At 39.0% G+C, this 144,179-nt stretch overlaps 8 protein-coding genes across 12 annotated transcripts in view; 1 reads left to right on the forward strand and 7 right to left on the reverse strand.

Annotated features, from left to right (window-relative positions):
• hnf1ba (HNF1 homeobox Ba) overlaps positions 1-2,083 on the reverse strand; it is a 13,392-nt gene extending 11,309 nt beyond the window's left edge. For both annotated transcript variants that reach the window (XM_046863664.1, XM_046863663.1), the window contains exon 1: positions 1,573-2,083. In XM_046863664.1, the coding sequence (XP_046719620.1) occupies positions 1,573-1,943 (371 nt within the window). In that variant the 5' untranslated portion in view covers positions 1,944-2,083. The remainder of the gene's footprint in view (positions 1-1,572) is intronic.
• Positions 2,084-23,688: 21,605 nt separating this feature from the next.
• On the reverse strand, positions 23,689-26,773 carry dynll2a (dynein, light chain, LC8-type 2a). The gene is made up of 3 exons (XM_046863185.1): positions 26,545-26,773; positions 25,398-25,533; positions 23,689-24,913 (listed from the first exon to the last, which is right to left on the reverse strand). The coding sequence occupies exons 2-3, from the start codon at positions 25,527-25,529 to the stop codon at positions 24,776-24,778; spliced, it is 270 nt and encodes an 89-aa protein (XP_046719141.1). The 5' UTR covers positions 25,530-25,533; positions 26,545-26,773; the 3' UTR covers positions 23,689-24,775.
• A 673-nt stretch (positions 26,774-27,446) lies between these two features.
• srsf1a (serine and arginine rich splicing factor 1a) lies at positions 27,447-30,750 on the reverse strand. The gene is made up of 5 exons (XM_046863184.1): positions 30,595-30,750; positions 30,278-30,482; positions 29,262-29,434; positions 28,837-29,009; positions 27,447-28,357 (listed from the first exon to the last, which is right to left on the reverse strand). The coding sequence occupies exons 2-5, from the start codon at positions 30,463-30,465 to the stop codon at positions 28,163-28,165; spliced, it is 729 nt and encodes a 242-aa protein (XP_046719140.1). The 5' UTR covers positions 30,466-30,482; positions 30,595-30,750; the 3' UTR covers positions 27,447-28,162.
• A 1,990-nt stretch (positions 30,751-32,740) lies between these two features.
• On the reverse strand, positions 32,741-36,868 carry aldoca (aldolase C, fructose-bisphosphate, a). Its single transcript, XM_046863066.1, has 9 exons — positions 36,789-36,868; positions 36,512-36,642; positions 35,610-35,821; positions 35,377-35,431; positions 35,102-35,262; positions 34,939-35,022; positions 34,661-34,835; positions 34,303-34,502; positions 32,741-33,197 (listed from the first exon to the last, which is right to left on the reverse strand). Exons 2-9 carry the CDS (start codon positions 36,621-36,623, stop codon positions 33,102-33,104), a joined length of 1,095 nt encoding a protein of 364 aa, XP_046719022.1. The 5' UTR covers positions 36,624-36,642; positions 36,789-36,868; the 3' UTR covers positions 32,741-33,101.
• A 15,400-nt stretch (positions 36,869-52,268) lies between these two features.
• Positions 52,269-79,847, reverse strand: LOC124394559 (protein KIAA0100-like). 4 transcript variants are annotated; one of them, XM_046862867.1, is made up of 41 exons: positions 79,663-79,847; positions 78,979-79,116; positions 75,705-75,831; positions 75,438-75,487; positions 73,997-74,138; positions 73,792-73,910; positions 73,643-73,703; positions 73,205-73,412; positions 72,699-72,822; positions 72,500-72,624; positions 72,323-72,390; positions 72,082-72,218; positions 71,661-71,779; positions 71,280-71,446; positions 70,525-70,795; positions 70,238-70,443; positions 68,972-70,013; positions 67,862-68,053; positions 67,566-67,768; positions 67,352-67,470; positions 66,833-67,056; positions 66,469-66,659; positions 65,640-65,739; positions 65,164-65,363; positions 64,215-64,512; positions 63,975-64,132; positions 63,678-63,884; positions 62,771-62,870; positions 60,958-61,140; positions 60,738-60,859; positions 60,506-60,661; positions 60,199-60,320; positions 59,903-60,083; positions 58,674-58,760; positions 58,441-58,449; positions 57,726-57,836; positions 57,485-57,620; positions 57,066-57,187; positions 56,771-56,872; positions 56,545-56,679; positions 52,269-53,219 (listed from the first exon to the last, which is right to left on the reverse strand). In XM_046862867.1, exons 2-41 carry the CDS (start codon positions 79,044-79,046, stop codon positions 53,040-53,042), a joined length of 6,672 nt encoding a protein of 2,223 aa, XP_046718823.1. In that variant the 5' UTR covers positions 79,047-79,116; positions 79,663-79,847; the 3' UTR covers positions 52,269-53,039. The 4 variants fall into 4 exon arrangements, with proteins under 4 accessions (XP_046718823.1, XP_046718824.1, XP_046718825.1 ...); XM_046862868.1 differs by having other exon boundaries at positions 73,205-73,409; positions 79,663-79,846; XM_046862869.1 differs by lacking the exon at positions 58,441-58,449 and having other exon boundaries at positions 79,663-79,846.
• Positions 79,848-83,919: 4,072 nt separating this feature from the next.
• Positions 83,920-88,390, reverse strand: glod4 (glyoxalase domain containing 4). The gene is made up of 9 exons (XM_046862708.1): positions 88,232-88,390; positions 88,056-88,105; positions 86,831-86,951; positions 86,503-86,647; positions 86,233-86,369; positions 85,602-85,688; positions 85,362-85,475; positions 84,243-84,329; positions 83,920-84,173 (listed from the first exon to the last, which is right to left on the reverse strand). Exons 1-9 carry the CDS (start codon positions 88,322-88,324, stop codon positions 84,108-84,110), a joined length of 900 nt encoding a protein of 299 aa, XP_046718664.1. The 5' UTR covers positions 88,325-88,390; the 3' UTR covers positions 83,920-84,107.
• A 179-nt stretch (positions 88,391-88,569) lies between these two features.
• On the forward strand, positions 88,570-95,052 carry mrm3a (mitochondrial rRNA methyltransferase 3a). The gene is made up of 4 exons (XM_046862705.1): positions 88,570-88,982; positions 90,867-91,111; positions 94,291-94,458; positions 94,533-95,052. Exons 1-4 carry the CDS (start codon positions 88,585-88,587, stop codon positions 95,015-95,017), a joined length of 1,296 nt encoding a protein of 431 aa, XP_046718661.1. The 5' UTR covers positions 88,570-88,584; the 3' UTR covers positions 95,018-95,052.
• Positions 95,053-96,073: 1,021 nt separating this feature from the next.
• The window catches only part of nxn (nucleoredoxin), a 78,778-nt gene continuing 30,672 nt past the window's right edge, over positions 96,074-144,179 (reverse strand). Inside the window, exons 2-8 of the mRNA XM_046862706.1 lie at positions 118,006-118,123; positions 111,555-111,688; positions 109,044-109,144; positions 107,599-107,705; positions 103,243-103,422; positions 102,468-102,592; positions 96,074-96,970 (exon numbers count right to left, since the gene is read on the reverse strand). Of these exons, the coding sequence (XP_046718662.1) occupies positions 96,788-96,970; positions 102,468-102,592; positions 103,243-103,422; positions 107,599-107,705; positions 109,044-109,144; positions 111,555-111,688; positions 118,006-118,123 (948 nt within the window). The 3' untranslated portion in view covers positions 96,074-96,787. The remainder of the gene's footprint in view (positions 96,971-102,467; positions 102,593-103,242; positions 103,423-107,598; positions 107,706-109,043; positions 109,145-111,554; positions 111,689-118,005; positions 118,124-144,179) is intronic.

Raw genomic sequence — 144,179 nt, forward strand, 5'->3', positions numbered from 1 at the left:
ACATTTTTCGCATTTTTGTGTAAAAGAATAATTAACAATCACGTGCATCTGATCAACACAAAACATTATGAAAGTTCAACACATCGCAAAACCCACAACGAGCGCAAGGTTTCACAAAAACCCGCAACCGAGCGAACGCTTACCTTCAGATCATGACGCCTTCGCCATAATAATCCAAACTCTAACAAATCTTTCTCTCGTGTTTGACTTCGAGTCTGACACTAATACTCTCTCACACACTCACACACTCTCACACACACTCACAGTAACTTACAGCTGAGGGAGAAGCTGCTTTATGCCTTTTGACAATGAATAACCAGATCTCCATTCACGCTAATCATACGCCACTGTGTATCTTTCAGTTGATGATTTATAGAATAAAATTAATAAGAAGTCAACGCCACGTGGTTTAGTTTGTTTTTGTTTTGTTTTTTTTTCAAAGCGATGCTGATGTTGCGGCTTCAAGAGTTAAATGTCGGATCACTAATATAATCCGAATTCGTCAAATCGAATTAGGCCGGAGCTTCTAGAGAAATAGTAAATTGCACACACACACACACACACACACACACACACACACACACACACACACACACACACACACACATATATATATATATATATATATATATATATATATATATATATATATATATATATATATATATATATATATATAAACTATTATTATTATTGTTGTTGTTGTTGTTATCAAAGCAGTCGAATCGAATTACTGTAAATAAGCTTCTAAAAATGTGTTGTTTTTTCATTAGGGAAATAATGTGTATAAAAGTGATCCTAAATCCCAATTATTGTTTCGTTCATTTAAACAACAGGAGAAAAATAAATAATTCAAGTAATAATTTCTGCAGGCCGGATTTGCCTACAATTAGATATAAATGCGGATTTTGCCTGATTTAGCTTGTGGAGTTATTAGTTAATGATAAATGGAGCTTCTTCAGTTGATATATCGCTGAAGGTAAAGAAATAATAAGCAGGTAGATAACTGTAGATAATTAGTAACCAGAATGTTAAAAGATGAAATCTGGCGCGTGCTTTTAAATCTGTAAACACCACGAGCCTGAACTTTATATAACCACTGACAAACATCATACCATTCAATACCCCGATTTTATTTTATTTTAAATAAATCCTACAACATATTGCTTTCAAGGTATAGAATGAATATTACTGTGAATTATAAATATCACTGGGTTTATAGAGACACAATTCTGTGCCTGTAACCGGTTTCTGATTCTTTCCAGCATTTCGATTTCTTATTTTATATTAAATGCGCTCGCAAAAAAACCCAAAAACAGGGAAACACCTATAATAATAATAATAATAATAATAATAATAATAATAATAATAATAATAATAATAATATTGTTTTTTAGATTTGAAAGTTTTCGCCCTGTGCCTAGTATGGGTTAATTTTATTAATTTTACAAATAATAAAAGGTTCAATATTTTAGGCTATTTTTTTATGTAATTATTGTAAACTTTTTGAGAACATGAGAGAACATGATTTTAAGTGTGGACAGTGATTAGGAGGAACCGGGATCCACTCACGCCAGCATGCGGTCCACCTCAGCGCGCTGCTCGGCCGCTTCCTCGGTGTTGAGAGACTGGAGCTCCTTCAGGATCGGCGGCGTGTCGTAATCGTCTCCGTCTTCCGAGCCTTCGTCCCCGGACAATTTCCCTTTACTGTGACCGTTGGTCAGTGTGTGGAACACCGGCTTGGTCTCCACGTCCCTGCCGTTGGTTTTAGACCCCGGAGGCGACATGTGCAAGTTCTCCAGTTTAACTCCATAGCTGGCCGGGTTCGGCTCCATGTCGTCCAGCGCTTGGATCAAAACATCTCGGGTAACTCCGGAGTCTAAAAGGGCGCTTAAAAGCTCCTGCTGCAAAGATGTCAGCTTGGACACCATGTTTGCCAACATCCAAAACGACTACTAATAATAAAGCCCACCTTGATGAGGAGGGAAAGAAAGAAATGAACACTGTAAGCTCTGTAAATTCCTTCTTCTCACCAGCTCCTGTGCGTAAACAGTCCCACTGAGAAAGACACCTGCTTGATGAAGTCGAGTCACTTCCCCACTCGCTATAACTTGCCATGATGCTTTGGGTGGGCGGGGCACCTACAGTATGCTAATGAAGGGGCGGGGCGCTGTGGCCACTGCTGCCTCTACTGTCCTTTATGCAAATGAGCAGGCAGTGACAGACCGGCAGGTAGAGAGCGTGTTTACACTGCAGCTCTGCTGCTTTTATTGGCCTCTTTTATCAGCAACTCCAGTGAACTTTGGACTCTGCCACATTCAAACTGGTGTGAAGGGGAATAATAATAATAATAATAATAATAATAATAATAATAATAATAATAACAGCAACAAAATGGTAGCAATTACAGTGCACAAGATTAAAATAATATGATTTGCAAAAGATTGAAAATATATACACATTTATGCATTTCGGTAGGGTACTTAATTAACCAAAAGCAAACAAAAGATATACAAACAATACAATGCATACAATAATAATAATAATAATAATAATAATTATTATTATTATTATTATTAATAATAATATTATTATTGTTGTTGTTGTTGTTGTTGTTGTTGTTGTTGTTGTTGTTGTTGTTGTAGAAGGTGTGTATGACATTATCAGGGCACTGGACACTATTTCTGATCCTTTTAAAAAGTCAGAAAAACTAATGATGATGATAATGAGGATGATGATGATGATGATGATGATGATGATGATGACAATAATAATAATATTAATTTTAATAATAATAATAAATATATTTAAAATAATATGCAAATTAACGCATGTTGATGGGATATTTATTTAACCAAAAGCAAACAAAAGCAACACACACAAGAGAATACTACAATACATTCAGTTTTCAAATTCTGATGATCATGATGATGATGATAATAATAACAATACAAATTTTTATTATTATTATTATTATTATTATTATTATTATTATTATTATTTGCCATTATTTGGGCATCAGGCACAAGCCCTGGTTCTTTTTAATGTAAAAAAACAAACAAATATAATTACTACTACTGATAATAATAATAATAAAAAAAACTATAGTTTTTTGGGGTTTTGTTTTGTGTTTAAGAATTGAAAACTTTTAGGTGCTGATTCTTGTCTAGCATTATTATATGCACTGCATGTAGGCAGGATCTCTCTGTATATCTCTGAATAGAAAAAATAAGCATGTCTTTATTAGACGGGCGTTGACAGGCATGAGGCGGTAACTACAGTAGATTTTGATATTAAATACACAGAATTGCCGGATAGGACTGTATTTTATGTCCCTTTTCACAAAGTGCGCTGACGATGGGGTCAGATTTTGGAGACAGGGAGAGGCAGAACTTTACACACCTCCTTCCAGAACTTCCAATGTGTCAACCATTAACAACAAATAAAAACAAACAGCAAAACCTATGTATCCTGCACACAAGCTTTGGCCCTATTTTGAAAGCCATGTGTGTAGTAGAGCGTAATGAAAAAACATTCAGCATTCCCAAGCTCACATGCTTCACACACATGGGATGATTGAATAAAAATAGGACTAATATATCACCTTGGTTTTACAATTACAGATACTGCAGGTAGCAGGAAAGATATTCCACACTGTAGGATTAGTGAGATAGCAACAATGTAGACACAACAGGCTGAAGTAATTCACTTAATTAAAGGTTCATCTAGTGATGTAGTATTGGAGGCTTTGTATTCAGATTTGGGGGATAATAATAATAATATAATCTGAAATATTTCTAGTGTATAATGTTTTGTAAATTATCACAAGAATAATAACTTCTGAGACTGAATGTCATTTTTTATACACCTGTTCATGGAATATAAAATGAATCTAATTATATAAAATCCATATACATATTCTGAGTGACCTTCTGCTCTGTCAATCAGGCAAGTGTGGCTTCTATGTTTTTTTTGTCAATGCCCTGGATGCACTTTAGTTTTGAGATGAGAAGAGGTGTAAAGAGTACATGAACATCATATTTGAGTAAAAGTATAGATACCTTACTGCAAAACATACTCCATTATAATCCATTATACACTGATTCCATTGAATGTAGGCTCAAAGGTGCAATAGTCCTCAACACCCAGACACATGTTAGTGAAAAGCCAAAAACAGCTGCTTTGTGAGGTTTTATTTCCTAAAATACAAATCAAATGCTACACATCAACACTGCACTAACCAACATTAACACAACAGCCTCTTCAATATGCCAGAATAAAACAAAGAACAAATAAGTCAAAGTAGTAAAGCAATCTTTCAAAAAGGGTATCTTTAATAAACAAATAAAAATGACAGCATGTCACAGAGTAGAAGAACCATTAGGATACAATATAAATAAATCATTTTAGATCAAGTAAAACCAAATATTCAGAACTGACTGATTGCAAAATGTAATTGGTAACGGTCATGTCAATTAAAATATAGTGGAGTAAAAAGTGCATATACTAAATCATAAATGTAGTTGTGCAGAGAGTGAACGTTGCTTATATCTTTGATACTCAGTAAAACTAGAAAGTTGCCAAATCAATTAATAAAATACAGTAACAAAGTACATTTATTCAAACACTTTACACACTGGTGATGAGTTGATAATAAGTAAAGGGATAAGTTGCAGATAAGGAAGTAGAAGAAGAAGAAGAAGAAGAAGAAGAAGAAGAAGATTTCTGATCGTGTAGCAGGCTTTGCCACTGACGATCTGTAATGAGAGTGAAAGTGGATGTGGAGCTGAGGCTGTTATGGTGTTATGCAAATAGAAAGTTGATGTAAAAAAAATGTCAAGCAGTTTCTATATGAGGTTTTTAGACAATCCTAGCACTCATGATGTCAAAAAATATTCCTATGATGTTTGGTGTTGTCCAACTATGATGACATCACTGTGACTCAAAACAAATCAGGTGCTGTTTTTTGAAACAACCTAAACATAATTAAAGATCATTACGTTTCATATTCCTAATTCTAACAATAAACCTCAATGATATTTTGCATTTAAAGTTTTTTTTGTAAACCAGACCAGTTACAATGGTCTAAAATAACCGAAAATGATGCTGCAAAATAACAAACATGACACGACAATTATAATTTATACGACCTATAGCCGAGGTCAGCGGTTATCCCCAGGTCAGTGGTTTTAGTAATTAGAATGCAAACTGCAGAAAGAGTTGAGTTTCAAACTGAATGCAACAAATATAAATGTAACTCAAACCATAAGCTAATGGTAGTTTGCATTGTGAATGTTGTGAGAACAGAAGTTTAAGAATAACTTCCAACAATGGTTTCTGAACTGAAATACACTTGGCAGTCCTTTAGGCCTCTGACCTCTTTTAACCCCCTCCACTATGCTCTACAGCGCAGAGCGGATTGTTCGGAAATTTTCCTGGGCGAAAAGGGCACCAGAGGTAGAGAGCGGGTGTGAGACTCAGCAGCCGGTGATCATGTCCCGTTCCACACAACGATTTGGACCTTACCCTCTACCTGCCCTCATTGACTGCTTCACATTACCACTTTAAAACATAGCATTCCCCTGCCACATAACCTTCTTCATGCTGATGCCTTATTCTGTTAAAGAGGTTCATTTTTTTAAAGACCTAAAGTTCTAAAGTTTATAGACACTTTTCATAGTATACTGTTAAGATAAAAAGCTGAACTTTATACATATCACTGGATATATCTATTATAATTGTCTGAATATGTTGAATATGACACAATGTGCTCAGTGAAAGAAATTTGCAGAGGTTATAAATTGCATGATTTATTTTTATTTTTATTATCACTTGAATTTTCCAATTGAAGCAAAGTGAGCATTGATCTATGCAACCCAAGGAGGCATCGCCCTTCACCCTACAGAAAAATCCTGTTCATCACTTATAAAAAATTCAAATCAGTCTGCTTAATCTCCTTCCATGACCTAAGAGCATCTTCTGTTAATAAACTTCCATTATGAGTAAAACCACACTGGCATCACCCTTTCCTGCTTCTGAACTTCTGACTGACTTACACACACTGTCGACTCAGTCAACAGACAATCCAAAGGGTGTGCATGTGTGCACTTTTCCTGAATGAAGCCCAAGACATGAAAGTCTACTCAGTATCAGTATTTACTCTTAAAATTGCTGGGGGGAGGAGGAGGGGGTCTAAGCACAGGACACCATTTGGTCTTTGATCAGAAAAACACTGAGAGTAGTGAATCACTGGTAAGCATTCTTTTTCCATTCTCCTCTTTACCTCATTATCTACTGCAATGAGACTCCATCTCAGCTTTGCAGCTCTGTAAGTTCTCTTTTGCATCTAGACACTAGCTATCACAGCCAGCATCTAAGACATCTCACACCTGCATCCAATACTTAGATTGGGTTCCTCAAGGACAATCAAAGGAACTTGATGAAGTAGGGAGTGTTGGGGAAAAACTTAAAGAGCCGGGGTCAGAGTGGCCTTTATGAAACAGTCCATAACTCATCACCAGGGCATCATGACCCCATGAATAACCCCCATCCTTTTCTGGCCTTCAGGAGCTACCCTAGGAGGCTCTTCATTACAGCTTTTACAGAGAGAAAGTCTCCTCATGTAATATAATTACAATATCATTACATTTATTACCAATAACATAATCTCAGTCCAGAATAGGAACACTTTATGCATAGGAATTGGTTTGAAACCAAAAAATCAGAATCTCCTGCAAATGCTTGTCAAAAGCAACCATACACTCGCACTGTAGAAAGTCTGACATGAAGAATAATGCTCAACATGTGTCATTCAGTGCTTTGGGTAAAATGTCCATGCCTCCAGGTTTTCTGGTCACACTGTTCTGTACTTCTCACTCTGCCCATCCTGGAATCAATATTGACTCAAAGATTCAAAGTAAAGCTGCACTGCTGTACTGTAAAATAGGGAAAGACCATTTTAACTGGGTGGTTTTATTGTGGTTTCCGTAGTCTGACTAAATAGAAATAATTCAGAATCAAAAGATGTATAATGCAGGCATTGAAGTAACAGTAAGTGACAGGAAGTGTGTCCAGAAGGCAACGTTACAGGACGTTTTATAGCTTTAATCCGATGTTCATTATTTTTATTTATGAAATTAATTTGCTGTGTTTAGTAGTTAGTTGACAAAAATTGGCCCTCAATACCTGGGTATTTTCTATAGTCAGTATGAGTTGCTAATGAACCTTCAAAGACATTGCACATTTGTTTTACTATTTAAATGTTTTATTAAAAATTAAGTTTTGTTGTTTGAACCACCAGGACTTTTCTACTACGATGCCATGCTGTAGTAATAGCTGCAGTATGGGGTTTTGCATTGTCCTGCTGAAATACACAAGGCATTGCCTGAAACAGACATTGTCTGGAAGAGAGCATATGTTGCTCTAAAACCTTTATATACCTTTCAGCATTCATAGTGCCTTCCAAAACATGCCCATACCGTATGTACTTATGTACCCCATACCATCAGAGATGCTGGCTTTTGAACCGAATGCTAATAACACACTGGTAGGTCTAAAAGACTGGCCTTTAAGATGTGGTGGATAAATACAACGAAATAAAATGATATGACCGGCATAAAAACTGGAATATTCTAAATATAATAATAAACGTGAATCCACTGTGTTGTTTGTTGTTCATTTTGCTCGCTTGGGGGTTTCAATTTAGCAGTAATGTATTATGAGTTAGCGGCGGAGCAGCCCTTTAAGAAGGTAGCAGATGGAGGTAAGACGTGTGAACGAGGCATCATGACATGCATCAAGAGTGAGTCATAGACAGATGTGGCGGTGAGAATTCGGTCATTTTCCAAAATAAAACATCGTTCAGAATCAGACAATAAATAATACAGAAATAATCGAAGTTATGTATTCCTTCTGTGTGGCTCGGTACCAATTGACCCACGGACCGGTGCCGGTCTGCGGCCCAGGGGTTGGGGACCACTGGCCTAGAGGACACGACATTCGTGATTTCCAACAAGAACGTCACATTTGGACTCATCTGACCATAGAACACTGTTGCACTTTAAAACATTTTAATTGATTTTTGGCCCACAGGACATGACGGCGCTTCTGAACCATGTTCACATATGGCTTTCTTTTTGCATGATAGAGCTTTAGTGGACTTTAGTAACTTGTGTCTTAGCTTTAGAGGATTGTGTTTACCGACAGTGATTTCTGGAAGTATTTCTGATCCTATTTAATAATGTCAATGACACAATCATGCCGATAAGTGATACAGTGTCGTCTGAGGGTCCTAAGACCACAGGCATCCAACAAAGGTCTTCGGCCTTGTCCCTTATGATTCTCCAGAGAATCTGCCTCTCTAAGAAATCCTTCTTATAGCTAATCATGTTACAGACCTGATTAACTTGATTAGTTGCTAGATGTTCTTCCAGCCCTTTTTTGCCCTTGTGCCAACTTTTTTGAGACCTGTAGCATGCATCAAATTGCAATATTGGCTTATTTGATTTGAAAGTCTTTCAGGTTTCATTTTTTTTAAATAAATTAAAAAATGTCACAACATTTCTGGAATTTGGGTTGTATATATTTAGCTAGAAGTTGATCCTTATTTGTCTTTGTTCCAGAGACTCAAGAGATTTCTTGCTTTTTTATTACTAAACTGTTTCCTGGAGTTTGTTTTCAAGCGGTTTAACCAGGGATTTTGTGTAATTTTTGTGTTGTAATTTTGCCCATGCACAGTTGGATCATGTCCAGACAAGGGAGGTGTGAAAAATAAAGGTTTGGAGCAGAACACCTCTCCAGAGCAGCCTGATTAATAAGACAGCTGGCGCTGGGGTTATTAGCATTCACATATTCAAACAGAATGACTCAAGAGAAACAAATGACCCAAACACACACACACACACACACACACACACACACACACACATGTTGGCAAAAAAAAAAGGAGTAAACCCAACCCAGATTTCTCAAACAGCTCAAAGAAATTCACCAAAATGTGAAGGTAAACTTTTGGCTCCTGTTTGCTGTTTGACTTTACTCACATTGTCACTCAGACAACTTTATGTAAAGATTATGCTGCTGTGCCTCCTCTATGCAAGACCATGCACTACAATCACAAACACAATCAAAGCACACAAGGTCCAGACGATAATGTGTCTAGAGTCTAATAAAAAACCCACACATGAGGACTTTCTGGAAGCAGGAAATCTGTGTTACCTAATTACACAAAGGATGGCCAAAACTCCGAAACTAAGAAAGAAGTGAATATCACTTTTGCAAGTTAGTCATTACGGATCCTGTCATGGTGCATGCATGGTGCATTTGCATGTTGTTCCAGAGTAACATGAAGCATGTTCTGAGTTCTGAGTTCTACATAAAGGGTTATACTGTGCTAGAGCAGGAGATAATGCTTCAGTAGTTGCAGAACTGAATTGTGCTCCTTGCCGCCACCCTGTGTGAAAATGTGTGCTCTTGCGCGCTCTCTCTCTCTCTCTCTCTCTCTCTCTCTCTCTCTCTCTCTCTCTCTCTCTCTCTTTCTTGCCAAGCTGTTGAGCAGAGCAGGACAGTGAGCACAATGGGGGTGAATTGAGAGGTCCATGTGACTTTGATCCTCCTCCTTACCTTCCCAAAGCCCCCACTCCACCCAATTAAGCATTCAAAAGCAATTACCTGCTTGATTTCCTTTGCGATTAAGGTTGACTTCACAGCCCCCTCATTAATGCAGAGCCACGCAGCACAGCCATTAGCGGCCATGAGAAGTGGAACCTCTTACCTGCTGAACAAAAATGGCCACTTTAAACACACACACACACACACACACACGCAAATGAAGCCGGTACAAAAAAAACGAGCTCAAAACCGAGATATGCATAGGTGTCTCTACTGACAACAGTTCTCAAACTCAATAAATATATTTACTAAATATACTAATGATTTAGTATAGAATATAGTCATGTCAGTATATACTGTTATGTCAATAGTTTAGTATAAATGATTTAGTCATGTCAGTAAATATGTAGTTTAAGAGTAATGTTGTCACATGCATTTACAGCCCTGTAAAACATGTGGACATGTCCTACATGAAGAGAAAGCAGCATTCCACCATCAGTGTAGTTTTATAGCAGTGATGGGAAAGCTCATGAAGAAATGATTTAGGCCTACATGCATAGATCCTACAGTTTACAAAAAAATGTCATTAAAATATTTTTTTAGGGTAAATTAAATTCTGTTATACAACAAACCAAAACGTTTAACAAACCAAAGTATCCATCTTTTTATTAACCAAGTAGTTTAAAACATACGTGAAAAAATTGTGCAAAACTTAGTGACAGCTTAAAAGCTAAATTTAAAAATGTGGATGAAATCATTTCAGGTGTTTATATTAAATCTCTGGACCTGACTATCAAAAATTATTTACAAAAATACATACATTTATTTTAACAGATCAACAGAATTTTCAGAGAAAATCAAAGAAATAGAAATAAAAAAAGAACACAAAGGTTTTAATGACCTGATGTTTGTTTTCAGTGAAAAACAAATCAATGGACTATGTACAAATGTGTTACTCTGAAGCTAAACATTCCAGATTTGTTTTAATAAACAAAACAAAACCTTATAAATATATGAACATACTATTTTTTTCTGCACCTTCCACGCAGCGAAGAGTGCTTAATTGTGCACAGCATCAGGATTCAAAACACAGGAGTAAAACATCCTGAACCATCTAGAGACCTACCAGCGCCAATTGGATCATCTTCATATAGAGTTTGGACACTGGACCTCCTGGAGTGTTTAAAGGCTCTGGCATGTAGAAGCTGATGCTGGATCTGTGATGATTGAAAATGTTGAGCTATTTTATGAGTTGCTCAGTAGCTCCTAGTTTTATAACCACAATGACTGTATAAGACTGTAGAAAGAACATTACTTATAATTTTACATTCCAGTGCTGATGTTAGTTCTCACTCTCCAGTGTTCTGTATTGTTTAAAGACTATGATCGCACTCTTGATGTCACCCAAATGAGGATCAGGTCCCCCCTTTTGAGTCTGGTTCCTTTCAAGGTTTCTTCCTCATTACATCTAAGGGAGTTTTTCCTTGTCACAGTCACCACGGCTGCTCATCAGGGATAAACACACACCATTCACCTTGACTGTCAAATTCTGTAAAGCTGCTTTGAAACAATGTCTGTTGTGAAAAGCGCTATACAAATAAACTTGACTTGACTTGACTTAAAAATAAAATGGAGCACAATCAAAAAAAAAAAAAAAAAAGAATTCAAAGAGCATAGACAAAATAACACAAAATACAGTCGTTTGGGAAAGTGTAAAGAAATGTTTTGAAAAAAATGTATTCCATTAAAATACATAGCTATCAAGAACAGTAAACAACATGAAACTATGGAACGGATGCAAAACTGCAAAACTGCATCAGTCTCAGTGTGTGCATTGCACTTTTAGTAAGGGAGCTTTACTGAGCATGTAGACAATCTGTGACAGCTGTTCTGGAGACATGCAATGTCACATTTACAGGGTTTCTAACATCTTCATTTCCTGTTTGCTGTCTTACATAGTTATTTTATTAAAGGCACAACTGTCACATTTGGACCTGTCTGTGCAAAGAACTTTCTTCCAGTCATTCACTGTTCATTTCTGTTTTTGACTTTTACCTTGTTTGTTGCATATAAACAAAAGAAAAGTGGTGAGGTGAGGTGTTTCCAAACTTTTTTACAGGCTCTATACACACACACACACACACACACACACACACACACACACACACACACACACACACACACACACACACACACACACACACACATTTTTTTTATCAATGTACCAATTGGAGTACTTAATGCCATTGGCTACATGTTTGGGGTCACAGTCCTAATGCAGAATACATTTGGGGCCAATTAGACACCTTTCTGATCTTACTGCATGACTGATAAGTATCCAACCACTGCATCTACAGTCCTCCACATTGTCTATTTATTTTTGCCAAACCCACATTTGCTTTAAAATCTTTGCCTGGGAAAGAGACCTTGCTGATGCAGTATAACTTGTGTCTTGTTGCTGTACTCAGTCTTGCCCTGGTGTATGACCTGAGTCTCAACCTACATATGAAATTAATGATTATTAGCACCAGCTTGGTATAATTGGTTAGACATGCAGACTCTAATCCTACAAAATCCCTGACTTTGTGTATAAAGTGTGCAGAAGTAAGAACTCAAAGCCAAATACTGATCTCATTTAAAATTCTCTTGTGTTAATTTTCTTTCCGTTTTTTATACACACATATATATATATATATATGTATATATATATATATATATATATATATATATATATATATATATATATATATATATATATATATATATGTGTGTGTGTGTGTGTGTGTGTGTGTTTTGTTTTTGTTTCCTTTGAATCAGAGGAGACCGAAAGCAAGGCGTATATATATATATATATATATATATATATATATATATATATATATATATATATATATAAAATGCATGGTATAGCAAGGTGTTATATAGATATAGACATAGATATAGATGTAGTTAATGACTAACAGAGCATGTGAGAGATCAGCAAATTTCCCTTTAGCACAGACACCAATCAATGCTGGTATGGTGTGAGTGTGAGTACTCAAAGGTGGCATTGTTTAACACACTACTGTATCACTCATTCCTCCTACCATCAGAAAAGTCAATCCTAGTGTGAGAGAGTGAGAGAGAGAGAGAGAGAGAGAGAGAGAGAGAGAGAGAGAGAGAGACTTTTACACTGGCTTAAAATTCAATTTAGATTAGAAAATAAACACACATGCAGGGTGTGTATATGTATCACAATAAAATACAATAAAAATTAAATCATAAATAAAGTAATTAAATCATATATTGACATTCTCATCTAAACAGAGTGACATCATAACAGCATTGTTATATTTATATTTAAACTTATAAATATAAAAATAAAAATAATGTGTTATAAGAGTACAGACAATATTCATGACATTTAGAAAAGCTGTGTGTGTGGGGGGTGTTGATTGTCATGAAAAACATTTAGTGCTAATTAAACTGTCAAAGAATAATAATCTATACTATAAATGTTGCATTTAAAACTGAAATAAATTTTTTATATTATTATTTTTTAAATAAAATTATAGATTAACTGCTGCATCAGTAGTGCTATAGCATAGTATTTGTCATGTGAAATAAAGAGCCTACACTAGGACACTGCCTCAACACCTGTATCATAAACACATGACAAACACTGAACACTTGACACAAAACCCATACTTTCTGTTTACATCACAGAAAATCTGCTAACAATACATTTCTAATGAAATATACTTTTAACACCAAGAATGATATTTAAATATGAAAATATTAAATAACATTCTCAAAATATTATAATTTGCACTATAAATACAATCGAAACACATATTTTAGGGATCAGTTGTTATGTGAAGGAGGAATGAGTATGTCTGTGTTTTTTTCTCACTGTGATGTTTCCTTTTATGCAAAATTCAGATTTTGGGAAGATTTGTGCTGCGATAGCGCACATTAGACCATGACTTTTTTATAAATCATCAACTCAACGTATTATCCACAGCTTTGCGGAAGCACAAATTCTGAGCAGATTGATATAGTTTTTTCCTCTTTTTTTACATTAAAACACAATGATTAGTTTTGCAATAAAACTGCAACATGCAATAATAATAATGAGAAGAATAATGATAAGGTAGTACATTGTTACTGTTTTGAAGAGAAAAGCTTTTTTTTCATGGTTATTGATAAAAAGTAATGCTGTATTATTAAAGTTTTCTGATTATTAGTATTTTTGCCCAAAAGAAAATTGTTTGATATTATCTTGATTGCAAAATTAAAAACGAATATCGTAAATGTGAGGGCTATGTACCAATAGTTGACGAAATTGAGCCTGAAGGATAAAAAAAATAAGAATTTTTAACATTTTAATAATATCCACTCACCAATCACTTATCCAAATCATTATCCTATTATAAACAGGCACAATAAAGACATTTGAAGATTAGGATTTTTCTCATGCTCATGATGAACAAATTACGATGTACAGTTACCTGGTTTCAGTCAGTCTCTGCCTATAAAAGCCTCATATTTCTGCTATTAGCTGACAGGAGTGAAACTTGATTTAACCTTTCACTGTTGCAGCACATCCACCTCAACGTTTGTATGTTCTAAGATGCTTTTCTGCTCGCTGTAATTGTGAAAAAGAGTGCATATTTGAGTTACTATAGACTTTCTGTCAGTTGTAAGATGTTTCCATCTGCAGTCTTTCACTCAGAGTTTCTCACATCATTTTGTGTTATGTGTGAAATTCTCATGAGATTCTGAAATACTCAAACCAGCTCAGTTTTTCCTCTGTTTGATGTGTTATGTGAACATTAACTGAAACTCTTGATCCGTATCTGCATTTGTATTGTGCTTCTGCTACATAATTGGCTAATGTAATAGCAGTACAAACAACTAAGTGTACATGTGTTCCTATAAGTAAACAGTCAGAGAATGTGTTGTGTAACAAAATAACATGACATAGTGTTGTTTTGAAATGTATATTCTATAGCAGCAGCTCAGACAGTTCGAAATCAGAGGTCTACATTAATGTGTAATGCATCATTTCTTATAGGAGCCATTTAGACAGGAAGTTGCATTTGGGACATGCCATGTAAAGTACCATTGATATTGAAAAAGGTTTTTTTTTTTATTGTTGCATTTTTTTTTTTTTACATAAAATGAGCAAAGACAATCATTTACTATAAATGGATGCAGGATAATGTGTTGTAAAATGTTGGCAGATTGCTTTGGGAATTCTTTACAAAAACATGTAGTGTATTCGAAGTGTACCTGTACATTGCTGGTGTCCATTAAATATGTACAGCTTCTCCAACTTCTATACATAAGTGAAGTGTATTAAATCTCTAAAAATGGATCTGTACAGCATTATATTAAATTGTGTTTCCAGTCTTGAGAAAACATCTGGCAAGATGCCAACTAATGTGAAACCCAAAGTTATCCATTATTACATGAGTAAAGAGAACAACGTCACACTCAATCAACCCTGGTGTCTTGTCCCTCGGACAAATTCTAAACACTTTCAAGTGCTCTCTGTTCCCGTGCCATCACCAGCCAAGAATTAATGCCCATTTACACTTTAGTTCGTGTTTTTATTCTTGCATATTCTAGCACGTCTATCAGTTGCTGTTATAACTACACCAACTACACATTTAGTTTGATGATGACATTGTGAACCTAGTCTGATTGTGTTGAGGTTACAGAGAGGGAAGAGGTGTTTTGTGTGGACATTTGTCTCCTGTTTTTTTTTCCCCTGCCTGTGCCATAATGAATTCAGTCCCACATCTCTGTTTCCCAGTTCCCAGTAACCCCCCAGGCCGAAGGAGGTATCCTGACGCAAAATAAAACCTGTCCCTCTTTGGCCACCAAGAGCGACATCAGGTTGACCTTTCAACTCTGTTCCCCTCCTTGTTGACCCCTTTGCTCCAGTCTTGCTTCATCTGCATTTCAACACAGTGCCAGCGCATAGCTAACTCATCACTCACTCTCTCGCTCATGCAGTCACTCAATCACTCATCCATTCACTTGCTCGCTCTCTCAGAGCTTTCTTTACTTCTCAGCCAGTCATACTCATTCCCTGACTCACTTTCACCTTCACTTACTCCCTCTTTCACTCACTATTACTGCCTTTTTTTCCTTTAAAGGGAACAGTGAAGTGTAAATTGTTTTCCAGAGATGTTCCTTTAAAAAATATTATATATTTACAGACATAAATATGAGTTGGGATTACACAATCGTGTGATCAAGCCCACATTCCACACCCTGACACTCCCCTTTCTGCTGTCTGTGACCCCCCATGGACATAATGGGATGTGATCTCACTCGTTCAGGATGCAGTTATTAAGTAGCGTTGTGCTTGGCTGCCTTCTATCTGCAGGAAAGCCAGAATGTATTTGGGAGCCATTAAATGGAGCTGTGAGCACTGAAGCAGGCAGATGGGCTTGAGAAGACCAGCATACTGTACACACCTTTAATCCAAGTTCTTTTCAGTTATTCATGGATCCCCCCCTGCTGAGATTGTCAGGTCTACAAGGCTGGGGACAGACACAGAGAAAGGTCAAATCTCAGAAATGCAATAAAATCCTTTTTTTTCTTTCACAATACCCTTAGCATAATGAAGAGTAATCTCCAACAAAACTTGATCCCACCATCATCCCATGGCTTTTTATACATGCTTTAGACCTCTGCATATTTATATATTTTTACCTTGAAACCCTCTCTGATAGGAAAACTGCCATAAAATAATTTTAGGCTTCCAGAATGAACCACTATTGATTTCTTGCTTGTCCACAATCTTTAAAAATACATCAGAGATTTCTTAGACATATTTGCACGTGATTTCATGATGGATTTAGCATGTGTGCTGAGGTGAACAAAACCCTGCAACAGGTAGGCCGTGGGCACTCGGTTTCACAGCCGCACTCATAAAGTGTTTTGCCGCTTTATGGCCCAGTTGCTCAACATCACATGCCTCCAGAGCTGGGATATTACCTGAGATAAGGTAAGAAAGCGACGAGCCCGGCACCAACCTGACCTCTCCCTGGGTTGTACACACACACACACACACACACACACACACACACACACACACACACACACACTCACACACACACACACACATAAACACACACATAAACACAAATGTAAAGTCTACTACCATAGCCGTTTCAGGAGGGTGTTCTCAGACCCCCCAGGGCTTTCTAAAATGGCATCAAAAGCCAAGCACTACTGCACTGTAGTTATGCGTTTTATTTGCCCAGCCACCTGCTAAAACATGCTCCCTCTCCTATAACCAATGACCCAGCACTGCTCGAGATGTTTGAGAGCAAAGACCAACTGAAAATAAGTTCAAAAAAAAAAATCAGAATTGAAAGAGAGCACTGAGGTACAATGTTTTTTGTCACTTGTTGACTCTATAAATCACATCTCCGTGATAAGCTAATTGCCTTATCCTTGACGGCAGCTCAGAGAGTGAGCAATAAAAGGGGCCGGATTACAAGACGTAAGACCATAAAGACTTTGGCTAAGATTTCTGAGTGTGGGAGACAGAGAGGGAGAAACAGACAAGCATGAAAGTAACAAGCTGGCAACTGACTTATACTATAACTGACAATTAGGATTGTGTTGTTTTGAGTGAGTTACATTAAATACAGTAAGCTTGTTTTCGACCCGTGTTTGCGGTTTTAAAAAGTAAATGATATATTTAGGAAAAAATGGAACGTTCTGGGCCCAGCACAAAGCATCCAGGAAAGGATTGCTCGATTTGTGTTTACAGTGCGTAGAGTAAAGGTTGGAAAAGGTGTAGATCTTGATATTAGCAGCAGACCGACAAAGGGCATGCTTTCCACACTAAAATGCAACATTAAACCAGCACAGTCAATATTCCCCAAAACAATTGAATCTCAGGCTCTTCTCGGTTTTATAGGGCTTTACTGCTGACTTTTTTCAGATGATTGCACTGGGGCAATTTGTTTCCAATTAAAACTCTGTATAAAGTTTTGCTGCTGAAGTTTATCAGGGCAATGACACCTACAGATCCAGTGTGAACCTGTTCAGCGTGACTGCCTCAGCCATTTCCTGCATAGCATTGCTAAACTCAATGGCTTCCCACCCAGTTCAGCGCAAAGCCATTAGTCCAAACTGCTCACGGGGCCAAACAGAGTACATCGGGCATGACGTTTAAAAGGTAATTGCTTAGAAGTCCCCGTGCAAGGACAAACGTAGAAAAAAAAACAATGAAAAAACATTTAAAAAATGTCTTTACAGTCGATCCCCTGAGATCATGTTTGTTTTACACATTCTTATAAGTAATAAAAAAAAGCATGATTAAGAGCTCTGGAATGACAAAGCAAAAAAACGTCCCTAGCTATATTTACCACAATCAACATTTCTTTGAAATTAGCTCCAGCTTAATGAATTTTCCATAGCTTCCCAGCTATTTGTCTGACCCTTACCGTCATGCGCCCATCTCACTTTCTGCCTCTTACTCAAGTATCAGCCCTTATAAATAACAGGAACTGGGATAATCTTTAACTCTCACTTAGGCTGAGGCAAATTCTGACAGGCTGCAAATAGCAAATAACTACACCAAGTACACCAACGTTTCACCACCGCACTGTCCTCCTTCTTCTCACCATCTTTACAAACGAACACCAGGATAATATAAAAACATCTCCATTTAATCTGTCCAACATTTACAGAACATCATTGGACCTTTCAGTGCATAAATACTGTATAAAACTATTAATTAAACAAATAATAAAATAACAGGAAATCTAAATATATACCAGTATTCATCCTGTATTCAATCAATATCTTACATCACATTCTTTATACTTTTTACAGAAGCTTTAATTGTGTGGTGTATAACTAACTAAACACCCTGAGGGTAAAAAAAACACTTCTGCTAGACTTACCATGAACAGTAGATGTATTTACTCTGCAGCATCAACATGTTTTTTTTTTTTTCAAATGTATCACCGTTTTTTTTATTTATGTAACGCTTTTTTTTTTAAATAAATTTTAATAGTAAAGTTTTACAAAAACTTGTAAAATCAAATTCAATTAGATTTGTACAACACTGATTGTATTTACTGTTAATGACCTAAAATCCTGAAAAAACAGGAATAAAATGTTATTATGAAAATCAACCACCTACAATATCATCAACCACAGACAGTTTCATCAACCCTCTGCAATACAATTAACCCCTGCAATATCATCAACCACCTATAATATCATCAACCACCTGCAATATCATCAACCACCTACAATATCATCAACACCCTGCAATATCATCAACCACCTACAATATCATCAACACCCTGCAACATCATCAACCACCTACAATATCATCAACACCCTGCAACATCATAAACCACCTACAATATCATCAACACCCTGCAACATCATCAACCACCTACAATATAATCAACACCTGCAATATCATCAACTACCTACAATATCATCAACACCTGCAATATCATCAACCACCTGCAATATCATCAACCACCTACAATATCATCAACACCCTGCAACATCATCAACCACCTACAATATCATCAACACCCTGCAATATCATAAACCACCTACAATATCATCAACACCCTGCAACATCATCAACCACCTATAATATCATCAACCACCTACAATATCATCAACAACCTACAATATCATCAACCACCTATAATATCATCAACCACCTGCAACATCATCAACCACCTACAATATCACCAACACCCTGCAATATCATCAACCACCTACAATATTATCAACCACCTACAATATCATCAACCACCTATAATATCAACACCTGCAACATCATCAACCCCTGCAACATCACCAACCACCTACAATATCATCAACACCCTGCAACATCATCAACCACCTATAATATCATCAACCACCTACAATATCATCAACACCCTGCAATATCATCAACCACCTACAATATCATCAACACCCTGCAACATCATCAACCACCTACAATATCAACACCCTGCAATATCATCAACCACCTATAATATCATCAACCACCTACAATATCATCAACCACCTACAATATCATTAACACCCTGCAATATCATCAACCACCTACAATATCATCAACACCTGCAATATCATCAACCACCTACAATATCATCAACACCCTGCAATATCATCAACCACCTACAATATCATCAACACCCTGCAATATCATCAACCACCTACAATATCATCAACACCCTGCAACATCATCAACCACCTACAATATCATCAACACCCTGCAATATCATCAACCACCTAATATCATCAACACCCTGCAACATCATCAACCACCTAATATCATCAACCACCTACAATATCATCAACACCCTGCAATATCATCAACCACCTACAATATCATCAACACCCTGCAATATCATCAACCACCTATAATATCAACACCCTGCAACATCATCAACCCCTGCAACATCACCAACCACCTACAATATCATCAACCACCTGCAATATCATCAACCACTATATTGTACTATACTATACTATACTATACTATGCTATACTATACTATACTATACTATACTATACTATATTATATTTAATACTATACTATACTATATTATATTATACTGTACTATATTGTACTATACTATACTATATTATATTATACTGTACTATATTGTACTATACTATACTATACTATATTATATTATACTATACTATACTATACTATATTATACTATACTATACTATACTATACTATACTATATTATATTTAATACTATACTATACTATATTATATTATGCTATACTATACTATATTGTACTATACTATACTATACTATATTATATTATACTATACTATACTATACTATACTATACTATATTATACTATACTATATTATATTATACTATATTATATTATACTATACTATATTATATTATATTATACTATACTATATTGTACTATACTATACTATACTATACTATATTATATTATACTATATTATATTATATTATACTATACTATACTATACTATACTATACTATATTATATTTAATACTATACTATACTATACTATATTACTATACTATACTATACTATATTATATTATATTATACTATACTATATTATGCTATACTATATTACTATACTATACTATATTATATTATACTATACTATATTATATTATAATTATATTATATTATACTATACTATACTATACTATACTATACTATACTATATTATATTTAATACTATACTATACTATATTATATTATACTGTACTATATTGTACTATACTATACTATACTATATTATATTATACTATACTATACTATACTATATTATATTATACTACTATACTATATTGTACTATACTATACTATACTATATTATATTATACTATACTATATTATATTATACTATACTATACTATACTATACTATACTATACTATATTATATTTAATACTATACTATACTATATTATATTATATACTATATTATGCTATACTATATTATACTATATTATATTATACTATACTATACTATATTATATACTATATTATATTATATTATACTATATTATATTATATTATACTATACTATACTATATTATATTATACTATACTATACTATACTATATTTAATACTATACTATATTATATTATACTATACTATACTATACGACACTATACTATATTATACTATACTACTATATTATATATACCATATTATACTATACTATACTATACTATACTATATTATACTATACTATATTATAGTATACTATATTATATATACTATATTATACTATTATACTATACTATACTATACTATATTATACTATACTATACTATATAATACTATATTATACTATATACTATATATATATTATACTATATTATATTATACTATATTATAATTATATTATATTATACTATACTATATTATTTTATACTATACTATACTATATTATATTATACTATATTATATTATACTATATTATTTTATACTATACTATACGACACTAATAATAATAATATATACTATATTATACTATTATACTATATATATATACTATATTATACTATACTATACTATACTATACTATATTATACTATACTATATTATACTTATACTATACTATACTATATTATACTATATTATACAATACTATATTATTTTATACTATACTATACTATATAATACTATACTATATAATACTATATTATAATATACTATATTATAATTATATTATACTATATATTATATTATACTATATTATACTATACTATACTATACTATATTATACTATACTATACTATATTATACTATATATACTATATTATATATTCTATACTATACTATACTATACTATACTATACTATACTATATTATACTATATATACTATATATACTATACTATATACTATACTATACACTATACTATACTATACTATACTATACTATACTATACTATATTATACAATACTATATTATTTTATACTATACTATACTATATTATAATTATACTATATTATACTATACTATATTATATTATACTATACTATACGACACTATACTATACTATACTATATTATATTATTCTATACTATACTATACTATATTATACTATACTACTATATTATACTATATTATATTATATTATACTATACTAAAGTATATTATATTGTACTGTAATATATTATACTATTTTATGCTATATTATATTTTATTTTACTATAGTATAATATACTAATATAATATAATATTATACTATATTATAATATATTATAGCAGCCAGTGAGAGTCAGAAAAGGATGTGCAGGACAAATTATGATTTGTCACTGCTGAAACATGACAACCCACATGTTTATGTCTGTTTCATCTCATGAAATCTAAGGTTTTAGAGTGTGCACTGGAAATGAATTAAGTGTATTTTCATGACCTTTTGTATTATTAGCACACTACACTTACTCTCTTGCTTATAGTGTTCATACATGCTCTGTAAACATATTCAATATACATATTCGTTCATATTAAACAAAATGTTAAATTTCTGGGGTTTTTTTGTCATCAGTACGCTCTTGGGTCATATAGAGAACCTTACAGCAGCCGTTGGGATGCCTTTTTAAGAGTGTATTTGCGGAGAGTGTCATTTCTGCACTCTCACACACACACACACACACACACACACACACACACACACACACTCATGTGCACAGATTTTATGGTTTAAAAGGGACAATATCCAGATTAGATCAATGACTCAGAAGCAGAGGTGAAATGCCAGAGGAACGCTGCACTTCATAAGAAATAAACTTGCAAAAGCGACAGAGCTATAAAAACAAATGTCGTGTTTCAGCACATCTTATCATACGCCCTGGGCTATAAAATCAAGATGATTCAGTGGTAAGGTATACAGAGTGTATTCTGACCTTGGGGGAAAACACTGCAGGCCTCATTACTGAGCAAGACCCCTGTGTGTGGTGAGGCTGCCCTCTAGTGGCCAACAGTGATCACAGAACAATCGCAAAAGCTTGTGGAGGCCATCAAAATTGCAAATAGCAGAGCATCTTTTTTGTTTTGTTTTCTGAAATATTTTGTCATTTAACAAATAACATAAAAGTGGATGTTTTTTTTTTTTTTTGTACGTGGTCATTTTAATACATTCTTCAGGAAGGAGGACATGCTGTGTGTCACTTTGTTAACTTTCATTAAAAAAGAAAATATTACGATAGAGCAACTGTTTATAAGCTCAGGTTACATGTCATAACCTGAGTGATAACAGAAATTAAACATTTACAACTCAAAATGTAATTATAGTCAGTTAAAAAGTATGATGTCCAGGATGGGCTGGGATCTGAACTCATGACATTCAGACCCAGAGCCCAATGCCTTAACCACTAAGCCACTTTGCTGGGAAATTGCTGTATAATAAGATGAGAAATTCAATATTAATTTCTGGTGTTAAATCAAATCAGTATGTGTGGTTTATTTATTTATTTTTCAATTTACTACAACATAAGGCACATTCATGCAATATTCTATAGATTGTTCATCACTGGAGAAACACATTTGTCAACTCTGCATCACCAATGTGTAACTATTTCTTTATTGATATTCCACAATACAGCAAAATTACTAATGCAAACAAAACCCAGAGATCATTTACACATTTTAAGAATGACTGACTGGCTTTATGTCATGGGCAGCATGTACCTGTGAGGGTACAGTGAAATGGAGTATTAGTAATTCACAGGACTACCAGTAGAGGGAGGCATGAGGTGATGGGCAGACATACACAGACATGGCAAAAACATACAAGTCACCCAAACCTTCACCTTATAAGAAGATGGGGGAGATGGTATGTAAATAATTTCAAACTTGATAGCAGATTGAAGGCGGTGAACAATCCTGTGCACACAGCCCAACATTTACATTCAGGCAAGTGACAAGAAAGAAATGAAACACAAAATGATGCTGAACACATCCTGAGGAAAAGCAGTGTGTTTAATGTACCTTAAATGATTCCCCCCAATAGACAATTCACTTTGTAACATTGTAAGGATCTTTCAGGAAAAAAACAAAAGGAAATACAGATTCACGGAATACGAGTGCGATTTGTGCATCTGTAACCTATCCAGATCCTAGCAAACAAGCATGATCTGAAACCAATGACAAACAATTGGCAAAAACAATCAAAGTATAAATGAACCAACATTAATTATTTTCATTACTCTCTCTCCACCGTGATGCACACAAACACACACACTGTGCTCGTTGGACCTACATGGCAGTGATGACTACTTAAACAAAACATGTCTTAGGAGAAAAATAATACAAATGCACTTTTTTTTTTTTTTTTGGATTTGATTCTGCCATTGCTTTATTTAACCAAATTCCCTCCTGCCCCTCACAGATCCTATGCTCGAACAAACTTCATCAGGACCAAAAAACTAAAACTCTCCCGAGAAACATGGGACACCTACTGAAAAGCAACTTAACTGCAACATATGCACAATTAGTATGGTACACAGCCCATGCAGTTACGCACAGTCAGCACAGTCATGGTATGGCCTTGTTTAATATTTGTAGCATGTGGTTAGACGGGACATTGGCCACTAGTGCATCTTGGTCCATGTTGGAAAAAAAGAACATTCTACACTCGCTGTAGGACTTCAGCCTGATTTGAACAGGAGGATGGCAACCTGGCCCAAGTAGAAGTAAATGAAGTGCTTCGTCTCATGGGTGACGTAGCTGCCAAAGTTTCTTCCCACAATGCAGTGCCATGTTGGGTTGTACTTCTTGTCAAACTCCTGCAATGGAGTAAGAAAAAAAAAATGGTTACAATCTTTATTATGGGTTTGGACAATGTCCTTTAGGAACTTGTGTGTTTAACTAATGCACAGGCTCAGGTTATAAACAACGCTATATGCAATGAAGTCATAGGACAAGTAGGAGTCCAAGTAGGACTGCTAATTAAAATGTTAAAGAAAACGGATACAAATTTGATTGGACATTCGGTGCCACACAGATGATGAGGGATCCCTTTTTGAGTCGGATTCTCTCGAGGTTTCTTCCTCATGCAATCTCAGGGAGATTTTAATTGCCACGGTCACCGGTTCGCTCATTAGAGACAAACTTACAATTCTAAGGAACAAACTTCTGTTTGTATCTGTAGCCACTTTGAGACAATGTCCATTGTTAAAAGCGCTATACAAAAAAAAACTGACCATTTGCATGTGAATACTGGGTGATTTCGAAAGCCAGGATCGTGAAACGGGTGTGTGTGTGTGTTACCTTTTTGATGTACGCGGCGATGTCCTTCTCGATGTTGTACTTCTCCATGGCCTGTGTTGCACAGTCCACTGCATCCTGCTGCATGTCCTCAGACATGTCAGCATTCTTGATCACAGCTTTCCTGTCAGTCATAATGCTGAAAAGAAACAAAACACAAAAGCGAAAGTCAGATATAAAAACATGACCAAAGTTGAAGTACTACTCGGACCGGAGCGAGCAGACGATGCTCTCTGTGCCTGCATTTGTTTAGGTGTGGCTCAGTCTGTTCATACTACAAACTCCCATAGAACTGCTCCAGCATCATCAGTCAGCTCCTGTAAGAGTTCTGTTTGATCGTATTTCGCTTCACTTTGATAACTTAATAAATGTAAAAGCATTCGACTTTAAGTGAGCCAGCAGAAAAAAACCCTTTCCCTGCTGTATGCCTTGTGCTTTAACAGAGGGGCCTTTCAGTGGTGTGTCTCAGGGCTGCTCTCTTACTGCCACAAACTCTCTACACACTCCAAAGATGTGTTTTGTCAGGGTAATTCTGGAACACCTGATAAGTAGAAGTGAGTCTAAAGTAGGTTAAATGCTTAATGGATGGTTCAGCTTTTTAACACCCCACACACACACACACACACACACACACACACACACACACACACACACAATAAAGTGTAACCAGCCTAGAAGGACCACCAGCTGCATCTGATCAAGAATACACCTAATAATGGTTTATTCATGAATTTAAACTGCATTTTATGACTAAGACTTTACTAAATTTCTCAAGACTCTATCCTGGATAGCCAGTTGAAGGCATCACACACACACACACACACCCAATCTAGGAACCATTTGAAGACCAGCACATGGAGAGATCATTTCCAAATTTCTGAAAATTGAGTATTAATATCAATATGCATCCATTTCGCTTAAATGTGACTTTTTTAGATGTGATCAAAGCTGAACAGTAATCCAGACGAAATTATGATGTCTGAGATCCTGAAACATCTCCTGGACATCAGAGCCCATGGCCTACTCCTCCGCACGCGCACATTAGATTCGCACGCCGCTTCTCCAGGAGTCGTTTCTAAACCTGCATTTATGTGCAATCCGGTAGTTTCCTTCCAAAAACCCTCCAAACACGTCAAGCTGTGGGACTCACCTTCAGCAGATGTTTCGCAAGCAAGAAAAATGCCAATAATGATAAATATATGCACCACAGCCCGAGCTTTGGAGGTTTGTATTCCGGGTTTTTGCGTCCTTTCAGGATGAGCGTGGTGTCTACAGGAACTCCAAGTCGTAGAAGCTGAAGCTCTGCTCGGTTTCGGTTCTTCTGCTCTTCAACGCGACGCTTTCCATTGGCTGCAGCTCTCCACCTCCGCCGCGTGGCTTGTGCGCGCGCTTTCCCTTCGCTCCGCTCTGCCTGCATCTTATTGCAACCCATAATGCATCTTTGACCGGAAACACAATAAGCTTCCCACACACTCCTTCAACATCATATTAGTGACATCCATCGTTTTGCCACCATGCATTTTAAACGTGTCCAATTTGATGCATTTGTGGTTCAATTCCATGATCATCATTATAATAAAAGGAGCCACTCATTGTTCATCAAAGATTGTTTTTATTATTGAAATTTTGTTCTCTAAAAATACTTAAAAAATAAATGAAATGCTAAACGATGTAAAAGCATCTACTACAGTCCATCAAAGGACAACTGACCATCTACAGTTGCATGAGGATCACCGCTAAACACACCTCCCACTGTTTACCAGCTTGCTCCTGCTGCCTCCATCCCACATGACTGCAGTCTCCTCCTTAACGTGTGCAAGAGAGAAAACCACCAGACCCCAATGTGGAAAAAGGAGCCAATCAGAATTTACAGAGAAAATGAGAAAAAGTCATATACATGTGTACATATATATATCCTGGAGGAATTGGTTCTGTTCCATGTATCAGCACTCCCTAATCCTTCATCTTCATTATGAACTGATCCCAAGGAGCCTCTCCTCCACTCCAAAGCCCTTAAATCCCAGCAAAAAGCAGGAAAAGGTCAGAGTTCTATAATGGACATCACAATGAAAATGAGATTTATTGAGATAAGCATCCATGTCCTCTACACATAAACCTCATCATGGCCTTAGAGTGAATGTCTACCTTGATTAAGCAGCCTGACATCAGATTGGATGTAAAAGTATAGAATAAACATGAAACATTCAGTTAATACAAAAAAAACACAAACAACAATACTTCTGTACCAGAGGAAGCACCATTTCCCTCTGATTTGCTGGTAAAGAAACAGAGCTGACTGGTTATATGTATTTAAACCTATAACTCGAATGATTCAGCAATTCTTTATTACAACGTATCAGATCATCCTTCTTGACAAATGACTACAGGAAGACAAAAGGGTAGAACACACGTGAGCTCACTCATGAACGACAGAAGATGGCATTTACAAAAATATTCAGAGGCATTGAACAACTCTTTGTTTGGTCAATGAGAGTTCCGTCTTGTATTCAAAAGAGGACAAAGGAAAGGTGAGAATGTGACGGGGGTCGACATAGTCCTTTAAAAAGCATCGTAAAAAAATAAACGGGTGTCGATGGTTAAGAAGTGTGGGTCGAGGACAGGAAGAGAGGACGATCGGTAAAAATAAGGAAGACACTAAAACTAAAATTTTAAAAAAAGGAGGGGTGTAAAAACAAAAACTGACTCAACAGCTTCACCAAAAACAGGGAAGGAAACCCAAAGCACCACAGCGGTGGTGAATGGAAGGCTTATGAGCGGGAGCGAGAGCGGCTGTGCCGAGGGGAGTACTGTGGGGAATTTCGGCCACGCCGAGGCGAGTAGCTGCGGCTACGCTCGTTACTGCGACTGCGACTTCTGCTGCGACTGCGGCTCCGAGACCTCGATCTTCCATAGCTTGGACTGCGTGGGCCGTCCACTTTCACACGGATATATGAGGTTTCCCCCTAATGGGCAAATAACAAAAGGAAAAACAGAATTGTAAATAAACAGTAACAGAACAACCTGACTACTAATTACTTACCCATTATTTATTATTTCCGTAACAAATATTGTACAATAGTTTTAACAGGAGTAGTGTTGGTGGGCTTAAACTTACTCCAGACCGCTTCTAAAAGAATAACAAACGAGGCCCATTCCCAAAGTTTATTTTGGTTAGGTAATTCTAATTTCCACTACACAAACTAATAAAAAAAAGCCTAATGTACACAAAACCACAATAAAGCAGTTATGTTCAGCAAACAAATGAGTTTACACTGACCACAACTTCCAATTTAGTCCCATTTTATTTATGTTGTCCTGAACTGCCTACCAGATAATATTAGAAAGATGATGGAGGACCTGAAATATAGATCCACCCCAGATTTATTTAAAATAAAACAACCCACAATACAGCCAGAACACCCTGAACTAAACCCAAACCTACCTCATGTGATCGGAATTTAGTGTTATCCAGTTTTCGGACAGCGTAGGTCATGTCTTCTTTGCGCACAAACTCCACCACACCGGTCCCATCTCGGAAAACGTCAGCATAACATACATCGCCTGCTTCACGCATGTGATCCTTCAGATCCTGCCAACTGCCGCTCGGCGGTAAACCTGCAGGAAACAAACCCGATATGCTTATCTCGTGGCGTGCCTGGCATTGTGCATGCACGCGCTATCAGTCTAATACTTCATATAACACAGGAAAAAAAAAGACTTGGAAAATGAACTGGATAAAAACTGGCATGCATTGGACTGTTTTTTTTTTTTTTTAACTGTGAGAAGCTCCATACACCAAAAACCAAGTCCGAAGGCTAACAAGACAAAGTACTCTCAGATGCTTTGGTGTTTAGTGGTTAAACTGACCTGAAACAATGACTCTATATTCGGATCGCCTGGATGGAGGTCCATAGCGGCCTCTCGGAGCTCCACCAAAGCCCCCTCTCCCCATACCACGACCGCTTCTGGGAAACTCCACTCGAAGCCGATAGCCGTCATAATCATATCCGTCCCGAGCACAAACAGCATCCTCTGCATCTCTGAGGAGGAAAAAACACAGGGCATGATCGTTTTATTAGGGGCTGGCAACAGATTATTTACACATATGTTACTTCATTTATACAGACACTACTGGTGTATACATGTGTTTTGGAGACAAGGTGAGGGAGGTGAGATTGAGAAGGTTTGAACATGTGCAGAGGAGGGACATGGGGTATATCGGTAGGAGAATGCTGAGGATGGAGCCACCAGGAAAGAGGAGGTTTATGGATGTGGTGAGGGAAGACATGCAGGTAGTTGGTTTGATAGAGGCAGATGTAGAGGACAGGGGGGAATGGAGACGGATGATCCGCTGTGGCGACCCCTAACGGGAGAAGCCGGAAGTGAAAGAAGAAGAAATACATACAAACCAGTAGTACACTTCTAATTGAAGACACACTTTGCTAGAGCATTAGCTTACGCACCAAACACACCACAGTTACCAAACTTTATACACACAATCTGTTTAACAACTTTGCAAACGTGGTTTTAGGAAACATGTTCTAAGTAACTAAAATACTCCAATATGCACAATTTTAACTCTAACCCCCAGCAGGAGTGCACACACCACCACACCACACTATATGCTAGCTGCGTGACGCCATCATTAGCCGCCGAACGGCCTGAAGACTTCAACACAATAACAACCTGCAGCCCAAAAGTTTTTATGCAAAGTCAAAAACATTACAAAAGAAGTCTGTAAATATTCTAACCTAAATAATGAATGCATCTGAATGAGGGATTAAGAACAGACCAGACGGTCGCAGGACCGTTACACCATGCTATGCTAATCTCTCTCTCTCACACACACTCACACACACACACACACACACACACTCACTCACCTGGGGTCTTCAAACTCGACAAAGGCGAACGGTGGCCCTCCGCGTCGGTTCTTTAGGTCGATATCCCGGATCGCTCCGTATTTGTAGAACACATCCTCGACGTCTTTGGTGCGGATATCAGGCGGAAGGTTTCCCACATAAATCCGGCAGTCATTGCTACCAGCAGGGCCTCGGATGACTCCAGACATGGTAGAAAAGAAGCGTGCTGGAAATGAGAATATACACACTGCAGTCAACCAAACGCGAATCAGTCACTCAACACACACATGCAGCACAAAATCAGCAAACAAAACGACCCCAAAAAAACCTCCACACACCAGAAGTAACCGGCGGCGGTGATGTGGTTCAGTTTCCCCTGTAAGCTGCAGACAATAAGCGCGTGGCGCCTCCCGCCTGCACTGTGCGCTCGCGCCTTCACTTCCTTTCCATTAACCGCGCCGAGCGTGGAGCGGATGAATCCCGGAAACTCAGCCGCATCACGCATCATCATGCTTATCAATCGTCGAATCCGGCTGCATCCGCGAGACGAAATACTTCTTTTATTCTTAGCCTTTCCCTATTGTTTCGTAAATGCTAATACATTGCTATGTGAGCACGTTAAACTTTTTTGACTCACTGTTTATTTCTTTTAATTCAAAAACATTTATATTTATTTCTTCTTTATATGAGTAAACAGCTTTTTAAACTTATTGTTGCAATCCAAGAGATCACAATATTAAAGATATAAGGATATTTTATAACACACCTTAATTATTTTTTATAACTTTTATCTTCTTCTTTCGGCTTCTCCCATTAGGGGTTGTCACATCAGATAATCTGTCTCCATTCCCCCCTGTCCTCTACATCTCTCTCTGTCACACCAGCTACCTGCATGTCTTCCCTCACCACATCCATAAACCTCCTCCTTGGTCTTCCTCTTTTCCTCCTTCCTGGTGGCTCCATCCTCAGCATTCTTCTACCGATATAACCAATGTCCTCCTCTGCACATGTCCAAACCATCTCAATCTCCCATCCCTCACCTTGTCTCCAAAACGTCCTACATGCGCTGTCCCTCTAATAAACTAATTTCTAATCCTGTCCATCGTCGTTACTCCCAACAAAAACCTCAAAATCTTCAACTCTGCTACCTTCAGCTTCACCTCCTGTCTTTTACTCAATGCCACTGTCTCTAAACCATACAACATCGCAGGTCTCACCACAGTCCTATAAACTTTTCCTTTCACTCTTGCAGATACTCTTCTATCACAAATCACTCCTGTCACTCTTCTCCACCCACTCCACCCTGCCTGCACTCTTTTCTTTACTTCCCTAACACACTCTACATTACTTTGCACTGTTGATCCCAGGTACCTGAACTCCTCCACCTTTTCTCCCTGCAACCGCACCAGTCCACTGCCCTCCCTCTCATTCACACACATGTACTCTGTCTTACTCCTACTGACTTTCATTCCCCTTCTCTCCAGCGTGTACCTCCACCTCTCCAGGCACTTCTCAACCTGCTCCCTACTCTCACCACAAATAACTATCATCCGCAAGCATCATAGTCCACGGAGACTCCTGTCTGACCTTGTCTGCAACCTGTCCATCACCACTGCAAACAGGAAAGGGCTCAGAGCTCATCCTTGATGCAGTCCAACCTCCACCTTGAACCAGTCTGTCATTCCTACTGCACACTTTACTGCTGTCACACACAAACATGTGCTGCACCACCCTCACATACTTCTCTGACACACCTGACTTCCTCATACAATACCACAATTCCTCTCTTGGCACCCTGTCGTATGCTTTCTCTAAAGCCTTCTCCATTAACATTCTCAAAGCAATTAATGCATCTGTGGTGCTCTTCCTCAGCATAAAACCAACCTGTTGCTCACTGATGGTCACCTCTTCTCTCAGCCTGGCTTCCACTACTCTTTCCAATAACTTCATGGCGTGACTGATTAACTTTATTCCCCTGTAGTTACTGCAGGTCTGCACATCTCCCTTTTTCTTAAAGATCTGTACCAGCACACTCCTTCTCCATTCCAAATGATTATAATACAAGGTGGTATCTCAAGGTTTCGAGACTAGCGATCCACAGATCCGGTCGCCAAAAATCCTCCTGCAGACACTTTAAAACCTAGCAGAAAAACTCACTATAGATGGTCTGGCTCATGTGACCTCTCCAGTTCTAAATATATAAGATAGAGATTTTAACTTCCCAGCTTCCAGCTACAGAAGAAGACTGAAATGGAGGAATACAAAGCTAACAATATATATTTGATTTGATGAATGAGATCAAGAGCAGGCAATTGATAATAAAGAATATCAGTAGTCTATATGACCTGCTCAATAGTGTCATTAGTATTTAATAGAATATACTCATATACAACTTTAATGATGAGACAGAGTTAGATGAGGCAGACATGTAATATTTTCAAAATTTATTGTGCCTTAAGCATTGTGTTTGTTTTGTCACACAAAATATGACAACCAATCACCAAAAGTACACAACACACATGTACAAAGTGTAAATAAGCATATTTCTATCCAATTCACAGAGACATCGAAATCGCATATTCATCAAGCACTACACAGCAGAAACTGTAACCCAAACTGTGTTGATTGTGTTGATCACATTTATTGAATTAAGATTGCATGCATGATTGTTTAGAAGGTTTCTAAACAGTGTTTGAATTAATTTTAACAGCTTGAATACTGATTTATTTCACACAGCTATGTATTGAACCCAAGATGTAGTTGCAGCTTGTCGTTGTACAGTCATTTCTACAATATTGGCAGTGAAATCAGCTGTATTTGATGAGATTATGATAAATGCAGCGTTTCAGTATGCATAGCTCGACAGGTAGTGGAAAAGACCAGTAGCTCCACTGCTGTCTCCTCCACCACAATACTTTCCCTGGGATGCCAGGCTATTAATCTGAAATCAAGCACAAGGAAGTCAAGTCTAGTGAAACAGTATTTACAGCAGTTCATCATTTCACATCTGTTCTGTAGCATCAATTTGTTTAGTTGCAGAAGCAACAGATATCAATCAGCATTAAAGTGGCAATATTAGCATTAAGACTTAATATACATATAATATACATTATACACCTGCTTAATAATACTTATCTAACTAATTATCACAATAGGTATGGGTAAATCACCATGTAAAGGTATTTATTGGAGCTTCCTCAGCTGCACGACCTCTACCCAAGTTCTCCCACCCCGCCCCACTGCTGTGCTCCCTCCACTGGCTTCCAGTAGCTGCATGTACCAGATTCAAAACACTGATGTTTGCCTACAAGGACAAAAATGGACCAGCACCGTCTTTCCTCATAGACCTCATCACATCTCGCACTGCACCACGCTGTCTGAGATCCTCCAGCACTGCTCGACTGGTACCACCTTCTCTCAGAATGAGAGGTAAGTATACTTTAAGGCTCTTCTCTGTTCTGGCATCGAGGTGGTGGAATGAACTTTCCCTAGATGTCCAAACAGCAGAGTGCCTGGCTGTCTTTAAGCGACGGGTGAAGACCTACCTCTTCCTGAAACACTTAAATTAGCACTTTCCAAGTTTGCTTTGTAAAAATCAAGAGTTGTAGATTTATCTTAAGTTTGTTACCTAGCGTACCAGTGTAGTGTTATCCATTGCTAGAGACTCAAAGCACTTTTTTACTTCACTCTGGTGTCTGCTAAATGCTGCAAATGTAAATGTAAATTAAAGAAGGAAGATTCCATCAGGTATCATTATAATAATAATTGGTCTTTAGCTTATAAGACTTTTGTTCTTGTTGCTTTGCCACTCTTTTATGTGCTCTAAACAATAAATATTAAATGGTTTACAATTACTGAAAGTATTTTTTTTAATAAAATGAGATTTATAGTTATAGACAATAAAGATTTATAGAAAACCATTTGATATTTATTTGTACAAAAGTAAGTAAAAGAAAGTTTACCACAGTCCAATTGATAAAAACTCCATCTGTCTATAGAAGCATCCATATTAATAAGCTAATTATAAGACAGAATGGAAAACTTGCCTCAGCACGTTTGATAAACTCCTCAGTGGCAGCATTTTGGTTTTCTTTGTGACCGCGCCAGGTCTTCAGTGCAGAAGCCTGCAGCGCTCGACCAAAAGAAAAGGTCAGTGCCCAGGGCTTTACCAGTGGGCAGTTATTGATGGCATTTAAATGGACAGAGGCCTCTTCTTCACTCTGACCTCCAGAGAGGAAGGTTATTCCTGAAAGCAGAAATTTCTGAAGTTGTATTATGAACTTTAAAAAAGCCTCATATTACAGCGCCATAAATCTGAAGCCCAACAAGTATAGAAAAATCTACATTGTGTAAAGGATACACGAGACATGTAATTATGATTGTCAGTGACATAATCAACGCAACCAGTGACTGCAGGAGGTACGGTGCGTCGTAGAGCAGTGATGGTCGCCATGGCAACCTCCTCTGCACTGTATTTGGTCGGACAGCCATGTCCAGGGGTCACCATGTTGGGCTTAAGCAGGGTTCCCTCCAGATAAACATGATGATCAAACATGGCCTTGTATACTGCTGCTAAAACCTGGAGCACAAACACTGAGCTTTTTACACAGACTTGATATTTCTTAAACCTTAATCATCTTCAGTTATATACAGTACAGGAAAGCTGCATTAACATGACTAACCCTCTCTGTGACAAACTGGCAGCGCTTGAGGTCATGATCCCCATCGGGTAGGATCTCAGGTTCCACTATGGGTACAATCCCGTGCTGGAAAAAAAATTAGTCACACATTTTCATTTTGTAAAACTAACAAACAAATCCAACGGTGTTAGGATTGACATTGTACCTGCTGGCAGATAGTAGCATAGCGTGCAAGGACTTTTGCATTTTCCGTGATACACAGCTGAGACGGCGCCGTGTCACTGATCTTCATCACGCAGCGCCACTTGGCAAAATCGGCGCCATCCTTCTTGTACTGAGCACACCTCTCTGATAGACCATCCAGTCCTGAAACAAGCATCAATTTACAATTATAGTCACAGAGTTCAAATGACCAACAGAATCAAGACAAAACATTCAAACAGTAACCACTTCTTTGGATGATAATGTCTAAAATGTCACCTTGTGTAGTGGTTTCTCCATTAGTTCCTGGCAGGGGAACAACTCCTTTGTCAACCTTTGAAAATAATATAAAAAGATAGTTTAACTAGTGCATCTTGAATATTTGAAGACTCATAAATGGTTATCAGTCTCCCACATGTAGCCAGCATTCTTTAGTACTCACACACTAAAACTTAAACTTAAAGTGCTTTCTACAGTAAATCCAAACAGACTTCTAATATCACAGCACATACCTTAACTCCAATAGTGATCCCTTTGTTTTTGATCATTTTAACGAAGGGAACGCCGTCATCAGAAGTCTGGTAGAGGGTTTCATGAAAAAAAATGACTCCACCGATACAGCTGTCAATGCGGTCATCTGCGCTGAAGAGGACTTGACGGTACTGGCGACGATTCTCCTCTGTGTTCTCCACTCCTATTTGAGTCAGACGCTTTCCCATGCTGCCTGTTTGTTAAACAATACACACAGAGTCAAGGAGTATCACAGATATTGAGTTCATTCATTTTCTAGAAGTTCTGAAAGTAACTCTGGACATATTTCATGTATTTCATTCTTCAGAAACTGACTTTGATCAGGAACACAATGGAGCCAGAGCAAATCCTGGGAATACTGGATGTGAGGCTGGAATACACCCTGGTTGAGATGCCAGATCATGCGTAATAATTGTTTCTGTGGTCTGAGCATTAACATGGTATGGTAGACCTATAAAATAATGTAGGACCAATGATAAAAATTTTTTAATGTTTTGTTTAAAAAGACATTCATATTTTGGTGAAATTTTCTGTAAAGAGTCCTAAATGTCATTGGTTTGAAGGTCTTCCAGGGGCGAGGGGTTTGAAAATAAAATTTTTGTCTTATGTTCAGAGAGGGAGAGACAACCTAGACAACAGTCACAACAAATGACAACGAAGAATAACTTTTTTTTGTCATTCGATAGCATTAAAAGAAACCAAAAATATAAAAAAAAGTTGTCATAGACCACTCTTATCTTTTTTTTTTATAAGTTTTAAATAACATAATAGAACATCAAGGGAGGCTTTCATAATCCACAAGTTGTACCACTAAACCCGCTTCACAAAAAATATCACGTCATGTTAGTTACCAGAAATATAAATTAAAAGCGTTTGCTCTTACCCACTGATTCATCAGCTGCCAGAATGCCTTTCCCAGGAGCCACGATGCGCAGAGCAATCTCATGTAACTCCTTCTTCTGCTCCGTGGTGAGGGTCGGAAACTGGTGGGTCATCTTACTGAGGAATTACAACCTGAAAACAGTGTAAATAAGCCAGTACAAAAAAGTATTCCTGAATCTTACACTCTTTAATGACCCAGAGTCGTACATCATCATAAGTGATGATACACAACTATTGTTAAAGAACAATAAAGGTATACTTCAAAAGAAGTTGCTCACCCAGTCCAAGAAGAGATGCAGAAGCTCAGGCTGACTGCACAGATGTGATCAGGAATGAAATGAGAAGCTCTTTTTGTGACAGCAACATTGTCCCAGTTCTTTATGGTGGAGTCTCGGAGGAGGCTGAAAATTGTAGGGCGGAGCATAACGACATGCCCTCATTAAGTGTTTTTGTGTAAAGGCCATGGAGGGGCACAGCTCCACCTCTAACCTGCTTTAAATCTTTTTGGGAATCTGTTAGTTTTAACAACAATCACATAGCTAAAGTGACAATAATAAGTATGTGTTTAATTAATCTTAAACAAGTAAACAAGTTGGATGCTAAACACTGAAATCTAAAAGAGAATCGACAAGAGTAAGAGGACAAGCGGGGAAGGTGGTAGCTCAGTGGTTAAGGCATTGGTCTTTGTATCGGAAGGTCACAAGTTCAAATCCTACCAACAATCTGCCACTGCGGGGCCCTTAAGTAAGGCCCTTAACTCTCCCCTGCTCAGTTGTAAGTCACTCTGTATAAGGACGTCTGCCAAATGCCATAAATGTAATAAATGATAAGTCCTGAAAAAAACTGTGTTGCATTCCTTTATCCCCCAAACAGTAGGTTTCACTACAGGATATTATTTCAGACCAACAGAACTAATTGAATTGAATTGAAGTTCAACTGATTAAACACATGGAAAGAGATGTGGTTTCTGCTTGGCTTAAACACAAACCTCCAGACCTTTGCAGATCAGATCAGACATGCCTGGTCTAACTAGACTAAACTTACTTTAAGCGAATTTTGAAATTCTCTAGCCATTTAAGTCCCAAAGCCACAATGACATTTCCATGTGATTTTTTTTTTTTTTCAACAACTCAGTGATCCAGTTTTCAAGGACAAATGTCAGAGAACTAAGCAGATAAAACTCTCCACTGTGTTAATGTGGGCTGTGAGGTGGCCCAAATGTAGGAGTACTGTATTTCTCATTGACAAATATTCAGGTTTGAGCAATCCACCTGTAGGGAGCATAAGGAAGGTGTCAATAAATACAGTATATACACACGCAGGGTGTCCCAAAAGTTTGCAAATAAAAGGGAAATTAACACTTGTTTCAGCAAAACAGAACTTTATTTACATCCTCTACAAGATTATCATTTCCACAGAGTTGTCTCTCCTCCTTATGATGAACTTGTATTAACTGTGTTAACATATCAGGTGATATGCAAGCAATTGCTGTTCGAATGCGTTCCTTTAAATGATGTTTTATCTTTTCCATGGCCTTGTTTAGTCAAAAGCGAACTGAAAAAAATATTTGTTAAAAGATTTTTGCTAAAGAAGTGCAACATTTCCCTGCATGTGGAGACTTTCATGTATATTAGTTTGATAATTACATCTAACCATTTATATTAGCTTTTATGTGTTTAATTAATCTTAAACAAGTAAACAAGTTGGATGCTAAACACTGAAATCTAAAAGAGAATCGACAAGAGTAAGAGGACAAGCGGGGAAGGTGGTAGCTCAGTGGTTAAGGCATTGGTCTTTGTATCGGAAGGTCACAAGTTCAAATCCTACCAACAATCTGCCACTGCGGGGCCCTTAAGTAAGGCCCTTAACTCTCCCCTGCTCAGTTGTAAGTCACTCTGTATAAGGATGTCTGCCAAATGCCATAAATGTAATAAATGATAAGTCCTGAAAAAAACTGTGTTGCATTCCTTTATCCCCCAAACAGTAGGTTTCACTACAGGATATTATTTCAGACCAACAGAACTAATTGAATTGAATTGAAGTTCAACTGATTAAACACATGGAAAGAGATGTGGTTTCTGCTTGGCTTAAACACAAACCTCCAGACCTTTGCAGATCAGATCAGACATGCCTGGTCTAACTAGACTAAACTTACTTTAAGCGAATTTTGAAATTCTCTAGCCATTTAAGTCCCAAAGCCACAATGACATTTCCATGTGATTTTTTTTTTCAACAACTCAGTGATCCAGTTTTCAAGGACAAATGTCAGAGAACTAAGCAGATAAAACTCTCCACTGTGTTAATGTGGGCTGTGAGGTGGCCCAAATGTAGGAGTACTGTATTTCTCATTGACAAATATTCAGGTTTGAGCAATCCACCTGTAGGGAGCATAAGGAAGGTGTCAATAAATACAGTATATACACACGCAGGGTGTCCCAAAAGTTTGCAAATAAAAGGGAAATTAACACTTGTTTCAGCAAAACAGAACTTTATTTACATCCTCTACAAGATTATCATTTCCACAGAGTTGTCTCTCCTCCTTATGATGAACTTGTATTAACTGTGTTAACATATCAGGTGATATGCAAGCAATTGCTGTTCGAATGCGTTCCTTTAAATGATGTTTTATCTTTTCCATGGCCTTGTTTAGTCAAAAGCGAACTGAAAAAAATATTTGTTAAAAGATTTTTGCTAAAGAAGTGCAACATTTCCCTGCATGTGGAGACTTTCATGTATATTAGTTTGATAATTACATCTAACCATTTATATTAGCTTTTATGTGTATAACGCATTTAAAAACAGACATTGTCACAAAGCAGCTTTACAGAAATTTGGATATAAAGCAGGAGGTGACAGAGGCCAAATGAGTGAGCTGGAGGTGACAGAGGCCAGGAAAACCTCTCTGAGAGTTTAGTTCAGGAACCAGGTTTATAACCAGCTGCTAAACCTGATTGGTGGATTGTCCAGTGTTACTCTTTACACGCAGAAACTGACACGCGTTGTTCTGTAGATGGGGTCTGGGATGGGCCCCCTGGGAGACCCACAAAGAGATAATGTTATATTTAGCCTACTCCACAGGGGCTTTGAGTTTTTTTTTTCTGATACCTAATTAAAAACATTAATAATGATGCTTTATCTGGTCTTCAATTTTCTGCCCTATTAAGGTTGCTCCCATTTGGGTTTGTCTTTGCTCTCACAAATAGGTCATACCAAGGTCTAAAAGTTAGCTGGTATCATTCATACAATCATTTGTATTGAAATAATTTCTAGCAAAATCCCACATGTGAATAACTCTACCATTTCCATTTAGTACAGATCTACAGCAGTTCCAACTGAAAAATTACAGATTACTAAAAGGAAACATTTAGAAATATACGAAATAATACTTTATTCGATTTCTTCCTCCACTTTTTACTGTACTGACATGAGCATGACAGAAGCACTATAGCCATGTTTAGTCACATATATACATTTGTATAGTTCATATATAGAATGTCATTATCTTTGGTTCTTGTCCAGAAATGGTTGAGAGTATTGAAGGTGAGAACATTTATTCCTGCTCAGGGATAGCAGGTGATAGCTCTGTGAGTGAGAAACAAGGGTCAAAGAGTTCACATTCGAAGCTCTGCAGCTGCTTGTAAGTGGATTCCCTCATAGATTTTTCAGGCCGGTTAGGGTGATCCCTGAGCTCAGTGACTGCTTGAATGGGAAACATCATCAGCACCCGAGAGTCAAAGGAGATGCCATTAAAAACCTCTGACTCACAGAGTACCAGACAGTGCATTTGACGCACAGGAGTCCTGCACAGGAGCTGCATCCAGAAAACACAGAGAAAGTGTGAGAGGATGCAACAGCTGTGTTTGCCTTCAGGCAAAGGGCAAAACTGTAGACACTGCATACCTCAGTAAGCAGCAGAGCCAGTGCAGGACTGAAGTTTAGAGGCATTTTTATAAAGATGCTCAGTGACTTTTGTCAGCATTTATTTGATCTCATTTCACTAGCACTACTAATGAAAACAACCCTAATTGAAATAAAATAGTTAATTTAGTAAATTAGTTGATTTAACAATCCTGGCATTAGTTAAACAAACAAATCTTAAAAGTTTATACAACAAGTTTGAATTTTGTTGTCCTATATTGTTAGAGAAAATGTCAACCAAATGTAAATTATTTTCATTAGACTAACATAAAACAAGCATTTTAATTCAATCTTCTTCTTCTTCTTCTTTCGGCTGCTCCCATTAGGGGTCGCCACAGCGGATCATCCTTCTCCTTTGTGATCCGCATATTTGATTTGGCACATGTTTTACGCTGGATGCCCTTCCTAACGCAACCCTCCCCATTTACCCGGGCTTGGGACCGGCACCAAGAGTGCACTGGCTTGTGCCCCCCTAATGGCTGGGTTAAGCATTTTAATTGAATAAAATGCAAAATATTCTAATGACATTTCACTCACAAATCTGTGTGGTGTTCATATAACACAATCAAGGCAGGGTAATTTTATATAATTTGTTTAGATGGAATATACATAGCATAATGAAATTACGCTTAACCGATGATTTATTTTTTGAGTGTGTTGGAATGTCTATTCATCAGTATTAAGGGTACAGTGGTACAAGCCATTCAGTTTATAAACATATATTTAAATCACTTGCTGCCTAATATATTCACCCGCTAACAGGTGTCATTTAATGTCATATTGTAATGCTTGGTATTTGGTATGCTTATAACAAGTCTTTATAACATTAGGCCAAATTATTGTCTATAAATAGACAGAATAATACAAATACACATAACAGGTATATCCTGATTTTCCTGAAGTTAGAGTGGCAAGCAAAAATTCAACTGTATTCAAAAGTTTTAATGGCAGTTGATGTGATCTTATCTGGATTTCCTTTGGATGTGCCTGTTAGGGGTCACCACAGCGAATCAGAGGTCTGTTGACACAGGTTTTACCCCAGATGCACTTCTCGACATAATCCATTATAACTGGGGTTGGGAACGGCATTAAGAGTGCCCTGACTTGTAAAACACTGGTGTGGCTGGATAGGTTTTCTGTCTCTAAATTCAAACCCAAGCCATGGCATTGAGAGAACATGATCCTTAGGCAAAATGCTTTACTAAAGCATACATTGTCACCATGATGTAAGAGTGACACGCAGTGGTGACATAATGATGTTATAGTAACGTTATAATATTTTCAGAATGTCAGGTCATGAACGTAGTGACTTTGACTGAGTTATGATTAGAGTTGGGCTTAGACTGACAGACATTCTGCAGTGAGGACTATCTTGCCACATTAGAACAAACAAGAATAGCCCATAATATGTCTAGCCTGGTATCACTGATTAAAACCGCTTTATAATCAACTGATTTTTAAAAGACTCTTCATTCAACCTCAACCATGAAGAGAAAATGATAGTTTAATCCACTTGAATCCAATTTAAAGACATTTGTGGATGATAAATAAATTCACTAATGCAATACAGTATGTGTGGTCACTGCCCAACATCAAGTTCAAATGTATGAGTGTGTTTATACTTTACAGATCAATATACAGAGAAATCCTTCTTGTTTAATGTATTATTAACTGCATGTTATCACTATTGCTCTGTGACTCTCTGACATTTCCTTCTAACTTTATAGTATGATGCAGAAACAGGTGTACATTGGTCATTTAAAAGGATGTTCTTCATCTGGAAAGGAAACCAATGACAAACAATTTCACTATTACAAACTAGACAGTTATTGTATTTACTATGCTGTAAAAGTATTATTTTTTCCCATACCTTCAAATCCCTGGGCATTACCCCAAAGTCATGAAGAAATCCTAATAAAAATCACAACAAAATGTAACTGAGATCTTTTACATACCTTTATTCAAGGAATATATTTCACAAATATACTCATAACTATCCTTAATCAATAATATTATACCATATAAAACATTCACATATGATCAATATGATTAAATGGCAAATGAGGGGTTCCACATTGTGTGTGCACATGCCGCAATGACATCATAAGATAGTAACTATGACCGTTAGGTACAGTATCTCACAAAAGGGACAATACTATAGAAATGAAACTTGGATATAGTTTAGAGTAGTCAATGTGCAGCTTGTACAGCAGTACAGATTTACTGTCCTCTGTAAATAACTCAGACTATAAACATACACACACCTCTTTTTCTGGCATTTGCACTATTACAACTTTATACATTTATAAATGTATATGTCATTTATGTATTGTGTCGTTGTTGGTTTTCTTACGTCTTTGATTAATTATTTTTCTTTTCAGAGTTTTTTCAGTTTCCTCTACATATGACAATAAGAATCTTGAATCACAGAAACATGACGTGAATGGATACTGTGTGTGTGTGTGTGTGTGTGTGTGTGTGTGTGTGTGTGTGTGTGCCTAATTTACCCATAGATATCGAAAATCTAGATCCTGCAGTAGCTGTCAATGTCCCAGTCACATTCCAGTAGCCCTCACTGCAGAACTAAAAGTTCTATGTGTGGAGGCAGAGCTACCTGATCTACAGGGAGTGCAGAATTATTAGGCAAGTTGTATTTTTGAGGATTAATTTTATTTGAGGATTAATTTGAACAACAACCATGTTCTCAATGAACACAAAAACTCATTAATATCAAAGCTGAATATTTTTGGAAGTAGTTTTAGTTTTAGCTATTTTAGGGGGATATCTGTGTGTGCAGGTGACTATTACTGTGCATAATTATTAGGCAACTTAACAAAAAAGAAATTTATATCCATTTCAATTATTTATTTTTACCAGTGAAACCAATATAACATCTCAACATTCACAAATATACATTTCTGACATTCAAAACCAAACAAAACAAATCAGTGACCAATATAGCCACCTTTCTTTGCAAGGACACTCAAAAGCCTGCCATCCATGGATTCTGTCAGTGTTTTGATCTGTTCACCATCAACATTGCGTGCAGCAGCAACCACAGCCTCCCAGACACTGTTCAGAGAGGTGTACTGTTTTCCTCCTTGTAAATCGCACATTTGATGATGGACCACAGGTTCTCAATGGGGTTCAGATCAGGTGAACAAGGAGGCCATATCATTAGATTTTCTTCTTTATACCCTTTCTTGCCAGCCACGCTGTGGAGTACTTGGACGTGTGTGATGGAGCATTGTCCTGCATGAAAATCATGTTTTTCTTGAAGGATGCAGACTTCTTCCTGTACCACTGCTTGAAGAAGGTGTCTTCCAGAAACTGGCAGTAGGACTGGGAGTTCAGCTTGACTCCATCCTCAACCCGAAAAGGCCCCACAAGCTCATCTTTGATGATACCAGCCCAAACCAGTACTCCACCTCCACCTTGCTGGCGCCTGAGTCGGACTGGAGCTCTCTGCCCTTTACCAATCCAGCCACGGGCCCATCCATCTGGCCCATCAAGACTCACTCTCATTTCATCAGTCCATAAAACCTTAGAAAATCAGTCTTGAGATATTTCTTGGCCCAGTCTTGACGTTTCAGCTTGTGTGTCTTGTTCAGTGGTGGTCGACTTTCTGCCTTTCTTACCTTGGCCATGTCTCTGAGTATTGCACACCTTGTGCTTTTGGGCACCCAGTGATGTTGCAGCTCTGAAATATGGCCAAACTGGTGGCAAGTGGCATCTTGGCAGCTGCACGCTTGACTTTTCTCAGTTCACGGGCAGTTATTTTGCGCCTTGGTTTTCCACACGCTTCTTGCGACCCTGTCGACTATTTTGAATGAAACGCTTGATTGTTCGATGATCACGCTCAGAAGCTTGGCTATTTTAAGACTGCTGCATCCCTCTGCAATATATCTCACTATTTTTGACTCTTCTGAGCCTGTCAAGTCCTTCTTTTGACCCATTTTGCCAAAGGAAAGGAAGTTGCCTAATAATTATGCACACCTGATATAGGGTGTTGATGTCATTAGACCACACCGCTTCTCATTACAGAGATGCACATCACCTAATATGCTTAATTGGTAGTAGGCTTTCCAGCCTATACAGCTTGGAGTAAGACAACATGCATAACGAGGATGATGTGGTCAAAATACTCATTTGCCTAATAATTCTGCACTCCCTGTATCTTGAGTTAGTTCCAAAATAGTTTCTGCAGAGAGAAACTATTTTCCCCCATTAGTGTAAGTTTATGGACAGACGTATTCATACCCTGGCAAAACTGGCTATGCTCAGCTAACGTTTACCAAATTCTTGTTTTGTATGTAACTTGTTCAAGTAAATGAATGGGACTGAAATGAGCAGAAACCAGGCCTCTCTGTCTTAAGTAGGTTATTAACACTACTTACTGATTACTATTTACCTATTAATACTTAATGAATAGCTATTACAGCTATGAATACTAAACACATTAATTCTGAGTTTTCAGTCAGGATCAGGTCCTGGTCTGGAAACACTGGGTATGAGACAAAAATATACACCCTGGATGTGACAAAAATATATTGCAGCACAACCTGCAGACACACACTCACACACTTATTCTTTTCTAGGGCCAATTTAGTGTAGGCTATCCGCCTACCTGCATGCTGGGAAATCTGAGGACCTAGAGGGATCCCACGCAAACACTAAAGAAAGAGAGCATGCAAACAGATTCCACACCAACAGCAACCTGAGGTAAGAATTTAACTGAGGACTCTGAAGCTGTGAGACTAACTGGTGTGTCATGTGTGTGTGTGTGTGTCTGGATATGTGTGTTGTGTATATGAGTGTGAGAGAGACCTAAGGCACTGCCAAGTTCAGCAGCAAACACCTGAACCTCCTTCTTTTTAAAGTGGCCAATGAGCATCCAAGATGTATACAGATCTCCACTGCTGCAGTATTCATACACTAATAGAACAATAGAAAAAAACAAGATAGATAGATAGATAGACAGACAGACAGACAGACAGACAGAGACAGACAGACAGACAGACAGACAGACAGATAGATAGATAGATAGATAGATAGATAGATAGATAGATAGATAGATAGATAGATAGATAGATAGATAGATAGATTTAATTCAACGTTCAATAAATCATTACAGTGAGCAGTGAATTCATTTTTGAAACACTACACTGTGGGTGGGTGTGAGATGCAGGAAATAATAAAATGTTCAACAGCGATGGACAACAAGACTCCCACAGATACACAATGCATCAAGAGACCTGCAGGTAACTCAGACTGGCAAATGAGTCGTAATAGCAGAGCAGAGAGGAGAGGTGAAGAGAGGGCAGGATGTGGATGGAGTGACTCACTGATGAAGAGGTTGTTCTGACTTTGCCAACAGTCCTCCAGACCACGGACAAAAGCATGTTTGAGCTGCTGCTGTGACAGAACAGTTAACAAAAGAGCGAGATGAAGAAGCTGACAAACAGGAGAGAAAGAAAGAGAGAGAGACAGAGAGAGAGAGAGAGAGAGAGAGAGAGAGAGAGAGAGAGAGAGAGAGAGAGAGAAACCGAGAAAGAGCGAGAGTGACAATTCTCAACCTCAGTTTTGGGTAAAGCCTAACAAAAAAATTTAGCACATAATAGCATCTATTATCAGAGTAATAAATAACATAATGAAATAAATAACTGTTGTCTGTGTTATATCACTGAAAGATATGTCACCTTTGTAGCAGAGATCTTCCCTTTTGCGCAGTCTTTCACCTTCAGAAATGGACCAAATGATCCTTCGGCTATTATCCCAGTTGCCTACAAAAGTAATGTTATTTGAACTGTAGGGTTCTACTGGCCAGCATGGTGGCTCACAGTTCCATGGTCCAGGTTTGTTTCTGATCTTTTTGGAGTTTATGGGCATTTTTTCTGTTTCCACAAAGGTCTTTATCTGGTTTTCTGTTTTTTTTTCCACTTCCATTGACGTTTGTGTTGTTCAGAAAAAAGAAAGTGCTGATTTTGTCAATTCTTTTGAGTGCTTAACTCTTGCTACAACAAATGTAATGTGTGTGTGTGTGTGTGTGTGTGTGTGTGTGTGTGTGTGTGTGTGTGTGGGGTCTCTCCGTGATACAAATTTCCAAAATATTATTGTCACCTGTGAACTGGGAAATTCATTTTGTGCTCTTTGTACCACATTTAAATGTTTGTTTTAGTCCACTAATATTCACAACTACATGTATGCCATTTGGCAGACACCCTAATACAGAGCAACTTACATTTTATTTAATTAATTCATCTAAGCAGCGGTGGGGTTAAGAGACTTGCCCGAGAGGCAGCTTAGTAAGGCTGATATTTGACCTCATGACCTTCAGAGTCAAAGTCCAGTGCCTTAACCACTAAGCTTACCACCTCCCAATATGGATCGCTGAGCGCTTCAATAACTCACAGCAGGTTTTAATGAAAACAAAGATCAGTTGTTTCTTTTTCATCATAACTGTTGTAATAATAATAATAATAATAATAATAATAATATTATTAATAAAATCTAAAAAAACAACAATTATTTAGACTGAATTAATAAAAAAATGCAATAGAGAATTACATAAAAAACATAAAAAAATATAAGAATAAATATTTAAAGCTACTTCCATTGTGTCTTGTTCACAGAACAGACATCTTATACATCCCGATCTTCTATAAATTCATACAGCGGTTCCCTGAAAGTATTCAGCTTTTCCACATTTTGTTATATTGCAGCCTTATTCTAAAATTACTTAATTACTTTCCTCAAAATTCTACAAACAATACCCCATAATGACAAAGTGAAAGAAGTTGGTTAGTAATCGTTGCAAATATATATTATATAAAATATATAAAAACCAAAAAAGAATAACATGCACATAAGACAGCTTTTGCCATGACACTGAAAATTGAGCATAGGTGCATCCTGTTTCCACTCATCATCCTTGAGATGTTGCTACAACTTGATGGAGTCCACCAGTGGTAAATTCAGTTGATTGGACATGAGGTACACACCTGTCTATATGAGGTACCACAGTTAACAGTGGATATCACAGCACAAACCAAGCCATGAAATCCAAGGAATAGTCTGTAGACCTCAGCGACAGGATTGTCTCGAGGCACAGATCTGGGGAAGGTGCTGCAGCATTGAATGTCCCAATAGAACCCAGACATTAGGGTTGCACAAGCCAGTGCACTCATAGTGCTGGTCCCAAACCCGGATAAATAGGGAGGGTTGCGTTAGGAAGGGCATCAGCATAAAACATGTGCCAAATCAACTTGAAGAGAGAGCGGGTCACCCGGCCAAACTGAGCATTCGGGGAAGAAGGGCCTTAGTCAGGGAGGTGACCAAGAACCTGATGGTCACTCAAAGAGCTTCAGCATTTCTCTGTGAAGAGAGGAGAACCTTCCAGAAGAACAACCATCTCTGCAGCACTCCACCAATCAGGCCTATATGGAAGAGTGGCCATAGGGAAGCCCCTACCTTAGTAAAAGTTTCATGACAGCCCACCTGAAGTTTGCCAAAAGGCACCTGAAGGACTCTCAGACCATGAGAAACAAAGATTGAACTCTTTGGCCTGAATGTCAAGTGTCATGTCTGGAGGAAAGGAGGCAATGCTCAACACCTGACCAATATCATCTCTACAGTGAAGCATGGTGGCGGCAGCATCATGCTGTGGGGATGTTTTTCAGCTACAGGAACTGAAAGACTAATCAGGAATAAAGGAAAGATGAATGCAGCAATGTACAGAGACGTTCTTGATGAAAACCTGCTTCAGAGCGCTCTGGACCTCAGACTGGGGCGACGTTTAATCTTCCAACAGGACAACAATTTTGAGCACACAGCCAAGATAACAAAGAAGTGACTATAGGATGACTCTGTGAATGTCCTTGAGTTTCTAAGCCAGAGCGCAGACTTTAATCGATTGATCTCTGGAGAGATCTGAAAATGGCTTTTCACCAACACACCCCATTCAACCTGATGGAGCTTGAGACTTTCTACAAAGAAGAAAGAAGAAACTGCCCAAAAATAGGTGCCAAGATTGTAGCATCAAACTCAGTAAGACTTGAGGCTGTGATTGGTGCCAATGGTCCTTCAACAAAGTATTGAGTAAAAGGCTGTGAATACTTCTGTACATATGATTTGTTTTAATTTTTTATTTTTAATAAATTTGCAAAGATTTCCATCTTTTTTCACGTGGTCATTATGGGGTATTGTGTTTGTGAAAAACTCCCCGAGATGGCATAAGGAACAAACCTTTAGAGGAACCAGACTCAAGAGGGAACCCATCCTCATCTGGGTTGCACCGAATAGCAGATATACAATGTTGCAGGGTTCAGTGATGGAGATCAGACATAACAAAATGTAGAAAAATGAAGCACTGTGAATACTTTCTGGATGCACTGTATATCAATAAACTTTATTTCGGCTTCTCCCGTTAGGGGTCGCTACAGCTGATCATCCGCATGATTGATTTGGCACATGTTTTTACGCTGGATGCCCTTCCTAACGCAACCCTCTCTGGGCTTGGGACCGGCACTAAAAAAAGTGGCTGGGGTTGGTTCCCTGACCGGGGATCGAATCCAGGCCACAGCGGGGAGAGCGCCACATCCTAATCACTAGACCACCAGGGGACCTATGCACTGTATATCAATAAAAACAAATAAAAGTACTAAATAATGCATTTTATATTAAAGAGAAACTTAGTGTCCAATAAGTCACTGTAATTGTCTCAAATTGTTTTCCAGTGTGTATCATGAATAAACTCCTCTGCGATTCTACACACCCTGATTGGCACTTTTCCACCCATAGGATTTCTCACATCCATAAATACTGCTTACAAATCCACCCGAGAATCTGATCCCGAAGCAGAACCACACCAGCATTAATAATTCAGACAGATGTAGGGAGAGTGATAGCTTAGTGGTTAAGGCATTGGACCTTGGCTCTGAAGATCTTGGATTCTAATCCCAGCCACACAAAGCTGCCCACCTGAGCAAGGCCATTAACCACATAGCTGCTCAGTTGTACAAATGAGATGAACGTAACATGATGATTGCATTATGGATATTCTGTTAGTGTTATAGATCACATGCATGCAAATCTCCAAAACTAATCGCATGAGATGTTCGCATTAGAATACACATAATGCATTGAGCTGAGCTGGTGGTATAAAACTCTTGGTTCTGTCATTGCACTCTGGATCTGGCTCTGATTTTCCATAAGGAATCAGTGACTTATCACCAAATTGACTATCTATAAACATAACCAACAGTGACTTGGCCATCATCTCACTTGAGATGTTGCTACAACTTGATGGAGTCCACCAGTGGTAAATTCAGTTGATTGGACATGAGGTACACACCTGTCTATATGAGGTACCACAGTTAACAGTGGATGTCACAGCACAAACCAAGCCATGAAATCCAAGGAATAGTCTGTAGACCTCAGCGACAGGATTGTCTCGAGGCACGGATGGAAACCACTTGTTGTTGAGTGATAACGGAAGTGAAGACCAGACTGGTGGAAATCAGTTTAAATTGTTTTTTAAAACTGTCTATTTTAGGTAAGTCTATATATTATAGGTTTTGGCTGACAGTTGTGGAACCACTGTGTTTTACTGTTGTACTCCATCCACCTCACAGTTCAATGTTTGTTTGTGTTTTTGCATGATGAGATGCTTTTCTGCTCACCATGACTGTAAAGCAGATATTCTACTACTTGACCTACTACCTACAGTCAAAAGGTGCAGGCTGTTTGTTGGTACTTTAAATAGTAAAAACTACAGCAGGGGGCAGAGATTACTTTTACCTTTACCCAAACCAGGAGAGCATCACTCCAGCTCCCGATCCTCATGCCTGATGCATTGAGTTGCATGCCACAGCCACAGCCACCCCATCCCAAACCACGCCCCCTTTATCAATCTGACCACGCCCCCTTTACCAGCATCCTGACTTCACTCTCATCTCAGCAATTTAGCAACATAGATAAGATGTTTTATTAATCTGCCCTGCAATTCAATATTTCATATTGATAAAAAAATAAATAAATGAGTTGTAACTAAAAATTTATATTTTATAATTACATTTTTATATTGTGAAAAATCCATTACAGTTAGTTGCTTTCATCAGCTATAATAGGTTCCCTCACCAGCCTTTTCCTTTCTTTTCTGTAGTTCATTCATGTCCTAATCAGAATGAGTCCAGCATTTATCCCAAAAACACCGAACCTGAAGCGAATACACCCGAGATGGAGGAACACAAGTCCATCACAAGGCACTCACACACATTTATACCTTAATGCAATTTAAAATTACAAATCCATTTACAAGATTTAGATTTAATAGTCTTATCAAGAAGTCACATGATCAGTAAATAAAGCTGAATTCTATAAAGATATGATAATGTGATAGGAAATAAATTTGCTGTTTGATTTCTTGAAATGTTTAAAGGTAAACTTGTGGACAGATTGTAGTAGAGTTGAATGAGTTGGAAGAAAATAATTGAATTTCACATCAAACATTTACATAATCGTGATTTTAACCTTTGCAACACGTTCGCTGTATCAAAACCAAACAAAGCAAATCATGGCACAGAAGATACCAGGAGTGCAATTGTTTAATTCTTGCTCATTTTCTAACCAAAGATTTGTTGATAGAACCATTAAAAGCTTAAACATGCTTTTTTAGGTTTGGTACATTTTTGCTTTGCCCAAAAGTGTATTATTTTTTACTAATATAAACATTTACCTTTATTATTATGATTTGAGTGATTTTCATACAAAAGTAATTCACTTCTTTTACTTTCTATTTCCCAGTCCTGAAAACCCTCTATTTCACATATAAATGCTTTCTATTTATTTCTTTATTTTCTTTCTAAGTATTTGGAGTTTTAGGAATAATTATATATGTATATATATATATATATACCAAAGTTTGGACACACCTTCTCATTCAAAGAGTTTTCTTTATTTTCATGACTATGAAAATTGTAGATTCACACTGAAGGCATCAAGGGCTATTTGACCAAGAAGGAGAGTGATGGGGTGCTGCGCCAGATGACCTGGCCTCCACAGTCACCGGACCTGAACCCAATCGAGATGGTTTAGGGGTGAGCTGGACCGCAGAGTGAAGGCAAAAGGGCCAACAAGTGCCAAGAATCTCTCAGGGAACTCCTTCAAGACTGTTGGAAGACCATTTCAGGTGACTACCTCTTGAAGCTCATCAAGAGAATGCCAAGAGTGTGCAAAGCAGTAATCAAAGCAAAAGGTGGCTACTTTGAAGAACCTAGAATATGACATTTTTCAGTTGTTTCACACTTTTTTGTTATGTATATAATTCCATATATAATCCCACATGTGTTAATTCATAGTTTTGATGCCTTCAGTGTGAATCTACAATTTTCATAGTCATGAAAATAAAGAAAACTCTTTGAATGAGAAGGTGTGTCCAAACTTTTGGTATATACTGTATACACACACACACACACACACACACACACACACACACACACACACACACACACACACACACACACACACACACACACACACACCAGGTTTTATATGGAGCTTTGATTTTTAATACTAAACTTAATTAACATCTAAATTCAAAATAATCAAAAGACAGAGAGAACACAGACAACAAAAAAATATTTAAGACTTAGGCTAAAGATGTCATTTGTTCGGTTATATATAAAAGCAATATATAACACCAAAAGTAATTCAAAAAGACGCAAAAATAGCAAAAAGTGCCATAGTGTTGAAATGATCAAAAATATTCTGAAAAAGTTATAAACAAAACAACAAAAAAAAAAACTTCCCGATAAATAAATGATCATAAAACAACAACCAAATCAACAGATATTCATTTTACTTTGTGTCATGATATTGCACAAATGTTAGTACAGTAAATCTTAGAGCAACAATAATATTATATTAAATACCTGCTACTTTCTGGAATTACAGTTAGATATTTATAGAATCGATTCTTAAGGGCCTTTTCAGTGACAGTGCAACTTGTTAAGTGGTCAAGGCATTAGGTAAGTGAATGTAAATGCATTTTTAGCTACGTGAAATATTATATTAAGTAGACCTCTGGAGTGAAACCCATTGCTGATCCCTCTTGGTTTTTTCGAAGTGCATAAAATGTGGAGCAATACCCTCCGTTAGACTCTGCAGGATCTCCTGGGCCAGCAGGAGAGATGTTGGCAGTCATTAAAACACAACTATTTTGTGCATTCGATACTTTGCTTCTGTCATAAACACAACTCTAACATTTTAAACACCTGAGGGCTCGCTGAAATGTTTATCCTGATAAGTAAAGACCGTGTATAATGCAGTGAACTACGATAAAATGTGAAACACTTATGGCACAAAAGAGTGTGTGAGAATTGAACAATAATCCCTTAAAAAAAACAGCAGGGTGATGATCAATCTGGCCTTAATTCTATCAGCACTGAGACACATGAGGATGTCTCCTCAGGGTGTAAGAAACCCACAGCCAGGATGGACCTCAAAGTCTCAATAACTCTACTTGAAATACAGTTAAAATCGAAAGCTTTGCTCAGCACTTCATCATGGTCCACCAAAATAAAAATAAAAAATGTTGTATCGTCAGAAAGGAATCACTTGTTGCGGCTGAAGATCTTCTTGCCGGAGCTCTTGTCTGTGGTGCTGAGGCCGATCAGTAGCCGCGCTTTCTCATCCTCCATCTGCTTCAGGCCGCTGTCAGACTTTCCTTCTGCTGCTTTTCCACGAGACTCGGAAGCCGAGGCAGGCTTCAGACGCAGCTTCTCTTTAATCATCTGTGCAGAAGCGAAATAAAGTTAACGATATGTAAAATACAGAGCAATGCAAGAACAGTTTGATTTAATACACTTGCTGTTCTTAAAGTTTTCCTTCTCGTGTGTAAACTAGGGATGTACATCTTTGCAATTCTGCAATTCGCATCTTGATGCGTAGCCAACAATACGCTACATTTAAGATACATATGAAGCAGGTGAAGACGTGATATGATTCTTCACTATTATGATGCAATGCAAGTTTCGATTTGATTAAACACAATGAGATTCAATGGAAAAAAAACATGATTCTATGCAATTCTGTATGGTACAGAAGTTCAAACAGACAGCAAATCATAAATCTTTCTTAAGTGGCTTCTGACTTCTAACGCCTTTCACGTGCAAAAAAAATAATAATTTGGAAGTGTTTTTCCCTGTTCCGTCTCCAGGAAGATGCAGCTCTACCTCTGCCATGTTTATGTATATTCTATGTGACGCCTTGGTCGTGTTGCGATACGTCATGTTCACGTAGCAGCAGTGGAGCAGAGAGAACGCGCTTGAGAAACAGTTTAGCGAGGAGAAATCAGTCTACATATCAAATATTGGTCACAAATTATTGGTCACTTTCTAAATAATCGTATAGCGCACCTACTAATAATTATATTTAGATAAATCTTTTTAATCAATGTAAATATTTTAGTGTAAAATGGCAACCTTTTATTCTATTGGTATCCGATGCACCACATCATTAACTGCCGTAATTTCTGGACTATTAAGCGCACCCTTGTATAAGCCGTCTACACTGAAACTAATGAACTTTACACAGGCTTTACCGAAAGACAGTGTCTGTAACACGGTGTAACGGGTGAAATATGTTGTGGCTCCTTTAAGAGCAGAGCGGCATTTTGGGAACAGCACGTCACTGCATTCTTATGGTATTACTGCGTGTGTGTGCGTGTGAGACTGAGGATTATGTGCTCATTATTTTCTGATGCTCATTTCTAAGTTTCTTTGACTAACCCATAACGCTGTTGTCAAGAAAAATAAAAAAGCACGAGTTTTGGAAACCTGTCTGTGCTTATATGATTTCTGTTGTAACTGGAGTTAGTGAGCTCTCCTTCACCCAGACTCAACGCGTTACAACGGCTTGTATCTAAACAGTAGCCTACCAAGAAAGTCATTGTTCACTGTCTTCCTCCTTCCTTTCACAACTACAGTGGTACCTTGACCTACGAGTGCATTAATGTACGAGTTTTCTGAGGTACGAGCGGTCACTCGATCAATTTTTTTGCTTTGTTACGCGAAAATAGAGGTACGAGCTCGAGACGCCGCTGCTAGATGGCGAAGCGAAGCCAGAAAGCGAAGATTGTGATGAAAATTAAGATAAGCAAAGAAGAAAACGTAAAAATTTTTAAGTTTAGGGATATGTAGTGTACAGGAGTGATAGTAAAAAACTAGTTTTCCCTCTGCCTCCGCTCATCGCCTCCCCGCCCCCTCCACACACACACACACACACACACACACACCCCACCGGCGTTTTCGTTAGCTCAAGTCGTCTCGTCTCCAAGGAAAATACACTGAATAAAACCTTATTATATCTTTACATACTCTTTCTATTATGTTTTTATACAAGATTTGTTATTTAGAAATGTATTTTCTAATTTAATAACATGAAACAAAAACGGGGGGTCATTTTGAGGGTTGGAACGGATTAATGCCATTTTAAGTATTTTCAATATGGAAAACTGATTTGATGTGCGAGCAAATTGAGATACGAGCTCGACCACGGAACGAATTAAACTCGTAGGTCAAGGTACCACTGTATTTCTCTCGAGAGTTTATCTTTTGGCATGGTTGTGCGTTTAAAAGTTTTTCTCCCGATGCCGTGCAGCTCAGAACACAGGTGTGGTGCGTTTTTTTCGTTTCCGTTCAGAAATTTCATTGGTCTAATGTTATGTCGCCCAGTTTTTTGTCTTGAAGTTTGTGAAACTGGGAAAAACCCAGGAAAATCCATATATTAGCCGCTTCGTTCCACGGGGTTCAAAACGTGGGAAAAAAGTAGCGGCTTATAGTCCGAAAAATACGGTATTGTTCCGATGCGAACTTACTACCCCTAATGTAAACTGTGCATCTACATGTTTCTACACTCTTTAACCATTCATATGTAGAAACTCCTAGTGGAGAAACGTGCAATTGCAGACTAAAGAGCTCATTCCACTCGCTACCAATCAGCAGAATAATTATTGAGAGTAATTACTGAATCTGATGCTCATGACAAGCTGCAGACAGGCGACACAGATCAAGTGCTCAATAAAACTTTTTACAAGGGAAAGTCTGCAAACTGACAGATGCTGATTTTCTAAAAGGTGGCACATGTAGCTCTGCACTGGGAGGAAAGCATTTCTGAGAAGTGCAAGAAAGTCATCACTAAAACCAGTGACACACTAGTTTATTAGTTTGCGTAAATCAGCTGTAACTGATCTCTCGTCTACAGCGTTTTTAACCCACACGCAAATTGAGAATAAGTAAGAAATTGCAGAAAAAATGTTTAACCAACAACGAGACTAGAAATCAATACTTTATATCTTTATAGATTAACCAATTATTTAGATTTACTGCCTTCAATGGTACAGTGGCAAAGTTTAACCAATATTTATTCATTATTTATGATTGACAATGAATAATCTGATGTAGATAGCAAGCTGAGCTAGTTAGTTATCCAACATTAGGAAAGACTGGTAAGTGTTGTCTGCTACACTGACTCAGCACTACAGTTTGTATCTGATCACCATCACTGCACACCTCAACATCGTTTATCTGTAATAAATGGACATTCGGTGCAACCCAGATGAGGATGGGTTCCCTCTTGAGTCTGGTTCCTCTCAAGGTTTCTTCCTTATGCCATTTCGGGGAGTTTTTCCTTGCCACCACCAGCTCGCTCATCAGGGACAAACTTACTTATAAAGAACATCTTATTCATTCTTTATCACCACATTATCTGTGTAAAGCTGCTTTGAGACAATGTTCATTGTTAAAAGCGCTATACACAAAGAGGAATTAAACTGAATGGTTGTTATGGTTACAGTGGGCATTCTATTTTTGAACGAAATGCACAGCCAGAAGTGAATTATGCAGCGAGCACAATGAGACTTTTTCACCTACAATGACTTGTTACTGAGGTTCAAGTACTGTCAGAGTTTTTACCCAAAATATTACTATGAATAATAAGTTAACCAGACATCACTATTGTTAGTGTTTTAAAACAATGTTTTAGAGAAAAATAAAACTAAGCTGCCTCATTATCTTTTCACATATTGATACTGTAATCTAATCATCTCTTCTTAAGTACCTGAGCAACCAGAGCCTTTCGACTGTCTCTTTTCACAGCCATGGCGAAATCCAGCCACGTCCAGGTGTTGTTGTGATACTCCAAACAGGGCAGCACCAGGTTCAAATCCTTCCAGTCAACACTGGACTTTTCACCCTGCACATTTAGAAAACATTGCAAGGTCTTTATCCATTATATCATCCTACAGTGGGGAAGAAAAAAAACAGGGGTTCACTGAAGCACTCACCTTGTAGCTGACACAAAGGGGAACCTGAGGGATTTTTATGTAGATGAACGAGTTGTTCATTGCAGCTCTCTCTTTCATTTTATCAATATCATCAATAGGATACTGCACAAAAAAAGAAGCATAGATTTAGCCTTTTAGCTTGTTTTAGGTTAAAGGAAACTGCGTATTTTAATCTAGATGTCAAGGTGTTTTTATTTCTAACAAGAGACTGAATTATACACAGGAAATGCAGTAAAGTCTTAGTAACTGCTGTAATCAATTTACCAGATATGTTTTTTTTTTTTCTATGTGTTACCTCTGGTGGTTTACGAAATGACCTCCTGACCCCGGATGTGCGATTAATTCCCTGGGTGACTCCTTTACTGGGGCCCAGCCCTCCTATTGAGTCCTCAGATAGTTGCCGTGGTTTTACAACACCTGCATTGTGGGAGGCAAAAGCGGTCTTATTGTGCAGACATCAGGACGACCCTGTATCATAAGTACCTCCAGTCAATGGGAACGAGCTGAGCTTTTTACAGCCAGGCCTGAGCTATCAGTATGACCTTGGTCACAGTCATTAAGAAGCCAAAATTCCCAAAGCACAAGAAAGCTAAAACTAATATTGACAAAAGGCAGCGCAGTATGGATATCAGCTTGTCAGGGCTACACACAGAAGAGGAAAAAAAAAAGGCAGAGAAAAAGAGATTTGTTTAATTTAACTACAATTTTTCAAACCTGTGGTGACCATTCGTAACTTATCCTCTTCATCTCCAACTTCTTCCTCCTCAACATTTCTTCCGGGGAAGAAAAACCCCATCATTCGCTTAAAGAAGTGGTACATCAGCTGAATGGTAAGTGGGACCACGTTGACCTAGTCATTAAAACGCGCTTTAATACGGTGCAAAGCAAACGGTTATTATGTACTTTGAGTATGTTTATAGGTTATTATATAGTATTATAGTTTTATCCAAATGACCTCAAAATGCTCTTTGACTGAAATCCCGCCCACAGGGGGACGAACTTTGCTGAAGATGCGGAGGGCAAGCTGGCGTCCTGATTGGCAGGCGCTCTGAGGACGCAACACCACCTTCACAGCAAAACAGTTTAAAAAACAAACAAACAAACAAAAAAAAAAACACGTGTAATGTAATTTAATGCACACTCATGCTAAAATTCATATAGCTCTTTTTTAATTCATATTCCTTTTTTCTACTCGCAAAATGCCATATAAGCTACTATAGCAGTGACAGGAAAACAAAACAAAAATCACAGATGAACATGAACGACCAAAATCAAACAAATATTGACTAAAAAGAACAGTAAATTCCTGCAAGCTTTTTTTTTTATCATAGAGCAGATGCCATGGTACACTATATGGCCAAAGATTTGTGGACACCTGGCTATAATACTCCCTTTAGTCCCCCTGATGATGTGTGAGATCATGGCTCTGTGCTCCCTGGCACACATAGAGCTCACACTGTGTACAGAGACAGCCACCGTCATCCCTGAACAGCTGAAGGGAAACTGTAGTACTACAGCATAAAAATATGTTTTATACAGTTCTATTTTTGTGCCAATTGTTTGAGAAAAACATCAAATGGACGGCATGGTCAGAAGTTTTGGCCATGTAGTGTATCCTCTACAGTTGAAATGAGAAAGATGGCTGGGAGCAGACTCAATACCATACGTACCCTGACATGCTGCGGAAAAGAGACCAAGTAGAAACGTTATAAGGCTTTACAAGACTAAATAATCTGAATCAGCAATAAGCGGTGCAGTAAAGTTATGTTTAAACATTGCCTTGATTATGATCTCTGGAACTTCTTATCTTATTCCCAGATACACAACTAGTCTATTTTACTGTGTCCATAAACTTCTGCTTAAAAATGAAAGGTTTTTGTTGAATGAATGCATACTGCAGTACCTTATAAGCAGCATTGGGAAGCAGGTTATTCATAGTGAACCAGCCAAGTTCCAGAAGATGTTCTGCCGTGTCATCAGATTTGTTCAGCTGTGGAAAAAGCAGAAAAACTTTCACCTCAGTATAAAAACTTTATATACCTGATATTAAAAAATAGATTTTTGGATTATACGGATACTGATAGCTAGATTGGATCATACGTGCCGATAACCGAATAATCAACTGATTATTAACTGAGAGAATGAATGAAGAATGGAAGGAATTAAGACATTTGTTAATCAACTGTGTGCTATAGGAAAACGTGAATATATTTATTAATACATAACTATAGGAGTAATAAATTATAAATAATAAATATAATATAGCGCTCTCTGTGCAGTCTCACGTGTAAAAACAAACAGCAAGGGGCGTCTGTGATTCTCCTTTAGAGGCCGTTTCTGTAATAGTGACTGACTGGAAGCCAGAAGAGCTATCGGTATGGATTTTTGCCGATAGGCGATATTTCTAGCAATCAACTATCGTTGCCGATTAGTTTGGAAAACTGAATAATCGGTCAATCTCTACGTTTAACAGCAAACAGAGCATTTAGTTCCCTTCACACTCCACATAATTAAACAAATCAATCCCTGAGAAACTTGTAGGGTTGATTGATTATTTTTACATAAATATCCTAAGGGGCTTTTCACATTAGCAGCACTAAGCCTGTTAAATACAACCTTGTTGAATTTTTCCCTTTAAGAACACTTGGGTAAAAACCCAAACAACCAAACAGCCAGGAAGTGCAAAAGAACAATTTCTATTTTTTTTCACCCACAATGACATTATTGAATGTGACATGATTTTTTTTATATATATTTTTTACAGGCATTTTACTATGAATAATTAGTAAACTATATGTGGTAGTGTTTTAAAAAATATAATATATATACTTTTTATTATTATAAAAAAATTGTATTTATTTGATTACTAAATTATTTCATATAAGTGTTTTTAAAAAATTTCAGATTAAAGCTCAAAACAAACAAACAAAAAAAAAAAAATCGCCTTTCATTGTAAATATTGCTCAGAGCTGCAAAAGTAATTTAGTCTGTGCTTTAGTACTTCAGTTCGGTTCCAATCCAAATCTAGTGTGGTTCCACTGGAGTGATTTGACCCTGAATTAACTCAATTGGAGAAAGTGAATCAATCATGTTTGTAATGGTACTGTAATTTTCTGTAAATACCAAACTCACCTTGCTGTACATGAACCTCTGCAGCTCGAGCTCAGCGATACCCAGCTGGCCGTCCTCCTCCGTGAGACACCAGCGTGCCTGAGCAAAATAGATTTCGGTACGACGCACCACACTCACGTCTTCTGGAGGTTTTCGCAGTTCAAGCTTATTCGCCCGCTGCAGCTGGAAGTCCTTGAAACATCTGGAAAGAAAGTGCTTATATATTATTAGCAGTTATTTACATTCCCAAAATAACCACCTAACTTTGTAAATACTGTATGTAGTCATAAAGTCATGAATGACGAGTGTACAGTCACCTGATGAGGATGTTGAGCTCCTCACTTTTCATTTGCAGGTCAGTCTTCTCCTGATTGAGCTGGTTCTGCAGGCGCATGTTGATGTCAGACAGCTCATCTCCTCTTAGTTCCTCAGGTTGGGACTGCAGGAGTTTGAGCAAAGTGTGAAAACATGTAAAGGTAAAGGTTTTAAGCCTGTCCTAAGGAACCACCACACTGAAACCAATCACCAACAATGAAAATATGATAAAGGACCAAATGGGATTCCACTTAAACTTGGTCTAGCAAACAGAGCGCTGTGAAGCAGTGGAGGAATTTACACACTGACCCTTATGTTGGAGTAGATCTGCTTTTCGAGTCGACGGATCTGAGCCACATGCTGGCGAACGGCTTCCTGCAGGTGAAGAATGCTGCTGCGCTGCTCCTCAGGATTGCTGGAGATCTCCAGCTGGAAGCGCACACGCTGTTTCTTCTCACTGTGCTCCTGTGAGTGAAAGTGCATTTTAGAAAGCCATTCTTCTTTAAACCCAGTAGGCATTCAGACTACAAAAATCTTTTACCTTGCGTCTGGGTTCCACGTGTAGCAGGAGGTTGTTGACTATGTCCAGAATCATTGCATACTGCACTGGGTTGGTGGAGATCTCCAAATCATTATGAATAAGGGTGAAGGTATCTACTGCACCTGGCAACCATAACAGAAATAGAAGCTTGGATATACAATATAACGCAAAATTTCAGGAATGTTCTGCATTGTCATTTTAGGAAAATGATTGATCCTACCAGCCTGTTTCTTAAGCAGGTCCTCTTTTTCATGTTGATCACGTATTTCTGGAGGTTTGATTTGAGTAGCTAACTCTGGGTCAATGTCGTGACTGTAGCCGATGTAGTACATGCGACAGCTGCAACGTGAGATAATGCGCTGGACCTGCTGAGTCTCCTGCACATGTGACGGCTGGTTCCAGTCTGATGCATACAGAAAGCATTCACACGTTTTCTCACTGCTCACGGCAAACATTAACAAGGTGCTACTCACAAATGAAGAAACTGCAGTTCCTAGTAGCTGTGCAAGCATAACTAACATTACTGTTGTGAAAATCACATGAAAGTTTTTAAGATAAGCAAGAATATTTATTGACTCACAAAATAAAACATGCATGTGATAATATATACGTAAATAAATTATGCTCATTTATTTATTTAATTACTTTTTTTTTTCTGCTAAATGGTTTGGCAGCCTTAAAAAGCAGTACAATGAAATTCAAATCAGTCATCATGGTGTAACGGTACACGTATTCGTACTGAACCCAATCCTTTTTACGTGTGGAACACAATTAAAATCTGATTATTATTAAGTGGAGGACCGAAAAATCTTTTAGTCTCCACCTTGCACTCTGAGTGCAATTTTTTTAATATTATTAAACTTGAAAACATACACAATAATGCCGGGGGTATACAAAAATAAATAAATAAATAAAAGAAAATAAATAAAAGAAACTCTGTACCAGAAACACGATTTGCAGTGCGCCAAAATACTATTTGTAGTGCGCTGTTTAACTCATATTGTTTTGACCATACATGAAATTACTGGCAGAGTCTATCGATATGGATTCTTTTGCATTTTATGTACAGCTCGAAGAATTTTGTGCATATCGAGGGAGTGAATGAATGAAGAATCGAAGAAATGAAGACATTTGTTGCAGTATTCTGAAATAACTAAACAGTTGAGTAGAACAATTTAATTTGTGACAATATAATCGATTACTTAATTTTATGAACATAAAAATGTATTTCATTAATGTGATTTATTAAATATATATATATATATATATATATATATATATATATATATATATATTTATTTTTTTTTTAAAATAAAATATTATATATATATATATATATATATATATATATATATATATATATATATATATATATATATATAATTTAACCAAGCAGCAAAATTGTTTTACAAAAATTTTTATAATGTTAATACTAATGAACTGTAAATGTTAATAATCATGAACTGTGTTAAGAAAAAAAATTACAATTTTAGGTTTGGCATTTCTTCCTAATGAAACCTGACTTAAAAACCATGGTACGTAACAAACCATGCATTTGTGTAGCGTTACACCCAAAGTCATCACATACACTATATTACCTAAATTCTGAGGACTAATCACACCCATATGCGTAACCTCCACATTATGGGAAGGCTCTCCAACTGGATTTGGAGCGAGACTGTGGGAATTTCTATCCATTCAACCACATGATTGTCAGCTAATAATGTCAGGGGAGAATAAAAGGGTTCAATGTTCATGTCTTTAGTTTTACAGGTTTGGGCCTGTTAGTTCAAGTGAATGTAAAATTGTAATGCTAAGGAAGACAAAGATATTCTAGACAAACGTTGTGTAAACAGTTTTGGGAAGAACTTCATATGGGTGTGATGCTCGGGTGTCCACAAACTTTTGGCTACATAGTACAGTTTTACCAAACACTTTTTTTATTATTACACAGTACAGGTTGTTACTTTAATTTTCTGCCAGTTTAATTGCCTGATAGACTCAACTCTCCCAGCACAAGTACACCAGTTCACCTGTAGTGGTGCTGACCATGCCTCCCACGGCCTGCCCGCTCTCCATCAGTTCCTGCACAGAGTCCAAGATCCGTTGCCTGTGCTCCTCAATGTTTTTTACCTGCATGTCACAAAAAAAGCACATATCTCCTTTAATTCAAAAGCTGTCTGTATGAAGTGTTAATAACAGAAGCCTGAATTCAGATCCTTTCATTAAAATTCCAAGATGGCCGACGTGGTGATCGACCTGTACTTATCATACATACTAGGACGTGATGCGCATCACGATACAGGGCTGCAATAGGATATGTTGGGATACTGTAAGCAAGACGATATATTGGAATATTTTCAAATTAACCAGAACACAGTGGGATCTGCATTTGCAATAATTACATCTGATATGACACTGCTCACCCTTAACCCCTTAAACCCACCTATACCATGAAACCTGTCCTAGCCTTGCAGATCTTACACCTCAGTGGCATTAAGTGTTTTGCAATACATGAAAACAATTATCATTGTACCCAACATGGACATTTTTTTACTTGTGTTAAGTCAGTCAACGTTGCTATTAATTCCAGTGGAAGCTATACCCATAATAGTTTTTACAGAAGCCACCCCACTAATGTTAAACGCTTACATTAGTTGTGTGCCCTTATGCTATTACTTCCTATAACTGTTTAAGTTCGGAGATAAGAAGACTACTATCTGATCTAGAAGTCGGAATATAAGCTCAAAACTGCCATGAATCTTTTATTAATCTTTTTTATTTATTATTTATTTAAATATAACTTTTTGGAGAATCGATACAGTATCAGCAAACAAAATATCACAATACTCAGCTGGATCAATATTTTCTGACACACCTTTAATACATACAGTGTCACTTTGAAGCTCTTTGACAGCAAAGCCAGGTAAATGAACTGACCTCTAACCACAATTGCCCATCCTCCTGTTCTGAAGGATTGGGCTCCATGGTGGCAAAATACTGCATACAGTCCAGTGAGCAGGCCCAAGTGGTCTTCTGCTTCAGTGTATCATTATACCAAGCTGGATGATGTTCACACTGCAGCAGCTGAGCTTTCGCAGCCGAAACAAGCACACACCCTGCTGTCTCAGTGCCTCGCAGCATCATCTAAACCGAAACAAACAGCCCAATTCGAATACAAATGGAACAAACAAGATGGAAACGGTTTCCAAGTAAAAATAAAGCCTGGTCCTCTACCTGACAGTTGACAAGTTCAATGCACCAGTTGTGGTTGTACACGTCGTCTCTCTGGCATGCGGCAATTCCGCTCAGCTGGTCACTCACTCCAGCGTCCTCTTCAGAAAACACCACAAACTTATCCGTCTCCTCGATCAGCTTCTGCAGCATGGATGTGCCTGCAAACCACAATAAGACAATCAGCCATAATGTTCACATAATACATTAACTTCATATAAAAAAAATAGGAAAACAGTGCACCTTCATTCTGGTTCTTCTCTGTGCGATTGGCAGGAGGTGCAATCGGGGGAGAAAGAGCAGTGTGAGGTGTGTAGGTGGACATGGAGCGTTTAAGTTTCTTAGCTTGAAGTTGTGTGTCGATCCTCAGGCCCTTCAGTGCCTCTGTGGACAAATTTCTCTTCAGTACAGCTGCCTTCTTGTAACCATCATACAAACCAAAGGCAATATTCCTGTTGGTGGCAGTCCATGAAGCACGCAGATCCACCAAACACAGCTTGTGTGTGTGTGAGGCGTTGAACTCGCTCTTTAAACTGACTTCCTGTTGGAAACAAAAAAGTGATTACACCACAATTAATAAAGTTTACTGGTCCATTGCTCCCACATAGATTAGTGTTGTGCATCTACATAACTGAAGCTGATGTGATTGGATACAATACATTAAAGCAGCTACTGATGCAAAGCAATTCGCCCGTGATTGATTCAACACAATGCGATTTAATGTAATGTGATGAAATGAAAAAAATTAGATGTATGCAATTCAAAATATATTCAAACAGATAGTTCGCTTTTATTTCTTTGATTCAGACAAACAGCGAATCATACATTTATTTAAGTGTCTTCTGACTTCTAACAGATGCAGATGTAATGCAAAAAAAAAAAAAGGATTAAATAAAACCAAATGATCATTTCCTGTTCTATGTTAAGGAAGTTACAGCTCTACCTCTGCCATGTTAATCTATATTTTATGTAACTTTCAGGACATGCCTTGGTCTCCGTAGTGTTGTAATGCGTCATTCAAGTAGCAGCAGTGGTGCAGAGAAATTAATCTACATATCAAATATCAGTCACAAATTATTGGGCACTTTCTAAATAATAAATGTAAGGTGCATCTACTAATAATTATATAGAAATAAATCGTTTTTACCCATGCTTTTGAATGAATGAATGTGGAGTGAATATGTGGACTTACCTCTTCCATGCGGTTGCTTTGTCTCTGATAGCTGAGTGAAGACAGGCTGAGTAAATGGGTCTTCTTCACCTGTGCGTTGATCTGGTGGTCAGCTGTTTCGTCTGAACTGGAGGACATCAAATGCACCGTGACCAAGGACAGCTCGCTCACCATCTGAGTCACGTTCCATTCTGAGATCAGCCTCCTCATCACCGTGCCAGCTGCAACAACACAAACTTGTATGTTGAGATGTGTACATTTGTGTGTAATTTAACAAAGTTGTCCAGTTGATTGAGCATAACTGCACCAGTTTTAAAGTTAATAAACTCATTTATTAAATATAAAACTGATTTAATTGTACATCAAGTTCCCTCAATAAAAATAAAAAGATAAATTATGTAAAATGTGTTAGTCTGGATTAATAATCTGGCCCCCTGGTTTCAAGAAAAAATGCTGGCCCTCATCACTACTGAATGCGTAAGTGTGTTTACTCTCACCCTGAGGTATCAGCCTTTGTGCTCCTCTGGTGAAGATATGACCCTTATTACACTCTAGCTGAACTCCCCGCTGCTGAGCAAAAGATGCCCAATAATGAACCTGCAAATAATCAAAGTAAATCAAGAATAAATCACTGACTCGAGACTTAAAATCTTCTGATTTCTGGCTAACAGAGCAAACGTGAAAAAACAGGTACATTTAATATATTTTTATTTACAATATATTTTTCTTTATATTTTAGTTATCTACTTATTACTTTCTAATTTAGTCTCGATTTAGGTGACAAAACCCTGTGAACTAAAACTGAACATTCGATCACATGGTTTGGAAAAATGGTGCAGTGCTTTTAGTGATATTATGCTGCAATAAACTTTTTTGCACCTTTCTATGTACACACTCGAGACTATGTGTGAAAATCTCAGGAGATCAGCAGTTTATTAAAAACAATTCACAGGAACAGAGATGACACTTCTTTCATGATGATGTTCGAAGTGAATATTAACTAAAGTGCTTCACTGACTTTTGTGCGGTGAACATGCAGAGATTTTCAATATATTTAACGTCGGTTACAATTACTTAGTGTATTAATCTTTTGTTTTTCACAACCTCTTATTAGGCTCTAACCAATTCTTTTTTTGTGTATTGTAAAAATGTTATTCAGAAACAGGATAAATATGTAGCTGTCTGTCCAAACTTATAATACTACTTTATATTGCTTTGTGTGTGTGTGTGTGTGTGTGTGTGTGTGTGTGTGTGTGTGTGTGTGTGTGTGTGTGTGTGTGTGTGTATTTGAGTGTAAGAGAGTCAACAGGGTGACCAGTTTATGACCTGCAGCTGAGGAAATGCTGCTGTATAGGACAGCTGTTTGTAGTGCTGGCCCAGCTTCTTGCGGGTGGGCCGGAGGCTGTGGAAGAGTTTTCCTCTGCAGATGGGCCGTGAGACACTGGTCCATGTGGCCCAGAAGTTCTGCATCCAGCGCAGAGTGCTGCTATACAGAAGTATGCGAGGCTGACTGGGCTCTGAAAGCAAACAGAAATGCTCAGAATTTTTTTTGACAACTTTTATCATCTGAAAGTCTGAAAGTCTTTAGCCAAGTGTACAGATAAAAGGGAAAAAATCCAAGATCATTTCAACGTTCTAACCAGTGTAAAGCCCGGGGAACGGTCTACAAACATTCTGGGAGAAAAAAAACCTGTGCCGCTGTTCTGGTTCAGGTCCATTGTAATAGAGAGGTTGAGGTTTTCTGAGCGGAAGGCCCTATAGGAGTCGTGTGGTTGTCCTGAGGTGACATCAGCCACGCTCTCTGCACTGCACAACATTACTGAGTGGTGGTCATGTGGGTTGCCGTGGCAAAGCCACTGCAGGTCCAGCGTCATACACAGGTTGGGAAGGTGAAGGAAACAGATATCATCATACCTGTAATGATCAAGATACGATACAGGCTTATACAGGATTTATTTTAATGACAGATTCAGTAGATTGAGCATGTAGTGGTGCTCTTCATAATATTAACCATTTAAAAAGCATTAATAAAAATGTATTCATTATTTCTACATTTCGACACTTTATGCACTTAAATAGAAGCTATAGAAGCTATTGCAATTTAAAATATCAAATATAAAAATCACTGCTGATCCAAATATTTTAAATGTTTTTTTAAAACGTCTGGTTTGATAATTTAACATTTAAGTCATTAAAATCGATGACATACTTTGAGGCAGTCCTAACATTGACATCCAAGTCACCCTTAAAGACAAACTGTCCAGGGTTCCAGTCAAAGTTGAGCTTGTTCCACTCCCAGTGCATGTTTTCTGTAGTGTTATAGGGGTCCTGTGAAAATATACAGGTTCTGTGAAATAAGCCATGAAACAGGCCAGCATTCCTAACTGCAACACAAGATCAAACATCACAATGTCTGGGTGTACCTCGGTGGCAAGCTGGTGCAGGTTGGCTTGATCGATGTCCATGCACCAGCGTCCATGCAGGAGCAACCTACTTTTATCCCACCAAGCCAGTAGAGGAGAAGGGTCAGCAGTGGGCTTGGTCAGTAAATCCACTACCTGGCCAATCAGAGTCCATGCTGGGTCCCAGCATGGCCCCCATACAATGGTATACAGTGATATGTTTGCTGAAGAAATAAGAAACAAAGTAAAATATGAAATATTGAGCTCACAAATTTTCAAAGTATGTCTAGTATGAAAACAAATATGTTGCAACTCACAAGTGACATCATAGTACAATTTGAGTGAAGGCATGTTACGGTAAACGGTCACGTCTCCCCAGGGTTGTCCGAGTTGAACCACCTCCTTGCGCCGTCCACGCACCTGACCGTCCTGCTCTGTACCTATGAGACGCCCCGACATCTCCCAGTCCCTAATCTCAAACAGGTATCGTGGGTAATCCCGGATTCTCACTATGGCAAAAGTAAAATGAAAGATGACGTTAACAAAAAAGAAACAAAATGTTCTATACAGCATCTTACACACACATTATTAAACGTACAGATGGTCCCCAATTGCAATTTTTCAATCTTTCACTGACGATAAGACAAAATTATAAAATTATTTTACTTTCGCAGGCAGGCACCTGCCACGATCATTACATGGATTTGTGTAGCTTTTTTCCAATCGTGTCTGCTAAGTTTTAAAGACAAGTGCATGAAATGACATCAAGGTGTCTGTGCGTTCCCTCTTTACTCGATGTTGTTGTTTGCTTTCGTCAGCCCCGTTTGATGTCACCCATGCTCATTGGTTCTCATCTTTTGTTCTTAATCTAGCCTTATATATTTCATTGGTCAATAGGAAGCCGGGGTCCTCAAGTGTTGAGAAAGGCGCCTATAAATAAAATGAATTATTATTACTTTTGGATACAGAATAACATTTGGAGAGAGAGTGTGAGTAACGTATTTAAACCGAATTGCTAGTAAGCATTCAACCTGCTGCAGTTTAGGCTACAGGTCGGCACAGGAACCGAAACCTGGCAACAAGTGCACTGATTGAAGAGGCTTGTGTTGTTCAATTAATGTTTAATTTAAGCAATTTTATTATATAATATTTGCATCGGCCTGAGAAAAGCAACCCATATCAGTCGACCCCTAGTATTGTTTATACAGGTCAGTACTGCTCCGTTTTGCTCAATTATGTACTGTATTTGTTAAATTAATAACAAATTACAATATACTACCAAATACTGATCCCTATTCTTTAAGACTCCTGGGTAGGATAGGCCATGTCTTGACTTATTAATAGTTATGACGGGGGTCATCGGTGCGCATCTCCATTGTAACACGGGGACTACCGGTATATAAATGTAAAGATTACATTCTACTGACCCAAAAAAGCGTTCATTTTGAATGAGACAGCACGACACCACTGCACTACTAGAGGCAGTCCATCTCTGGGAAAGGGGCTGACAGAGTCGATCTCACAGAGCAGCTCACGCATACGCTCAGGCCCGTGCAGCGAGTGATCAGCCAAAGCCACCATTTCAAATTTTGTTACGCTCCACGTGAGCAGTGCCTTGCGCATCGGAGTGCTGGCGTAGAGGCGACGTGAGCGTTGGATGTAGATTTCTATGTGCTTGCGCTCCAGCGAGGCGTACAGCTCCTCGATCTTGCGTGCTGGCAGCAGTTCTCCGTGCATCCTGCGCAGCTCGGCCACTTTGCGATCGAGTAGTTGCAAGCGTTTGGCGCTCTCCTTACTCTCATCCTTCATCAGCTCATAGTTGTCCCGCAGTTTGATCTCGAACACGTCATCCAGGAAGACGAAGGAGAACTGGTCTATGTTAAAGAAGAGGTCAGGGGTAAGGCGCTCAGGCTCGGTGGAAGCGGTTCTGTGGAGGCTCTTCAGCCATTTCTGGACACTGACTGCCTTGTCAAAAGTGCTGGAGAAGTTGTACTGGTAAGGAAATTCCACAGTGAGCACCGGGAAAGAAAACAGCCAGGCACGGTTGTGTGTTGCTGACAGAAACGAGAAGCGATTGCGATGCTGCTGTCGCTCATCTGACTTATCAAACATGTTCACCTCTGGCTCAGAGAATGTAAAAATGTCATTGCCATCGAAGTTAAGCACCACCTGAGGAGATTTGAGATGAGTAGCTCCAGGCTTCTTGGAAATAGACAGAGCCTCAGCTCGCAAAATAACGAAGTTGTTCTCGGCGACATGTGCTGTGAGCTGGGTACTGGCCAGAACAAAACGCATGCTGAGGCTTTTTAAAGCAGAAGAGGGTGGAGAGGGTAAGGTGACTTCTTTCTGATTTACGCCTAGCACTGCATGTAGAGCGTTCCAGCAGCTAAGACTTTCACAGACATGCTGATACAGAAACATGTGGTCAGATGGAGTCCACTGCAGGGCCAAAGCATTTTTACTCTTCATCTGTGCACAAAATAAACGAGAAAACACGTCAATCAAATCGGAAGAAATTTCTGTTAAAATGTACAATTTGTAGATCAGGTGCTTTTGAATGTTGACACATGCAGCTGCATAAAATGTGATAATTGGTGAGAGTAAATACATAATAATAAATACATAATACATTCATAGTCTATAGGAAACAGAGCAACATGGAGTTGAAGGGTGAAAGCCTGTCACTGAGATACCTCCAGTGTGTGGTTGGTGTTCAGGTAGACCACGGTGAGGCTGCTGAGACTGACAACAGGGTTGCAGGCCTGGTCTGCAGGGTGGCACGGCTCAGTGCTCTCGCTGAGTGACTTTAGTATAGACAGAGCCACACCGTGTACCAATACTTGTAAGCTCTCAGCAGAGCTAGTGGCTCCTACTTTATCCATCCGAAATACCACAGCTCCTACACAATCAGAAGCAGACAGAATTATAGGTATAATGCAGTCTTTCATACGATAAAAAAATGCCTTCCAGCTGTATTTACCTGCTACATTGGAGAGCGTGAACATGTTGACATCCTGCAGGTTGAGCTGAAGTTTCAAAACTGGAGGCAATTGAGATGCTGACTCTTGTGAAACGGACGGAGCCGGAGCGAGTGAATTTTGAGCTTGGCCCAGGTTAAAGACAGAGAAAAGGCGAGAGAGGCACAGAGCACAGGTCTCAGAGAGCTCCATCTGTAGGCCCTGCAAACTAGACTCCACGCAGACACTGGCTGAGGAACTGGAGTCCACACTCTGGGAATTACTGTAGCTGCCCTGCCATATCCGACACACAATACATATTAATAATAACATTGTGCAAAAAAAGTGTGTATATATTCCTTTCAATGACTGTATGCCTACAGTCATACTGTATACCTGACTGCCAACAAGTCTAGTTCTTGTTATTACTCATTTGTATGCATCAAACTGTCATTAAAATAATGTGACTATGTTCCAAAATGCCAAAATGTTGTCCCTGTTTAGATCAATTCCAAAATCTAATCAGTTTATCTGCTGGACACAATTATAGTATCATATTCACACACTCAGATTTGAGTTACTGTGCTACAGGAAACAACTGGATTTTCAAAAAATCATTCGGAAAGAACCAAAAAACTCTCTGGAAGTCACTTAGATATTGAATTAGATACAGACAACATAGTCTGTTTCAAGTTTCTGCTAATAGAACCTGAAAATACTGAAGAGAACATAAAGGTTACTGACATAACTAACTACATGAAATGCTGAATTGTTTTACCTGCATTGTGAAAGAGTCCACGATGAATGCCTCGCCCCACACATGTTTGCCTGGTGGATGAGGAGCTTGCTGGATGTGAGAGCCTTGGCCCACCCTCCACCAAAAATGGTCCAAGGACAGTGTCATGCTTTTGTCTTGTTTCGTGGAATCCACGAAATACTGCAGTTCTGTGTGCAAACATGAATATTCACCATTAGTAAGGGAAAGGATGTTGATATGTGAGAATAAAAAATACTAAGTGAAAAAATATATATATTCTTATTGTTCTGGGTCTGGTTTGTTTTCAAAGGAAAGAACTTTAGATTATTTAAAATATGTACGATTAAATTTAGAATTTTCAATCGAATGCCGATTCATATGAACTTAATTTGCTGTGAGTACCTGAACTGACAGAAATAAAACCCAGAGCGAAGGGGGGAGTGTCTCCCAGCTGAATAGACACATTAACATTTGACACAGTAGAGCTGAATCTCACAGGAACGTCCAGGAGAGGAAAACGCCTGCAGGAATAGAACAAGATAGAACTTCAAAAAACCTTAAAATCATTTACATTTATGGCATTTGGCAGATTCCCCATATCCAGAACAAACTTACTTATATGACTGAGCGGTTACGGATTAAGGACTTTGCTGTGGCGGCTTGGCTTTTTTGAGATTTTACTCACAAAATTCCAATCAGAAGTCCTTAAAACCTTAACCACTGAGCTAGCATTTCCCATGTCCCACCTCCCAAATCTAAGCTTAATTAAACAATACGTTTTTAATTTTTTTGCATTAGATACTGGAAATAATAGTCTTCCTACTTTTTCCGGTGAGTGGCCTTCCTATGAATGAGCTGTTCCCATGGGAACAAGTCTAGCCAGTGAGAGAACTCCTGCTGGCGGTAGTGGATGATGCACGTGCTGACTGTCACTGAGCCACAGATATCTAAAGATGTCACCTGCAAAGAAGAAACAAACATAAAACCATTTAAAACAAGGTTAAATAATTGTTTAATCAAAAATGCAGATATGATGAGAAGAGAATCCAGAGCCTGCAGCTCACCTGCAGCGCAGTTTTTAGTGACGTGAGACATATAATCCGTTGCCGGCTTTGTGAAAGAAGAAGACCATCTACAGAGAGAAAGGAAGAGAGAAGCATAAAAAAGTAGCATCTCAAAATGTTAAACAGAGAGCTGTGTGTGTGTGTGTGTGTGTGTGTGTGTGTGTGATCCCGGTTTACCCTCCAGCAAGAGATCTACACGGCTGTGAGGGAATTTGAGTTCAGGAGCAAGCCCTTTCAGGGGAAGTTGCTCCTCATCACAGTCGTAGTCCAGCTTTAAAGATTTCAGTGTCCAGTTTAGGTGCCTGGAAAAATCAAATAAAAAGTCACAGCAAGAAAGCAAATAGAACAAATCCTCAAAATAAAGCTGTGCACTCACCGCTTCTGGCTGTGCATCGAGAGGGTTATGTTAGTGTTCTCAAACTCCACATTGACCTTCTGGGGAATCGTACGGTAAACCTTCTCTATGGCTTTCACCTCGAAATACTCATCTTCTGCATGTTCTGGGACATAAAATCTTCATCAATTAAATAGTCTAATAATGTGATGTCACTTAAAAGCCAATACATTGTTTCACCTAACGTTAGCTAAAATAAAAATTGAATAGAAGACCTTTTTTTTTTTTTTTTTTAAGCTAGTACTCCCTGTCTCTGTCAATTTCATAGATAAGAAGGCTGCTATCTATCTAGCGGTCGGGATAAAAAAAAAAACCTGAAAACGAAACAACAGCCATGAATTTATTTTCTCCAAATATCGACATTTTTAGGATTCAATACAGTATCGCCAAACAAAATATCGCGATACTCACGTGTATCAAATTGTTTTACACCCCTATTCCACATATAGTTAAGTAAAGCTGAGCAGCCCTGGTGCAAGTCTACACACCTTGTGCATCCTCTTTTAGTGCAGGAGTATCAGTCTCTGTAATAGAACCTGCTTTCGGAAGAAGCAGCTGAGAATGGAAGAGTCCTTCATGCAGTTCTGCCAACAGCGTCCTCACGCTGAGTGCCAGCTGGCCAGGGCGCAAGTCGGGCAAGCTCACATCACCACTCACAGCCAAGCCCAGAGACACCTCCGCCAGACACGTGTCCTGCTGACAGGAAACTGATTTAATATGCAGCTTCGAATGACCGTGGATTTGTATTTACTGCATACACTATTGACAGCAGCATTTAGATATGATATTGTATTAAAAAAAAAACAAGGGTCATTGTCATGTTGTGTACAAGACAAGTCTACAATGAAAACATTTTCAATGAATCAGATACTAAATTGAATTCTAGGCAGGAACAAGAATTTAATAAAGAATAAATGAGCACACACCAGCCTGCTGCTTTTTAAAACTTTACTGCTGATCTGTCCCACAGTAAAATCCCAGGCCAACCTACAAAACAGGAGAACCACTAGACTTAGCACAACTTCTTAATCTATGACTGTCCTTCCAATAATAAAAATCCAGGCATATTTTCTACCTCTTGGACTGGTGATCGAGCAGAAGAGTTATAGCGGTGCTTGTCATGTGCCAGAGGGACTCCGGCAGCAGCAGGTTCAGAACCATCACGTTCAAAGAGCCAACATGAAGTGACAGCATCTGCAGAGCAGAAAGAGGGAAAAGAGGTAATGGCAACAAATCACGCAGAGATTCAGAGATAAGCTGGTGTGTGTTCGGAAGCCCACCTGGGACAAAGAGCGCAGTGTTGAAGGACTAACAGGTGACTTGCTGGGATTTCCATCCGGATTCTGGGTCGCTTGTGGCCTGAGAGGCTCCTGCAGGTCAATCCGTACCCGAGTCTCACCCACACATAGTGCCAAGTATCTCCTGGAGCACAAGCAACCACATGTGGGTATTAGTGGTCAACCAACATGGATTTTTCAGAGGATGATGCTCATGCAAATATTTACAGAAAGAATAATAGAACTTTTCCCAACATACCACAGAACAATATAATAACTTTATATATCCATTATCTTAGCATTTAAATATTTCTGCTGCACAGCTCTTTTACACCAACAACACCTAAATAATGTGTGTGTGAATTAATCTGAATGATTGTCTGAATGATCATGATCAATTCAACATTTCCTTTTTTCCTACTATGAAAAGTCAAATATTGTTTAGCATAAAGTTACTCGACTAAAGCAGAATTTGTGATGCGACTACTTCACACAGAGGTGAACAACGCAGTCTGTAACTGTCACGTTTGTATTTTTAGCTGTCTATGCTAAGAATTCTGTTTTCTCCCTCAATGCAGGACTCAAACAAATAATTTGGAGACCAGAGTAAAGCGTGTTTATCTTATAAAGGGTGCCTATTACAATCCACTTAAATTAACTTGAATAAAATTAGGCATTCTGGCTGTTATTTCATTGAGTTTGAAGGCTGTAGGCAAAAATGGAAAGCCGGAGCACTTATTTAATCGACCACACCAATTCCAATGACTTTAAAAGCCTTGATATGGTTAATTATCATAATTCTCTAATCAATGTAGCATTATACAACAATGCTCAGTCGTCTAAAGATGTGGATAAACACAAATATGTAATGATATTATGTAAGGGATTATCCACTTGGAGGAGTGGTCTCATAAATAAATAATAAAAAAAAAGGATGGTGTTGGTGATTAAACTGAACTCCCTGAAGTTGCTTACTGTAATCTAATTTCACATCCCAATGTGTTATATTCCTCTAAATCCAAAGCAATATTACCATTTATTACAATGATTATTATTAGGGAACAAAATGCAGAGTTGCATTTTCGGTGCAGAACATCTGCAAAACTAGTTAGTTCCTGGAATTATTGTTCCTGTTCTACTGAGAAAAAGAAAGTGCAAAGTCCTCTGTCCTGAAGACTCTCCCCTGACTAAAAACCTAGTGACTGTTTTTAATTACTAGTCTTAAATTACATAGAGCGTCAGCCATCGTCCATGAAACAGAAAAAATAGCCTAGCATATAATCCTGTGCTACTACTAGAAGAGCACTGTAACAAAAAAACAAACACCTTCTGACCAATCGGATTTGAAAACTCAACAGTGCTGTGCTATTTCAGTGCTGTCAGTAGTGTAAAACATGAAACAATACAAATACATTCATGCGTGTTACATAATTCCAATACTTACGGCAAGTCCTGGTTGAATAATTTGCTTGAAATCCATATTCTGTCTATTTCCTACAAGACAAATCAATTAGACAATATTTTTCCAATAAGCAGATTTCTCTTCAAACTTTCCTGCAGCTGCTACAATAAAGTCAATTATAAAAGAAAGAGATAAAAGGAAATGCTGTGAAATTTAATATAAGAAAATGAACTCAAATCATCCCAGAAAATTCAGAACTGCAAGACTGTCTTGTTGAACACACTATTAAAAAACCTTAAGTTCACCCACCAGTGTATGCTGAGACAAGAACTGTACGCTGACTCCTCTAAGTGAAAGGAGACCCAACGATTTAATTTTCAACTCTGCTTTCAGGACGTTATGAAAGAATCGCACCGCCAGCCTGCAGAAGAGCCATCTGAAAAGAGAAAATCAAAACATCTTACACCACGTTTTATTCTGTTGTACAGTAATACTTTAATTGTACATGGATCTATATAAACTTCTCATCACTTATCCTGCAGATATAACAGGGCTGAAATTACTTGAAGTTTAAACAGTAGAAATGTGCACACATTTGCTCAGTTTAACAGTGAGAATCTTCTCTTATTTAAAATCAATACTACAATTTACCTTTCATACAGTTTTAAGCAAAAAAATTTAAAACAGAAACAAAAAAACCCAAAAGATAAAATATAAAAATAATAAAATATAAATCAGCCTTTTTGTTTTGACCGCTTTGCACACTCTTTTCCTCTGCAGCAGAGGCAGCTCTTGGTCTTTCTTTCCTTACAAAGTGCTCACAGGAGCCTGTTACCTGTTATCATAGCGTTTGATGGTTTTGCAGACTGCACTTGGGCATACATTCAATGTTTCTGAGATTCTTTTTTTCCCCCAGATTGACTAACCTTCATTTCTTAAAGTCAGGATTGACTTTGTTACTTTTTTTTTCGTCACTTTACTTATAAGTGTTTCTTGCCATAACATGGCAGTAGTTGTAATAGCACTATTGGGGCTATTTTCTCTGTACTCATCCTTTCCTCTGCACATTAATAAGGTAAGAAACATTATAATGAGCTCTTGACAAAACACATCTGTGAATGAAAACAATTCTAAATGACTTGTGAAAATGATGAAAGAATGCCATGTGTTTGCCAAGCTGTCATCAAAGATAAATGTAACTACTTTAAACAATCTTAAATATAAAATATATTCTGGGCTGTTTAACACTTTCTGTTTACTACCTAATACTTCTTGTTTCATAGTTTGGATGTCTTCAGTATTTATGTACAATGTAGAATATAATAAATAAATAAATAAAAACACTGAAGGAGACCATGTGGCCACACTATTGACTGGTACTGTATATACAGTATCTTACGAAAGTGAGTACACTTCACATTTCAGCAACCATTTTAGTATCGCCTCAAGGAACAATACTATAGAAATAAAACTTGGATATATTTTACAGTAGTATATGTGCAGCTTGTATAGTGGTACAGATTTCTGTGCTCAAACATACAGCCATTATTGTTCAAATAGCTGTCAAAAAAGTGAGTACACCCAAAGTGATAACAGCTGTGCAAAATCCACATGTCCTTTCATCATACTCAAGTTTTTTTCTGCTTAACAGAACCATACACAAATTTGTGTATCTTGTATTAGAACAGTTAAAATTTGGTGCTTTGAGTACAATTCTCTCACACTGGATGTTTAACATGCACATCATGGTGAAGACTCTCTGAGGATTTGAGAATTAGAATTGTTGCTCTCCACAAAGATGGCCTAGGGCCAGGGTCATACAGAGGTTTTCCAAGACGGGTTTCATTTGGAACAGGCCTCGCAAGGGTCCATCAAAGAAGTTGAGTTCTCGTTCTGTGTTAGGTACAAAAGCATTCACATGCAGACATGCAGAAGCAGAAGGTTCACTTGTCAGTGCTCAGACCGTACGCTTTACACTACAAATAGCTGCAAATAGTTGGTTTGCATGGCCATCGTCCTAGATGGAAGCCTCTTCTTAATCTTAAGTCTTGCCTACAGTCAAGTAAGGTAGTGGTAGCATCATGGTCTGAGGTTGCATAAGTGCTGCTGGTACTAAGGAGCTGTGGTTCATTGAGAAAAACATGGATTCCAACATGTACCCCAAACACACCACCAAGATGACAACTGCCTTGCTGAGAAAGCTGAAGGTGAAGAAGGTTAACGCCCTGGTGAAAAAAGGCCTGGCAGCGTCTGTACCATCTAAGACGTTTAAGTCACTTTAAAATACCCTCTCAGCTGCTAAAGACTTTCTACACCTGCACCATTGAGAGCGTCCTATTGGGTAGCATCACTTCCTGGTCCAGAAACAGCACTATGCAGGACAGGCGAGCCCTCCAGAGGGTGAGCTGAACATACCATCCGCACCAAACTCCCTGACCTGCAGGACATCTACAGCAAGCAGTGCCGGACCAGGGCCAGAAGGATTGTGAAGGACCTCAGCCATCCCAACAAAGGACTATTTCCTCTTTTGAGAATGGGGAGGAGCTTCTTCCCGCAGGACATTTGGAGTTTGAACCAGGAAACAGCTAGCACCTGGGACTGGGACCGCTCTCTCTCTTTCTGTCTCACTTTCCTTCGCTGCACAATCATTTGCATTATTTGCACTGAAATGTCACTTTAACTTTGGACTGGTGGAGCACAGTGTCACTTTACACTTTCTTACTAGTTTGACACTTTAGACACAGTTCTGACATGTTCACTAAGGGGGTGTACTCACTTTTGTTGGCAGTTATTTAGACAATAATGGCTGTATGTTGAATTATTTTAGAGGACAGTAAATCTGTACTGCTGTACAAGCTGCACATTGACTATTTTGACTCAGGCATTAAATGGAAGTCCGTTCCACCACCATTAGTACCAAAACAGAGAAGAATCTGGAAGCATGCCTTCCATGTACCCATAAAGCAGTAGAGCAGTAGATCAGGATCGGAGGAGGCATGGTACAATACAGGGTAAAATAACGGGGGAGCTGGTCTATTTTTTTATATGATGTGAGCAGCTACAGGAAGCCAGCACAAGCAGCAGAGCGGTAATGTGGTCTGGGAGAACTCAAAGAGGATAAAAACAAGTCATGCTGCTGCATTCTGCACCCTGAAGGTCTTTCATCAGGAAGACCTGCCTGGCTGCAGTAGTCAGAATTTATGAATCTGGATGTAGACTTACAAACTTAATGAGCAACAAAAACAACTCCTTAAGACTCCTTAAGGAAGAAACCTTGATAGACTGAAAAGGAAGGCGATTTCCTTCTGGGTGATACCTGATAGTGTGGTCATAAATCATTCATAATTAGAGTCATGCAAACAGAGTAGACAAAAGGACAGAGAACTAAAGTCACAAAGAGTAAGCAAACACACACACACACACACACACACACACACACACACACAGCTGTTACTTAATAACATGTTACTCAGGAAGACAAGTGAAAAGAGTTAACATCAGTGTATATATAAAATATCTCAATATCTTCATTCCCTTCAGCGAGTGTGTGGTTGTTTCGACTTTGAATGATCAAGGTGATCACCTGCAGATCAGGATGAACATGTATCCCACAGACAGAAAGAGCAGAAGGGCGATGAGCAGAGCGGCCATGGTGCTGTACAAATCCAAACCTCTTGCTCATCATACAGTAATCCACAACAACTCAGTGCATTCAAAACACCTGTAAAAGAGAAAGCATCAGAAATCAATTCACATCATATAAACGCCTTCACCTTACATAATAGATGATCGTGTTATAATCACTTAAACTAGGATTAAATATAAACCCACCTTTGATTTAGATCTTAATCCTGACCTCCATATGGAGCCTGAAGTGTACAGTAGAACTGCACAGCTACAGGTCTTCACAGTCAAATTAGCTACACGGCTAACTGCGAAATTTGACTGTTAACTGGATGGAACCGACCATCGTAAATTATATACATGTCTTACTGATATCTAATGAGGAATCATTTGCAAAATAAAGGGAAGAAATAAAGTCTAAAAATGTTTGTTTGTTTTCCCCCAAGTCAATAGAAGCTAAGCTAATCGAAGCTAAGCGGCGCTAGCTGTTTGTTTGAGGGAACTCTACAGAGTTTTGACAGCTTTGTGCTAGTTAGCTGATCTAGCACGAGCTTTACATGCAATTGGAAATTCCTAAACAGGTTATACGGCTCATGAAAACGAACCTGGTTATGCATGAGGAGCACATTTGAGGAACACTTACATGATGGCGAAGAGTCAGGAATGAAAGCGCATAGTGTTTATCCTCTCAGCTCTTCTCGGTTCCTCTGAGTTCGTCTCCGTTCTGCTGCTCCTCCTGCTCCTGCTGCTGCTGCTCCTGCTGAGGCGTGAAGGCAGAGGCAGCCAGGCTCAGGAGTTTACTCCAAAATGGACTAAACATAGATATAAACCAGCAGTCTTACAAAAGGACTGTTTGTAAAGAACTGTGTATTATTTTACATCTTAAAGCTTCTAATGTAGATACAAAGTCTCTCAGCACAATATGGCCAGAAATCATTGAATCACCTCAATTTCATACCCACATCCCCAAACTGTTATATATATATTATAGGGATATAAAAGTGGATGCATATACTATGCATCGATATATATCTATTATATTTCTATATATATTAAATTATTCACAATAGTAATTTGGTAGAGTTTCTAAAGAATGCACAGAAATATCCATGAAAAAGCCACGTTTTTCATGGATGCAATATTGATGCTTTTGCTAGATATGTATGCAGGCAGCACAGCTGTGGCTGCAGTGAAAGGAGACCTGTTTCACCGTGTGAATTGAATTGCTTGCTTTAGTAGTAATTCATTCTTGCTGCATGAGATACCTGTTTGTAATGCAGTGCTCCGTAATACTGAGTTTCTATATAATGGTGTCCGTGGTGTCATTATGATGATATTAAGAGGTAGATCGATTCAGGTAGGACACCACTGAAGGCCCAGGTGTGAAATGCACAGCCCACCACTGAGATGTCAAGTGTATGTAATCAACCTCATTAGGGATGAACTGGAACCACAGACTAATCTCCGAGATCTCTTTACCCAGCTTCAGCTCACTCTTGTGCCACACTACAAAATCTAGTGGAAGGGCATGATGGTAAGGTGTCCACCAGCTTTAAGCTATATAGTGCATATACAACTGATTGTATAATTGTAAAAATAAATAACATTTAAACCAAAAGACAGTAACAGTTATCAAAAAAAAAGTTAACAGTAACAGCACCTCCTGATATGTTCTATTACTTTTATACCAAGTTTGCAACAATTACATTATTTGAATGTATGTATAAAAGACACAGTATGGTGCCTTTTACCTTTTCTACATTATTCTGTGTTTCAATCATGCATGAAATATGTTTTTGTGGTAAACAGCCAAAACAGAATATTTAAAGAATCACAATTCAGAAGGAGTGATATTTCAAGAGTAATAATGTGTCAAAAGATCCAGCCAGGATGTGAAAAGGTTCCCAAGTTACAGGGCCATGAAGCAGCAATAAATTAATCGCATGTTAATTAAAAAAAAGAAAAAAAAGTGATGGATAGGATCCACCACCAGTATTTTATTTAAATGGAAAGAGCGTGGGCATTCAAAGATAATGGTGGTAAATGAGGAAATGAACAGAAAGAAGAGTATTATACAGAAGGCAGAAGGTATATAAAGATTGCGTATTGACAGTGTTTCAGGGTGCGTGCATGGAACCGCCCGGCTTTATTTCTGCTGAAAAACCATGGAATCTGAACTAAGTTTCTTTTACTTGCCATTTTATCTTTGTTATTGAATTTCTTCCTTTAGATAATAATTGGACCTTACAACATAAAATGTCCCCCAGGTTCTATAATCACTTTTGTTCTATAAACAGCTTTTTCCTGTCAAATGAAAACTGACTTGTCAAAGCACCAACACTGGAGACTGCTATTGTACAGCTATCATAAATGTTAAACATCTTACAGAAAATTTCACCAAATCAACAATTACAGAGTTTGTCTTTGTTAAACAGCAAATCAACTTCTTCTTCTTTCGGCTTCTCCCATTAGGGGTCGTCACAGTGGATCATCCATCTCCAAACCCCTCTGTCCTCTACATCTGCCTCTTTCAACCCAACTACCTGCATGTCTTTCTCAACACATCCATAAACCTCCTCCTTGGTCTTCCTTTTTTCCTCCTTCCTGGCGGCTTCATCCTCAGCATTCTCCTACCGATAACCTCAACATCTTCAGCTTTGCTACCTTCAGCTCCACCTCCTGTCTTTTACTCAGTGCCACTGTCTCTAAACCATACAACATCGCAGGTCTCACCACAGACCTATAAACTTTCCCTTTCACTCTTGCAGATACTCTTCTATCACAAATCACTCCTGCTATCACTCTTCTCCACCCACTTCACCCTGCCTTCACTCTTTTCTTCACCTATCTAACACACTCTCCATAACTTTGCACTGTTGACCCCAGGTACCTGAACTCCACCACCTTCTCCACCTCTTCTCCCTGCAACCGCACCACTCCACTGCCCTCCCTCTCTTTCACACACATGTACTCTGTCTTACTCCTACTGACTTTCATTCCCCTTCTCTCCAGCATGTACCTCCACCTCTCCAGGCTCTTCTCAACCTGCTCCCTACTCTCACCACAAATCACAATATCATCCGCAAACATCATAGTCCATGGAGTCTCCTGTCTGACCTCGTTTGTCAACCAGTCCCTCATCACTGCAAACAGGAAAGGGCTCAGAGCTGATCCTTGATGCAGTCCAACCTCCACCTTGAACCAGTCTGTTGTTCCTACTGCACACTTCACTGCTGCTTCTCTGACACACTTGACTTCCTCATACAAAACAACAATTCCTTTCTTGGCACCCTGTCGTACGCTTTCTCTAAATCCACAAACACACAATGCAACTACTTCTGACCTTCTCTATATTTCTACATAAACATTCTCAAAGCAAATAATGCATCTGTGGTGCACTTCCTCGGCATAAAACCATACTGCTACTTACAGATGGTCACCTCTTCTCTCAGCCTGGCTTCCACTGCTCTTTCCCATAACTTCATGGTGTGGCTGATAAACTTTATTCTTCTGTAGTTACTGCAGGTCAGCACATCTTCCCTATTCTTAAAGATCGGTACCAGCACACTCCTTCTCAATTCCTCAGGCATCTTTTCACCTTCCAAAATCCTCTTAAACAATCTTGTTAAAAACTCCACTGCCATCCATCCTAAACACCGGTATTTCATCTGGTTCAACCAACTTGGCACTCTTCATCCTCCTAATTGCTGCTCTCACTTCCTCCTTACTGATCCTATTTACTTCCTGCTTCCCATCTGACCTCCTCCAACCTTCTCTCTCTCTCTCTCTGTTTCCTCATTCATCAGCTGCTCCAAATACTTCCTCCATATTCTCAACACACTATCCTCACTAGTCAGCACATTTCCATCTCCATCCTTCCCAGCTCGGTCTCTCTGCCTGGCCAATCGCTACAAATCCTTTTCTACTTCCTTAGTGTCCAACTTCATACAGCTCCTCATATGCCTTTTCCTTGGCTTTTGCCTCATCCCTCTTCACCTGCTGCTTCTCTTTGTACTCCTGCCTACTTTTCTCATCACCCTGTCGATCCCAATTCTGCTTTGCCAACCTCTTTCTCCTTATGCTCTTCTGCACTTCCTCATTCCACCACGTCTCTTTGTCTTCCTTTCTCTTTCCAGATGTCACACCAAGTACCTTTCTAGCTGTCTCACTCATCATCCAGCACCTCTTCACCACCCCCGAGCCCCTGTCTGACCTCTTCCCTGAATCTCACACTACAGTCTTCCTCCTTCAGTTTCCACCATCTTATTCTTCTTTCATTTGTTAAACAGCATATGTTTTCTTTAATTGTCTCAATCCCATGCAAGTCCATGTGAAGAAGCTGTTAGCTGATTAATACATTAGCTTCTAATTAATTATTTAATATTAATGTATAAATATATGTGTGTTAACATGTGATCCGGACTGCACCTCTCATCAGAACTGATGTTACAAAAAAAATTAATTACCTATTTAAATACCTAATTAATTAAATAATAATAAAGATTTTTTTTTCCTCCTGAGTGCCACTGATATGCAGGGAACAGTTGATATAAGGGTTGTACGGTGACAAATACACATATACAGACTTCCAGCAAGAAAGTCTAACACTGTCAGAAAAACTTGTGCCTGAAACACTCGGAACAAAACACACAATCAAGCCAGCGTAACTGAGAAAGCTCAGAATAGTCCATCACCTAAGCACTATGTAAATATATCCATGCAAATGCTGTATATGTAGCTGTATAATTGCCCAGTGAGTGCAGTTACAAGGTTGGTGCATGTAATTCAGTAGCTACTGAGTGTATGTTAAAGCTTCAGCTTACTCCACTGATTAGTCCTCAGAATGTACAATCAGTATTCAAACTAAATAATTAAATGCAGCAGAACAAGTATTGTGATATTATTTTTTAGAAAATGTAAGATTTTTTTTTTTATTCATTCAGTATACCTTTAGGCATAAATCAATACAAACATATAAGCATAAATCTTTGTGTCGACAAAGCAAGATAAATTGCAGCAATCAAATTGAAGTCATAATAAATTGTCATTTTCAGCTTCCTTTCACTTTTACACAGATTTTGAAAGACTTTATGCGGACGCCTTCTGCTTTTTGTGTTTTGCAAACCATTCGTCGCTCTTATCAGCAGCCATGGCCTGAAAAAGAAACAAATCAAATTAAAAAAGCAGACATTATAAATAAATAACGTGTGTCCTTAAAGGTACCTTATCAAGCAATTCATTTCCATCAGGGTCAAAGGCGGACAGCTGGCGGAATGCTTCATCTCCAACAAAGCAGATCTCATGTCCGTCCTGTATTAAAGGCATAATGTTTGTGTTGTTGAAAAAATGTCCATATAATACTGTGAATGGCATTGCCTCTTGAGATACAACAAGAACACTGTCCATTTGTGGTTTGATTAATCTACTGAGTTCTCGCCTAAAGCGCTAACTACTGAAATAGAATAGTTGCAATGTACACACTGGAGTTCGACAGATAGACTTTACTGATACTGATAGCTTACTTGGTGATAACCGATAATCAATACAAAAATAAAAAATCAGTATTGATTCATGACAATGTGCTAAATGAAATAAATACGAATATATTAAATATATTAATAAATATTGAGAAAAATAAGACATGCATTTAAACTGATACAAGAAGTTACCCCCCAAATAAATAAACATTTACATCCAAAATAAATATAAAAAAAAGACATCAAATAAACAGCACGTGGCATCAGTGATTAGCCTCTAGAGGCCGCACAACCCGGAAAAACTATGGGGAGTGGGAGCTCAGTGCTTTAGGCGTTGGTTACTGATCGGAAGGTTGGGGGTTCAAGTCCCGATATTGCCAAGAAGCCACTCTTGGGCCCTTGAGCAAGACCCTTAACCCTTAGTGCTCCAGGGGCGCCGTATCATGGCTGACCCTGTGCTCTGACCCCAGGTTAGGAGCAAGATGGGATATGCGAAGAAAGAATTTCACTGTGCTCTAATAACAAATAAAGGCTATATAGAGACTATACCTCTATGGGAATGGATTTTTGTCGATAGCTGATAGTTCCAGTGATCAACTATAATTGACCTCTAGTACACACAAGCATGTAATATGTTTAATATTGGTATTATATCAAGTATTCAGTCTTCAATATTGGTTAGAATTACAATAATTAGATTAAATTTCCCTACAATCCAGTTAACTCATAATTAACAAAACAATTTCTTCTAGCACCGTCCTTATACATTATAAAAGTCCATTTCTTTCTTGTTTCTTTTCTCACATGCTCTGTGACTAAACAGTTTTAGTTATACTGGACACATAGTTTGTCTGCTGAGACTCACAGGATCAGCCAGAATGACCACTTCCACAGTTGCCTTCCCCGGAGTGTCCAGGCTGACGAGGGGCGTGAGGATCTTCTGGTTTTCCTTTTTCATCAGAGCCTCAATACCATGTAACTGATTAAATGTAACAGATAGAAACCTTAGAAAGACAGTTAAGCACTCGTGAGCTGGAGAGCGACGTTTTACTCCTGAGGCAGGAGCTACATTAGTTCAGTTTAAAAGTTTAGTCTGATATTTGACCTGTTCTCGTGGGCAAGAAAACGCAATCCTGCCAAAAGCTGTTCCATGATCCACAGCAGCCCCGATATCCTGTAGCTCCAGTTTACACTGGAAATAAATACAGACTTAAAATCAGGTCTCTGTATGTCTGTTCATAGTATGTTTTTAAAGTTGTTGACTTGTATGTGTCAAGTATACATAAGTTATATACTTGAAATGACTATACACAATGTTAAATATATTTATATATAGCAAAATAGAAAAAAAGGGTTTATCATTCTCGGTGGACTGGTGTACTATATACTACGAGGTGGTATCAAAAAGTTTAGAGACTAGTTTTGTCCCGAAGATGAAGATCTCGCCGTTTTGATCCAGTGGGAATTGTAAAAGGTACTTGACCTCCAGAACACACTCCAGAAGTGGCAGAAACACCGGGAGCACTGTACTGCTGTACAAGGGGACTATTTAAAGGTGAAAGCATGTAATCGTAGATAAATAAAATACTTTCTTGTAAACAGAGCGAGTCTTGAAACTTTTTGATACCATCTTGTATGTCTTGTTAAAATGTATGGAGAAGCACTGATCTCATGATTGTATAAATGAGAAAACCGCTTTGTTATTTGTTGAAGAAAAATGGTCTTTACAAACGAACCTGACTGTCTGTGAATGCCATTAGAACGCTTTTCTTCGCCTCACTTTTCTCCATCACTTTCATCCCCAGCAGTGAAGACCAGTAATGTACAGAGCGCTGCAGGTCAGACACGCCCAAGGTGATTTTCTGAACCGGATCTTTTCCAAAGTCCCGACAGAAAATCACAGAGAAACATTAGTATTGGAGAAGTTGCTAAAAACAAAATAACTTAATTGGAAAAAAATAAATCCTGTTTTAATAGAAAAAACTAAAATACTTATTTTTACTTACCATGATCTGGCTGATCTTTGTCGAGCAGGTAGAATCGATATCCACCAGGTGCTTCTGCCAAATACAGAGCTTCCCCAACCTCAGTAAGAGGCCAACCTATTTTCCTGGCATTGCTGACAGCTTGATTCGACTGTACGGTGAAACCCTGCACACAAAAATAACGTTACTACATGTTACATACACGGAAATGTACACAGACTGCTCAGTAGTGTTGAGCAATACTTACTCGTGACAGAAAATTAATAAATAAAATACAGATGTATTATTAATGATTTAATTGTGATTCATTTTAAGGACACATCTGAGAAAGAGTAGTTCATAAATCTACCAAAAAGTCATTGCCAAGTTTGTATTCTCCGACTCCATAGTTATATGTCAACTCGGCTACAAAGTGATCATTCTCTGGACCAAAGCCGACCATGGTTTTACTCCATTTTCCATCATAAGGCCTGGAATAAATAAAAGCAAAAATCAAACACTCTAAAACCACTTCTAACTTATTTAAATAATGCTCTCCTGGGAATATTATAAAGATTATTATTATTATTATTAAGAATGACTGTGCTGAAAACGTGAGGCGGAGACTAAACAAACGGTCCTCCACTTAATACGTTCGTGAGAGAACTCAAAGTAGATTGCATTTTGGTTCACATGTGACGGTTCGGTTCGGCTCAAATATGTGTACCGTTACACCCATAATCATACCCGAAATCAATCCACCAATATGACACCATGGCTATACAAACCATCAAAATGATAGAGTAACACAGTATAACAGAGCGCTGCATCACAGACACGTATCTCATACAGAGAGAATAAATGCCTTTAATAAAGCAAGAAACAAAATGTACACATTTCAACAATTCTCTTTTCACTGCAGCCACAGCTGCACTGCCTGCATACATCATCTCTAGCAGAAGCATCGATATTTACATTTGCATTTATGGCATTTGGCAGGGATTTAAAATGATGGCAAATCAAGTGTTTTTGTACACATTCTACAAGAAAGACAACACAAAAGTATAAATGGTCCATGATAAAGCATAACCACTGTTTTGGTCGACCTTTCTTCCCAAAGTCCAGCCTTTCTTTAAAAGCACGTCTTATAAATGTCTTTGTACGTATATTTGCGACCAAATAAATTTTCTCTCCTCTGTCATCCATTGTGTAATAAAAAAGGTATTAACATGAATATATGTGAGCTTCTGCGGTTTGCAAGCTCTGACTAGTGCGCCCTCTACCGTCCAATCATAGGACGTGAAAATGTCGACATTATTGGACGCCTGCTAGATGGCCCCGGCATCAACAAACTCGCATTCTGATTGGTTAAAGCAACAGCTTCAAACAATATAAACAGCGAACAGACTATTGGGAATAATTTAATACGTATTCATGGACAAAAAAAATAGATTTAAATGTAAATCAGTGATTAATATAGAGCGCCTTCCTGCCACTGTCTGTTAATGTTCAAAGGTCCCTTCACTTCCTTATAATTTGCTTTAAAGGTGGATTTGCTAACCAAGTCATAACTACTTTAACAATCCATTGCTCACCCATTACACGTTGCCTTGCAGCCCTCTTCAAATTCCTCATGGCGTAAAATCTGTATATTGGAATGAGGACATTTTAATGCAATCAATAATTTAAAAACTAAATATTCTTTCATAATTGCGCAATAAATTTGATTGCACTCAGGAGTTGACATAAACCTTTCATAAGCACCTCGTACCTTCATACCGAGGACATCCCTGTAAAAGACAGCTGTCTTACTCCTGTCTCCTACTTTAAAAACAAAATGCAGAGCCCTTCTGTGCGCCATCATTTCACGTCACTGCGGCTCAGGCTCGATTGATCAGCCTGGGAATCAGTTTTTCGACGATCGGTTACAAACAACTTTCTCTTTTTCATGATTACGTGTTTGGCTTTTATTTATTCAAAAACTCACAATTTCTATTTTACTAACGATTTTAAGAAAGTGTGCACTTGAAATATATTTTCTAATATATAAATATAATTGAAAACTCTTTGAAATCGTGTATTTAGCTCCGCCCAAAGTGTGACGTAATCCAATAAGAAACAAACATGGCGGCGCTCATCGGAAACGTGAGTCGAGAGCTGCTTTTAATGACTGAGAGGAGCTGTAACAGTGTAGTTGTAACTCCCCGAAGGTTTATTCGAGGTCTGAGGCGGAGACCTGTAGCAGTGATTTATCCCGGAGATGAACATGAGACTCTCATTAAACCAGCTGAGCAAAACAAACAGCGCAAGTATCAGTCTGACCCTGAGAAAGAGAAAGACAAGACACGAACTAACAAGACAGACGGACGGAGGCTTAAAGAGGACACATCGGATTCAGGGCAACATGGAGAGGGGAGATCTACTGGAAACTTTCCCAGAGTAACAGTAGAGAGTCGCGGTGTGAGGCAGCAGCTGGGCGGTCTGCGGTTTGATAAAGCTCTTCCTGGAGACAAGAGACTCGCGTGAGTGTGATCCTGTCTCAAATCCCTCCCTGCACCCTTCCCCTAGCTGTTCTTCACTTACTGATTGATGTGACGCCCACGATAGAGTCTTAATCGCTTTTCAAAATGTGACAAAAAAGACAAAACTATAAAAACTTGTCATTTATTTAGTGAAGAAAATGATCCAGATGTGTCTGGAGATTCTCGGTCATCCAGGTGCGCTTGTTTGATAGTCAACTTGACTTCTATCTTCTATCCAGTTGACATGATTTATCTTCCAGATCCAAAAGAATGTGAACCTGTAGGATGAACAGTGAAGTTCAAGCTGAATTACTCTCAGATTTTTCCTCTGTTCATGCCGTGATGCACCTCCACAAACGTGTTGTAAAAAATCAGATTTTTTTCTAATATGTGGTGGAAAAATCTGTTAAACAAGTTCAGTTCAATTCATTTTTATTTATATAGCACTTTTGGTCCCAAAGCAGCTTTACACAGATAATGTGGTGATTAAAAATGAAAATGTTCTTTATAAGTAAGTTTGTCCCTGATGAGTGAGCCGGTTCTTACTCCGGAATTTCATGGAACCACCCAAGGTGTTGATGAGAAACCCTCCCAAGCTGCACAGAGTGGAGTCCAGTCGACGAGAACACTATCCAGAGGCAGGCCTGGACGAAGTGGGAAGATCCACGGAGGGGCATGAACAGTGATCACTGGAACCTCAGGAGCATGTTTAACTTGACAGAGAGAGAGAGAGAGAGAGAGAAGAGGGGTGACAGGAAGAGAAGGATATGGATTATTATGTGTCTTTATTGTTGTATTAAAGTTAATGTCACTGTGCAGTTTGGACTCCGGCAAGTCTCGCTATGGCAGAATAACTAAAAGGGAGAACCAGAAGGCAACACCAACATGAGGGATCTCTGTGATAAAAGAAGACCCACCACACCACCGTCAACAAACCTGAGTGAAGGTGTGAGAGTGAGGGGACGACAGCATACAAATATACCAGTTCACTGAACACTATATAGCCATTAAGCTGAGTCCCGAACACTGATTGGAAGGATGTTCCATAACTGTGGGGCTTTATAAGAGAAAGATCTGCCCCCTGCTGTAGTCTTCATTAATTGAGGTACCAACAAATAGCCTGCACCCTTTGATCTAAGTAGGCGTGGATCCAAGTCTTAGACCTCTATGAGTAAAAGCAAGAGGACTGCACTTCTGCAGAAATTGAGCATCCCTGTAGTCTCAGAACATAAGCAGACAGAAGAATCCCTGAGCTCCGGTTACAGCGTTGTTTTATAATCTTCAAGCTTGCTGAAGATCGAGCCACCAGGTAGGAGGAAAAGAGGAAGGTCAAGAAGGAGGTTTATGGATGTGGTGAGGGAAGACATGCAGGTGGTTGGGGTGAAAGAGGCAGATGTAGAGGACGGGTGTGTGGAGACGAATGATCTGCTGTGGCGACCCCTAATGGGAGAAACCGAAAGAAGAAGAAGATCCTGTGTCCTCTCTGTCTTGTTGTGCATTAAATATCAACAGTGTTTGGTCTTTTCCTTAGACTAAATTTTTTTATTTTGGCCCAAACTATGATTGAGCTCGACACCCCTGTCCTAGGGGTTCACATACTTTTGCTTCTACTCTGAGACATGCAATACCGGAGCATTTTTCTCAATAACTAAATTCTTGTTTTTTATAAGGGAATCTTTTTGCCTACTTTTAGAGCTTTTGCTGATGTTTTATGTCATGTTTATGCAGAAATCTGGCAAATTCCAAAACTTTTCAGCACCGTTGTGTAGAGTGGAAGTTAATCAGTGCTGTTGGGGTTTTGCGTGTCCTGTGTAATGGCTATGAAACGACTGACAGGAAATGATTTGGACCAATTGTGTCTTTTCACCCGTTTTGGATTTTCAGAAAGCTGGTGAGCATCGCTCGTTCCAGGTCATTTCGAGAGCAGGAGTGCAAAGTGGTGCTGGAGGGAAAGCGCCTGATCTGCGACGCTCTGGCTGCTGGAGCCACTCCTCAGGTGCTGTTCTTCAGCAGAGTGGAGCGTCTGCAAGAACTCCCTCTGGAGAAACTGGGCCAGGCGTCTCTGGTCAAGGTCAAATTTGAGGACATGAAAATCTGGTCTGATCTGGTCACTCCTCAGGGGATTATTGGTGAGTAGATGAACAACGTTGGCTCTCGCACATCAGAACCAGCAGGTTCAGGGCCAGTTTTATCCCCATCTTCCTTCACCCTTCTAAACTCTGCACTACACTGCAAGGATACTGACGGCTCTCTGTCAGCCGTGTAACGGTACACAAAATTCACAGTTCGGGACGTACCTTTTGTCTTTAAATCACGGCCCGGTTCAATTTCGGTGCAGTTTAGGGGAAAGAAATGCAAAACATAAAATTGCTTTTGTTTTTTTTTTTTTTAAGCAGCGCAGTTTATTATTATTATTATTATTATTATTATTAACATTATCACTAACATTTGTGAATATCAACAGTTTACATTTTTAAAACAATGTTTTATTAAATGCTTGCTTGGTTAAATAATAAAATATTTTATATAAAATAAAATATCAACAAATAGAATAAATCAAATGAATGCAATAAACTTTTATTATATTGAATAAATTAAATTAAATGGAACAATGTAATACTTTAGATTTGTTAGACTACATTTGGGTAATGCAGATGTGTGTTTTTTAAATGTAATATTACATTTTCTAAAGATATGATCTACTTAACTGTTCTTATCTCACACACTTTAACATCATTTTTTCCATCATTCATTCATTCATTCATTCACTCCCACAATATGCAGAATTGTCAGGATTTCATACTTTAAAAGAAAGCTGCATATAAAACGCTAAATAATTTATCACCAGTGTTAGCAATGAGCAGGAAGTGGACAAAAAAAAAAAAAAACACACTACAAATAGTATTTCAGTGCACTACAAAGTGTTTTTTCACAGACCCCTTTTTTAAACCCCTGGCATTGTTGTGTATGTTTCAGTTTAATCATCTTCTGCTTTCGGCTTCTCCCATTAGGGGGCGCCACAGTGGATCATCTCCATACTCCTCTGTCCTCTACATCTGCCTCTTTTAACACCACTACCTGCATGTCTTCCCTCACCACATCCATAAACATCCTCCTTGCTCTTCCTCTTTTCCTCCCTTCTGGTGTCTCCATCCTCAGCATTGTCCCAGGTTCTGCATGTGAAAAGGAAATGTATTTGGTCCACATGTGCACGAACCGTTTCGGTACGAATACGTGCACCGTTACAACACTACTCCCTGATACGTTTCTGATTCTACTGCGGTAATCATCATGGAGTTCTGCTTCACTTTTCTATGAATAGCTGTTCGTACCTTAAGCCACAGGATACTGTGTTTAAAGTTCGTTGTGTCATGTGCTCAAGCGCTCACTTTTCTATAAAAAAACCCCCGACCTTTAATACATGTGAACGAGCGTTTTTACTTTACAGCACTTCTGAATTCATGTCTGATCCATGTGAAGGCTTTGATTCCTTTTCGATCGCAGAATCTCTGACATTCGTTCAGACAGTAAATTAAATCATGGGTTTAATGTGTTCTAATATTGAATGTTGCTACAGGAACAACTCAGACGTGTAAAGCAGAAGCTCCACTCTAATACAAGGACAACAAATGTGTTTTAACAATGTGATGTTATTTAGCATATAAATGTGGTGGTGTTGATTTGGTGAAAATGATCGAGTCTGAAGTGAGATTTCCTCTCTTCTGGTTTCTTCTTTCTTTCAGACTATGGTGCAGTTTTCAGGAACATGGCAAACTTTTTTATTTATTTATTTATTTTTACTTACTTACGAGACCAAATCCACATTTATCTGTGCATATTTTCTGTGCATTTACGGTTTTCTTGGGGATTTGAAATGAAGGCAAGTTGTGTTTCTGTGCAAATTCTATGGGAAAGAAAACGGCAAAGTGTAAATTGTTCATGGAAAAAGCTTAAATGTTTTTAATTGTTTTGGCCGTCCTTTTCTTACAATGTCCAGCTTTTCTTGAAAAGCCCTGTATATCTGTAATATTCCCTGTAATCAATTTCCTCTTTTCTGACAGCCATTGTGAAATAAAAAATATTAAATCCATACACACACATTTGAGCTTGTGCAGTTTGCAGGCTCTGAATAGAGCGCTCGCTGACCATCCAATCAACGGACATGAAAATGTTAGTGTTTGGACGCTTCATGGGGCCTCTGAGTAACCAAGTTGCAATCTGATTGGTTAAAGCAACATTTTCAAGCAACAGAGTTAATGGTAATAAAGTGCTAGACTAAATTTTATACATATACAGAAAATTCATAGAAAATATATATTTATCACAAACTACAAAAGATGAACATCGAAAAAAAGAAAAAGGCAATATCATGAATTCCATCATAAACTTCAAGTTTCTCATTTTGTTTTGTTTTTTATTCACACAATAATTCCTTTACACTTATATTTGACACTCTGTCCCTCCAACCCACACACTCTTAATCTAAATCTCTAATAACTTCCTATTCAGTGCGCATGCTCAGTGCCTAGAGTGTAATATACCTACACAATCTACTGTACATTGCACCTTCGTGGTACGACCGCTACACGCATGTTCATTTCTCTGCCACTAGGTGGTGCAAGAATCACGTTTTCGGCTTGTCTGTACAGTAAATACCTCCTGCTGAAAATATCATTAATAAAATTGAGAAATAAAAAGAGTAGTTAAATGTTTGTTGTGTTGAAATAAACCCATTGAACTTGCATTAATCCAGAGGAACCTACAAATGAGCATTTGACGGTTAAGGGGCTTGGTTAAAAACACAGCAGTGGCCGCTTGGTGGTGCTGGGACTTAACCTCATGACCTTCCAATCCACGCCTTAACCACCGAGCTACCATCTCTTTTACTGATTGGTGAACTGACAGTGTAAAGTTCGAAACAAGGGCAAATATCTGAAATAGTTGCAATTCAAGAGCTTTTTTTTTTCTTCTATTTTGAGTATATTATTTATAGCTGAGGTGCACGTGCACTAGTACTAACAAAAAAGGACTAGACTTGGTGGTGGTAAAGGAACCCCTGCCAATACTGTTCATTTCAGGTAATGCTTGTTTTTACTTAATTTGAAAATGAAACGAAAAAAAAAAAAGCTTTGGCCGTAGATCACATTTACAGCGAGCCAAAATGTTTGCACGATTGAACCACAAGGATCTTTGTTTAATTTTCCAATGGAGAGATTTATTTTCCTTGTATTAGTAAATGTTTTGAGACCAAAAATGTGGACATTGGTGCTGCCATGATACTGACCCTGTCGTTCAATTCTTTTTGTAGCCATATTCTCGAAGCCCGATGAATCTCGGCTCACGTTCTCCAGAGATCTTCGGCTCCAGTCCGTCCCGCTGTTCCTGATCTGTGACCAGGTGCGAGACCCGGGGAGCCTGGGCACCATCCTGCGCTGTGCCGCTGCAGCCGGGTGCGATCGTGTCCTCCTCACTCGAGGTACTGCAGCGTTTGATTAGCCTTGACCACTTTGTCCAAATTTTGCCCAGACCTGATTTTCCATCCCCTCCCAGGATGCGTGGATCCGTGGGAGCCGAAGGTTCTGCGTGCTGCAATGGGAGCCCATTTCCGTGTGCCCATACTCTCAGGGCTGAACTGGGACTCGGTTTTCGAGCACTTACCGAAGCCAGTGACTGTCCATGTCGCAGATGATGGAAGCAGGAACACGAGGAATGGAGACGCAGAGGAGTACACCGAGTCAGACTCTGATGAATCTGATGATGAACAGTCTCTTCCATGGGTGGAGCAGAAGGTGTATCATGAGAACTGGGCGCAGACAAACACAGCGCTAGTGATTAGCGGCGAGACCTGCGGACTGAGCTCGGAGGCTCTGCATCTGGCTGAGGAAACAGATGGTTGTAAACTCTTTGTTCCTATGGCTCCAGGAATCGAGTGTCTGAATTCAGCTATGATGGCTAGTATCCTTCTATTCGAAGGGCGGAGACAACTGAAGAAATTTGCACTGAAAACAACAAGAGCCAAATCCCTCATTCACTGATCTGTCAGTCTCTAATACAGCTCTATTCAAATGTTCTGTGTGGTATTTCTGAGTTTCTTTTTTTATTTTTTTAAATGAAGCATGGATACACCTCGTACAAACATTCATACACCAATCCACCTTCCCCCTACAAGTCTTTTCATGGGAGACCCAGAAAACCTGGAAGAACACCCAGTCACCCAGTCTTTAGTCAATTATAGTCAAAAGTATATTGGGTATATAATCTGGACGGAGAAAACGAAAACACCACCATGAAAAATTATTCCTCATAAGATTTTAAAGCCATGATTTTTAGAACATCACACAAAAATATAAGTGTATGTCTAAAACGTTTCACGTGCCGGCAAATCGAAGTAAATCGCAACATTGACGCACTAAAAAAAAAAAAATCACAAATAAATCAGAATCTCCCAGATTGTTAAATATTTAAATAATTTTGCCACCAAAATGCTCCCGTCTCGAGGGGGGGCTGGGGTGTCTCGTGTTAAAGATATTTATCAAAAGCTGCTGCTCTTTTTTTTTATATATATATATATATATATATATATATATTTTTGCAGCATTATCAAAATAGAATGTATATTTACTTATTGGGAGAAAAGCAGTAGTTTTATGTGAAATAAGACATTGAGCACCCCCATATATCCAAAATGGTACGATCCTCGTTTCATAACATCTATGTGAAGATTCGACTGTCGGATTGTTATTCGAATCAAGTTGCTCCTCTCGAAGCATCGATTCTTCCGGGTTCTGGATTTAGAGTCTATTCTGGAAACCCTGGGCACGAGGATCGGGTATACACACACACACACACACACACACCTTCACAGCTTGGGGCAAATTATGGGATAGAAGGAAACCCAGACTGATACGGACAGAACCTGTGAATCACATTTTAACAGTAACTCATTAATGCCAAAATAAAAAAAACCAACCTAATAATTGCTGGACATCTCTTTAGAAATGACTTTTAACAGTGTATCACATCACTTGATTAAAAAAAAATGCATATTGTGCGAATTGAGGATTGTGGTTAAGATGAGGCAAGACACAAGACCGAGACAGTCAGTTTTAATGGCCAGGGCTCACAGAGAAACAATGGAGGAGAGACAGAAGCCGTACACTAATGAATGCCTACATTTAGTATGAAAACTCGCTAAATGCTATTCCGTGCCTTCAAAATCGGACTGCTTTATTAATCTGGACCTTCACAGAAAATCCACTGAAGTGTGTCAAAAAATATGGAATATCAAGAAAAAAAAGTTTTGGATTGTGAATATTTGGACTGCGTAAAACTCCTTTAACTAAAGAACAGACTTTGTGAAACTGTCTTTTGAGATCTCAGGTGGTCCATGAATCAGCACCCATAAGAACAGAATGTGCAGCCTGTTCCTGAAACATGTGTCCTGCGTTCCTCAGAGTTTTTGTACTGGAAATAAAAGCTATTCCTTACTTTTTTTTTTTTTTTAATAAAATAACGTGTTTTAAATCCAAGTGCAGCTGCAGGGTTTTGTCTACATTCTGACATACTGTACTGCCACAACAGAACTCTTTATATCAAGTTTTATGACCATCCGGACTGTAAAGACGCAAGGCACCACAGGAGAGAAAGAGGGACTGTGGGGATGTGGGGTTGTGTTTGTTTAAAAAAAAAACAAAAAAACAAAAAAACAATTCAGTACAAAGTGAAGCGTCTGAGAGTCTGACAGGAAGAATGGAGCGAGAAGCGGAAGTCATGGAGCTGATTGGAATCGTGTTTACTGTCCAACTTTATATCGGCTCGGGTTTGAGCTTTTCGGCTAGAAAGTCAATGACAAACTGCTCCACCACAGCCGGCGTGATCTCCTCCACGTCTTTGACGTACTTGGCACGGGCCGACATGTCCAGTATGGTGAGCAGTGGCGCCGCCTCTGGGAGGTTGGTGTAATCACGCAGAGAGTCGCTCATGTCGTCCTGTGGGCACAAAGGAAAGCGTCGGTGAACAGATTGTCACTGGTTTACATCAGAACATCTACCTAAATCTTCACATTCTCATTTCCTCATGGGATCAATAAAGTTTTCTGACGAGTAGCACGTTAAATAGGAACACTGATGAGTACAGAAATGTTTCTCTCTCTCTTAGAGAACATTGCACATACATTTAATTGAATTTAACTGTAATGAATGGACATTTGGTGCCACCCAGATGAGGAGGGATTTCCCTTTTGAGTCTGGTTCCTCTCGAGGTTTCTTCTTCATACCATCTCAGGGAGATTTTCCCTGCCACAGTCTCCACTGACTCACTCATTAGAGAGAAACTTATAAGAAACAAACTTATAGCCACTAAATGTATACATTCCAACTTCATAACCTCTTCATTACTGTAAAGCTGCTTTGGGACAATGGATTACAAAAGCACACTGATTTAAACTATACCCTACAAATATTTACATTTACAGTATTTGGCAGATGCCCCTATCTAGAGCGACTTACATTTATCTCATTCATATCTTATCTCAGCCATGGAGTTAAGGGCATTGGTCAGGGGCCCAGGAGACGCAGCTTGGTGTGGTTGGGATTTGAACTCACAACCTTCAGATCCAAAGTCCAGTGGCTTAACCACTAAACTGCCACCTCCTCTTCTGCAAAGTTATCACTAATGAGTAATCCAGAGGTGGTGATGGAAAGAAAAAAAAACCTCACAAAAACAACATGAGCAAGAAATCTTGGGGGGACTCAGAAACCCATCCTCATCCAGGTGACACAGGAGAGTGCAATTATAAATAATTTCCTTCTCTAATTGTTCCATATTTTAGATTTTGTAACCAATTCCATGATAAATTTCATTCCTATTAATACGGTTATTGTAGCCGACTCAAATTTAACTCGTTTAAAACATTGGAATCTACTGAAAAAAATATATTTCAACACGAGCCCAGCTTTATATAAATCTCTCCATCTATCATATAAAGCTCTTAACTACAATTGAAGTTTCCATCTTTGGGTATGTACCCCTTTTAACTCTGTTACTTATACCTTCTTATCCAGTTGTCCAGTTTTGACCTGAAGTCTAGGTCTTTATTCAGAGTTTTCCTTGCTGCTTTTGATCATTTCTATAAATCTAAGTTTTTCTGTATAGTTCAAATGCACGGAAACGGGTTTTTTTTTGGTGCAAAACCCAGCAGAAAAGTCTTCTGATCATCAATATGAGTGAATGATGCCTCTTCCTTTGAAGCAACATTTAGGACTTTGATAAGCAACAAATCAAAGGAGACTTTGTGGCCAAGACTTTAAAGCATGAAAGGCTCAGCAGTGAGGAGTCACACAGGGCTCAGTGTTATCTCTCATTAGATCCTGCATGGCAGTTAGGAGACTGTTCACTTTCTTCTCTCTGCCCCCAGCAGGAGAAACCAGGAGGAGGCATAAAAACATGGCTCCCTTCTGAGCAGGATCTAACGGCCTACCGAGTAGAGAAAAAAGAAAAAAAAAAATGAAACGGAGATGCAACACGCTGGGTGCAAGGTCTGTGTGTGTGTGTGTCTTACTCAGACTATAAAATAGTTCAAGAGAGAAAGTCACTAAATATATTTTACTGCCTCTTGCTTCTTTTCCTTCAGATCTTTTACTTTCCTCTGTTTCATGACACCAAACGTTCTACACTACATCTACTTTCGGTATCAGACACTCGCACCCACATGTGCTTTTTGAACATTTCATTCCTGACATGGCGCATTTGCTCTTATAATAACCTCCACTCTTGTGGGAAGGCTTACGGCTAGATATTGGAGAGTGGTTGTGGTCATTTGTGCTCATTCAGCCACAAGAGCATTAGTAAGGTCAGGATGTGGAGGCCTGGGGTGCATTAAGTGGGGCTGAGGTCAGAGCTAAGGTCAGGGCTAAGGATTGGGCTCTATGCAATAATAATAATCAATAAACCAATAATAATAGGAGCAACATTATATTTTCAGTGTAGTTCTTTAGAAAACTGCAATGATTTAATTTTAGTTAAAATATCTAATTTCCCTCTCATTTAAATCCCTCATGGACATGTGGACATTTCAAACTGAAAACGCTATTCTTCCATCGGCCACTAGGTGGCAATAAAATAAAAGCCTGATTATTAAAAAAAAAAAAAAAAAAAAAAAAATCTCAGCTTGTCCATTCCAGCTCTGACTTCATTCCTATGAAACCATGAGCTAGTCCACGTAGCATTAAATGCATTAAACCACACAATCAGATCTCAGGCCTCTGCAGGAACTAATTTACTGTTCCGCTACCTAAAAAGGACAAAAATGTAGCACAGAGTCTGCGACATGACATTTCCTTTTCTTTCTCCTTTTTTTTTTTTGGTGTGCAAAAACTGCTTACAGATGGATCAGGCACCCTTTTGTTTAGACAGCAAGACAAAAACAGCGAGCCGCCTCGCTGCTGACCTCCAGAATTCATTTTCGAAATGCTTACAAATCTCGACATGTTTGTTACAACAACAACCGAAGAGAACGGTGGAAAAAAATAAGGCCGTGGAGTGGTGATGATTACACACTTCCTGTCATTTGGCAGCGAGAGAAGAAACAGCATCAGGCAGGAGGGAAGCTATGACATTACTCATAATCGCTTCCTTTTTCCAGTACAGCTGGAGACTATTGTCCTCTTGGAGGTTAAAACACTGGATCCCATTCCACTGAATTGCAAACAAAATCAAAGCAGGAAAATAAAAAGAATCCAAAAATCTTTTACAAGCTCTGATAAAGTCAGAGGAGGCGCTCTAACGCTGAAGATTGGCAGAAGAAATGTAAAAATCTTGTAAGTCTAGGACTTCCCTGATAGGAGGAGATTACATCTCTCAGCCTGCCTACTTGTCTCCACTGAGCCATTCATCTTCTCTTTGCATGGCTGCTATGCAGGTCTAAACTGCTTTTTAGAAATATATAGTGCACACAAACACCCACTCTGATCTGTGGCTGCCTGCTGTCTCATAACACGATAAAGGGCTATGCATTTTCTGCATCATAAAAGCCACACAGCTTGAACTGCTTACTGTATTTTTCCTAAACAATCTGATAAACCATGTACAACCAGCCATGCAGATCAAGGCTTGCTTTAGTGTATGTACACATTATATATATATATGAACTGATTAAAGAGATCACTTGGACCATCACAAGTTGTCAGAACACACATCACACAGCGCTTTAGACCACAACACTTAGGGAATGTCTTCTGGTGGTCATTTCTGCAGTATAATTCCAGAGACTCAGAGAAACTGTTCTTGTGATCTGCTTTTGTTCTATAACAGGAGCTCTAATTTCAATAACATTTTGTACTGGTGTATTAATGATATACTGATATGGAATATTGGGACGCCTGACTTTTCCAGGCATATGTGGTTCTTCACCAAACTCCGCACACAGATGTATAGAATGTCTTTGGATGCAATAACATTACATTTTCCCTTCTCTTGGACTAGGAGACTCAAACCTGTACCTGAATGTGCACAAAGCAAACTCCATGATCATATGCTTTAGATGGGTTGGAATGGAAGGTTTTCTGCTACAGAGCTCTGACCTCAACCCTACTGAAGACTTTGGGATGAACTGGAACGCTGACCGCACTCCAGGCCTCCTCACCTCACCTACATCACTACCTGAGTTTATGATGCTTAAATGCAATGAAACCTTTTCCCAGGAGAGTGGAGGTTTATATGAGGTGGTATCAAAAATAAAGATAAATAGATAAATAAGTCATTTCTTCTAAACAGAGCCAGTTTTGAAGCTTTAAAAAAAAATCTAAGTTTATGGTCAGGTGTCCACCAACCTTTGTCAATATAGTGTATATTGCACTGGTTTTGTTACAGTAAAGGGTCACTAAAAATTTAATTCTGACCATTAATAAGGTCTTTTAACATTGCTGTTACTGTATAATTGGTGATATTGTGAAGATTCTTATAGTAGCGCATCTCCAGATGTCTAAATGTCTCTTAGTAGTATATAAAAATGCTAAAATGCTAGCAACTTGGTAAGCTAGTATAATAAAACCACTTCTGTGCACTGATTCCCACTCTCATTGTTCTTCAAAGCATACCATGAATCTCTGTTCATTCAATTTATTCCTTCATTTAATTTACTCGGTCGAAAGCAACACAAAATGAACAATGCCGCATTTCACACATGCACATTGCAAGTCCTTTTTTTGCAGCAGCTGAACCAGGTCCTGCAGGCCACACTGTCCAAACTCATAAGACGTGTCCACTGTCTGTTCACTACAGTCTATTTGACTATTTACAGTCAATCTGCTGTTGCAACAGACATTATTTAAACCCTGAAACTATAAGTGATACTGGCTTTAAGGCCATGCATAAATAGCTTGTGTGTGTGTGTGTGTGTGTGTGTGTGTGTGTGTGTGTGTGTGTGTGTGTGTGTACAGTGATCTACAGAGTGTGTATGTCCTTATGTATGTATAGAAAATGTGTGCCTACAGCTGGTATTAGTTTACAGTAAGTGTATGAACTCCTCTGCAAGTCCGTCACCGACTCTACTGAAACATAAACCATAAGAACAGCAATAACCACATGGAGGTGATGAACTGTTCATAAGGGATAGAGGGGGGTAGAGATTCATACCCTCAAATACCCATACCCCATAGCTATCTGTTACCCATACCATCAGATACTCATACATTCAGCTACCCATACCCTCAGCAACCTATTAAATCAGCTACCCATCAAATCAGCTACCCATTAAATCAGCTACCCAAACCATCAGTTATTCATACCTTCAGCTACCCAAACCATCAGCTACCCATACCCTCAGGTATTCATACCATCAGCTACCTATTCCCTCAGCTAGCTATACCTTCACCTACCCATACCATCAGCTACCCATACCCTCTGGTATTCATACCATTAGCTACCCATACCCTCAGCTACCCAAACCATTAGTAAATTCATACCTTCATCTACCCAAACCATCAGCTACCCATACCCTCACGTATTCATACCATCAGCTACCCATACCCTCAGCTACCTATACCTTCAGCTACCCATACCCTCAGCTACCTATACCTTCACCTACCCATACCATCAGCTACCCATACCCTCTGGTATTCATACCATCAGCTACCCATACCCTCAGCTACCCAAACCATCAGTTAATTCATACCTTCATCTACCCAAACCATCAGCTACCCATACCCTCAGGTATTCATACCATCAGCTACCTCTTTCCTCAGCTACCCATACCATCATCTACCCATACTATACTCTCAGCAGACCTAACACTCACACTCAGATGACTATTCGGTGCCCTCATTTAGCCCCACACTTTCAGAAAAATGTACTGTGCTTCACTTTATCAGACTGATATTATATCATTATGTCTCCTGCTAGGATCAGTGTCGTTTCCTTATGACGGGTCCAAAAAAAGAGGGTTTCAGATCTCTCAAAGTGATACCGCTTAAACACACACGCACACACCTCTCCAGCCACAAAAAAGAGCAGTGGGGTTTCCTCATCCTTGGCTTTGTACTTGGCCATGATCTTCTCCGCAATTGGCTGAATAAGCTCCTTGGCTGGCTCCAGCTCACCCTCCTCCTCTGCATCTGAAACCAAGTGAACACAAAGTATATAAGAGAGAGAAAGAGAAAGAGAGAGAGATATGGAGCTATGGAAAAGCAAAAGCGAAATGAACCATCATTTCCAGCAATTCATCAGGCGAAGAAAAGAATAGAATTAGAGAGGAATGGCTGGATGAAGGAACAGAAGCTGAGAAAGGAAAATGGAGCAGGTTGGAGGGGAAATAGAGAAGAGCAGATGGAAAACCTTCCTCGGACCTGATCTCATAAAGGCTTGAGGGTTCACCTTACACCTGCAGTTCTCTGCCTCAGAATGATATGCATATTCCTCCTATACACTTTAATATGAGCTCTATTCACATACACTGCTGAGTTTCACTGTTCTGAAACTGTTCGAAAAGATAAACATTTGATTTCATTCTATAATCACAAGGAAATATCGAAAGCTGAAATATTCAATACATGATCATTTGCTTTAGTGACTTACTGGGCTATTGAGATATATATATATAAACTTTTTTATTACAGGGTTGTTTGGAATTAAATAAAATGGCAATGGGAAGATTTATAAATTCCCAATACATATACATTTACATATTATAAACTCAATCTGCATTTTTCTGGTGAAGACTGAAGTATCATCAGTCTCTCTCCCTCTCTCTCTCACACACACTTACCTACGAACAGAACGAGACAGGGGCCTTCATGGAGTTGCACAGCATTGGACTCGCTAAGCTCCAGCACAGGTCGTGGATGCCAAGGGAAAAGACGGCATTCGGGGTCATTGAGCACCTCCACCCGGCCCTGCCGCGTGATCATGTGACCCTCTGTGTCCAAAAGAATCAGTGTGGGGATCCCTGCAGAATACCGAAACACACACACAGAGACAACTTATCAATTCTTTTGTTATTGGCTCATAATGCCATTTTGGCTGGGAGATGTGTATATGAATCCCACAGCTTGAGAGCCACTTCACCCATCCAGTGTGTGAGTACAGCTGTATTGTAACTGTCAGATGCCCACAGGTTATAAGCAATTTTAACACAGTAGATACATATGCCAATCAATGTCAATGTCTACTCATGTATGCACACCACATACATACATATATATAGTCATATCACACAAAAGTGAGTACACCCCTCACATTTCAGCAATCATTTCATTACACCTGTTCAACTGACAAAACTATAGAAATTAAACTTGGATATATTTTTCAGAGGACTCAATGTGCAGCTTGTATAACAGTACAGATTTACTGTCCTCTATAAACAACATATGGCCATTATTGTCTAAATAGCTGGCAACAAATGTGAGTACACCCTAAGTGAACATCTCAAAAGTGTGTCCAAAGTGTAAAATATTTTGTGTGAGCACCATTGTAATCTAGGGTTAATTGCATTGACATAATCCCCCTGTGCATGAAATTGCTGGGATCCTCTTCCACTCCTCCATAATGACATTATGGAGCTGCTGGATGTTAGATACATGGCACTTATCCACCTTCTACTTAAAGGTCTTTGGCCACTCAATCACCTTCAGCTTCCACAGCAAGGCAGTTGTCGTCTTGGCGGTGTGTTTGGGGTCGTTATGTTGGAAAACCGCCGTTCTGCACAGTTTATGAAAGGGGGCATCATGTTCTGCTTCAGAATGTCACAGCACATGTTAGAATCCTCAATGAACCACAGTTCCTCAGTACCAGCAGCACTTATGCAGCCCCAGACCATGATGCTTCCACCACCATGCTTAACTGTAGGCAAAACACAATTTTCTTGGTATTTGTCACCAGGGCGTCTCGACACATGCTGGACACCATCTGAGCCAAACAAGTTTATCTTATCAGACCACAGGATATGGTTCCAGTAATGCATGAACTTGGACAGGTCGTCTTCAGCAAACTGTTTGTGGGCTTTCTTGTGAGCCAGCTTCAGAAGAGGCTCCTTCTGGGATGATGGCCATGCAAACCGACTTGGTGCGGTACGCTGCGTATGATCTGAGCTCTGACGAGCAGACCTTTTGCTTCTGCAACATCTAAAGCAATGCTACAGTACTCATGCGTCTGTTTTTAAAGCAGCTTCTGCACCTCATACACAGCACGAGGACTTTTGGAGTTTTGGGGCAAAATGGGAAAGAAAACACAAAGTATAAAGACCTTTCCTCACAATGTCCAGGTTTCTTGAAAAGTCTGTAAATATATCTGCAACCAAATCAATTTCTTCTCCTCCGTCAGCTATTGTGGAATAAAAAAGAAAAGCTATTAAATCCACATGAATATATTTGGGCTTTTGCACTTTGCTACAGATGCGGTTTGTGAAAGGATGTGAAAATGGCAAAATTATTGGACGCTTGCTGGATGGCCCCTGGAGTAAACAACCCACAATCTGATTATTTAAAACAACAGCTGCAAGCAACATGGACTGTTGTCGGCTGAAACACGTGCTATGACTGCTGAAATCTGATTGGCTAGAGACTCCAACTTAAACTTAAGTTGCAATGCAGTGGACCTAGTGGAAATACAGCTGAAGAGAAGAGAATAGACTGTTGGGAGTAATTTAATACATGTTCATGGACAAAAATATATTCAAACATAAGTCAGTGATTCTGATTCTGATTTAGAGTTCAGGCCAGTAGAGACGGCCTTGCTGGCCCTCATAGCCCACCATTCTCTGCCACTATTTGAGATCTGTGGCTGTACTCTTATCACACTCTGTGAGCGAGAGCAGCTTTTGGTCAGCTGCTGTGTCGATTCCGGCAACCAGCAAAAATTCCACTCATTCCATCCGAGCCAGGGTGAGAGCAAACAAGAACAGACTGACCACCGCAGAGGGAGAAAGATGAGAGATAACAAGACAAATAACTATGTGGGGAAAAAGAGATAAAAATGTGAAAAATGTGCCTAACGTAATAAAGCAAAATATAACCGAGAATCTTTTTTTTTTTTTAGATAAACAAAGTTCTAAGCAGAGTTAAACTTAGCACCAGTCTGTTTAACACTTACTGTGATGTTTTGGCATTGCTGTGCATGAAGAAAAAGAAACGAGAGCCAGAAAAAAGTTTACATTTCAGACGGGTTTATTAATAGTAATGTGGAATGTTTCCTGGTCTAGTGGTTAGGATGTGGCGCTCTCAACGCAGCGTCCCGGGTTCGATCCCCGGTCAGGGAACCAAACCCAGCCACTCTTAGTGCCGGTCCCAAGCCCGGATAAATGGGGAGGGTTGCATTAGGAAGCGCATCCAGCGTAAAAACGTGCCAAATCAAACATGCGGATGATCCGCTGTGGCGACCCCTAACGGGAGAAGCCGAAAGAAAGTTTTTTAATGTAAAATGTTTCCTGCACATTAGAATTGAGTAAATGCTGGGGCATGTTACATCATAAGAACATCACAACAATGATGCCATAGAGATTAATTACAGTGGAACCCACTTATCTCGACCTCGGTTACCTCGACAACCCTATTAAGTCGACGTTTTTGAAGTGGAACCGCCAAATTCTGGCTTTGTCTAAGCATTTTTTTATCGGTTATGTCGAATGGAAAAAATTTGCCATTTAACGTCGGTTATCTCGGTCATCTCGGATCCGCGATGCGCAGCCGTTGAGAGAGTGCCGGTGGGAGGGCACATACCAGGATACGCATGAGCGATAACAACGACCGCCGTGAACCAACATATACCAACAATAACGGACGGTGAGAGTGTGGAAGTTTAAATAGGAGCTGGTGATAATGCTAAACGAGCACCATATGTGCGCGATTGAAGCCGGGAGCTTCAGAGAAAGCGGCCGAGAAAGCACCTGCCATGCCGAAGGGGGCGCTGAAGGGGGCGTGGCAGGTGGATTACTGACAGTTAACAAACATGTACTGTATGTATTTTTATAGCATGCCTTCATCAAACAAATCGTGGCAACGCTGTTGTGTAAAAAACCCTCCAAAAACACGTGCATGCACATTCTCATTTATTAACGCACATCATGTACATAAAGAAATTTCAAGCACGTTAATATATTGCCGCCATATTGATTTTCGTTTATCTCGATCATCAGTTATCTCGATGCTTTTTGGCGACCACCTAGGACATCGACATAACCGGGTTCACTGTATATACAAAAAGAACAACAAATAAGTGACGGTGTATCTATTCCAGTATGAGGGTAATTAAAACCTGATGCATTCAAGGACACTTTAATGATTGCTTATAAATAGACAGACAGAGAACAAATTAAAGGGGATGAGCCAACATCTTGGTAAGTTATTTAACCACCAAATGCAGCCGGAACCACTTTAAGAACCGCTTTCAATCTCTGGAACTATATTAGAGCGGTGAACACCATTTTGTTTTAATGACCTGACCTCCTGACAACGGTGTTAGCGTACCACCATCTAAACACGCTGCTCTAAAAACATTATGAACATTAGCCCATTATCAAATTCACACAGGATTCCTTGTGCCCTGTAAAGAAGGCAGGAACATCCTGGAAAAGATCGAACCCATCGTGAATCAACAGTTTCCACATAGAATAATAAAAACAGGACAATTTGCAGTAAATGTTTTTAAGGGTTTTAAAGGTTTCAGTTATGTTTTTTCCTTTTAGCATTGCATGGAATTAATTTAGTCCTGGCTTTATCAGTCATTGGCCAATCACCCACCCACAGGCTTTCGGTGACCCCCAACGTGGCACCTCCAGCAGCCTTCACAGCTGCAGGCATCAGTAAAACAGGCTTTTGAAAGGCAGACCCTGATAACAGCTGTCTATTTGATGTGTTAGGTAAAGCAGGTTTCCCTAGAGGCAGGGCCGGAATCTTTCCAAACGCACCTCCAGCTTTGGCCTTCACAGAACAGCCATAATACTTTCGGGAGAAGCAGCATCCTAAAGAAACCTAACAGCAAACTTGATCAGCTGCCCACATTCCTCAAACTCCACAGCTGTGCTTCTCTCCTTCCCTCTTTCCATCTACATGCTTTTTTTTCCAATATCAGCTACACTATACCAATACACATCTCTCCATTACAGGGACACACTCTGCCATTTGCGTACCTTGTATGCCGTAGAGTCGGTTGAGGCGGGATCTCCTGGCCTCGTCTGTGTATGGCACGGCCAGCCACGGCATCTCACTGAAATACTGTGTGAAAGAATCTTCTGATCTGCAATCACAGAGATTGAGTTGTTTTCCATAGTTAGTTGAACAGTTCCATAGACGACAGAGCACAGAAGAACTATGCACAGAAGAACTAACACTTTGCATGAAACATGCAAATGAACCAGGAAAACTGCAGTAAGTCAGTGAGAAATTCAGCAAATCATTATGAAAGTCAATACGTCAATACATAAGTAAGTAAGTCAGTAAATCTACTTCTCCTTCCGGCTTCTCCCATTAGGGGTTGCCACAGCGGATCATTCATCTAAGTCAATAAAAACTCTCTTGCGGCTTCTTCCGTTAGGGGTCGCCACAGCGGATCATCCGCATGTTTGATTTGGCACATGTTTTTACGCTGGATGCCCTTCCTAACGCAACCCTCCCCATTTACATAGTACATATGTCAGTCAATAAGTTAATCACTATGTCAGTAAGTCAGTCAGTACATAACTCACTCAGCAAGTCAGTTAGTATGTCAGTACATACATACTTAATCAGAAAGTCATTAAGTCAGTACATAAGCCAATCAAAAATCCAGTCAGTCAGTAAATCAGTACAAAGGCCAGTCAGTCATTAAATAAGTCAGTACACGGGTCAGTAAGTCGGTACAGCAGTAAACCAGTGCATAAGTCAATCAGAAAACCAGTTAGTCAGTCGGTCAGTAAATCAGTCAGTCGAGATGTCTGTCAGTCTGTAAGATAATTTGTTTCTTTCTTTTTGTTTGCTTTGAGATCAGTTACATAAATATACAAATTCAGAAACTATTAGCTTTTGTTCTACAGCATTGTTGAAGTCTTAATTCAGACTGTGTTGATCAGAACTTGTTGATTCAGCAGCTTTAACTGTGTCGGCTGTGAGACAAAACACAGGTTTACAGTAATGCAGAGTCTGGCGTGTACCTGCTTACAGCTGCTATAATGTAAGTGAATGTAAACAACATTAAATGTAACTTTAAAAGGATTAAAAAAAAAGGATTGCTTACTTTAATAAAGAAAAGACACACTGCTGTAATAAAAAGTGAATAATCAAATTTGGAAGGTTCGGTTATTGTAAAGTAATCAAGAGTCGCAGTAACAGGTAGCAGTAGGAGCTCTGCATCACACCACCACCTTTTTGATTCTTTTCCCATAATATCATGTCCTTTTAGGTTTTATTCTTCACATAAAATAAGAGAACCAGTTGCTGGTTAAAAGCTTGCACAGATTTCCCTTAGAAGATGAAAGAAATCAATTTATTCAGTCCCCATTACACAGCCATCACTGGGTGTGAAATCTCATCCTCATGTGTGTTTTTTTCTCAATGTGTGCGAGATCTAAGACATGTGTGTAAAAGTCTGCGTTTTTACCTGTCAGCGCTCACAAACACGATCTCAAACTTGTGTCCAGACTCCTTCACTTTCCGATAAGACTCCACCAGCATTCGGGTAAGGCTGCGGCAAGGAGGGCACTGCATCCACACACACACACACACGACAGGAAAGGAGCAATGAAATAAGCCTGCCAGAGATTTGTTTGGGTTCAAATCAGATCCCTCACTGTCTCTTAGTCTTTTTCTGTCTCTTTCCTTCATTCTCTCGCTCTCTTTAGACCAAACTGCTCCATGACAGCTGAACATTTTTAATCTGGACAGTCAGTAAATTTATACACATGCACATACATATAAATACATACACATACATACATACATACACACACACACACACACACACACACACGTTATATATACGTTATATATATATATATATATATATATATATATATATATATATATATATATATATATATATATATATATATATTCATTCATATTTATATTCATATGTATAATAGAATTTGATGTATAAACCCTTTATAGTTCTGATTCTTTCCTTAGTCTGGTCTGGTTATGGTTTCTTCATAATGTCCTATCAGGAAAATTCATAGCCACGGTCATGTATGACTTGCTGATTACAACTCAAACTCTTTATTTGGCTTTCTGTAAAGCTGCTCTTTTGACCGTCAATGTGTATTGTTTAACTCACAGTTCCAATTGCATGCCAGAGCTTTTGTGAGGATTCGTGAGGTTCTGCTCATAAACAAAAATTAAATGGCGCTGCATAGCAATGGCGTATGATACAACTCAACACATTGGTTGACAATTTTTTGCTGAAATGGTGCAGGTGCAGCTTTAGGGAACTTGCAATTTTTGTGAATGAGGCCTGGATCAGATTTAGGAGGGATTCAAGTAAAAATGTTTTACCTTTAGGTAAGAAACCCTCGACAATGATAAACAAAGATAAAATCCTGTTTTTTTACTGCTTTTTGCTGCTTTAATACATGTTCTTGCTTCTTCCTTAAAAAAGCCAGAAGTCTGAGATTCGCCATTTGAAATTGTCAATAAAAAGCAGGTTTTCTAATATTGTAATATTTCAAATGAAAGGCAAAGTAAAGGGTAGTAGTGACTCAATAGTTTAAGGCTTTGTCTGGGTTACTGATCAGGAGGTCAGTGGTTCAATCCAAAGCAGACCCTGTTGGGCCCTTCATCAAAGCTCTTAACCCTCTGTTCTTCAGTGGTTTTGTCATGGTATAACACGCTGGGATATGTAAAGAAAATATTTTTTTTCTGTGCTGTTGTGACAATGTGACAAGGACTTGGATTTGTACTGTATTTAATAACCGTCTACTACAGTTGCTCAGGACCACAGGTTATATTTAATCTCCCATCACTGCACATCTTAACAGCGATGAACTGTATTGACTGGACATTCGGTGCCACTAATATGAGGACTGGTTCCCTTTTGACCCTGGTTCCTCTCAAGGTTTCTTCATCATGCCATCTCAGGGAGTTTTCCCTTGCCAAATTAGCGACAAACTTACAATTAGATGTAACAAACTTATGCATTCTTTTATTACTTCTTTATCTGTGTAAAGCTTCTTTGAGACAATGTCCATTGTTAAAAGCCATATACAAATAATGTATTTTGTTAATATAAATTTCTTCTATATCTCATGTCTAATCTCTCCTGTCGAAGCAGTTTACAGACGCTCAATTTGACTTTTTATTTTTATTACATTTAAATCAAATGATCAGGAGTTCCATGAACTTGTGTCCACACCAGCATGCAACACAAGTAGCTAGAAACTCATCATATAAACATAAAATCATAGCAATCATATAAATAACTGTAGTAAATAAAAAAAGATTGTAATGCAAATAGAAGCATTTCTACTCGTGGACTTTTGGTTATGAAAACATACAAACTTTTTTTTTTTTTCCTCTCTCCAACATTGTGACACACTTCCCCGGAAAATGGCAAATCTGGGCAGGAATAACGTAAACCAGGAATGTGGCAGTATCCATAAAAGGGATCATGTGTCATGTATCGTGAGGTGGCAAAAAATCTTGCAGTTTGTTAGTCATTATCACTGTGCCTTGAGCACTAGTTGACTCAGCGTTTTTACTCGATGATAGTTGCGTTTGGGGAGGAGAAACATGAGACAGTGCATTTTTTAAAACCCACACGAGAACACAATCAGAGACTGCTCAGATGCCGGCTCCAAAACCCTTGAGCTTATTAGCTTTGTTTACAGACCAGCATGATTTTGTGACTTTAACAGGAAATGCACTTTAGTGGGTCAAGAACACAGCACCAGAAACACTGTTGTTAGGATCTAGGAGTGTCCTGTATGCACACTTCATTCAGCATCCAGCCATGTTTATTAGTGCACGAGTTTAACAAGAAAGCTAATGATAATTAGAGTGACTCGACAACAGGTTCAGTAAAACTCGTTACATAATAGACATATCATCTGAGCCATACTTAAATATACTAAAGTTAGGCTTGGATAGAAATGTTGAAAGTGTACAAGCCCCTCACCCAGTGAGCAGAAAAGTAAATCCCTACGTAGGAACCCTCCAGAGAGCTGCTGTCTGTCGTCTGTCTATTGTTCCTGAGCAGGGGTCCGGCCACCACCTCCGCAAAGGGCATTGGGCCCCACGGGAACTCCAGACCTGATTGAGAGGCAGACTCATATTACACACTAACACACTGCATGCACATGTGGTGTACATATATACAATCTGAAAAGACACACAGTTGATTCTGTACTTGGAAATAAAACAAGAATGCTAAGAATCTCTCTCTCTCTCTCTCTCTCTCTCTCTCTCTCTCTGCAATGTGTGCAATGTGATTCATTTCCACCCTTGCAATGAAAATGGTTCCTGGAAGATGATTTTTTTTCTTTTCTTTATGGTAAACAGAGCGGGCAACACTTTCTGAGAGTGCCCTTATACAAGTGCCTTTTTGACGAGAGCTTCATCAAGCCTGGGGGCCGTGTCCCACTGAACTGCTCCTGCTTCATTGTTAAACGAACGCTCAAGTGCTCTCTCTCTCTTTCTCTCTCTCTACTCGCTGCAGGCCATAACACAGACACTGCTCAGTAAAAGGCCTCCTACAAAGCTCTTGTTTACCGCTCTACACACACTCTATCTCCTCTGCCTGGTCCATACGGCTTCATTCCAGCACCAGACATTCACCACTCCCTACGTTCTGCGTGCTGAATGCAGACACGCCGTCACGCCTCATTAACAGACTGTGAATCATTAGCAGAGGTTACTGCATAAACACACACCTGAACACACATGCTGAATCCCGATTCACCTACAATATACAAATGAAAAAAAAGTTTTTCCCCTATATAAATTTTCTAAGGAATAACAAAGGAAAAAAAAGGAAATTTGTTCACACAGTGTGTGTATCTTGGCAACCATGTTCTTTTCCATGATATAAACCGATAGTGTGTCCTTTTACTACAAACTCAAAAGTACTTTTTCCTCACAAAACAAACGCATTTTGTATTTTAGTATTTACATAGTTTGTGGACACTTAATCCTTATATTTGTAAGTGTTTTTTTATTTTTTTATTCCACATTTAGTCCCATTTGCTTTTCATATAACCTCCACTCTGGAAGATGTTCCACTAGATTTTGGATTGTGCTTGTGGGGATTTGTGCTGATTCAGCCACAAGGGTTTAGTAAACTAAAACATCAGGTACTCATGTAGGTGAGGTGAGGAGTCCTGAGGTGCAGTCAGCGTTCCACTTCATCCCAAAGATGTTAGCAGGCCACTCAAGATCTTCAGCCCATGTTAATCATATCTTCATGGACTGGCTTTGTACACACGGTTTAAGTGAAGGCAAAATTTAATGCTACTGTGTCCAAAAACATTCTATACAACTGTGTGCCTCCAGCTTTGTGGTAACAGTTTGAGAGAAGAACCACATATGGCTGAAAAGTTAGGTGTCCCAATACTTTTGTCCTTATAGTGTAGTATTAGTAGGTGAATATGGACACGGTATTGCACAAACCACACATTAATCTCACTCAGAAATAAAGCTTTCTGACACAGAAAAGTCTTCAGGACTCCATATGTGTCAACAGAAACTCGCGTTAGATTCCCAACATTTCTTGTATATATTTCCGATATAACGCTAAAGAACACTGTTGTGATATAAAAACGTCAAACGAATTGGAAACTTATTGGACAATTGTTTATTTGTAATTGTGACATGCAACACCAATTTTCTGCGTTTTAATCTGTACATTACACAGGACTGAATTTGATTCTCTGAACCAAATTACATATTTACATCACATCAGCAGTAAATCATTTTAGCATTTCTTATACCAGTTACAGCATGAATACATTCTCTCTCTCTCTCACTCACACACACACACCATGGGCAATTGCCTGGGGGCATGTAAGCTTGCAAGCCAAGCGTCTGGTAGTCTGTGTCACTCAACATGACTAAAGCGTACTTTCAAACGCTTTTCCTCTCACTTTGACTGACAAACGACCAACCTCAGATCATTGTTTTTACATGACGGGTAGAAGAAGAATGAAAACGCTGTATAACAACAACAGACCTGTAACCTGGAAACAAAATGTTTTACCAGCATGGCTCAGTGGGGAGAGGAGGAAATGTTGCATTGGTAACACAGACATAGTCATCAGACTACACCTGCACCATTCAACTCATTGTTTCTTTAACAGTGGTGGAGAAGGTACACCATTCCTGCACTGAGTAAAAGTACTAATCCGCTGCTTATATAATACTCAAGTTAAACAATTTCAACTCGAATTGAAAAGAACAAAAACACTTACGTTTGAATAAACCGAACTATCAGAAGCAACCTACAAAAACTATCTACCAATAATCGGTGCCATTCGGTGTTTTATTCTCCTGCTCATCATAGCTTAGTAAAGAGAGAGTTTCCTGTCGTTATAACGAGACCCTTTCTCCACAGGAACTCTTATAAGAACTATGGGATTATGCCTGTTGTCTCAAGAATGTAGCTCTTTAATAAACCTAGTTTATGTATTCACTTCAACGTTGTGAGGAATGGCCTGGTTTTCTGAAACAAAATCGTTGCAAGTTTTCAGACATGGAAATTCTTTGAAAAAGGTGCCTTGAATGTACTCAATTGCATTTAGATAGTGTATGGTATACATTGATCTGTAGAAGAAGAGTCTGAAGCTGAAACTAGAGCTTCAAAACCACTGCCAGTTTGATGACAAACAGGCTTGAGAAATATTTGTATGACTATATGGGAACATAACATATAAATTAATCCTGGCATTCAGCCAAAAATGATAAACTTTAAATGTTTTGCACCAAAATGACATGGAAACAGTTTATGAACTTTTTTTTTTTTATTAAACGTTCATTAATCGTGGCTAGAAGCATGTGATCTGGTTTAGGAACCAGTTTAACAAACACAAAACAGCCCTGTAAATCTGTCTGCCAAACTACGTCTAAAAGCCACCTTACACCGGGAATCACACTTTGTTTACTCTATGGCTCGTCGCTACCCAACAGCTTTGATCAGGGGAGGTGGTAGCTGATCAGAAGGTTAAGAGTTTAAATCCCAGGACCACCAAATGTCAAATATAAATATAAATCAGACATAAGCCTAATCACTTCAGTTTGTTATCAGACGTGATTCCGATTCAACAACCGATTAACAAACGCATTTCATTAAACAAAATTTATAGCAAAATAATATAGGAAAAACCCAATCAGCTTTTCACAAGCAAACACGCATATACCAGATAGATAAAAGTTTGCACTTGCTTTTGCACATGGAAAGATGTTCCACTAGATTTTGGAGGGTGATTGTGGAGATTTATTTATCCACAAGAGCATTAGTAAAGTCAGGAACTGATGTAGGTGAGGAGAGGAGGCCTGGGGGTGCAGCCAGCGTTCCAATTCATCCCGAAGGTGTTCGATAGGGTTGAGGTCAGAGCTCCATAGCAAGCCACTTAAGATCTTCCACTCCAGCCCATGAGAATCATATCATCAAGAAGCTTGCTTTGTGCACGTGGCATTGTCATGCTGGAACATGTTTTGGTCTTCAGGTTCAAGTGAATTGAAATTTAATGCTACCATGAATGCCAGGACCCAAGTTTTTCCCAAGACTGCCTCAGCCGGCTTGCCTTCTACCCATAGTGCCTCATGGCGCCATACACATGAGGTAAAATAATTCTTCAGACCAGACTGCCTTCTTCCATTGCTCCATGGTCCAGTTCTGACGCACCCATGCCCTTTGTAGGAGCTTTTGGTGGTGAATAGGAGTCAGCATTGACAATCTCACCAGTCTGCAACTACACACAGCTCAATATTTAGCAAGCTGTGAATGCACTAGGGATGCGCATCTCCATAACTGAGTCCAATGTGATTCGCATCTCGATTCAAAACCAACGGTACGACAAGTTGAAGACGTATTTGAAGCAGCTACCGATGCGAATCAGCCCTATTACGATGCAGTACAATCCAATGTCGATTCGATTCAACACAATGGGTCTAATGCAATTACAAAATATGATGTTTTGCAATTTAACGTGGTACAGACAGTGCGCTTTTATTTCTTCGCTTTAGACAGACAACAATTCATACATTTACTTAAGTGCCTTCTGAATTCTAACACATGGCCCTTTCACAAACAGGACTTTGTAGTGCAAAATAAAGAATTATTATTTTTTTTTACTTTTCCTGTTCTGTTTTTAAAAAAGATGCAGCTCTACCTCTGCCATGTAAATCTATATTCTATGTGAGTCTCAGGACACACGTCATATTCACATAGCAGCAGTGGTGCTGAGAGAACGAGCTGGAGAAACAGTTTAGCGAGGAAAATTAATTTACATATGAATTACTGGTCAAAAATCACTAGTCCCTTTCTAAATAATAAAAGTATAGCACAGCTACTGTTAATTACGTATAATTAAATAGATGCAAATATGTTAACGATGCATCGCAATACAAATGCCGACTTTTTTAAATCGATGCATCATATTGTTAACTTTTATGCCGATGCACAGATGTGTGAATCGGTGAATCTTACCATCCCTAGAATGCACTGTGTGGTGCACTGTGTTCATTAAAGATTTGTGCTACACTTGTTCTTGTGGAGTTGGTCCAGATGGGCTACCCTGCGCTTCCCATATTCATCAGAGAGACTTGGCCACCTATTACCCTATTTCAGGTTCACCGCTTGTCTTTTCTTGGACTATTCCTGGCAGTAAACACATATACCCGGGACACCCCAGGCATACAGAGAGACCATTCGAGAGCGTCCTGCCTGGTTTGGGAACTGCACCGTCTCGGCTTGCAAGACCCTACAGAGGATTGCGAGGACAACTGAGATGATCATCGGAGTCTCTGAACCACACGATGCAGCCGCAAATCCAACAGCATTGTGGACGACCCCACACACATTCTCCACTCTCCTACCATCAGAAAAGAGGTTCTGAAGCCTTCAAGCCTCACATCAAGACTATGCAACAGTTTTTTCCTCAACAAACAGAACTAAACTGTACAAAAACACACACACAAACACTGAACTGTGTGTTACTGAACTGCACAACCTGAACTCAACACACACACACACACACACACACACTACTAATCTCAATCCACTCCACCACCCATATTATATTATAATCATATTATACTGTTTATAATAAAAGCTCATAAGACTTGCAAGAAGCTTTCAGAAATGCTCTGATCGAATCTAGCTATCACAACTGTCAAAGTCACTTAAATCCTCACTCAAGCCCATTTTTCCTGCTTCCAACACATTAACTTTGAGATCTGACTGATCTGACAGTGCCTGAAACATCCCACCCTTTTACCAGTGTAACCAGATAGTCAGTGTTCTTCACTGCACCTGTCAGTGGTTCCAAACTGATGGGTGATCTGTGTATTTGTACATGCCATCAACAGGTGACCTTTAGACCAGTTAGAGCATGAGAAAACACACACACACACACACACACACACACACACACACACACACACACACACACACACACACACACACCCTATAATTAATTTGGACTGAGTCCCAGACAAGCCAACACTTACATTATGTGCACTCAGACAAATATGCACCAGACTTTCTCTTTTTTCCCCTACCACCACCCAGCTACTGCTCGCTCACACACACACACACACACACACACACACACACACACACACACACACCTAGAAAAAGCGGGAGCTTTTGAGAAAGCTCCTCATCTCCGCTCCTCTGAATGGAAGAGCACTAATGAGCAGAACGGATAATTCGGCATGGCTACTGCCAGAGTTGGGGTTCATTAGGCCGGGCAGGAATCTGTCATTGTGCTCATGGGAAAGCAGTTTCCTTTTGCTGAGGGAATTTCACACATGCCACTGTGCTTCTTCATGTGCCTTATGACAAACGAGGCGCTCTCTGTGCTGTGCACGAAGGGGGTCTGGGTGCCATTTAAGTGCAGGGTGTCAAAATTATTGATAGGGCAGGACAAGAGGAGAGTCACTTCTAGACGTCTACATCAGTCTGAGCACAAGGCTTTGAGGTTTAATATGCAGAGGAGATAAAGTTATTTTTTGTTTTAATGAGGAATCCATCATAGCTATGGTTTCTCGATTCCTAAGCGTGCACGTGTGTGTCTGTGTATCGGGTTTGTGCATTTGAGTAGGGTGGTGACAGTATGAAGAAAAAAAAAAGACATTTATACAGTCCTGCATAAAATTTAATGAATGAACACAAATCTTCACAAGCACACTCCAAAATCTAGTGTAAACATTCCCTGAAGAGTGGAAACTATTATAATTAATAGTTATGATTATATATTATATCATAATCCCAAATGCCAATCCTATGGCTAGGTGTCCACAAACCTTTCTCTTTAGTAATACTTTAATACTATAGCAGTGAAATAATGTCATGCATATGTGTGTGTGTGTGTGTGTGTCTGTGTGTGTGTGTGTGTGTGTGTGAGTCTTACCTTTAGGGTCATCTTTCACCACAAGTAAACCGTTGCGACAGACCACCTTCCCTGTTGTTGCATCCACAAACACTAGTGAGGGGATACTGGTCACCTTGTACTTGTTCCACAGCTTCATCTGTACACACAGAGAAATAAAGGGAAAGAAAATGCATAACAGCATAGTGAAACATATAGCAAATTTGCAACAGTTATACAAACCCTGAATTCATGATTATATTTATTACACTAACTATAAATTATATATACCAAAAAAAAAAAGGATATAATTTAAGGAGTTAACCTATATGTATCATAACCACAGTGAGACGTTTCACTGGGTCCTCTCCTCAGAGCTCTCCGTGTCCTAATTCGAAACAGTATAATAGAGTTTCATCATTAAGCCATCATCAGCATACATGGGAAATAATACTTTTCTGGAACATAACTTTTGCTTTTAATTAAACTTGCCGATTTTATATAGAAAGCAAGCTTTCACAGATATGCACAAAACATTGTGGCCCAGCTAGGCCTCATGCTAAGGCCTCAAGAGCAAAGAAACGTCATACAGTGTCCAAAATGTAACTTCCTTATCTCTTACAAATCGCTGCAAGTGTGTGAGGATTCAGCATAACCACCCTCACTCTGCAATATTGCATAAATAAGTGCCCCTAATGCAACATTCCCAAATGTTCTCTTCCTCTTATACTACAGCAATTTACAAAACACATTATACACATCAATAATCTATTTGTAGTTACATCCAATCTGCAAATCAAGCCACTTACTCTATCACTTACCGTAATTTCTGGACTATAAAGCGCACCCTTGTATAAGCCGCACCCACTGAATTTTACAAATATTTTTATTTTTAACATAAATAAGCCGCACCTTGTGATTAAGCCGCAGCCTACACTGAAACTAATGAACTTTATACAGGCTTTAACGAAAGACAGTGTCTGTTACATGGTGTAACGGGTGAAATATGTTGTGGCTCCTTTAAGAGCAGAGCGGCATTTTGGGAACAGCACGTCACTGCATTCTCCCGGTATTACTGCGTGTGTGTGCTCGTTATTTTCTGATGCTCATTTCTAAGTTTCTTTGACTAACCCATAACGCAGTTGTCAAGAAAAATACAAAAGCACGAGTTTTGGAAACCTGTCTGTACTTATATGATTTTATTTGCAACTGGAGTTAGCGAGCTCTCCCTTCACCCAGACTCAATGCGCTAAAACGGCTTGTATCTAAACAGTAGCCGACCAAGAAAGTCATTGTTCACTGTCTTCCTCGTTCCTTTCACAACTACTGTATTTCTCTCAGGAGTTTATATTTTGGCATCGTCGTGCGTTTAAAAATTAACACCGGTGGAAGGTTTTTCCCCAGAAGCCGTGCAGCTCAGAACACAGATGAGGTGCATTTTTTTGTTGGTCTAATGTTATGGGGTTCAGTTTTTTGGCTTGAAGTTTGTGAAACCAGGAAAAACCCAGGAAAAATCCATAAATTAGCCGCATCGTTGTTTGCGCCGCGGGGTTCAAAACGTGGGAAAAAAGTAGCGGCTTAAAATAAAATACGGTACCTTTTAGTAGCTATAAACAGCTTTTTGTACCCTCAACAATTTTATGCTCTCTCCAAGTTAATAACACAAAATTTGTCACAAAGAAAATCTGAGCTTGAAGACTCCTTTCACAAGAACACTTCACCTGAATAATTTTTCTTTTTAACGTGAAAACAGGTATAACGTGCCTGTATTCGTATGGAAACGCAATCCTTTTACAAACACTCAGATCTCCAGTGTGAATTTTCCCAATTCTCCCAGTCTGAATTCTGCCACAAGCATTTCTACAGTGGCAGAAGAGGAGCTCATGAACCTTTTTTTTGGGGAGGGGGGGGTTGCCATTTAACGTCGGTTATCTCGGTGCAGCCGCAGAAGAACTTGCGAAAGTGGCGGAAAAATCAAGCCTTACAGCTGCTACAGGTGTTGTATTGTATACTGGTGAATCTCTGCTGTTAGTTAGTGCACATATGCCTTTTGTTGTTAAATGTTATGCGATGAACGGGAGGCGAAAGCCGCGCTTGGTAGGAGCGCAGCGCTTGGTAGGAGGAACAACGGCAGGATCGGGGGAATCCGCAATGCGCTTTGGGAAGAAAAGCGCAGCCGTTGAGAGAGTGCCGGTGGGAGGGCACGTACCGGGATACGCATAAGCGATAACAACGACCGCCGTGAACCAACATATACCAACAATAACGGACGGTGAGAGTGTGGAAGTTTAAATAGGAGCTGGTGATGATGATAAACGAGCCAAATATGTGCGCGATTGTAGCCGGGAGCTTCAGAGAAAGCTGCCGAGAAAGCACCTGACACGCGAAGGCGCTCAAGGGGCGTGGCAGGTGGATTCCTGACAGATAAACATGTACTGTATGTATTTTTACAGCATGCCTTCATCAAACAAATCGCGGCAACGCTGTTGTGTAAAAAAACCCTACAAAAACATGTGCATGCACATTCTCATTTATTAACGCACATCATGTACATTAAGAAATTTCAAGCACGTTAATATATTGCTGCCATATTGATTTTCGTTTATCTCGATCATCGGTTATCTCGATGCTTTTTGGCAACCCCCTAGGACAGGGGTGGCCAACCCGCGGCTCGCGAGCCGCATGCGGCTCTTTAACTGTTTTCATTCTTTGGCTGGCTCTTACGTTCATTTCGAAGTTTGTGAGTGTTTTAGTTTTAATGTGCGTGTTCGATTCGCTTGAGTTCAATACGGTATTTTTAAGACTTAAATGAGCTTGCCCCTACTGGGAAACTTTGCGGTATATCAGACCTTGGCATGAGGCCAATCATAAATTACAGGGATGCACCGAGAATTTTCGAAATACCTAAATCACCGAAACAACACGGCAGAAACACAATTGTAATGGCGCAATAAAAAAGCGCAGCCAGCACACGGTTATCTGGATAAGAGCAACATGTCTGCGGTGTGCGGATAGCGATTTGCAAAACATGCAATGCTGAAATTTCAAGAGAGGATGTATCTGCAAAGAGTTTCTCCAAGTCGGGTTTAATTTATCACATGAAATCCAAACATCCCGATTGCCATTCTGAATATAAGAAGAACGCGACGCAGAAAAGTAGTCAATCCGAGCATGCGCACTCCGTCTGTAGCGGACGTTTTTGAAAAGGCAGGAAAGTTTTCCAGTGATGGTGCCGAGGCAAAAGGCATAACACAAAAATTATGGATTTCATTGCCATTTGAATTGAATTCTCATTTCGGTGCATCCCTAAAATATTATCGTTGGTGTGGCCCTCTGACACAATTCAGGTTTCTCATGTGGCCCCTTGTAAAAATTAATTGCCCACCCCTGCGGTATATTCATCTCACGCACATGCGCATTTGACGAAAATACCGTATTGAGCTCAAGCGAAGTGAACACGCACATAAAAAAAAAACACAAACAAAGTCCTTGTTTTCTACCCTGAAACACGTGAAATCAAAGCATTGATCTGTTCTGACTGACACCCATGTGAAAGAATTGCTTCGAGTGGCAACAACGGAATACGGGGCAGATTTGAAGGGGATTGTTCAAGGCAAGGAATGCCAAAATTCCCACTAAGTAACATGCATAGTAAAAGAAAAACGCTATTGTAAATTATTATATTTTTGTTTGTGGACTTGGTTAAACAGAGTTTGTGTGTGTAAGACACAATGTTCATTGTTGAAAACGGCTGTCCTGTGGTCTTAAAACTGTAGGAGTCAATTTCTGTCATTATGTTGGTGTGTGACATTTACAATAATGTGTGTGTGTGTGTGTGTGTGTGTGTGTGTGTGTGTGTGTGTGTGTGTAAGAGGAAGGGATGGGTGATGTTCATCTGTGCCCATGTGTATGATGTGGCTCTTTGGGGTAACACAGTCAAAAATGTGGCTCTCGGTCTCTGACTGGTTGGCCACCCCTGCCCTAGGACATCGACATAACCGGGTTCCACTGTGTGTGTGTGTGTGAGTATATATTATATATATATATATATATATATATATATATATATATATATATATATATATATATATATATATATATATATATATTTATTAGGGGTGTTACGGTACACGTATTTGTACTGAACAGTTTCGGGTACAGGGCTTTCGGTTTGGTGCAGATGTAAACAGAATGCAATCCTTTTTACGTGCGGAACATATTTAAAATCTGAGATTCCTCAGAAACGCATTAAGTGGCCGACTACAAGTTTGTTTATTCTCTGCCTCAGACTTTGAGTACATCTTTTAAACTGTTATTAAACTTAAGCGCATCATCACTATGGCTACTTACTTCGTACCGGAAATACCAATACACTTCCTGGTCAGCGCTCACGCTAGTGATATGAATTCTTTAGGGTTAGTAAAAAAGAATAATAAGTATAATATTATAATAATAATAAGAGTGGACGCACGCAGGGCAGCGTCACCGGCACTAAAGAGCACTGCAGCTGGTCTTCACAGATTTTCAACATGTCACTGGCAGGATTCACCTCACTGTCGGTCTACCACCTACACTAGACCCACACCAGTTTGCACACAAACAGGTCGACAGAGGATACAGTTTCCACGGCTCTTCATTCAGCCCTCACCCACCTGGATAAAAACAACACCTACATCAGTATGCTGTTTGTTGACTTTAATTCTGCATTCAATACAGTCCTCCCCACAGTAATGACCACTGAGCTCAGTGACCCGGGTATCTGCACCTCCACATGCACATGGATTCTAGACATTCTTACCTCAGTCTGTTAGGTTGGGCAAAAAGTTATCCTCAACCCTAATTCTAAATATTGGCATCCCACAGGGCTATGTTCTGAGCCCAGTACCCTTGTTTACCTATATCTGCTCTCTCTGCATAAGTCAAGCATCTTTAGCAATGACGAAGAATTCGAAGCCTGACGGCAACAACCGGCCCTCAACGCCATGAACCTGCCACCAACAACCTGACCCTCAACGCCATGAAGACGAAAGGGCTAATTGTGGACTTATGGAAATCTAACAGCAGGGGACACTTTCCAGTTTACATTAATGAAACTAAGGTAGAAGGGTTTCCAGCTTAAGGTTCATGCAAGTTTACATCTCTAAGGATCTCTGGCACCAGAACAGTTAAGCTCTGGTTAGGAAGTTTTTACCACTGCATCATTAAGAGCATCCTGACCAACCAAATCACTGTATGGTACGGAGGCTCCACTGTGTGTGAACGTAAAGCCCTGCAAAAGGGTGGTCATGTGTACTTGCTTATGATCTTTTGCACATTTTTCACTGCTATAGCCTTTTTAATAATTTGCTAATTTATATACAGTCATGGCCAAAATTGTTGGCACCCCTGAGATTTTTCCAGAAAGTCAAGTATATATATTTACAATATAAAAATCACACCTGAAAGCAGATAAAAAGGAGAAAAGTTCACTTAGCCTTTGCATTGTGTGTGCCACACTAAGCATGGACAACAGAAAGAGCAGAAGAGAACCGTGTGAGGACTTAAGAACCAAAATTGTGGAAAAATATCAACAATCTCAAGGTTATAAGTCCATCTCCAGAGATCTAAATTTGCCTTTGTCCATTATCAAGAAGTTTGCAACCCATGGCACTGTGAGAAAAATTGATGAAAGGTTGCAACGCAGATAGTCTGGATGGTGGATAAGCAGCCCCAAACAAGTTCCAAAGAAATTCAAGCTGTCCTGCAGGCTCAGGGAGCATCAATGTCAGCGCGAACTATCCATCGACATTTAAATGAAATGAAACGCTATGGCAGGAGACCCAGGAGGACCCCACTGCTGACACCGAGACATAAAAAAGCAAGACTACAGTTTGCCAAAATGTAGTTGAGTAAGCCAAATTCCTTCAGGGAAAACGTCTTGTGGACAGATGAGACCAAGATAGAGCTTTTTGGTAAAGCACATCATTCTACTGTTTACTGAAAACCATATGAGGTCTACAAAGAAGAGAACACAGTACCTAAAGTCAAATATGCTGGAGGTTCAAAGATGTTTTAGGGTTGTTTGTTGAATGTGTGCAAGGCATCATGAAATCTGAGGATTACCAAAAGATTTTGGGGCGCAGTGTAGGGCCCAGTGTCAGAAAGCTGGGTTTTTTTCCCAAAGGGTGTGCAACCAAATATTAAGTTAAGGGTGACAATAATTTTGTCCAGCCCATTTTAGGTTTTTTTGTCTGACATTTTTTGGTTTTGTTCCAATACACACAAAGAGAATAAACATGTGTATAGCAAAACATGATTTTCTGGGAAAATTTCAGGGGTGCCAATATATATATATATTTTTTTTTGCTGTACATATACTTACATATTCATATATAATATAAAATAAAATATTAATATGAATTAATAAATAACTATATTAAAATAAATATATATTTTATTAAATTTTATTGTATACATTATTTATCCAAGCAGGCATTTTATTTAAAATTGTTTTAAGAATGTAAACTATTGATGTTAAAAAAAAAAAAACTACAAGCATTTTTATGTTTTGCATTTCTTAATACACACGTTTGCCTGCTGCGCAAAATGTTAAATATTTATACAACAAATATAAGAACAAAAAACGGTAGATTGAACCATCGTAACTCACACCTGTGTATATACAGGTGGTCTCTGACTTACATTGGAGATGCTTTCCCATGACCCCATTGTAACTTGGAAATATCAAAGTCGAGACATGGCCTAGCCTACGCAGGAGTCTTAAAGAATGGTGATCAGTAGCAAAACAAAGCATTTTACAGTATTAATGTATAAGATATACAGTATATACCGTATTTTTCTGACTATAAGCCGCTACTTTTTCCCACGCTTTGAACCCCGTGGCTTTCCCGGTTTCACAAACTTCAAGCCAAAAAACTGAACAACATAATATTAGACTAATGAAATTTCCGAACAGAAACGAAAAAACGCACTTCAGATGTGTTCTGAGCTGCATGGCATCGGGAGAAAAAACTTCCACCGGTTCCACCCGTGATTTTTAAACGCATGACGTTGCCAAAAGATAAACTCTCGAGAGAAATAGTTGTGAAAGGAAGGAGGAAGACAGTGAACAATGACTTTCTTGGTCAGCTACTGTTTAGATACAAGTCGTTGTAGCGCGTTGAGTCTGGGTGAAGGGAGAGCTCGCTAACTCCAGTTGCAACAGAAATCATATAAGCACAGACAGGTTTCCAAAACTCGTGCTTTTTTATTTTTTTTGCCAACAGCGTTAAGGGTTAGTCAAAGAAACTTCGAAATGAGCATCAGAAAATAATAAGGACATATTCCTCGGTCTTGCACACATGCAGTAATACCGGCAGAATGCAGTGGCAGGCTATTCCCAAAATGTCGCTCTGCTCTTAAAGGAGCCACAACATATTTCACCCGTTACACCATGTAACAGACACTGTCTTTCGTTAAAGCCTGTGAAAAGTTAATTCGTTTCAGTGTAGACTGCGGCTTATAGACAGGCTTATTTATGTTCAGTGGGTGCTTATATATAGGTGCGCTTTATAGTCCGGAAATTACGGTAGATTAAAGGGTACATGACTGAAGGCCGGAGCTGGACAAATGATCAGTAAGAATCACACCTGTAGTTGATGAAACTAACTAATTGAGCTATTTTATGAGTTGCTCAGTAGCTCCTAGTTCTATAACCACAAATGACTATATAAGACTGTAGAAAGGACATTACTCAATCTTATATTCCAGTGCTCATGTTCTCACTCTCCAGTGTTTTGTATTGTTTAAAGACTATAATCACACTCTTGATGTCACCCAAATGATGATGGGTTTCCCTTTAGAGTTTGGTTCCTCTCAAGGTTTCTTCCTCATAATATCTAAGGGAGTTTTTCATGCCACAGTCGCCATGGCTGCTGATCAGGGATAAATACACACCATTCACCTTAACTGTTAAATTCTGTAAAGCTGCTTTAAGACAATGTCTGTTGTGAAAAGCGCTATAAAAATAAACTTGACATGACTTAATTAGTGCACTCTGTATCAGGTCGTAGGACCCTGGATGTAGGACCCATATATATACAGTGAGGAAAATAAGTATTTGAACACCCTGCTATTTTGCAAGTTCTCCCACTTTGAAATCATGGAGGGGTCTGAAATTGTCATCGTAGGTGCATATCCACTGTGAGAGACATAATCTAAAAAAAAAAAACAGAAATCACAATCTATGATTTTTTAACTATTTATTTGTATGATACAGCTGCAAATAAGTATTTGAACATCTGAGAAAGTCAATGTTAATATTTGGTACAGTAGCCTTTGTTTGCAATTACAGAGGTCAAACGTTTCCTGTAGTTTTTCACCAGGTTTTCACACACTGCAGGAGGGATTTTGGCCCACCTCCACACAGATCTTCTAGATCAGTCAGGTTTCTGGCCTGTCGCTGAGAAACACGGAGTTTGAGCCCTCCAAAGATTCTCTATTGGGTTTAGGTCTGAGACTGGCTAGGCCACGCCAGAACCTTGATATGCTTCTTACAGAGCCACTCCTTGGTTATCCTGGCTGTGTGCTTCAGGTCATTGTCATGTTGAAAGACCCAGCCTCGACCCATCTTCAATGCTCTAACTGAGGAAAGGAGGTTGTTTCCCAAAATCTCGCAATACATGGCCCCGGTCATCCTCTCCTTAATACAGTGCAGTCGCCTGTCCCATGTGCAGAAAAACACCCCAAAGATGATGCTACCACCCCCATGCTTCACAGTAGGGATGGTGATTTTGGGATGGTACTCATCATTCTTCTTCCTCCAAACACGTTTAGTGGAATTATGACCCAAACATGACATGACCACATGACTTTCTCCCATGACTCCTCTGGATCATCCAAATGGTCATTGGCAAACTTAAGACGTGCCTGGACATGTGCTGGTTTAAGCAGGGGAACCTTCCGTGCCATGCATGATTTCAAACCATGACGTCTTGGTGCATTACCAACAGTAACCTTGGAAACGGTGGTCCCAGCTCTTTTCAAGGTCATTGACCAGCTCCTCCCGTGTAGTTCTGGGCTGATTTCTTACCTTCCTTAGGATCATTGAGAGCCCACGAGGTCAGATCTTGCCCCAGTCCGAGGGAGATTGACAGTCATGTTTAGCTTCTTCCATTTTCTAATGATTGCTCCAACAGTGGACCTTTTTTCACCAAGCTGCTTGGCAATTTCCCCGTAGCCCTTTCCAGCCTTGTGGAGGTGTACAATTTTGTCTCTAGTGTCTTTGGACAGCTCTTTGGTCTTGGCCATGTTAGTAGTTGGATTCTTACTGATTGTATGGAGTGAACAGGTGTCTTTATGCAGCTAACGACCTCAAACAGGTGCATCTAATTTAGGATAATAAATGTAGTGGAGGTGGACATTTTAAAGGCAGACTAACAGGTCTTTGAGGGTAAGAATTCTAGCTGATAGAAAGGTGTTCAAATACTTATTTGCTGCTGTATCATACAAATAAATAGTAAAAAATCATATATTGTGATTTCTGGATTTTTTTTTTTTAGATTATGTCTCTCACAGTGGACATGCACCTACGATGACAATTTCAGACCCCTCTATGATTTCTAAGTGGGAGAACTTGCAAAATAGCAGGGTGTTCAAATACTTATTTTCCTCACTGTATATATATGGTGGTGGTGGTTCGTGAAAATGCAGGAATCAGACAGCTACAGAGCCACTTCAGCTTTACAATCAGACATCTGAGGTAACGTGAGGTGGAAACCTTCGCCTGGCTGCCATCCTGCTTCACAAATCCGGTGAGCAAGCGGAAAATCCACACAGCAAGGGGGGGAAAAGTAAAAAAAAAAAAAAAAAAGTACAATAAAATAAAAGGAAAGAGAAACAAAACAAAAAAACAAAAAACCCTGAACTCACTCTACACTACTTTTCTGTATGCGTGAAAGAACAAAACGTGATAAATAATTCAGTGGCGTACATGCGGAGAGCTGAAAGAGCTGGAGGATGAAGGGACGCTTGAAAAGAAGCTGACGGACGGATCGGGCCGTTTATTATTTATATGCGATAAAAGTGCGTTCTTTTTCTCTTCGGTTACTCCCAAGAAAGTCGTCTTCGCGAAACAGAAGCATCCGTGTGCTGTGTGTGTGTGTGTGTGTGTGTGTGTGTTTCAAGAGGACAGACAGATCAGAGAGATTAGAGAAAATGGAGAGAGCTTTGGCGGATGCGTGAGAATTATTATCGAATGAAAAAACGCGATATTGAAGGATTTTTGTTCCTTTGTACACTAAACCGAAACGACAAGCTTCTCCGTCTTTTTTTCCAAGTGGTGCTCCGATTTCTGCCATTTCAGATCACAGATTTGGTGGAAAACTTTGCATACTAAGCAAACTTACAAACAGGCCATAGCTAAATGCCTGAAAGTGCAGGATGACACAGGGAAGCTGACCGATTGTGCCTCCTCGCATGTCTCAATGCTCAAACTCTCACACTAACCAGTAACATCCTGCTACACAACCTGTTTCCTGTTGGAGATAGGACAAGATCTGACTTTTGGAAAGAATAACACACAAGCAAGATCTGCGTATCCCAAAGAGAACGTCCACAGTCATTCTGCTACACACCCACACACGCTCGCCGTAATTATAAAAACAGACAAGGAAGGACTGGAGCCGAGTTTCTCTCCAGAGTCAAGTCTGGAACATTAGAGGTTAGATGATGGCCAGAGCCTCCTCACGCTTTACATCAGCTCGGCCTGCTCTCATCTCTTTGTTGCACAATCGCACACTTTCGCCGTCTACACGCCTTTCACAGGAGCTTTCACTCAGGATGCTGTTGACTTGCACCTAAACTTCAGCTATGTTAATAGAGCAGGAATTTGCAGGTGGAGGACTCACATGTGAGGCTTTGATTGTGTTGAGTTTCAGCCAGCCTCGGATTTGGCACAGACAGATGAAAAGTGAGCCAGTAAAAAATACACTCAAAGAAAAAAAAAGTGAGAGATCCTGATAGGACTGACAATGACAACTACAGTCCAGGAAAAACGGATGACTGCAGTAGGAAAAGAAAAGTGCTGGAGTGAATTCAGCTCGTGCTCGCTGCAAATTATTTACAGTGAGCCGAGTCCTGGCAAGTGTTCAGACTGACACGGTACAGTTAATCATTCTCACCTGGACTCAGAGAGAGAGAGAGAGAAATAAATAAAGAGATTTAGACACAGAAAGGGAGAGAGACACAGAGAAAAAGAGAGATCTAAGCATATTTATTTATATATTATATATATATATATATATATATATATATATATATATATATATATATATATATATATATATATATATATATAAGGGCTGTCAATCGATTAAAACATTTAATCGTGATTAATTGCATGGTCGTCATAGGTTAACTTGTGATTAATCGCAACTGAATCGCACATTTTTCATCTGTTTTAAATGTACCTTAAATAAACACGTTTCAGGTTTTTAATACTCTAATCCACATGTGCATGGACAAATATGAATGCTTTATGCAAAAGTAATGCTTATTATCAGTGAAACCAGACTCAACATAGAGCATGAAGACAAAATATTCTTGTAAATGTTTTAAAGTAATTATGGTGTTTTCAATTACGTAAATCATCAGGACACCAAAAGAACCTTTTGCAATGTTTCCACACGGACGGTTTTGATTGCCGGATATGTGCATTATGGTAATTTTGGTGCTGGTTTGAGATTTGGCACATCAGTAAAAAAAAATTAATTAAAAATGTTTTTTTCGGTGGAGTTTTTTTTTAATCTAAGTAAAGAAAGGATGTCGTAGATAAATGTGTGTTGTGTTGGATTTTTTATTTTGCCTCTTTTGTATTTATTTATATATATTTTAAAACAAATGGTAAAATAAAATTAGTGCTGTTAAAAACACATATGGCTAGAAAATTCAGACATCCCAATACTTTTGTCCATATACTGTATTTAAATGTGAACTTTTATGTTAACTAATTATTAGATCTATAGCACTTTTAATTACTGAATTTTTATCTCCTTTACATCTACTTGTTTTTTTCCAGTTATTGAGGTTCGGATGTAAAACCTTCAATTCAAGATACCAGTCAAAGACGCTATTCACTGCAGCCCAATAATAACCATATCTTTTATAAAAGGCATGTTAAGATTCAATTGGTGTAACAAAATCAAATAAAATAAATCACAAACTCCTGTGCTGTGCTCCAGCACTTTAAAAAGTGTTGGATTCAGATCAGTGTTTACGACACAGCTGCATTCTGGGAAAACCCTGCAACATGACTGTTACCTACAAAATGTGTCTGAATAAAGCTAGAGCAAAGCTGATTGGTGAGGAATGAAGTTGTCAATCCCTGGCAGCTTGTAGTGTGTAAGGCTCATTCTTTAACGGAGTAACAGCTTTGCCAAAGCCTCCATGGTGCCTTCTGCTTTTTTTTTTTTTTTACAAGCTTGGCAGCTTTCTTTTACTCAAACCCCCTCCTTTCTCTTCCCTTCTCTTCCCCAACCTCAGCTTTCTGCACCTCATAAATGGAAGCCTGTGCGTATACGCAAACTAAATCAATAAGTCGACCACAATTTGCTCAAAATAACTCCAGCAACTGGCTTTACACAAGAGATGCACATCAGTTGTTAGCAGTGTTAGCGGACGCAGATAAAGACCGCATGGTCATTAAGTGTTTGCTGCTGTGGAATTCGAGAGGATGACGTTTCCCCAGTCTTTCGAACAACGAATTCACTTCCCGTTGTTCCTGCCTCGACTCTGCATGGGTCTTTTCAGCAAATATGGAGCAATCCTGGCTCAATGCCACGGCCACATTCAGGTCTCACAAAAACCACGTTACACTGCGCCGAACATTCTCTCTTCACACAAACCATTAGCATCGCTATTTTTAGCCCCACCACAAAAAATTTCAGCTTTACACAATTAACCTGCCAACACACAAGGCATTAAGGAGCGTCTTGGTCGCTCAGACCTCGAACTCCAGCTGTAACTGTGGTCCCCTTTTGCCTGAATTCCTCTGCATCATAATTAAGCTCCTGGCTCGGTTCCAGTCGCGTTTCTTTAACTGCTAATTGTTAAACTGCAAAAGAGGGAGAGAGAAAAAAAAAACCCTGAATGAACTCAAGTGCTCGTGTTCGGCCGCAGTTTACTGCCGTTGTGCACTCGAACAGATTGGTATGTTACTGGGCTTTATAAACTCGGTAATGCGTTCCACATTTTGAAGAACAGAGCACTGCTTTTTAGGATTGAAGAACAAAAAAAAGGCCTACTGCTGTTTCAGTCAGATGTGAAGTTTTAACAGTTATGAGGCAGACAGAGAGGTGAAAGAGAAGCCCAACCACAGCACAACCCCTACTGCATGTACAGAACGACGATCACAGCCATTTCTGTCATATAGTTAAAGCATGGTGTATCATAAATTATGCCAAGTCATCAGTCTTGGACATTTGGTTATCTGTAATATAAGACTATAAATTTTTTTTCAAGACTTTTTTTTTTTTTTGACAAGTCATATTGCATGGGGAAACACCAATAGTCTTTTTTTCCCCATGAAAGATCTCTGCCTGTAGCTCTGGGACAAGTCATGGAGCTGCTTCAAGCACAAAATCAAGTTAACAAAGATGCCATTTAAACCGAGTAATTTCAGCATCAGTCGCAACACAGAGGCTTCGGGGTAACGTGTTTATTTTTAGCGCTTTTAATAATAGACAGAAATAAATGTATAAATTTTTTTTTTTTTTGTAAAACTACTTATTCTAACACTTTTTTTTGGTAAACTCCTTACTCTTATTTCCGTTTGTTATTTGACCATGTTTTATGCTTTGGCAATACGAATGTTCAGATTTGTCAAACTAATAAAGCTTTGAATCCTGAATCTAAATCGGTAATAAAAGAATGTAGGAGTGTAACGGTACACGTATTCGTACCAAAACGTTTCGGTACAGGGCTTTTGGTTCGGTGCACATGTGTAGTGAATGCAATCCTTTTTACGTGCGAAACATAAATAAAATCTAAATTCCCTCACGGACGTAATAGGTTTGCGGACCACAAGTTTGTTTCGTCTCTGCCTCGCACTGTGAGCACAGTGTCACTGTTTTTTTTTTTTACATTTTTTATTAATTTGTTTTTTAGTTAAACTTGAAAACATACCCAACAATGCCAAGGATATAAAAAAGAAACTCGAGTTAGCGCTGTGGCCGTAAATAAGATTTGTAGTGTGTTGTAAAAGTCAGATTTAGTTTTGCGCATGCTCGTAATTACCGCCACGTCAGTTTTTACCATCTTCTAGAGATATGAATTCTTTTGAGTTTTATGTCCAGCTTCAAGTATTTCTCTTAAAAGGAGAAAATCCTGACAATTTCTGCATATCGAGGGAGCAAATGAATGAAGGATGGAAAGAATGAAGAAGGAAGAATGAAGAATAAAAATAAACAATATTAATATTAAACAATATTATAAAATATTTTATATATTAATTAACTAAAAAGGCATTTTATTTTAAATTGTTTAAAAAAAATGTTGATTTTGCGTTAATAAATGAACGACGAGCAATTTTATGTTTTGCATTTCTTCCCCCAAACTGCACCGAAATTAAACCAAACCGAGAAACATACCGAACCGTGAATTTTATGTACCGTTACACCCCTAAAAGAATGTTTACGTTTGTTCCTTATAAGTGTAAGTCTGTCCCTAATGAGTGAGCCAGTGGCAATCTGTGGCAGGGTTAACCTCCCAGAGACGGTATGAGGAAGAAACCTTGAGAAGAACCAGACTCAAAACGAAACCCATCCTCATCTGTGTGGCACCGAATGTCCATTCATTACAGTTCCATCATTGTTACACATGCATTCTGCATATCTGGAGCTGTATTTAAAAAAGGGGTGAATCCTGTTTCTCTGTAGACGCCTTTTTTCCTAGGCTCAAAACAAAAGAAGCGTCTCCGTCTCTTGCGCTCTCTCTCTCTCTCTCTCTCTCTCTCTCATCTGTTTTTCCAAATCACACATGACTAGCCTTTGAAATAAGAGACAGTAATAACATGGCACATTAAACACCAAAAATATTCGTTCACCAGGCCATTATACAGCCTCATCCACCGTGATATGGAGGTTAAATTGCTTTTGGATCGATGGCCCCGAATTCCACGAACACACACGTTCCTCTTACAAACCCTGCAGATCAGCTCATCATGCGCATTGTGAGAGCTCATAGAATAATTGAGCAACGAATTAACTTTAGCAGGAAGAGCAGATGGTAAAGCATTAGCAGGATTAGAAGGAAAAAGAAGGGGGAAAAATAGTTTGTTGAAAAAAAGAAAAAAAAAATAACTAAAAGGACAAGCATGAGACAGATCCACAGGCAGACAAATGAAGGCGTGGTTTGGTGTGTTGTGATACAAAAAGCCATTCCCTGAAATAGAATTTAATCCCCAACTTATGCTCTCTGGCCCAATGAGGGCACGAATTAATTTTCAAAAAGATGGCAGGTTATAAAAAAGGGGATTGTGCAATCCTAAAAAGCAGGCTTTAAAATTATGCACAGCATTGTCTCTGACAAATCCCACTTGCCCCCTGGCTTTCAGGGACACAAGGTCAGAGGTCACTGCAGCAGGAGGTTCCGAGCCTCTGACTCCTAATTTACATAATACAAAGACAACATAGGAAGCAAAGACAATGGGCAGAGTGAATTTCCACAAGTTTACAGAGCAAATCTGATTGTTTTTTTATCATGTATGGATTAAAATGTATAAGCAGCAGTATGTATTAGAACGTATGCACTTTAAAGAGCAGATAAAAACCGACATGGAGCATCTCCGCTGTTATTATTATTATAGAGTCACATCCTGCGTTGGCAAGGAACAGCCGAGCATCTGTTAGCTGTGAAACTTAAGAGCGTTAATCTCCAATATGTAATCCCCTATTCTACTCTCTGGCTGTCAAGAAGCTACCAGTGAAGAAGCAGCTTGTCTGCTCACCAGCCCCATCTGCACTCTGGCATCGTCCTCCCACATCAGCTCCACTCGGGTCCGGTAGCTCTTGGCGCGTGCCATCAGCAATTCCAATCACGCTGCCTCTTCCAGACAATCAGGCATCGCAATACTGCACGGAACGACTCGCTGGCGAAGACCCTTCATACACATATGCTTCCATGGGTATCAAAGCTCTGAGAACAGAGACGGTCACTAAGACGCTGGGAAACGCAACTGAGAGTGAAACCGAATCTCAATGCTGGCACATGCCACCGGATACGAGAAGTAGGGATTACACATACAGAGAAAGTGTTGGGACACTGACTGGCTGAACATGAAATACAACTGGCTGATCAGCTCGGGAAAAATCTGATGCTTGACCAGACGTGCTTCCAGACACACTTGTGAATGCCCAGAATGTCCATAAGGTGTTTCTTCTTTCTCCTCAAAAAGAAAACTCCAAGGAAAAACTGAGAGCAGACATGCTTGCCGAATGACTTGCTGGACGGCATATCTAGATCTGTCTATCTATCTGTCATATATACAGTGGAACCCGGTTATCTCGCCCTCGGTTACCTCGACAACCCTATTAAGTCGACGTTTTTGAAGTGGAACCGCCAAATTCTCGCTTTTTCTAAGCATTTTTTATCGGTTATGTCACTTTTTTTATGTCGCCGAACCCTAATATCGCGAGCACAAGGGGGGAAAAATTTGCCATTTAACGTCGGTTATTATTAGTTAGTTAGTGCACATATGCCTATTAGTTAGTGCACATATGCCTTTTGTTGTTAAATGTTATGCGATGAACGGGAGGCGCGGCGCGGAACGTGTGATGACCATCCAAAATCATAGAATGAACACCGGCAGGATCGGCGGGGCGGGGGGAATCCGCGGTGCGCTTTGGGAAGAAAAGCGCAGCCGTTGAGAGAGTGCCGGTGGGAGGGCACGTACCGGGATACGCATGCGCGATAACAACGACCACCGTGAACCAACATATACCAACAATAACGGACGGTGAGAGTGTGAAAGTTTAAATAGGAATAGATGATGATGATAAACGAGCACCATATGTGCGCGATTGAAGCCGGGAGCTTCAGAGAAAGTGGCCGAGAAAGCACCTGACACGCTGAAGGGGGCCGAAGGGGGCGTGGCAGGTGGATTCCTGACAGACATTCCTGACATGTACTGTATGTATTTTTATAGCATGCCTTCATCAAACAAATCACGGCAACGCTGTTGTGTAAAAAACCCCTTCAAAAACACGTGCATGTACATTCTCATTTATTAACGCACATCATGTACATAAAGAAATTTCAAGCACGTTAATATATTGCCGCCATTTTGATTTTCGTTTATCTCGATCATCGGTTACCTCGATGCTTTTTGGTGACCCCCTAGGACAGCGACATAACCGGGTTCCACTGTATATATATATTTCCCCAGCAAGAGTGCAACTTCAATTGCAACTAGAATGACACGTTTTCTGAAGAAAACGCGAGTGTGCGACTCGGCACCAGGCACGTTTAGCTGTTAATGCAAACGCGAGCACATTAAATGGAGGTTATCTAAAAGCGCGAAAGAGAAAGTTTATAATACTGTGGCGACACCCCTATTTCGAAGGTGCTGCGATTTTCATTGCAAGTGACGAGAAAAGACAGGATCAGAAATGAGCTCATTAGAGGGACCACACTGGTAGGACGATTATTAGAGACAAGGTAAAAGAAAGGTGCGATTGAGATGGTCACATACAGAGGAGGGACATGGGGTATAATGGTCAAAGGCTGCTGAGGATGGAGCCGCCAGGCAGGAGGAAAAGATGAAGGCCAAGAAATGTGGTTAGGCCAAGGATTTATGAATGTTTTTAGGAGAAGACATGCAGATTGTGGTTTTGAAAGAGGCAGATTTACAAGACAGAGCGATTTGGGAACGGATGATCTGCTGTGGCAACCCCTAAAAAGAGCAGCCAGATGAAGAAGAAAAAGAAGAAGAAGAAAGGACTACCCTTCTTTGTCTTCTGTCATTTATAAAAGCTTGCATGGCTGGTAAGATCTATTCCTTTAGTTTGTAAAAGTTAATCTGAGGGCAATTAAAATAATAAATAAATAATGCATGTTTGACATTCCAGAGTTACTCATTCAAGAACAAAGGATGGAGCACTGTTTGTACCAATGCTGCTGCCTCACAGCTTTCCCGATTTCCCAAGCTTGGGTTACTGTCTGTGTACAGATAAGTGGACCCTTCAAATCCAAATTGCCCCTGGGTGTGAATAAGTGAATGGGCATGTGGATAGATGTGAGATTGGCCCCTCGCAGGATGTATTTCTTCCATGATGGCATCACTTTGCTCCTGGGATATTGTGTAAACTAATACCTCAACTCTCATCCAGCAACAAGCTCTGTTCAAACGTATCTCGTCTCAGCATCTCAGCAGCGTTGGAACTTTCACAATATTTCCCACCCTACCATACTGGTCAATGGCTGCAGGGCTGTGACATACAATTCCACCTCAGAAAAAAAAAGTACTTCATTTACTTTTTCCAATATTCTCAGAGGATCTGTGTGAATGGAGAAGCAACAAAATAGGATAATGTGTGTAATAGTAAAGAAAGAACAAGGAAATGATGAGGGAAAGTCAGCTGCACATAATATTTGAGGTTACGAGCCTCAGTTAAATAAACTAGCCATCACTCAGTCATCTGAAGTTTCTTTTTACAGTCCCTGCAGGCCAAACATGTGACATCCATGTCACCTTGGAGTCCCCAGGAACCACACGATGACCAGTGTTATAAATCTCAGCCGGCAGTTTTTTAGGGACCAGTAGAAGCAGAGACACACACAGATCATGACATTTTGAACCACCCTCCCCCCTTCCCATTTTGCCATTACAGTCCATTTACAGATAATGCACAGTCGTGCAGTTCTAAGTGACGAGGACACATTTCTTCTATATTTAGATCAGAGCTGATTCTTTCATTGGATCGTGTGGCACTGAAGTCATGTGGGGACGTACTGTACCATTTCATTATGACACTCTATCCATGACCATTAAGTCTTTCCTCTTCTCCGCTTTCTCTCATTAAAAAAAACACATCTGTTTTTTGGCTGCTGTGGGACACTAGTGGCAGTCCTACAAAACTCAACACTTACCCTCTTTTTCCTTCCTTCCACACACACAGACAGACAGACAGACAGACAGACAGACAGACGTCTGCATTATGACTGGGGGTCCCAATGGCTACCGTACCCCCCACTGATTATGTAAAATACTCATAAAATGACATCATGAGAACTTTCACATAATTTGAATGGAGTAAAAAATTATATTATATAATGGGTGTAACGGTACACAAAATTTACAATTTGTTACGTACCTCGTTTTTTTTTTGTTAATTTCGGTGCAGTTAGGAGGAAGAAATGCAAAACAGAAAATTGCTTGCCATTGTTTTTATTAACGCGGTTTATTATTATCAATATATGTGAACAGGTTACTTTTTTACAACAATTTTAAAAATAGCTAAGTTAAATAAAAATTCTAATATATACAAATAAAATAGACTAAGTAAACTAATGCAATACAGCTTTTATTATTTTGATTAAATTGAAAAATCTATTGAATTGATGAAATAAAATGAATAAAAAGAAAAAATTTATATATATATATATATATATCGTCGAAATGTTGGCGATGGCAGGAAGTGGCGCATGTGACAGTGACACTCTGCTCAAATCCGAGGCGTAGACTAAAGAAACTTGCGGGACACCACTTAATACGTTCCTGAGGGAACTCAGATTTTAATTATGTTCCGCACGTAAAAAGGATTGCATTCGGTACACGTGTGCACCGAAAAGACAGCCCTGTACTGAAACAGAATACGTGTGTGTGTGTGCGCACACATACACCAAACACTATAGTTGTCAATACAACACATGGATAGTGCAGGCACTGACTCAGTGGCACAGCTTTGACAATCTGAACTCCAGACCCTGAACTCCTGCATGCTTCTCCTGAGCTCCTCTGCTGCCACTGTAGTGCTACTGTAGAAATGCGTGTGGCAGAATTCAGTTGCTATGCTTGGTGAGAAGGGATTGGTTGAAGGACACGTGCATGTATGTGTGTGGGTTTGAGTGTGTCTCTCTCTATGGACAGCTGTGGGGAATTTTCAGGGTCACGTTCCTGTTACTGTTGTGGCAGTGATGAGGTCGAGGGTCATCGGGTTTTAAACAAAAGCAGAGCCAGGCCTTGAAACATCCACTCTGCTCACCTCTGACCAGTCCATGACCCCCAGAGTCCTCATTAAAAAACAAAAATAAAGGAGCCGGGTTAAATAAGACCGAGCACAACCACAGCCCTTTCGAAATGTCTCCAGTCCTGTAGCGGAGATGATCATAAATAGATTTCTATTCTTTCTGACTTGAATAAAGTGTTTAAAATAGGATTGTTTGAGGACCTAAAATGTCAAACAGCAAGCAGAATGGAAGAAGTGTCACGTCAAACATATTTTTCATGTTTATGAGGCATCTTAATGTTTGAAATTAAAGCCACTACAACAATAATCATCATAACACACACACACAGCTGCTGTTAGCAAACACACTGCCAAAAAGGATTCGCTTTCACATTAGCAACAATCTGTTATTTAGCTGAGGGTTAAGGGCCTTGCTCAAGGGCCCTTGGTGGCGCTGTGACTTGAACCAATGACCTTCCTTCATCACATCCACTGAGCCACTACTTGTAGTTGTACATCATGTTGGAACTTCACAAAGACCTCACACCTCATGCAGACATTATGAAATCCTCTCTTATCCCCAAAACTCTTTAGTAGACTCCGACTTACTATAGAGATGTGCTCCGATGACCAGATTATACATTATATATCGAAACATGGCCTAGCCTTCCCAGGAGACTTAAAGAATGATCAGTATTTGGTAGTATACTGTAATTTGTTAATAATTGAATAAATACAGTACATTTATCAAAACAGAGCAATTTACAGTACTGTATTGTATAAACTATACAGTGTACATGTATGTAGCAATGGATGTGTGGACGAGCACTGGCTCACGAGTGGAGGGCGGAGCATATGCTCTACATTTGTCTGCGGCCCGAACCTTTAAATCTTTTTACAGTTTGGTCATGAAGGTATCCTCATCTTAAGATCGAAAAAACATAAGTCGAACAATCGTAACTTGGGGACCATCTGTATATAGTCATGCTGTACAGTAACGGTTCCTTACCTGACATGTTCTTACACATTAAAAAACTCATTTACATTCATTTCAATTTCTAGTTTTTGCAATAATGAACCAAATAAATCATACTGATCATGAACATATTTGCAGATATAAACTGTTGACCAGAGTTCAGTAAATGCTGAGAGATTAATCATGTGCTGTAAGGTTTCCACTTTTTCCACATTTCTGCTGCCACAGTTTGTATTCACGACTGTATTTAATCAAAAAAATGTTTAACTTTGTTATATGTTACTTTACTAATATCTTTACCAATTCACAGTGGACCTATACCAGAAACACGGGAAGTGAGCCAGAAATACACCCGGGATAGAACGCCAGTGCGTCGACAAACCTACACTGTACTGTAAATTTTCATTTCTCTTTCTACAGTTCATTTCTCTTCTGTTGTATTTTACTGCATTTCTAAAACAATAGCAGTAACATGCTGTATAATTTACAAAATGGCTCTAAATACATTTATGTAAATATGCTCTTATTCAGAGCTCTTATCTCATTCATACAACTGAGCAGTTATGGGGTTAAGGTCCTTGCTCAGGAGCCCAGGAATGGCAACATGGTGTAGCTGGGATTTGAACTCATGACCTTCCGATCCAACATCCAACAACTAAGCTTCCAATCAGTAAAGACAGCAGCTTTAACAACTACCACACCATCATATTGTAAATAACAGTGCATTCTGGGATTACATTTTTTTCATAAAGTTCTAAAGTTCTCTCCCATTTTTAAGCTTTTAGGTCGATTCCTCTGGGTTTAATCTGATGATATGAACAGATGTTTGTACCTGTACTGCAGCCAAACTAGATTTGTCAGTAAAAATTATTTTCTGTTAAAAAGGTCAAATTAATTGAAATTTAATACATACATTTTTTGATGTAATAAAAAGGTTACACTTATTTGTGTTCAAAAGATAAACGCTGTGTGAACGTGTACAACGTTTTGAACCGTACGTGAGCCTCGGATAGCTGATCGGGCGTTAGCGTGTCTGTGACGCAGGGTAAATCGAAGACACTGTGAGAATATTGAAAAATCATTTCTCTTCTGAATGATTTTCCGTTTGTAATCATGGACTTTGGAGCTTGGAGAAGACACGTTTGTAAGATTACTCATGCACGATCCATACACAATAGGCCAATTCGTTCACGTTTCTACGGTTTCCGTGAACGGTTTGACATTGGAAACGATACAAAGCAACTTGCAACAAGTAACTTTAACATTTCTCATGATACCCCATTTTTATAACTATGTAACCACGCAATACAGCATTCAATCCACCGCACGGTATGGTTTTGAGATGTGGGATAAAACCTGAGATCCCAGAGGAACCTCAGGCTCCACATAGACAGTAACCTGAGCTCAGGATTGAACCAGGATTCTTAAGCTGCACTTTAAATATTATACTGTCCATGACTAAAAATAAACAAATGCTCACAAAGACAAATTATGTTACTGTTCTATTAGAAAAGAAAAAAAAAAGAAATTCAACCCCATAAAGTACAGAGCTGATGTGCTGAAGACTGCAAGCGAGTGAGAACACAAGTGGCTCTTACAGATACAGAGAGTCTGGAGGCAAAAGGTGCTTTCAAAGCGTTCGCAGTCAAGTAGGTCCTAAACCTGTACATAGTCAACAGCAAGCCTCTGAAACCAGAGCGGAGACCATAAAGTCTCGACAGTTCAGATGTTCACGAGAACACGGTGTGTTCCCTGTTCCTCCTAAATGTATTACACACAGGAGTGTCAAGTGTCAGGAACAACAGTACAGGAAAAAAAACAGCACAGGGATTGATGCATTCTGGGTGTTTAAACATTATATATCGTGTTTTTAATGAGTTGTTTATTTGCAGTTTATTCGTAGCTTTTTGAATATCTCCGGTTTAACATCGAAGATAAAGATACAGATAAAAAGATTCCTCCATATTGACCTGCAAATAAAAGAAGGTAACACTGTTTAAAGTCGGCGCACTTCACAGTGCTGCGCTACACCGAGATGCGATCTCGCCGGCGGGAGTACACGCGAGCACACAGATGAGAGATGACCTTTTCAGAATCTGGAACACACTATTTTTTGGAATCCTCCCCAATAATATGAACTCAAAGCGGTCATATAGAATAATTACCTGCTGGCCCAACACCTCACATGATGGGAGAAAATAGAGACATTAAAGCTTTACATTTACTGGGATTTAGCAGACGCCTGGATACAGTCTGGAGAGTTTTACAGTTTTAGCTATAAATTTTACCCTCATTTGTTTCCAGTCAACCTATTTATTCATAGTGAAGATATTTGATATTTCTGATATTTGATATAAGATTGATATTTCGTCTCTTGAGAAAAGCGATTGTTGGATTCGAAATGTTATTTTATATACGAGATTTAGTTTGGAAAACAATATATAGCAATCTATTTCAAATCTAAACTATAAACAACATAATCGGATGTATACACTGCAATTCTTCACTAGAGATTTCTTTGTCACTGAGATCCATTTCATCCCAGAGCAGTTCAATAGGATTTAGGTGCACTGACTGGGCAGGACATTTCATGATATATAAAACTCCAGCTGAGTGTTTGCTCTCTAAGCTTACAGAGCTTGGATTCATGCTTTATGTCAGTGGTCCCCAACCTTTTTTGCACCACGGACCGGTTTAATGTCGGACAATATTTTCACGGACCGGCCTTTAAGGTGTGGCGGATAAATACAACAAAATAAAATGATACTACAGGCAAAAAAAACTTATATTTTCAAAATGTAATAATAAACGTGAATCCACTGCATTGCTTTTTGTTCATTTTGCTAGTTCGGGGGTTTCGATTTAGCGGTAATATATTATGAGTTGGTGGCCGGAGCCCCTTTAGGAAGGTAGTGGCTGTAGGTAAAACATGTGACCGATGCATAGACAGATGTGGCGGAGAGAATCCGGAAAATTTTCCAAAAAAAATACCATCGTTCAGAATCAGATAATAAATAAAACGGAAATAATGTAAGTTATGTATTCTTATGTAGTCCGTGGCCCGGGGGTTGGGGACCACTGCTTTATGTATGGTATGGTAGCCATGTTGGTTCAGTATTCCTTTATTTTAAAATAAGTCTCCAACCTTCCCTGCTCCAAAACAAACCCAAACCATTAAGCTTCTAGTGTGGTGAAACTAGAAACATCATCTTCTGTTCTCTGTCTTACAAAAGTTAGAGACTTCTCTCTCCACAGGGCTTTCTTCCAGTAATTCTGCCAATACCTATTTTGTTCCTCATAAACAAAAAATAGCTTGCATGTGCCTCAAAAGCCACAAAAGACAATGTTCCCAACTCCTGACAGTTTTCTAACATAACTGACAGGATAATACTAAAAATATTACAATATAGTCCAACATTTTAACAATACATAACGTATTTGATACACAGTCTGGCTTAATTGGGCCACGGAAAAACAGTAGTGCCACATTTAAAGCAATCAAGAAGAACAATCAACAAGAACTTTTACTTGACTACAAAAATTATTAAAAAAAAGATCACTGATCATGCAAAGGAATAAAAATTAAATCTAAATAGTTATGTGCTACTCATATTACTCATATTACCCAGAATGCACTCGGAGAACTGTGTCAATATTTAATGTATAAGGATATTGATCACTGGATTTAGGAGAAGATGATTTGCAGAAACCTCCTTCATAACCTGTCAGAAAAACTGGTTACCGAACTCACACCATCGTGTCTGGAAAATAGAGCTCCATTTTATTATGCACGTCTCACTGTGTAAAAAGCAATTAAACCATAAAGCATGAATTATTTCAAGCTGAGTTTACATTAGACTCTGGAGCGTGTTGCAGGAGTGTGTGGCAGGGAAGTGCCAAAGAGGCTGATGGAGCCGGTAGGCCAAAGCTTCTGTCAGGAAACTACGATTAATGTTTTCCATTGCTGGAGATAAAGAAATCCCTAGAGAGGGCTAAAGGAAGAGAGAAAAAGCAGCAGCGTGGCTTACTGAAGCGAAAATGCACGTCAGATCACACAGTGGCCGCAGAGTGGTGCTCATAAATCTGCGATGAGGTGTCACGTTGCCAGTGCCTCTCACCACCTACGTTTATGTTGAATTGAAGTTTATAAGAGCAGGACAGTCCATGCTGAGTGAAAGAACACAGCGAGCCATTGAGCCAAAGCAGGCAGACAGGCAATAATACAGGCATAATGAAGGGGGGGGTTTCGGAGACAAAAGCAGCATGCAGGGAATGAGTCGAGTCTGGAATGCACTGTGGGTTCACTGCTAAATAAGCAGCGTGGAGAGGCCGAGACACAAAAGACGCCACTATCTGGCCTCTCGGGGTGCAGTGGCTCCGGCCACATACTGCCACGGAGAATGAAGGGATGATGTAGTACTGGAGCACACGTCTGGCAATAAAAAGCTGAATGAAAACGTGTGTGTTAATGAGAACCATGGTGAGCCAGAGCTGTATCATTTACAATATGCAGAAAGAAAGATGTAAACATGCGTAGAGGGAGGTATCTGGAACATCCTTTTGTGTATTTAAACTGCACAACTCGGCCGTTTCGGGCTGCAAATAAGAAACATTTCGGATTCTCAAGCAAACCAGGAAAGGAGTGCACCAAGCATTTCGAATTAAGTCAACTGAGTCATTCGTAATGGTAAATCCATGAAGGCAGGAATGCCAAATGGGGAAATAACTGTGGTTCGGCTGAAAAATCCTTGAATATTGGAAAAAAAAGACAGTGTTAACACTCTCCTGTAGAGGTCGGCCGATTCATCGGTTTTGCGGATTAACAGGCACCAAAAGTTTATTGCTGGAACGATCTACAAAAAGCAATACTGATAGTTTTTCCGGGTTATATCACAGATGCCATGTGCTGTTTAATTTAAGTGCCTTTTTTTTTTTTCCAAAAGCAGTTGCCCTAAATATATTTACAATAAGATAAGAAATAAAATTCACATTCCAATATTTAGTATATTAATAAGCCAAACAATAATTTTTTTTTTTTA

This window comes from Silurus meridionalis, chromosome 12, assembly GCF_014805685.1.
Source record: "Silurus meridionalis isolate SWU-2019-XX chromosome 12, ASM1480568v1, whole genome shotgun sequence".
Taxonomy (NCBI): Eukaryota; Metazoa; Chordata; class Actinopteri; order Siluriformes; family Siluridae; genus Silurus; species Silurus meridionalis.

Bases quoted from the DNA above. Each gene is read 5' to 3' on its own strand.
- LOC124394559 (XM_046862867.1), bottom strand. From the start codon at position 79,046: ATGGCCGCTCTGCTCATCGCCCTTCTGCTCTTTCTGTCTGTGGGATAC. The intron at 64,133-64,214 runs GTGCACTGTTTT...TGTGGTTTGCAG, and splicing joins AGAGAAGAACCAGAATGAAG to GCACATCCATGCTGCAGAAG. The intron at 60,662-60,737 runs GTAAAAGATTTT...TTTCACTCACAG, and splicing joins ACGTGGAACCCAGACGCAAG to GAGCACAGTGAGAAGAAACA.
- dynll2a (XM_046863185.1), bottom strand. From the start codon at position 25,529: ATGACTGACAGGAAAGCTGTGATCAAGAATGCTGACATGTCTGAGGAC. The intron at 24,914-25,397 runs GTAACACACACA...ACTCCATTGCAG, and splicing joins TCGCCGCGTACATCAAAAAG to GAGTTTGACAAGAAGTACAA.
- glod4 (XM_046862708.1), bottom strand. From the start codon at position 88,324: ATGATGGCGCACAGAAGGGCTCTGCATTTTGTTTTTAAAGTAGGAGAC. The intron at 88,106-88,231 runs GTACGAGGTGCT...TCCAATATACAG, and splicing joins GGGATGTCCTCGGTATGAAG to ATTTTACGCCATGAGGAATT. The intron at 85,476-85,601 runs GTCAAATATCAG...ACATTTAATCAG, and splicing joins TTTCTTGCCCACGAGAACAG to TTACATGGTATTGAGGCTCT.
- aldoca (XM_046863066.1), bottom strand. From the start codon at position 36,623: ATGACCCACCAGTTTCCGACCCTCACCACGGAGCAGAAGAAGGAGTTA. The intron at 35,822-36,511 runs GTAAGAGCAAAC...TTTAACAAACAG, and splicing joins GGCAGCTGATGAATCAGTGG to GCAGCATGGGAAAGCGTCTG. The intron at 34,836-34,938 runs GTTAGTCATGTT...TTTGTGCTCCAG, and splicing joins GCCAGTTTGTCACAGAGAGG to GTTTTAGCAGCAGTATACAA.
- mrm3a (XM_046862705.1), top strand. From the start codon at position 88,585: ATGGCGGCGCTCATCGGAAACGTGAGTCGAGAGCTGCTTTTAATGACT. The intron at 91,112-94,290 runs GTGAGTAGATGA...TTCTTTTTGTAG, and splicing joins CACTCCTCAGGGGATTATTG to CCATATTCTCGAAGCCCGAT. The intron at 94,459-94,532 runs GTACTGCAGCGT...ATCCCCTCCCAG, and splicing joins TCGTGTCCTCCTCACTCGAG to GATGCGTGGATCCGTGGGAG.
- srsf1a (XM_046863184.1), bottom strand. From the start codon at position 30,465: ATGTCTGGAGTCATCCGAGGCCCTGCTGGTAGCAATGACTGCCGGATT. The intron at 29,435-30,277 runs GTGAGTGAGTGT...TTTCCTCCTCAG, and splicing joins GTCGAGTTTGAAGACCCCAG to AGATGCAGAGGATGCTGTTT. The intron at 29,010-29,261 runs GTCAGTTTAACC...TGTTTCCTGCAG, and splicing joins ATATAGAGTCATTGTTTCAG to GTTTACCGCCGAGCGGCAGT.